Here is a 141,910-nt window from a genome sequence, read left to right on the forward strand (position 1 = left end):
GTCCCAGTCCTAACTGTATCCTAAACCAAAACTGTCCATTTTGGTGTCTCCAGCCGAACTGTCTGCTTTCGCGTCTCCACTCGCACTCTCCCCTCTGCCCGTCTTCGGTCGCGTCTCCCGCATGCCGAACGTCGTCACTCAACTGACTAGTGCAGTTCCCTTCCCTGAAGCTGTCCGTCTGACTGGCTGCGCATTATTCTACATTATTTTACATTTTGACATATTTAAATAATCAAAGCTTCACCACTTTCACGTTCTACATAAAGTAAAAATAATATCCATTACATAATAAATGTTAAATTCTTTTACATAAAACCAGTACAGTTCCCGTCTTAACTTTGAATGTCACGGCCAGTAGCCTTGCACCAATGTGCTTTCTGATAAATAAATGAAGAACAAAAGTATCTATTATGCACTTAATTTTACAACAATATGCTATTACGTAGTGGCTCAAAAAGGTATCATGTTGTCATCATTCAATGTGTTTTGTGTAGAGGAAATGATGATCTGATCGCTTAACTGAAAATATCTTTTAAGCAAATAAGTTACAGAGTTGATATTTGCAACATTTGTCATTTTAATCATGCGCTTTTATATGAAATGTCGATCGTAAAGAACGACCAAAGCGTTCAGAATTTAGCATTCAGGATTTTGTTAGAAAATTTGTTAATTTCAATTTAACAGTAAATCCTAAAGTATAATAGATATGAACACCATTCAAGTTTTATTGGGATCACCATGAAAATTTAAGAAAGGTGGTAGATTGAAGTCACTGTGGATTCATTCCCTGAATTACTACACAGTTCAATAGTTTTCATAAATGTTTCCCTTTATGGCCGATCTTAGGTCGACCATATTTAACACTGCTACGTCTCCTGGTCACAAACAGCTCCTACGGGGTTTCCCTATGATGTAGGTTCCGTCTGTCTCATTCGCACACTACAGCGCATATGCCTGATCAGCCTGGTCTCATTCAGCACAATATTCGCCTGTAGATTTCCCATCTCGTGGCGAATCTGTGCTCTTTGTGGCACACAAAGGACGACGGCATTCGTTTCACAATTCCTGGAAGGCTGTGTCTTTCGGCCATATACTTAAATGAGAGCCAAATGCTCTTTAGCTCACACAGGACTCCTTTGTGTAAACAGTATATCACCAGATTTAAATGACAATAGCAAACTTTGTTTTCTTACAGCTTCGCTATGCCTCTCGCAGTGAACTCTTGACTCCGTTTAAGTTTGTTTTCCAAGTTTTCAGAAATCCAGCAAACGGGACTGCCAATATCTGAAAAACAGTTATCCTCACAAATGTCTGTATAATCGTAAATGTATGGACATCGTTGAATCTCACATTCATTTTTGTTATCCTCTTGCTTGAACAGATCGTCTTCAGTTTCACTTAAACCCATATATTCTATTCTATCTATTTCCTTGAGTACTTCTGCTTCTGTGTGAATTGCACTCATAACGGTACCCTGGCCATTTGACAGGGGGTGGGTGGGTGGGACGGGGCAAAATCCTTTTGGCCCACGGCTCATGGGGAACTCAAGTCTCTCAACGATTCACATCCCCCTGGGTGCTGTGTTGGCCAATACCAGACTGCTAGTGTAAAATAAATGTTGTATCACATTGGGTTTTAGAACATCTCCGAAGATGACAACATTCATCAGTCATCATATCACAACAGAGGTCAGTGTTGCCATGCCAGAAATGCTTTAGTTAAGCTGCCACCAACATAACGTTACAAGTGGAAATTCACTTATGCATTGGCTGTTCTATGAATGAACAACAAAATACGTGTACCGAGTACCATCTAATTCCCCAGTTATCTTCGTGTCAATTGCAGATAGCATCCACCAGTGGCGAAGTAAGGAATTTCAGCAACTATTCCACCGCTATTCCTCTCGCTATTTCTAATGACCACTGTCCTCGTGCACACCTGCTACCTGTCAGCAGCACCGAGAAGGCTGAAATTACCGAAGAGCAGTTGTACCGTAAAGCTTACAGTCTCATATGTAGCAAAGTCAAGAACTTACTGCGGTCCTCAGAGATGTGGAAGAAACAATATACCCCATTTGAAACACAATTTCATTTAAATATTATTGACAAACTTGCGACAAATATCGAAATGCATTTATACGAAAGTGTGTAAGCTAGTTCTCATGCTGTCGTTACACAGAATATAGTTATTTGATATAATGAATCATGTATGCATCAGTTATCTGTACTAAGAAATTCCTCTATAGAGTGGAAGCGGTTGACCAACAACATATTTTTTAGATTCCTTCATTAGAAAGTTTTATAATAGCTAGCAAGGTGTTGAAAATGTGTGTTCCTCAATAATGAACGCATTTCCGGAACAATGTAACTGATTGTAAAGCTTTGTGTAGGTTGTTTTTATTTCCAGTACTGATTTCATGAACTGAACTGTAGTTTAACTTGGCTCTATCAGTTACCCATATAGATTATCCAACACATGTATAGCACTAGATGTATCCATTTCTCTTCGTTCTCTGTCTGCAATCTTCTGTCTTATATGACAGTTATGTATGTGCTTGTGAGGAAACGTTCTTAACTGTTCCATATTATAGGAAGAAAAGGTTCTTGAAATGTAAAGGCTCTTAGAGAGGTAAGCCATCAGAAGATTTGAAGCAACCACCTTGGCATTTCACTCAGGGGATATAGATGAGTAACGGAAAACCTCAATCTGGCTAACTTGTCCGGGATTTGAATACCACTCTTCCTGAATCGGGCTCCAGTGCCTTAACTGTTGCTTTGTAACTGTGTACAGATATTATCCTTCCAGGCGTGAGAACTACGAACTCTGATTTAATATCACATTTTTCTGCCTACATCCCCTTAGAAAATTTGTAGAGTTCACCACTTACTCTATTGTTTGACTAAGTGAATGTATCTCAGATCTAACCGCTTTCATATGCTAATCTGCTGGTTCATAAGCTAATCTGCACTCCTACAGCCTCGAAGATTTCCGCCCTGATTTTTAGTTTTGTGTCGCCTCTCACTCCTAAAGTGCCTGAAGAACAAGTACTTTTACATCGGTTTTTGCTGGTTGTATTCTTCTCTGTAGTCTCTCAGCGGTCCTCTAAATCATTTGTTCATAAGTTTTATTTCAGTTCATCTCTTCCCACTGCCGCAGTGTCCTTCCTTTTCTTGCGTATTTAATCAGTATAAGACAGTGTAAAAGTCAATCACCCACGTCTACGCACAGGTTTTCTTGTATCTTATACATCTTATGAAACCCCACAGCTACAAGCACACACGAAAGCACTGTCAATATAATTACCAAACATCTCTCTGTCAAATCGCATGCTATCCAGACTAAGCAGAACCTCAATTTAACAAACCTTTTCCAGTATTAAAAGGAAATAAATTGTTTTCCGCTAATAATGGATGCAATACCAACACAACGTATAAAATAATCTCCAGAATAAAGAAACAACCATTAAAAGCCACAACCCACAAACATACGATACAAAACGAGATGATCAGCCAATAATAACATAAAAATACCATAATGTTTAACAACGCATGTACGATAATAAATGATGACAATTACCGAGCTGCAACCACAAAACATTCCAGAACGAGTGACATATTTCAGAGACAGGGTACAAAAATTTCAAAGAGAACATAAAATACGTCTTAGAGTAGGTGCAAACTATACGTTACCTCCTCTGATAAATTCATTTAGGTTGGGAACCATCTGTTAAACTACTATGAACACAACTCCGTGTTGTAGAACTCGATACTGCACACACCTTAGAGTTCTGATAATCGATAGCACATATCCCTGTTTCCTACTTAGTAGAACATAATCATTTTTCAGTACATAAAATAGCTGATATCAAAAAAGCAATAAATGGTACCAACGTATTACAATCGAGAACACTTGCCTTGATCATGTGAAGACGTCATACTTTGATGCAGAACCGTGTGCAACAAGAAGATGGTTTTGAAATAGACACACATCTGTCCACCTCTACAGTCCCCTACCATTTGATGCAACTTGCTGTACCCATTACTGGATGTGTCTCTCTCTCCCTCTCTCTCTCCCTCTCTCTCTCTCTCTCTCTCTCTCTCTCTCTCTCTCTGTCTCACTCCCTTATGATGCACACGTATCACACCTGTTATCACCCAAAATACACTGTAACTTTTGTTCCACACGTATTATCTTATAGTGGAAGTAGTATGTGCACTTACCATACCACAGTAACGACGAGACACGTTTGAAACCAAAGGACGCTAACGTATTTTGTTTCGTACATGCCATTTCTTCCAAAAAGTATCGTCCAGGCCTTTATTAAAATCTATCTTCATTCCACCTATCTAAAAAGGAAAAGGATATCAGCAACTGTCCAGTATCCAGCCTATTAGGTCTATCTGGCTGGGCACCAGATAGTGGACCAATATCTAGTAGACATCAGATCTTCAAGAAAATACCGAACATTTCATAAAATAGACTTCATTTAGTTCACATGCAAGATACTCTAAACACAAATAAAATGACAATCCGATCAAATAAAAACACCGTTTATTATTTATTTTAACAAAAAAGTTATGGCCCGTATTGAACTAGAGGCAGATTATGGTGAATGAACACCAATTTCTCTGCATTGAGAAGCAATAAGCGATTTCACCTGTCTTTGTAAACAAGCCTTTCCCTATAAACACTACTGGAATGTGCTCAAAGGTAAATACTATCAAACTTTGTCAAATATAGATACTGCAGCGCATTAGCTGACCACCAAATGTAAAGGTTGCGACTGCAGGCGATTCAAACTTAATCAACATTGACTGTTGTTATTTCCATTTGTCAACTCGTTAAAGCAATCCCAAAACGTTTCGTGAGCTTCGCGATTCACAGTTAACTTCTTCTAACTGATTCTGGAGGTGAGCTGCTAGAGGTGGACACACTTCGCAAAATTCCAGAAGGATCTCCTGTTGAGCTCCTTCATCTTCAACAACTGACAAATTATCTGTATTGAATCTTGGGTATAGAATTTGGCTCTTCACTCAAGGAGCTGAAACGACTTCTTAATTCAGCTTTTATTAAGACTCTCATATATGGTAAGTCAGCGGTTTATTGTGCTGTCCCACCGATATGTTATTTAATACCCCAACATACGGTAAAACGTTGCATATGCAGGAGAGAGCAGAACACATTTTCGCGAGTTCTTCAAAGGCCGTCAAAAGCTTAAGGGGACTGGTTCGGGAACGTAAAGGGAAATCTTGAAAGTTTTGTCAATTTTCTAAATGGTGTACCCCAAAGAATATGAGTTGTGTGTGGAATCTTAAGGGAGTTAACTGCTAATGTCATCAGTTCCTAATCTTACACACTACTTAACCTAAATTATCCTAAGGAAAAATACACACACCCATGCCCGAGGGAGGAATCGAACCTCCGCCAGGACCAGCCACACAGTCCATGACTGAAGCGCCCCAGACCGCTCGGCTAATCCCGCGCGGCAATATGAGTTGTGAGCCCATGTAATGCTTACAATCTTTTAACAGATATTTTGGGAACATTTTTGTGTATGAACCGCCGGCCGATGTGACCGAGCGGTTCTAGGCGATTCAGTCCGGAACCGCGCTGCTGCTACAGTCACAGGTTCGAATCCTGCCTCGGGTATGACTGTGTGTCATGTCCTTGGGTTAGTTAAGTTTAAATAATTCTAAGCCTAGGGGACTGATGACCTCAGATGTTAAGTCCCTTAGTGCTTAGAGCCATTTGAACAATTTGTGTATGAAACACAGCTTTTAGACTCAGACTTTTTTCGGAATTGTATTTTGTCTTACACGTGAAATAATGCATGTTCATTATTTGTGTCACCATAGGTACAAATATTTCGTAATAAAAACAAAGTGGGAACTTGATTTTTTCTGGACGTTCTTTAAATTATTTCCGTTCAATCTGTCTTTTAAAAATATATTGCAGTCATGAATTATGTATATTTAGTTCATCAGGCACTCCCATCCATACCATGTCGTTAAACTATGACACTACACAATCACTGGTACAGAGCAGAGCATCCAGCACACTCATTTTCAAAGTATTCGGTAACACCAGAACAGTGTTTGGTATGCGTTCCCAAAACTCTGTAATAATTTTGTGTCACTGGGGCAGCTTCCAGTAAACCAAATGACAAATAATGCTTATGGTTTAAGATTTTACGATAAACAATAGCCCTCTGGTAGTCAAACCATGACTCAGTGCCAGATGAGCGGAGTACATGAGATGCGTTTACACCTATGGAAGTTTTATGAAAGAAGACAGACCATACTACCTTTCTCAAAGAGTATAATTTGATATGTTTTAAAAGATTTCCTGTACTACTGAAATATGCATAATTTTTTTGAAGTTTTTGATGGAAGCCCATACAGAACTACCAGAACTAATCCCATGAATGTTAGTGGCAAAATAGGGACTTAACTTTCTGTGCACACAAACTGAAGCTACCGTATGTTCTCACAGGTAAGACAACACTGGAGACTAAAAATTAATAAAGAGAAACAAATGAGAACCGAGATCCGTTCTTAAAATAGCAGTCTGCGTGATATGGATGTACGTATCATCTTGTCTGTAGCCACATTTAAATACCCGTAATTTTGGGGCTTCCTTCGGTCCAACTTCCTCAAAGTAAACATGTTCTTGTTCAGAAAACTGCAGAGAATATTTGAAGATAAAAATTTAAAAATTGACAGCTGACAGTCATCTACGTACCAGACCCCTTAACGGACTGCTCCATGAATCACCACCGATGAGATGTCAAATTAGTAAGCGCCTCGTTGTCAGCCACATACATTGATATAGCTCCTTCTTGCTCTAACAGGCGCCCTACGATACAAAAGGTGAAATTCCACCTCGTGCTAATATCTTGCACCAACTGATGCCCTGGTAAATTTAGCTCCTTTTGAATCGCCAACGATTTGTCTTGAGATTAGCTCGAATGACTGAAGTGTAGTACTAGACGCCTACCAGCGGTGATCGTAACTGTTACTTCAGGCTGGGCGTTCAACGTCTTTTACACCCCCCTGAGACGAGAGGATAAAACATCAGCGTCATTGCCATGAATGAGTAAGTGTATTTTGCTTTGATCAGTATCACAGCGATCTGCTATAGTATTATGTATTTCATCCAGTATGAGAACCTAGAAAAAGCCTTATAGCTGGAACTCCGTGTTCAAGCTGAAATTCAGGAGACAATCAATGAGTTTTGAAATGCAAGCGGTTTTAAATGTCTTACATTACAGGAGCAGTTGAGTACGTGAAACATTTCTTTAGTTTCTTCATAAATTCTGTCGTAGATATCATGAATAGTTCATTGGGAAATGAATGTAAGGTTTGCATTTTATGGCAGGGGAAAGCTTGTTATAGGAATATTGTAAATACGATCCTTTCTACGACAGATTATAGTCCGTCATCTAGGGCGATCATTTCTGCTATTAAATAACGATATTTTTTGGCTTTTGTGTCGTTGATACCCCCAAGTATTTTCTTCAAATGGTTCTGGCATAGTCAGTTGCATTTCTGTTCATACTGAAGATAACTTGAACCAGGGACGTCGATAGATGGCGTAGTACGGTAGTGACTGTATCATTACTAATTGCTTAGAAATTATCTAGGTATTTAGTTTTCAAATGATTTTTTGTAACTGAAATACCTGTTAGACAAAAAACATTTAATTGGATGAGGTTACTTTATTACTTTAAATGGTTTTTTTATAACTACGTTTCACAAAAATATCCGAGCGTTCAATCAAGTTTAATTAAATCTAGTATTCGATAAATAAGTAACTACTTAACAACATTAATAATGATGTCTACGGACAAACAGTTTGTTCATCAGTGTAATTAGTGAATGCAGTGTAGAAGAATAAAAGATAAGCTGAGGCTTTGCTATATAACTGCTTTCTTTCCTTCTCCGCCACGAGAATTTTGAACTCTGCACAACTAACAAACAAAAAACTTTAATGTCACTGTTGATATCAAAATATTTCCAGACAGGGGAGCTTCTTTACCATGGAGATTTTGTCCAATTTACCTTGCAGTTACCAAATTATTTTCAGTAGTGATCTCCAACAACACGTAAAAGACGATTTAGGAGACAATCTGAGCAACTGTCTTGGGTAATTTGCGGGTGACGATGTTTATTATCCAGTAAAGTCATCAGAAGATCAAAATAAATTTCAGAACGATTTAGAAAAGATATCTACACGGTGTAAAAATTGGCAGTTGACCCTAAATAATGAAAGTGTGACGTCATCCACATAAATGCTAAAAGGAATCTTAAACTTTCGTTACATAATCACTCAGTCAAAACTAAAGGCCGAAAATTCAACTAAATACCCAGGAATTGCAATTACGAACAACTTAAATTGTAAAAAAAAGACAAAGAAAATGTTGTTTTTTCACACAACAAACCAAAGACTGCGTTTTATTGGCAGAACACTCGGAAAATTTAACAGATCTATTAAAGGATCTGCCTACACTACACTTGTCCGTCGTCGTTTGGTCATCTACTGCGAAGTCTGGAATCCTTATGAGATAGGACTAACGAAGTACATCGAAAAAGTTCAGACAAGAGCACAACGTTTTGTATTATCGCGAAATAGAGGAGAGAGTGTCATTGACATGATACAGGATTTGAGGTGGACCTCATTTTTTTTTTTTAAAAAAAGCGTTTTTCATTGAGCGGAATTTTCTTCCATAATTTCAATCACCAACTTTCTCCTCCGAATACAAAAATAATTCTCTTTTAAATTTCTATCTTGTGGTGTTTTTTTGAGAAAATAAATATTCAAAAGTTGTTTAAATGAAATAAAAATTGTTTTAACAAGGGGAAAGTACCACTCAGAGCTCAATCCAGTCCTATCACTCCTTCTAGCGGCATAAATAACTAAGATTTCGTCGACTCAGTATTTCATAGCTGAACCATTAGCGTTTGCAGTACACTCATAGTCTAAAAGCTCAGTTATAGACGGTGTTATAATTGTCCAGTCCAAGACTTCTACGGCTGTTAGGATCGTGCCAAGTGAGTTGTGGTGAGGAGTGTCATGAAATCATTATTCACCACAAAATATTTATTAATCATAAATACAGGAGTGTCTTCCCCAGACGCTGCCAGCTCAGTCGGGTCAGTGATAAGCGATTCTACTGAGCAATATGTGGTGTATGGCGCGTGGCACTTACGCTGCGTCGACAGAAGTGTCGCACGGCAGACGGTATGTTATGACCTGGTCATGGCTCCCTGGTGTCGCATCCGTTGTGGCCCTCGATGGATGGTAGCGGACGGCTGCCTTTGTGGGCTTATCTCCGAAGCGCTCTCCTTGAGCATGTGTGCCCAGGAGACTCGCCTTCCATCCAAGGCTGAAGTACTCGTTGTCGTCTAGAGTTTGACCGATGGCCTCTGGTTGGGAGCCAGAGGCCAGCAACATCAGTGGCGGCTGGAGGTAGGGGGTGAGCGGCAGCGGTGGCTCTGATGGCGGATGACGAACAGCTTCATGATTCTGCTGGTCATGCCTCTAATAAGCCAGCAGAATTATGATGCTCTCTCTACCCCATTAGCGTGACTCAGAGGCTGCAGCTTACAGTTGCAGAGACTCTACAGCCAGACTTGCGGCTCCATAGATGATTGCAGACAATTAGGTGTGCAGAGAGTCCACTGACCAAGCCTCTCCTATATCACAGGACAGCTGCAACTGAGAGTGAGATTAAGAAAGGCCTAGCGTTCACGCTGGCGAATTCTGTGTGCTCTGCTGCGGTGAGGGTAGCACTGACAGCATTTGTATTAGTTTTCTTGCTTAGTCAGCTCTCCTAATGGCCTCAGCCTTTCGTAACTTCATCTTTCAGACACTCTTTTCTGTTGCACCTGTGGCTGAATAATTACTGTTGCATTATAATTGGGCTCCCTTGTCACACTTTGCTCCGTCACCCGTATCACGATATCTGTCTGCTGCCATGATGTATCTGTGCTTTGTCTGGAGACTGGGGCACTTCGCCGGTCCCACTTGTCGCAATCGCTGCCGCGTTCATCCCCGCCCCCCTGAGCAGTACCTTCTAGCTGGCAGTTTGCTGGTCGCTAGTTCAGGCAGCTTACTTCTCGTGTCACAAGTGCGATACTATCCCGAGGTGTAACAATACAATGTGAAGGACGAACCCCCTGGGAAGAGCATATATAAATTTCCTCTTTCGGTTACTTTGCATCACTCTTACAATTTCCTCGTTGCTCATCAACGGCTCCGTTATTTTTTATTTACACCGTTAGAGAAAATAATTAAGTGTTTGGCAAACCATTCTGTTGTATCTCCAGCTACCAGTGGAAAGTAACCTAACATTATGGTTCGTATTACATGTATATAAAGATCCTTTACCCTCATACTGCAAAAGGAACGACACACAGGAGAATCATGCTGCAACAGGGGTACTGTCTGGTGCTGAAGCTCGAGTCGGTCGTTTCGCTTCAAAGGCTACCACTCGCCTTCCTAAAGGTTAACACTCACCTTCCTAAAGGCTATCACTCGCCTTCCTTACTGCGGATCCGATGACTATAATGCTTAATAAATTCAGTTTTGTAAATTCATCTTTTTGTGATCGTTAACTGCAGTTTTGACGGTGCTCAACAGCTGGTATTCTCGTATCTGTTGGAAGTTTCTGCCAACGAAATGGTAAAGTTATCAGTTCATAATGTGGAGATATTTTCTCTTCTGCATATTCCTATGCATAAAATAACGCAATCCAAAGGTTTCCACGTTCTTTTTCTTAGGACTGCCATGGAATATTATTCGAAATACTTAATCTCCTCAGACATCGTTGAGTACAATCATTTTTACCTTACCTAACCCGCTCTCAAATTGTATATGACATTATTCGTTAACTTTTTATCTCCAACGTATGATAAATTGTCTGTCACCAATCAATTAAATTCATTCACTCACTAAAGCCCTGTACATTGTTCGGTTGACTACCAAGTTCAGAATTGATTGCCTTACTTTTCTCAGAGCACAAGCAGTGCGCTTGACTGTGTTAGTACTTTTCCTTCTTGACCAGCATGACACTCAGGCAAGTATTACTGTTGCAGTCGCGCGGCAAGCAACCAAGTGTGGCCCCGCTCAGCGATGATACACACCGACGAAAAATTTGCAATGGCAGCCAGTACAATTCTACTGCTTTGCTGCTGTGACACTAACAGCAATTATACTCTTAAAACGTCTCCTCAGCCAGGCCGTGTCTGTCTAGGAGAAAACCGATACATTTACTGAACCTTACAAGTGTAGATTTTTTTTTTTTCACACTTGACCACACTGTTGGAAGGTTTCTAGTCTATTATTTTGTGATAGGACGGGGGTTGGAACTTTAATAGTGGCAACTATTTATTTACAGCTCGTACAAAATAGATCTGTGTTTCAAAGTTTTACTGACCTTCAGAGTAGTCACTATCATTGTGTATAACCCATTGCCACCGATGTGGAAGTCGTAGGGTACTCTTTGCAGTGAAAGTTGTGAGGACAGTTCGAGCGGCGCGGTCTATTGCCAGACGAATTTGTAGTAGTTCTGAAGCGAATGCCGTGAAGTGTTTCCTTCAGTTTAGAAATCGAGCTGAGCGCACGAGTGCTTAAGTCAGGGGAATGCAGTAGGTGGTATAGCACTTAGCAGCCACATCAGTCAAACAAATCAGTAACAAACAAATCAGAAACAATAGCCAGTAGTTATTATCTGAAGATGGCCTAACAAGCCGAAAACTATTTCATAGAAATAAAAATCAGTAGAACAAAAAACCACCTATGTGTTATTCAACCCTCAAATCAGTAACAGCTTGTACTGTACGTTCTTGAGCATTGTCCTGCAAAATGATGGTCAGGTCCTGCAGAGAGTGTCATCACTTCTGTCTCTATGCTGTTCATTTTTGGAACACTACCTACGACCAGCCTAGAGACAGAAGTGATGACACTTTCTGCAGGACCTGACCATCATTTTGCAGGACAATGCTCAAGCACGTACGGTGCAAGCTGTTACTGGTGGAGCTACTAAGTGCTATACCACCTACTGCACTCCCCTGACTTAAGCCCTCGTATGTTCAACTCGATTACACTCGAAGGAAACACTTCACAGCATTCACTTCAGAACTGCTACAAATTCGTCGGGCAATAGACCGCACCGCTCGAACTGTCAACATAACTGGCACTGCTAAGAGTATCGTGCAACTTCCACATCGCTGGCAACGGGTTATACACAATGCTGGTGACTACTTTGAAGGTCAGTAAAACTTTGAAACATGTATCTATTTTGTAAGAGCTGTAAATAAATAGTTGTCACTATTAAACTTCCAACCATCGTATAATAAAATTCCCTGATATTTGTGTGTGGCTTGCATGGACATCTAGGTCGTATTGAATCTCTTGTATACTGAAAGCACTGTGCACTAACTGAAACTGCTTTCAGTTGTTTCTTTCTCCGAAGCGTTAAATTCACAAATCGTCGTCTGTTAATTTCCTATCATTTACTTTTAACTCTTGTATATTTAATGGTGACAATGAGATTATTGTTATTATTGCCGATGATAGTGGTTACTATGTTTGCCTCTCATTCTCATATTAAGATGTTGTCAAAGTTTCCGTGCTATTAGTCTGAAGTAGTTGGAAGATCACCAATAATGTATTTCACGTAATAGAGCACATGAAGAATAAAGCGGGGGAAAAACAAAAAACAGCGTAATTTCAACGCAAATATTGTTTCGAATTTTCTTAAATGAATTACAAATGCATGTCTTAACCGAGGCGGCATGAGAGAATTACAAATTACATAAATTGTCAGGGTAGTCAGAAAGTAGCTTCGAGTAATCATTTGTGCATGTGAAATCTGGGGTATGAACTGTTTCAAATCTGTAAGTACCAGACTTAAAAACAAACCTGTATATTTTTCCTGGAAAATCCAATGAAACCCAGAGGAAAAATAAACGCTTGAACTTGCCTGGAAACGCAGATCTCCGACTGGAGGCTCTGCATATGGAATGCCTTGAAACCTGTGTATGGGATTTCTGGTGTATGTCTGTGACAACCGTCCTCTGAGGGTGCCTTCTTATGTGTCCACTGTTACGTAGTCGTGCGCCTGTAACAGAGAATATCATTGAAGAATTAATAACTACAGAGATAAGATGGACAGGTCTTTTCCCAGATACCGGATTCTGAATGTCCAGCCATCCTATAAGCCGGACAGCCGGACATCCGGCGACCGGGTATCGGGCCGAACACTTCCACGGAGCATGTCGCAACGTGTGGGTCTGAGAGAACCCAGGAAGGTCAGGAGCGTACGACAGGACGGATTCAGGTAAATTCGGGGGTCGTCAGTTGTGACTGAAGAAAGCGAATGACACATCGATTCACAGACCTGATTGTTTGATTTGCTGTGACTTTTGATCACGTTATACATCTACATCTAGATGGCTACATCTAGATGGCTACTCTGCAATTCACGTTTAAGTGCCTATTAGAGGTTCAGCGAGCCTCCAATCTCAAAGAGGGCACGCAAAAAAACGAACCCCTATATCTTTCCGTGTAAGCTCTAATATCTTTTATTTTATTGTGATGATCGTTTCTCCCTATGTAGGTCGGCGTGAACAAAATATTTTTTGTATTCGGAGGAGAAAGTTGGTGATTGAAATTATGGAAGAAAATTCCGCTCAATGAAAAACGCTTTTTAAAAATAAAAATGATGTCCACCCCAAATCCTGTATCATGTCAATGACACTCCCCCGTGTATTTCGCGATAATACAAAACGTTGTGCTCTTGTCTGAACTTTTTCGATGTACTTCGTTAATCCTATCTCATAAGGATTCCAGACTTCGCAGTAGTTGACCAAAAGACGACGGACAAGCGTAGTGTAGGCAGATCCTTTAATAGGTCTGTTAAATTTTCCGAGTGTTCTGCCAATAAAACGCAGTCTTTGGTTTGTTGTGTGAAAAAACAACAGTTTCTGTGTCTTTTTTTCCAATTTAAGTTGTTTGTAATTGCAATTCCTGGGTATTTAGTTGAATTTCCGGACTTTAGTTTTGACTGAGGGATTATGTAACGAAAGTTTAACGGATTCCTTTTAGCATTTATGTGGATGACGTCACACTTTCATTATTTAGGGCCAACTGCCAATTTTTACACCGTGTAGATATCTTTTCTAAATCGTTCTGAAATTTATTTTGATCTTCTGATGACTTTACTGGATAATAAACGACATCGTCACCCGCAAATTACCTAAGACAGTTGCTCAGATTGTCTCCTAAATCATCTTTCACGTGTTGTTGGAGATCACTACTGAAAATAATTTGGTAACTGCAAGGTAAATTGGACGAAATCTCCATGGTAAAGAAGCTCCCCTGTCTGGGAATATTTTGATATCAACAGTGACATTAAATTTTTTTGTTTGTTAGTTGTGCAGAGTTCAAAATTCTCGTGGCGGAGAAGGAAAGAAAGCACTTATATAGCAAAGCCTCAGCTTATCTTTCATTCTTCTACACTGAATTCATTAATTACACTGATGAACAAACTGTTTGTCCGTAGACATCATGACTAATATTGTTAAGTAGTTACTTGTTTATCGAATACTAGATTTAATTAAACTTGATTGAACGCTCGGATATTTTTGTGAATCATAGTTTTAAAAAACCATTTAATGTAATAAAGTTACCTAATCCAATGAAATATTTTTTGTCTAGCAGATATTTCAGTTGCGAAAAATCATTTGAAAACTAAATACCCAGATAATTTCTAAGCAATTAATAAAGATACAGGCGCTACCGTACTACGCCATCTATCGACGTACCTGGTTCAAGTTATCTTCAGTATAAACAGAAATGCCGGCCGCGGTGGTCTAGCGGTTCTAGACGCTCAGTCAGGAGCCGCGCGACTTCTACGGTCTACGGTCGCAGGTTCGAATCCAGCCTCGGGCATGGATGTGTGTGATGTACTTAGGTTAGTTAGGTTTAAGTAGTTCTAAGTTCTAGGGGACTGATGACCATAGATGTTAAGTCCCATAGTGCTCACAGTCATTTGAACCAAGCCATTTTGAGCAGAAATGCAACTGACTATGCCAGAACCATTTGAAGAAAATACTTGGGGGTGTCAACAACGCAAAAGCCAAAAAATATCGTTATTTAATACCAGAAATGATCGCGCTAGATGACGGACTATTATCTGTCGTAGAAAGGATCGTATTTACAAGACTCCTATAACAAGCTTTCCCCTGCTATAAAATGCAAACCTTACATTCATTTCCCAATGAACTATTCATGATATCTACGACAGAATTTATGAAAAAACTAAAGAAACGTTTCGCGTACTCAACTGCTCCTGTAATTTATTATATTTAAAACCGCTTGCATTTCAAAACTCATTGATTGTCTCCTGAATTTCAGCTTGATCACGGAGTTCCAGCTATAAGGCTTTTTCTAGGTTCTCATACTGGATGAAATGCATAATACTATTGCTGATCGCTGTGATACTGATCAAAGCACAATACACTTACTCATTCATGGCAATTCGCTGATGTTTTATCCTTTCGTCTCAGGGGGGTGTAAAAGACGTTGAACGCCCATCCTGAAGTAACAGTTACGATCACCGCTGGTAGGCGTCTAGTACTACATTTGAGTCATTCGAGCTAATCTCAAGACAAATCGTTGGCGATTCGAAAGGAGCTAAATTTACCAGGGCATCAGTTGGTGCAAGATATTAGCACGAGGTGGAATTTCACCTTTTATATCGTAGGGCCCCTGTTAGAGCAAGAAGGAGCTATATCAATGTATGTGGCTGACAACGAGGCGCTTACTAATTTGACATCTCATCGGTGGTGATTCATGGAGCAGTCCGTTAAGGGGTCTGGCACGTAAATGACTGTCAGTTGTAAATTTTTAAATTTTAATCGTCAAATGTTCTCTGCCGTTTTCTGAACAAGAACATGTTTACTTTGAGGAAGTTGGACCGAAGGGAGCCCCAAAATTACAGGTATTTAAACGTGGCTACAGTCAAGATGATACGTACATACATATCACGCATACAGCTATTTTAAGAGCGGAACTCGGTTCGCACTTGTTTCTCTTTATTACTTGTTAGTCTCCAGTGTTGTCTTACCTGTGAGAACATACGGTAGTTTCAGTTTGTGTGCACAGAAAGTTAAGTCCCTATTTTGCCACTAACATTCATGGGATTAGTTTTGGTAGTTCTGTATGAGCCTCCACCAAAGACTTCAAAAAAATTTTGCATATTTCAGTAGTGCAGGAAATCTTTTAAAACGTATCAAATTATACTCTTTGAGAAAGGTAGTATGGGCTGTCTTCTTTCATAATACTTCCATAGGTGAAAACGCATCTCATGTACTCCACTCATCTGGCACTGAGTCATGGTTTGCACTACACCATCACTGGTACAGAGCAGAGTATCCAGCACACTCATTTTCAAAGTATTCGGTGCCCCGTCTCCTACCTTCCAAACTTCACAGAAGCTTCTGTAAAGTTTGGAAGGTAGGAGACGAGGTACTGGCAGAAGTAAAGCTGTGAGGACGGGGCGTGAGTCGTCTTGGGTAGCTCAGTTGGTAGAGCACTTGCCCGCGAAAGGAAAAAAGGTCCCGAGTTCGAGTCTCGGTCCGGCACACCGTTTTAATCTGCCAGGAAGTTTCATATCAGCGCACACCCCGCTGCATAGTGAAAATCTCATTCTAATAATAATATCGTCTGACATCAACGGAAGCAGGAATAAAATACAATAAGCAGCATTTAGGTAACTTACAAGTATTAGACCTGGTACTAATGGGAAATGTATTAGTTGTGCTAAACGAGAAGCTGACATGGAACCCATGTTGACCATGAGACGATGACCTTCGACTATAGCTACTGAGAGCTGAGCTTAATCTCAGCTCCTACACTCCTGGAAATTGAAATAAGAACACCGTGAATTCATTGTCCCAGGAAGGGGAAACTTTATTGACACATTCCTGGGGTCAGATACATCACATGATCACACTGACAGAACCACAGGCACATAGACACAGGCAACAGAGCACGCACAATGTCGGCACTAGTACAGTGTATATCCACCTTTCGCAGCAATGCAGGCTGCTATTCTCCCATGGAGACGATCGTAGAGATGCTGGATGTAGTCCTGTGGAACGGCTTGCCATGCCATTTCCACCTGGTGCCTCAGTTGGACCAGCGTTCGTGCTGGACGTGCAGACCGCGTGAGACGACGCTTCATCCAGTCCCAAACATGCTCAATGGGGGACAGATCCGGAGATCTTGCTGGCCAGGGTAGTTGACTTACACCTTCTAGAGCACGTTGGGTGGCACGGGATACATGCGGACGTGCATTGTCCTGTTGGAACAGCAAGTTCCCTTGCCGGCCTAGGAATGGTAGAACGATGGGTTCGATGACGGTTTGGATGTACCGTGCACTATTCAGTGTCCCCTCGACGATCACCAGTGGTGTACGGCCAGTGTAGGAGATCGCTCCCCACACCATGATGCCGGGTGTTGGCTCTGTGTGCCTCGGTCGTATGCAGTCCTGATTGTGGCGCTCACCTGCACGGCGCCAAACACGCATACGACCATCATTGGCACCAAGGCAGAAGCGACTCTCATCGCTGAAGACGACACGTCTCCATTCGTCCCTCCATTCACGCCTGTCGCGACACCACTGGAGGCGGGCTGCACGATGTTGGGGCGTGAGCGGAAGACGGCCTAACGGTGTGCGAGACCGTAGCCCAGCTTCATGGAGACGGTTGCGAATGGTCCTCGCCGATACCCCAGGAGCAACAGTGTCCCTAATTTGCTGGGAAGTGGCGGTGCGGTCCCCTACGGCACTGCGTAGGATCCTACGGTCTTCACGTGCATCCGTGCGTCGCTGCGGTCCGGTCCCAGGTCGACGGGCACGTGCACCTTCCGCCGACCACTGGCGACAACATCGATGTACTGTGGAGACCTCACGCCCCACGTGTTAAGCAATTCGGCGGTACGTCCACCCGGCCTCCCGCATGCCCACTATACGCCCTCGCTCAAAGTCCGTCAACTGCACATACGGTTCACGTCCACGCTGTCGCGGCATGTTACCAGTGTTAAAGACTGCGATGGAGCTCCGTATGCCACGGCAAACTGGCTGACACTGACGGCGGCGGTGCACAAATGCTGCGCAGCTAGCGCCATTCGACGGCCAACACCGCGGTTCCTGGTGTGTCCGCTGTGCCGTGCGTGTGATCATTGCTTGTACAGCCCTCTCGCAGTGTCCGGAGCAAGTATGGTGGGTCTGACACACCGGTGTCAATGTGTTCTTTTTTCCATTTCCAGGAGTGTATTTCTCACAGATAACCCCTCTTATCATGAGACAAATGCTCAAGAAGTCGAGCAAAAAATATATCGCAGCCTATATCGCTACACAGATCGCTACGCAAATGAACAAAAAAAAAAAGAAAAAGGAACAAGATAATCGACTGACCATTTTAAAACCAAGAATGCGGACGAAAAAGCAAAAGTCAAATGTAGTGTGCACTGCGGATACTAAAACAACTAATCTACATTAGAATAAGCAAATGAAGGCAACGAAACAGAAATCGTTATATTGTTTATATGATAAAGACAGTAAAAAAAGGTATTATCTCCAGCAGCAAAGTTTTAGTTCCATTTGTAGAGGGAGCAAAGGAATTGAAAGAAATTTATTCGAGTATCTATTGACACCAAAGAAAAGTAAAAGCAAAAGCAAAAGTAACGAAAAGAAACATTTACTTGCTGCTTGTCAAATAGTTACTCATCTACGAAAAGAATATTCTTTTACGTTTCGCTTACTTTTATTCAGGGTGTCAGATATGACTCCACATGAAAACTATCGAATAAATATTGCAGTTAAAACAGAATTCAGCAAATGGTACCCTTCCAGTTTAGTGAATTATTGCATTCAGTTTCGGTAGTCGGCTTCGCTGCAATGTGTGTTTCCTAAAATCCTAGCAAATGTGGTTTGCCGATACCTTCCATGTAACAGAGGCTGATGAATGACGTGTCCTTTTGACATGGATGTGGTACTGAGACAGAGAAACTCGTTAGAAACATGCTGTGTACATAATTCGCATGGCATAAAAGGGTTCCAGAGCTTAGTGCCTTGAGCGCTAGCTCCATAATGCATTGTAAAGATGTTCAGAACTGTCTCAGGACGTTTCCTGAAAATCTAACAGTACGGAAACATCCCACCTACTTTAACTGTCACATTCCTTAAAAAATTATGTCCTCTATTCGTAATCTTCTTGAAGCTATTTAGGAGTTTTCACATAAGAGCTGGCGACTGTTAACATACATACGAGTAACTGCCAATTGGTCTCGAACACTTTCTGAGAAACTTCCACATTGAAATATGAAGTATACAATTTTTTAAAAAGCGTTATTCGTGACCAAAAATGTTTGTACATGGTGTCCTGGAGTGTACCTTCAGGTTTTAATATGGACAGGGCCGTTTTAAGATAGTGTGGAGCTCGCTAAATTGATGAGCAGCACGGATGTTGTTGAGTTGTACCTATGGTTCATTGCTTATTTTGGTTTACAAAAGGCGATCACCCACCAGCAGACTGGCAGATAAACCACTTCTATGGATATCTGATCCGAAGTATGCAGACATCCCTATGTGATGTAGAACTGAACACTCAGTGGTACGAGATGTGGACCCATCAATATCAAAGGAGGCGAGGACTACTGTATTGTCTGTAGAGAAGCAGTAACAGCAGAATAGGTAGGCCAGGAGTCTTCAGTGACTTCGAATGTGGACTGCTGATTGAACTTAATCTGAGCAACAAATCCATCAGAGAAGTTTCAACCCTTGTAAAACTGCCCAATTGGAAATTTGGTGGTGTGACTGCGAAATCGAGAAGTAAATGAACAACCACAGTTAAACCAAGACCAGGTAGACCTCATGTACTGCTGGACAGCGACCGGCGAGCATTACAGAGGATAGCTCCATGAAAATCGTATGAAATCAGCGAAAGGAATCACCCGTTGGTTCCTAAGTGTTACTAGGGGTCGACCTTGCACGAGGACAGTGCGTAGCGAGTGAAAATGAATGGAGTACACTGGTTGAGCACCTCGACGCAAGGCACACATTTCAGCAGTCAGTGCTAAGTGTTGCTTAGAGTGCTGTAAAGACCGGCACCACTGGACAGTGGGCGATTGGAAACGTGTGATTTTGAGTGAGGGATCACGATATATAATGTGGCATTTCGAAGGAAGTATACGAATTTGATGAATGTTGGAAAATCATACCTGACGACAAGTGTAGTGCTAACAATAAAGTAGGGGGGGGGGGGGGTGGAGGTGGACTTATGATATGGCTGTGTTTTCCATGGTCAGGATGTGGTTCCCACATTGCGCTTAAGAAAATGCTGAATGCAGAAGCATACGAAATGTGATTGCTATGTACAGATGGGAGCTGAGTTGGCGACCCTTTGCTCACAGCTCCAGGCTGCGTTGGCTTCCATCACACAGCTTGAGGTTGCTGCCAATGGGCATCACTGTAGGGGGTCAGACGCTGGGATGCGAGGGAGGTCGAGCACATCCCACGTGTCCCCCAATTAGTCCACTGCTGTGGCCATCCGGGGTATAGCTTGCACTGAGGTTGACCCCTCACCTGCGGTCGAGTTGAAGATCATTCTGAAGTCTGGCAGAAAATGAAATCTTTCTGAGGGTCTGATCGTAGGACCTCCCCGGGTCGTTTGACGAACAGGTTTCGGGCTTTGTCTGTGGCTGACGATGTCTCTGACCCGGATGCACTCGTCCCCCTGTTCCAGAGGAAGCTTCTCGGCCCACAAGGTCTGGGCATTCACAGAGGATTGTCAGGAGCTCCAACGTTAGGCACGTAATGAGACCCCTTAGGAACATGGCTGCCAAGGAGGGGAAAGAAGCCAGTATGCACTCTGTGTGCATACCAGGGGTAGTCATTCCGGATGTGGAAAGGCTGCTTCCGGATGCCATGAAGAGTACAGGGTGCAGCCAGCTGCAAGTGGTGGCTCATATCGGTACCAATGACGTGTGTCGCTTTGCACCGGAGGAGATTCTCTCTGGTTTCGGGCGGCCAGTGTTGATGGTAAAGACTGCCAGTCTTGCTTGCGAGATTCAGGCGGAGCTCACCATCTGCAACATTGTCGACAGAAACGACTGTGGTTCTTTGGTGCGGAGCCGAATGGAGGGTCAGAATCAGAGGCTCAGGTGGTTCTGTGACCATGTAGGCTGCAGATTCCTTGGTGGGTTTCCAGGTTCTACTTATTAGATCAGGAGTCCACTACACACAGGAAGTGGCTACACGGGTAGCGGGGACTGTGTGGAAGTGAGTGGGCGGGTTTTTAGGTTAGAGGATCTCAGAGAACCACAGAAAGGGCGTCTGTCTAAAAGTGTGCAGGTAAAACATAGTAAGTTAGTTGTAGAAACGATCGGTATTGTAATCGTAAATTGTCGTAGCTGTCTCGGGAAAGAAAGAGAGCTCCAATCCCTAATAGAAAGCACTGAAGTTCAAATACTTATAGGTACAGAAAGCTGGCTGAAGCCGGAAATAAGTTCAGCCGAAATTTTTTCAAACGATCAAACAGTGTTAAGAAAGAATAGATTAAATTCAGCTGGTCTTGGAGCATTTATTGCTGTCAGAAGTTTGCCTTGTAGTGACACTGAAGTAGATAGTTCCTGCGAAATAGTGTGGGTAGACGTTACACTTTAATATCGGACTAAACTATTAATTGGAATAGTGTGGGTAGACGTTACACTTTAATATCGGACTAAACTATTAATTGGATCGTTTTACTGATTCCACGACTCAGAAGATATAGTTGCTGAACAGTGCAAAGAGGACTTGAGTCTCATTTCAAAGAGGTACCCCATTCACACAGTTGTAGTCGATGGTGACTTCAATCTACCCTCGATACGCTGGAAAAACTGTACGTTTAAAGCCGGCGGCAGTCATAAAACGTCATCCGAAATTGTACTGAATGCTTTCCCAGAAAATTATTTGGAACAATTAGTTCATGAGCCCACTCAGAGCGTAAATGGTTGCGAAAACATGCTTGACCTCTTAGCAACAAATAATCCTAGACAAATATCGAGTATTGTGACGAATACAGGGATTAACGACGACAAGGTAGTTGCTGCTAGGCTGAATGCCGTAACACCTACAACCATCAAAAAGAAACGCAAAGTATATCTATTTAAAAAAGCTGATAAAAATGCTCTTAACGCATTTTTAAGAGACAGTCTTCACTCCTTCCGATCTGATTATGTAAGTGTAGAAAAGTTGTGGAATGTTTTCGAAGAGATAGTATCGACAGCAACTGAGAGATATATACTACATAAATTAATAAGTGATGGTACTGATCCCCCATGGCACACAAAACGGGTCAGATTTTTGTTGCAGAAGAAACGACAAAAGCATGCCAAATTTAATAGAACGCAAAATCCCAAAGATCGGCAAAGTTTTACAGATGTTCGAAATATAGCGCGTACTTCAATCCGAAATGCTTTTAATACTTTCCATAACGAAACTCTGTCTCGAAATCTGGCAGTAAACCGAAAAGATTCTGGTCATACATAAAGCACACCAGTGACAAGACGCAATCAATACCTTCACTGCACGATAACAACGATGAAGTCACTGATGACAGTGCTACTGAAGCAGAGTTATTAAACACGGTTTTCCGAAACTCCTTCACCAAAGAAGACGACGTAAATATTCCAGAATTCCAAACAAGAACAACTGCCAAGATGAGAACCATAGAAATAGATATCCTCGGTGTCGCAAAGCAGCTTAAATCACTTAACAAAAGGCTAGGCTTCTGGTCCAGATTGTATACCAGTCAGATTCCTCTCAGATTATATTGATACAATAGCTCCATATTTAGCAATTATATTCAACCGCTCGCTCACAGAAACATTCGTACCTAAAGACTCGAAAATTGCTCAAGTCACACCAATACCCAAAAAGGGAAGTAGGAATAATCCGTTGAATTACAGGCCCAAATCACTTACGTCGATTTGCAGAATGGTTTTTGAACATATGCTGTATTCGAACATTATGAAGTACCTCGAAGAAAACGGTTTATTAATACATAGGGTGGATTCAGAAAATATCATAATTACGAAACACAACTAGATCTTTATACTCAGAAGTAATGAGTACTATCGACTGGGGATGACAAACTGACTCCATATCCTTAGATTTCCAAAAGGCCTTCGGCACCGTTCCTCACAAGCGTCTTCTAACCACACTGCGTGCCTATGGAATATCGCCTCAGTTGTATGACTGGAGTCGTGAATTCCTGTCAGAAAGGTCACAGTTCATAGTAATAGGCGGAAGGTCATCGAGTACGACAGAAGTAATATGCGGCGTTCCCCAAGGAAGTGTTACAGGCCCTCTATTGTTCCTGATGTATATTAACGATATAGGAGACAATCTTAATAGCCGTCTTAGATGGTTTACAGATGATTCTGTCCTTTATCGTCTTGTAAAGTCATCAGACAACGAAAACGATTTGCAAAATGATTTAGATAAGATAGCTGTAAGGCCCGAAAAGTGGCGATTGACCCTGAATAAATAGAAGTGTAAAGTTATCCACATGAGTACTACAAGAAATCTACTAAATTTCGCTTACGCGATAAGTCACACAAATATGAAGGCTGTAAATTCAACTTTGGGATTACAATTACAAATAACCTAAATTGGATCGATCACATAGATAATGTTGTGGGTAGGGCAAACCAAAGACTGCGATTCATTAGCAGAACGCTTAGAAGGTGCAACAGGTCTATTGAGACTGCTTACACCACGCTTGTACGCCCTATTCTGGAGCATTGCTATGCGGTGTGGGATCCGCATCAGGTGGGACTGACGGATGGCATCGAAAAAGTACAAAGAAGGGCAGTTCGTTTTGTATTATCGCGAAATAGGGGAGATAGTGCCACAGACATGATACGTCAACTCGATTGGTAAACATTAAAACAAAGGCGGTTTTTGTTGCAACGGGATCTTCTCATGAAATTTCAATCACCAGTTTTCTCCTCCGATTGCGAAAACATTCTGTTGGCACCCACCTGCATAGGGAGAAATGATAATCACGAAAGAATAAGAGAAATCAGGGCTCGCCAAGAAAAATTTAAGTGTTCATTTTTCCAGCGTACCGGTCGAGAATGGAACGGTAGAGAGACAGCGTGAATATGGTTCATTGAAGCCTCTGCCAGGCACTTTATTGTGAATAGCAGAGTAATCACGTAGATGTAGATGCAGACGTTTTACGGTATTGTGTACTGCGTACAGTAGAGGAACAGTTGGGAGACTGTGATTGTATCAGCAGGACAATGCATCCTGTCGTAAAGGTAATGGTTTGTGGACAGTAACATTCCTGCAATGGACCCGCCCGCTCAGAGTTCAGATCTTAACTCAATGGGAAACCTTTTGGATGAGTTAGAACACAGACTTTGCTCCAGACCCCACTGACCACCATCTTTACCTACCGTGGTTTTGGCTCTTGAGGAATAATGTGCTGCAGTTTCTCCACAGGCGTTCAGACATCACTGAAAGTCTCGCTAGCAGAGTTCAAGCCGTCATAAGTGGTATGGGTCGACATATGCCATTTTTATGTCCATTAATACCTTGTGGTCGTGTGCTGTTCAGGCATGCAGGTCCAAGAGACCGCTATATATCTGATGTGATTTTAAATTTATAAATAGCACACGAAAACTTCGAGCAATGTTTGTATTTTATTGTTCAGTACAGTAAGACGAGTCCTATGCACTGAAATATCTCGCTGTGTCGGTATTACCACCTTTCCTCTGGCAAAAGCAATACAGCGCCATCTTGAAAACATACACATTTGTTTTGAAACAGAGTATGTCGGATACACTGGTCGACAGCGCACTAAAACCATCTTCACAACTGCTGCTGCTGTGCAGGTGCCATACTTCAGCTGAGGCCGTTGATTTTATTCCTGTGGGCAGTGACGGCATTCCCATAGCGTCAAACAAACCCTACGTAAGAATTATCACGTTTCTTACGAATGAACTTAAGATTCATGTAATTTTAAGTTTTTCTTATAGCCAGTTATTAAACTATTTCACTTCATCCATGTGATATTGGGAGTCCCTTACAAACTGCCGTTCTTTTAGCACGAAGAGAGTGTTTGTAATATAATATTGATGCAGGGTGAAACGGGAGTGGAAGAGCTAAAATTACAGAGAAACAGTCACAAGAAACATGCCAAAGGAGAACTCATTCAGAACGATATCGAGATGTAAATGTTCATTTGGTCGGAGGATTAAGAAAACTGATATTTAATGTTGTCAGGAGAAGTATTGAAAGAGTTTTCGTTGCAACTTTATGGATATTTTAATTAATCCATATTCATTAAAACATCGTCTTGCAAGTGAAACTACTGATAAAAATTGAGGCATTTTGACCTCGATTCAAGTACATCTGTTGCTTCAAGAGGCTTTTCAAAAACTGGGTTTTGGAGTAGATCAGGTGATAGCAGTCGATGTAGGATTTCTGAGAACACCGGCGAATTGAATAGAACTATATAATAATGAGCCCTCTTCTACAATAATTCTTTTACTTATACAAAATATATGAAGATAATGACCAATTCAAATGGTTCAAATGGCTCTAAGCACTATGGGACTCAACATCTGAGGTCACCAGTCCCCTAGATTTAGAACTACTTAAACCTAACTAACCTAAGGACGTCACACACATACATGCCCGGGGCAGGATTCGAACCTGCAACCGTAGCAGTAGCACGGTTCCAGAATGAAGCGCCTAGAACCGCTCGGCCACAGCGGCCGGCAATGACTAATTCAATGACTTGCAGATGCTATAGACCTTGATTTTTGAACAATTAACTGAGCAGCTTAATCAACATTGTTCAAGACACTAAAACAACTGATTTATTAACTACATTCGCATATCACAGAAAACCACAGTTTATAAATTACAAGCCTCTCCATTACGAAACAGAAACACGATATTTTAACCGTTGTTTATCAAGACCTTGTGTACATTAAAACTTAACAAGCGACCAGCATGACTTTACTCATGTCTTCACTGAGTAGGAAGAGCAAAGCAACCACTGTTCCAAACTTTTTCCATGGCCCGTGTTACCAGAAAGTGGAAATGACTGGTTGGATATAGTAAAAACGTAGTATTACAAATTAATAAAATTTCCAGCTTGGTGTAGAACAAAATTCTATAGGACTATACCGCATAATAAAAGGTCACGACATACCAGTTGGGTTCGTTGTGAAAGCTGGAAACCTAACGCTAAGATTGGCGAAGACATTCATACTGTCGTCTCTGAAGGGGAATACACTAAATTAATCTGAAAACCTTAGAGACGTGAGTTGAAATATGTTAGACATACTGTAAATAAATCCAGTGTCTGACTCCGAAATTAGTGAAAGGGATATAAAAAATAGCAAGCGCAACATTACCCGAGTAGAATACGATTGTCCTTAACGAATAGCTGCCAGACTGGAATAATGAAGCTGTCCAACTATTTCGCTGAGTGGCCCGCGTTGACAAACCATTTTTGGCGAGCTTTGCTAACCATGTAAAACAATTGCACCCTATCAATAATATTTTCTCAAAAGTTCGTAGTAATGTAAATAAATATCTAGTGCTTGTGTGTGATACGAGACATGTGATCTAATGACACATAATTAAACAGAAAATATTCTTCAAACTTTAAAAAAGACATACGTTTTTATGACAGTGTTCTATAATTCCCAGTGCTTTAAAAATACTGCACATTCAAGTATACATAGCCCTAAACGGCGTTATTATATTTAGTTTCGAAGTGGTACTGGTTAATTTTCCCCATAAATCCCACAGCGATACCCGAAGCTGCGTAGTGCTGGCAGCGTACGCTGTATGGGTAACCTGCCTTTGCATATGGACACAGGTGTGCACAGTGGGTGGCAAGAGGGGGCATTTGCCTGCCCCCTCTCCTCCCCTGAACAAGAATCTGGAGTACAGAATGAACGTACCTTGAACAATCTGCATTCCTGGCACATTCCTCCATATCACACTCTACTTCTCGTCCTCTCCTCTCACTTTCCCCCTCTCCCACTTCTCTAGACTAACTAGGCGATGTAAAATGGAGGGAAATGCAAAGGGGCGTTATCCTATTGGTTGGGAAAGTTGCCAGATTTTTGGAACCCTAATCGCTATAATTTGGTATCAGTTAAGACTGCCCATTTTCTAATCACTATAATTTAGCATCCTTATTGAAGATATTTATTATAGTACTGTTACTACCCTTATCTCAGGACAATTGACGCCTGCCAGAAGTTTTCCAAGCTCCTTTTCCTGATTGCTGTAATTTATTATCCTTATCACAGATATTTTTAGCGCTCAGTTTATAATTTATGATAAAACATGGTGGCCTGCGCTAGCAGATCCATGATGTTACTATAAAATTAAATAAAAAACGATAAAATTTTGTTGCCTATGACATCAGATGTGTAAACCACACTCCAGTCCACAATAGTTGTTCCAGTTTCAACAGCATTGCAGTTTCCAACCCACAATAAGATAGCATACCTATTGAATGGTCTATTTACTTAGTCAAAACATTTAGGAACGTTTTTGAACTCCTCACTGGCATGTCTGTAGTAGTTATACATTAAAAACTCACTACTGGCCACACAATATATGAACAATGCTGTTCTAAGTGCAAAAACTAACCAAGTTTGTGCAAGACTCGAGGACAAAAGTTTCCATACAAACTTAATTATATATATATATATATATATATATATATATATATATATATAAAATCGAGAATGTCAACCATTTTTGTCCACTACCTATATCGATCCTAGCAAGAAACTGGTCCCAGAAATTACAACAACGTATCAAAATCTCTACAATAGTTCCTCAGACTAGCCTGGACATACAGTACAAAAAGAAGCTAACAGTACAAAAGGAAGCGAACAGGTTGGAGGGAAGGGGGTGGGGGCCGCTCAGCTCACGTCTGATGCTTTTTTAGCTCATACACTGGTGCGCGTGAAATTCGGCAAACATACACGAACAGCTAGAGTCTGTGTGCCATTGTTTCAAAGACAGTACGGTCATCATTAACAGTATGTATTCTCTCATCAAAACTACACTTTGTAGTAACTTACCTCGTTTACGCCGGTAACAAGCACTCATTGCTCAGTGTGTTATGTGTACTAAATAACATTTATACAGAGAAACAGGGCTGAAACAACGTGTTTACCCTCTAAAACGGTGGACTTCCGCCTTGCGTCTAATTTCCCGAATTTTCTCGTTGTGGTAACTTCGTAAGATGTAATTGGAGGGAAGTAGTTGCCCATCTGTTCCCCAAATGTTTTCTGTCTGATTTTCTACTGTCAACATCCCCATGATGCACACCTCATAACACTGGAGTTTGTCTTCCACCATCATAACGGTCTCTCGCCAACTGAATGGTCGCGCGTGTGCTGCTATATGTTGGATCTTGTCTATCTCATCTATTAATGTGACACGATAAGAGGGTGTATACGCGGACAAGGAAAAAAAATTCCTGGATTTCCCCGTTAAAAATACACTTTCTCCCTGGTGAAAACACGCTTCTTCCGTGTTAAGTGATAGTATATTTTCCCTAGCAATCATTTGAGTGGTTGTGGTTTTACACACGGGCGTAGAATTTCCCGGCACTCTAGAAAACGAAACTCAGGGAAAAAGACACGTTTTGGAAATATCTTTGATGTGCAGCAACATGTACGCTGCGTACTTTCGCATTACGAAAGAATAAATTGCTCTGCCTCGTGACGACTGGCTGTTGTGTGATGTCCTTAGGTTAGTTAGGTTTAAGTAGTTCTAAGTGCTAGGGGACCGATGACCATAGCTGTTAAGTCCCATAGTGCTCAGAGCCATTTTTTTTTTTTGAAGAATAAATTGGTGGAATTCCACCAAACACCGAATGTTACTTTCCGAATGAGTGAAATCGAGATTGCGACGCGCTTTTGTAAGCCAGTCACAGCTCATGTCACGTGATGTCGCCAGCCGATGACAGCGGATATTCAGAGCATAGGACACGTGATGTAGTCAGCCAACAGCAACATCGCTGTTAAGTAGACGAACACACAAACACAGAAAGTTAATAGTTTAAATTAATATACATAGTGTTGCTACAAGAAAAGCAAAGCTTTCGCGTATAATATTGTCTCTAAGGCTAATAAGCTGCAAGAGAAGCTAAGCTTTCACATATAATGTTGATGTGTTACACTTTAAGATATACCGGTATCACACAAATGTGCCAGTAAAATTTTTAATAATGACATAAATGTCTGATCTTCAGGGTTCGAAATTCTTCTAAATGGCTCGTCATCAAAGAGTTGATTTTTAAATGAGAGTCAAACGCTCTGTGATTTAATAAATTCATGGTACATTCTTGCACATACTTCAACTTACGTAAAAGGATATTTACTTTGAAAGTAATGCTTTTCAAAACACTATTCGCAATATTTTCCCGCGACCTGTCAGAAATAGGTTCGTTTCAGCAATTGCCAGAGAGCGCAGATAACAGGCGACACCGCGCTTGCGCAGCAATCATGATGTAGGAAGCCCGTAGACATGTACGTGCAAAACATTGAAAGATCATATATTACGTCATAAAAGAAACAAGACATCAGAGGATACTCCAAGAGCATCGGAATTTCGTGAACCATATTAAAATGTGCACATTTAAAGTGCATACTTAAAGTGCACATTCGTATGTCCAGATTCCCAATGAAGTAGACCTCGACCTGATATTAAGTTTTTCAGTGTGTTTTCCGCAATACAAATTTCCTTGACGCGCCAGTACTGTATTATATCATGTTTGGTTCTTTATTATGGCATAATGCCATTCGTGCTAGAAAATGAAAACGTGCACTTGAAATGCAGCGAACAGTTGGAACTAGCCGGTACTGTGGAATTAAACATTTCGTTTCAAATACATTGACTGCCTCTGCGGAAAAGGTTAATAAAAGTCAAATTTCTTTAGCAAACACAAAAATAAGTTCGTTGTTCCACAAGGCGATTAATGCTAGACTGTCATAAAGGTGGAAATAAAATAAAATCTGAAACTAATGACATATTTTAGCCTTCCGTAATTATGTGAATGTATTTTAATTCCCTTGATAGCTCCCGGTCACAGATATCCATTTTGCACAGATATCCATTTTGTTTTCATTTGACGCGAGAGTAAACGAAGGGGAAACAGCAAAATCACTAAATGTAAACACGGGCCACGTGGAGACTACCCACTATAACTCAGACTGCTCTGCGCGTCAGCCCTGGATCTATGATACTTGCGAACCGGGTCAATACTTAAAAAAAATCGAATTTTCAAAAACATGTTCATCTTGTAGCGCACATCATTCTGAAAAGTGTGGAACATAAAACGTGTGATCGAGGAAATGTAAGGCATATTATTTGGTCTTAAGAATGCCAAAATGCAGTGCCACGCCTCTTCATAAAGCATTCTTCTACCGCACCTCACTGTATTTTGCTCTGTGGACTTGAAACGTGTATATTTTGTAATGGATGCCATAAAACTGCATTCAGGACAGTGGAAATTGAAATGTCCTGTGGTGCCTCTCCTGCTCCCAGTCGGCCGGTTTGACAGCCTGCCCCTCTTAAATAAAATTTCGCAATTAATAGCGGATGGGATTATTTGTAATCGGGAGAACAAGAAATTTTCTTAAAATTTGAACTCTTTATTGCCTATTAGCTAATAACTTGCTGTTTTTTGTGACATAAAATTAAATATAGGATACATAAAACCAATAAAGACAAGAGATAAGCAAGAAATTACACATTTCTTCAATCCTTAGCTCCTAGCATTTTTTCCTCTCTAATCTTGCTACAGCTTTATATGGCCTGCTTTCCTTTCTGCCAAAGAATCTATTACCTCATCGAAGTTCGTAAAACGTTTTGCTGCATGAAAAATCGAAATGTCGTTATCTAATGCTGAAAAAGCTGTTAACACAAATAATACCCAACACTGGTTTGGTTTCTCGATAAAACAAAATAGGCCTTTCTAATATGGCAGCAATTTTGTAACACACACACCAAATAAACTAGACTGTTTTGGCACAAATGGCCATTTTTATAACACGACAGAATATAATTCACGAAGTACCAATATCAAATGCCTATTAGGCCTATTACAAGCAAAAAGCTTTATGTTAGGAAACAGTTTCACATTTCATTAATACGCACCAGTTTCTCAAGCATGAGATCGAAAAGTAGTATTACGAAATTTTTATATAAATTTTTAATCGTCTTATTCTTCCATAATTTGTGTTATGTCCCCGTTTCTTCTCCTTCCTCGTTCTAACAAACAATCTTGTCACCGCCAATTCTGTAGCTATTCCTGCCCTTGTCAAAATTTGTTCGCCGATTAACTTCACTAACCCTACCGGAATCACAAGTTTAGTTATCCCGCGATTATTTTCCGGTTAGGCGTTATTACGTGTTCGTACAACACGTTTTTCGCGTTATTTCCAGAATAGAACGTAAGCGGCTGCTAGCTAGGGACTGTACTTCTGGTCCTTACTTGTGTAGCGATCTGGTCAAAAATTGTCTGTCGAAATTTCATTTTCTTGGATACACCGAGAAGGTAATACGTAATCTTTCTCACCTGTTATTCCTGTCAGTCGTTTATTTCCATTCTGGTAGTCTGAATCTATGGATTTCGCTAGTAATTATAACAACGCTGATCATTCGTAAACCCAATCAACCACATAATCAGACAGCGATTGGCATTCATCCGTTCGGCTTTACTCCGCTCAGCTCGTATAGCTCCGTCACCTTTTGTCTGCGGAAAGTTTATTTCCAGATGCGACGAGGATTCTCCTGACTGAGACATCACGTACACTATGCATGCATTCAAAATTCACCTTATGATTTACTCAGAAGTCATCTTAAAATGTTCAAATACCAACAGGGAAGCGTTTCAAAATCATATGAATAATCGATAGACAAACGTGCGCTGGATGCTAGGTGCTTTGTGAAACAAGCTTTCTTCCTCAATAATATGAATTTGGCGCCCCTTTTTCCCGGTAGCATCTAGCTCCTTGCTGTGACTGCTTACACAGCCAACAGTAACATTCTTGTAGCCACAAGCGGAAGAATATACTACCCAAACGAGCCTCAGCTGCGCATGCGCATGAGCCCGCTCGTAACTGCTAAAATGAATTTAATGTAAACAGTTGTGACTTCACGCTCGTCGAAGGTAATTTGTTGTTATGAAGCACTGCACAGTCTCCCTAAAGCCTTTGACACATTTTGCAGTAGGCAGACGGTTGCATGAGCAATGTGTGTCGTTGTTTTATATGGTGCAATTCCTTTGCAATTTAAGTTATTTTCGTTTTTTTCTCTCGTTTATGTTTTATTGTTGACGTATTAGTCTGCAGCAGTGGGGTACAGTAATATCCTTTGTTAGAGTATCGGTTCTTACCACTCAAAATTACAAAAATTTAACTGAAAACTAAAACAATGAAAAATTCCCGGAATTCTAAAAAAATCCCGGGTTTTTCCCGGTTTTCTCCCGGATGAAAAAATTACCGGCTTTTTCCCGGATCTCCCCGTTGTCCCGGGTCGTATACACCCTGGATAAGGGACTTAGTTGAGCGACACTCAATATTCGATCGTACAAGTATTTCTTGCAATCCACTTAAGTGAATGAATTACATTATCTTAAGACACATCCGAAAAAGGTATATGATGGATTTTATAATGGTAAGACAGAGATTTAGGAACCACATTTTAAATTGTAAGACATTTCCAGGGGCAGATGTGGACTCTGACCACAATTTATTGGTTATGAACTGTAGATTAAAACTGAAGAAACTGCAAAAAGGTGAGAATTTAAGGAAATGGGACTTGGATAAACTGAAAGAGCCAGAGGTTGTACAGAGTTTCAGGGGGAGCATAAGGGAACAATTGACAGGAATGGGGGAAAGAAATACAGTAGAAGAAGAATGGGTAGCTTTGAGGGATGAAATAGTGAAGGCAGCAGAGGATCAAATAGGTAAAAAGACGAGGGCTAGTAGAAATCCTTGGGTGACAGAAGAAATATTGGATTTATTGATGAAAGGAGAAAATATAAAAATTCAGTAAATGGAGCAGGCAAAAAGGAATACAAACGTCTCAAAAATGATATCGACAGAAAGTGCAAAATGGCTAAGCAGGAATGGCTAGAGGACAAATGTAACGATGTAGAGTCTTATCTCACTAGGGGTAAGATAGATACTGCCTACAGGAAAATTAAAAGAAACCTTTGGAGAAAGGAGAACCACTTGCATAAATATAAAGAGCTTTGATGGAAACCCAGCTCTAAGCAAAGAAGGGAAAGCAGAAAGGTGGAAGGACTATATAGTGGGACTATACAAGGGTGATGTACTTGAGGACAATATTATGAAAATGGAAGAGGATGTAGATGAAGATGAAATGAGAGATATGAGCACTGAAAGACCTAAGCCGAAATAAGGCCCCCGAGTAGACAACATTCCGTTAGAACTACTGACAGCCTCGGGAGAGAAAGTCCTGACAAAACTCTATCATCTGGTGAGCAAGATGTATGAGACAGGCGAAATATCCTCAGACTTCAAGAAGAATCTAATAATTCCAATCCCAAAGAAAGCACGAGTTGAGAGATTGAAAATTACCGAACTATCAGTTTAATACGTGACAGCTTAAAAATACTAATGCGAATTCCTTACAGACGAATATAAAAACTGATAGAAGCCGACCTCGAGGAAGATTAGTTTGGATTCCGTAGAAATGTTGGAACACGTGAGGCAATACTGACCCTACGACTTATCTTATAAGATGACAGATTAAGGAAACCTACATTTCTAGCATTTGTAGGCTTAGAGAAAGCTTTTGACAATGTTGATTGGAATACTCTCTTTCAAATTCTGAAGATGGCAGGGGTAAAATACAGGGAGCGAAAGGCTATTTACAATTTGTACAAAAACCAGATGGTAGTTATAAGAGTCGAGGGGTATGAAAGAGAAGCAGTGGTTGGGAAGGGAGTGAGACAGGGTTGTAGCCGATCCCCGATGTTATTCAATCTGTATATTGAGCAAGCAATAAAAGAAACAAAAGAAAAGTTCGGAATAGGTATTAAAATCCATGGAGAAGAAATAAAACTTTGAGGTTCACCGAAGACATTGTAATTCTGTCAGAGACAGCAAAGGGCTTGGAAGAGCAGTTGAACGGAATGAACAGTGTCTTGAAAAGACGGTATAAGATTAACATAAACAAAAGCAAAACGAGGATAATAGAATGTAGCCGAATTAAGTCGGGTGATGCTGAGGGAATTAGATTAGGAAATGAGACACTTAAAATAGTAAAGGAGTTTTTCTACTTGGGTAGCAAAATAACTGATGATTGTCGAAGTAGAGAGGATATAAATTGTAGACTGGCAATGGCAAGGAAAGCATTTCTGAAGAAGAGAAATTTGTTAACATCGAGTATAGATTTAAGTGTCAGGAAGTCGTTTCTGAAATTATTTGTATGGAGTGTAGCCATGTATGGAAGTGAAACATGGACGATAAATAGTTTAGACAAGAAGAGAATAGAAGCTTTCGAATTGTGGTGCTACAGAAGAATGCTGAAGATTAGATGGGTAGATCGCATAACTAATGAGGAGGTATTGAATAGAATTGGGGAGAAGAGGAGCTTGTGGCACAACTTGACTAGAAGAAGGGATCGGTTGGTAGGACATGTTCTGAGACATCGAGGGATCACCAATTTAGTATTGGAGGGCAGCGTGGAGGGTAAAAATCGTAGAGGGAGACCAAGAGATGAATACACTAAGCAGATTCAGATGGATGTAGGCTACAGTAGGTACTGGGAGATGAAGCTTGCACAGGATAGAGTAGCATGGAGAGCTGCATCAAACCATTCTCAGGAGTGAAGACCACAACAACAAGATACATCCAATGAAACTCAGCATGGCATCTCATTTTCCTGCACGTTGTATTACATAATATTTCTAATTTAGGTAAATCCAAATAGTTATTTGGTATTTTACAGTTTTACTCTTTCTAGTGATTTGATCACAATAGTATAGTAGTAGAATACTCAATTTCAGCTCTAGTTATACACAGATTACATTCTGTGACAACTCCCTGTTCATTTATCAATCATCGGTTCTCTGCGGGTCACTCTGCAATAAGCCAAGTATTGGAAAACATCTCCACTCTACACAGGAATCGGTGTCTGAGCGGCGAACTCCGCCCAGAGGGAGCTTCTACCACAAAACGCGTACCGTGTTGCGTTTCGGGTTCACAGTTCCATTTTCACGACTAGGCAAAACATTTAAAACTAACGTATGCAATAGAATTCCATTTCCTTACAAGACTCGAAGTAAACGACATCCATTTTCTTATTTACAAAGCACTGCCAGCATGAGACCTAGTAATAATTATATTTAACATGTGCGGAAATACGTGCGTGACGTTGTATCTCTGGAATAAAATTCTGCTTAAGAAAAAGAGAAGGCTGAAAATTACTTACTCCTCCCACGAATTATAAACAAATCAGTTCTCAATCATCTGACTGCGAGTTTTAAAACATCCTCTAGCGTGTCCTAACAACTGTTCTGCAATTCTTGTGTATGCAACAGGCAATTTACATCGTCTTGCCGCTGCAACTGCGTGATCAGCAACATGCTAAAATATTTCAGAAAACAATACTGCGAGTCATGCGGAGTGCAATGTGTGGTCTAACTGTAACAGTTACTGCCATACTTTTATACATAGAAATTGAACGATCAGGAGGAATTTGGCCAACTAACCTTAATCCATGTAAAGAAAAATAAAACAAACCAATAAAAACTTTTAATTTACTATATTCGTGATTTAAATGCTGACAAACTTTACACAGACTTTTAATTATTCCACAATGTTTATACTCAATAAACACGTATCTGGCCTCAGCAATGACACGAATATTACTCTGAGTGAATGCACACATAAATCTGACAAAATCCTCCAGTGCGCATGCAATCAACAACGACGTGCAGCGAAAACGCAAATTACCGAAAAAATTATCAATTAATACCAAAATCTTTTCCGGCGCTACTAGCACGATCAAGGCGAGCTGCGGCCTCTCATGTCGCACGGCTTCCCTCCACCGCACGCTGCGTCCGACCACTTCCGACTCCCCTCGACAACTGCTCGCTCGCTACTACTCGCGATAATAATACCTCACACTCAGAGTTTGTGTATGCACACAGCACAGTCATAGATGTCCAACTTTCAAACATACCACTCGTTCCCTTGCTTATAAAAAAATAGTGATCACTTTTTTTAGACAGAGAATGACGCTAACTTAAAGTCAGCAAAATATATGTGAAATACAGAAGAGTGAGTCAGACGACGGCAGAAGTCAGGGAACCTACATGGGCACAAAAACACTGCGTTTAATATGTGTCGAAGGCACAATCCATCTCCGTTTTTGATCCCCTGCAAGTGTAGTACCATTAAGACATTTCGGCCAGCACTATACCCTCAATGTCATCTGTGATGAAGTGCCTTGCGATGTGGGGTTGTCAAGTAGGTTGCGGGGGTTGGCGTCCTAGGAATGGCTGATGTCATGGTCTACTTTCAGTTATATTTTTAGCTTATGACTTATTTTTCTCTGTGACAGGACCTGCATGTGGGAAATTCAAAATCAAAGATCTCCTCACTACTACAGACTGACCGGGCTACCATAACTGATAGACAGCACTTGCGACAGCGGTGTGGTTAGGGCTTTAAATGTGCATTAAACCCAGCAGTTCGGTCATCTAATTAGTTATCAAAGCAATGCTGCTATTCGGAAGTACATCTTATTTGGCCACTTGCCGGTCGAAACGCATCAGTGATGGAATAGCGCCAGACATCGAGGTTTCTATCGTAATTGTCCAGGCAATGTGCAGCAGCGTGCAAATGGTCCAGTCAAACGGATTGCAGACGCTTGTACGAATATGTGTCGTACAGAGAGTGTCAACTCACCACCGAATGCAACTCACATGAGTTCAGCGTCAATGTTTTCTACAGCGGTAGTAGCAGCAGCGGCAGCAACTGCCGTGTTTGTCTCAGTAGCACTGCAACTATGCACAGGGTGATTATAATTAAAGTACCAATTTCAAAATGCGATATAAAAACAGCCAGCGCCGCTCAGAATGACGTCATTTTGTACAGGATATTAGCGAAGGAGGGGGAAACATTATGGAAAGAATATTAACGACAATTTTACAATCAGATAGCGCCGTAAGTGGGGAGAATATACGAAACATGAGATGCCCGGTGCACGGCTGGTCCTTAGTTTGCATCTGACGAGCTCAGCATGGCTGTCTCAATGCTAAATCTCTTTTATGGGAATGGTGACTGAAGGCTAGTAGTTCTGCAGAAACTCCGGACGCTGAAGGGTATGACACTAGGCGTTGGTTCGATGTCTGCCAAGGGTGTGGAGAAAATGATTACGAAATTCTAAAAGACAGGATCTTTTGACGTTTGTGAATATTGCGGCGCTTTAGCAATTGTGCAACCGAAAGCTTCAGTGCATTACAAATAACAATCAACCAGTTGCAAAATACAGGTTTATTACACTTTGTCCATGGTTTCGATGGTTTTAAAACTGTCTTCTTTAGAAAATGTAGGACCTAGTAACAAGTTTACACAAGGTGTTTGGCAGAAAGAAGGTAACATTACAATAACCAAACTTATTAGAAATGTTACAAAATTTTTGGTGCAGCATAATCACGTAAAATCACATTATCTATAGTCAATGTGGATGTCGTGAACTGTGTCTAGTACCTGTCATCCACTTCATCACAATTTAAATACATTACATTCAAGAAAAGGTAGCCGTCTACTGCAGGACTTTGTTTTCAAAAATTGTTCAAATGACTCTGAGCACTATGGGACTTAACTTCTGAGGTCATCAGTCCCCTAGAACTTAGAACTACTTAAATCTAACTAACCTAAGGACAACACACACATCCATGCCCGAGGCAGGGTTCGAACCTGCGACCGTAGCGGTCGCGCGGTTCCAGACTGTAGCGCCTACAACCGCTCGGCCACCTGGCCGGCGATTTTGTTTTAAAACTCTTTTTTTTTAATATCACATATATGACGCAGGATGCAACAACATAAAACATGCCGCTTGAAAGATATGTATAAAGGTGTCCTAGTAACCTACAAAATGAAATTAATGTAATAAAATCCATAGCTACAAACAATGGATAAAAGCGAGTTGTAAGAGAGCGTATCCTCAGTAACAAAACTACCAAAAACTTTTCAACTCTACGACGTAATAAATCCACTTACAGTAAAAATGACAATAATAAATTCATTTCCGTCCCCTTTTTAGCAATATGTCATGTATGATTAAATGCCTTTTGGTGAATAAATATAGACACAGGTTGGCTTCTTCTACTAATAATAACCTACAGAAACCTCTTGTATATACAATCTAAGATGCTGAGGAAACGTTCGCAGCTTCTGGCATTTATTAACTGAAAAGAACACAATGTGCAAAGAGAAATTACAAATTACAAATGAATAGTTATTCCAGAGCCACTTTTATAATTAAGGTTTTCTCATTTGGCAGTTTTGAGCGTGGTATCTCTCACAATGTTTTTTACGCAAATCACAATCACAGTCTTCGTTCGGTTGGTGATATCTCTTGTTTTTGTAGAGATTATGATGAAATCCATGCGTGGCGTAACCCGTTTCTACGTGTCGTAGCTTCTGAGATTTACAAAATGGTACACAGAAACTGTCCCAGTTCCTATGTTGGACAAACTGGTAGAGAATCAAAGTGAGATATAAAGAACATCTATTGGGAAAGGAATGTAGTAGTGTACACAGTTCCACCTTCAGAGAACATTTATTTATATTAGAGTCGACACAGTTGAATAAATAATAGTGAATAAATGACATTTAGTGGCAGCAACTATATTTGCACTTACAGGTAAAATACATCGAACGCAACAACCAAGGAACATTACATTACATAAAACTCAGACCGTAAAATAGCACCAGAGAGGTCCATTATATTCCACATGACGCACTTTGCCGCCGTCTCAAACGAAATATTGTTCATACAATTCCAACAATTTATTGCTTGTCATAATTCGAACGATTTAGAGGATACGGTAATCCTACACAAAGAAATAAAAGCACAAAGAAGTAAAAGGGCGTAGACTAGATTTATGGGACGAGCTTGAAATTTTCCAACACTTAAGGAACAACGATGGTTACATTTCAGATGATCAGCTTTGGCTTGCAAGTAGACATTTCCTGAAAACATTTAAACTTCTACTTCTGGACTAGTACCCAAGCTGACCGCTCGGTGCTGGTTTGTGCGTGGTGTTTATTTCCATCAAAAGTCTATGTTTAGTAAAATGGTTGAAATAGCTCTAAGCACTATGAGACCTAACATCTGAGGTAATCAGTCTCCTAGACTTAAAACTACTTAAACCTAACTAACCTAATGACATCACACACATCCATGCCACCGTGGCGGCCGCGTGGTCCCGGACTGAAGCGCCTAGAGCCGCTCGACCACAGCGGCCGGCCCTATGTTTAGTAAGAATACGTTTCTTGTTATTTTAAGAAGTGCTTTGCCATCCACAGATCGTTGCTGTTCCACATTTTAGTAATGCACCATTTTACACCTATTCCCCATTTTATTCGTAGTGTATTTTTATTCCACCAACAACATCGTTATTTCTACAGAGCGCTGTATTACTTTTGCCAGAGGGAAGGCAGAAATACAGAGATATCGAGATATTTCAGTGCATCGTACTCGTCTTACTGTACTGAACAATAGTATGTAAACATTACTCGAAGTTTTTGTCTGTTATTTACAAACTTAAGGTCATGTCAACTGCATCATGGTCTCCTGTAACTGCAACTCTGAACAGTAAATGAGCACAAGGTGGACATGAAAATGGGATATGTCCACCCTGCCCACTTGACGGTTTGAACCGCGCTAGGGAGACTCAGTGATGTGTCTGAACGTCTGTGGAGAAACTGCAGCACATTATTCCTCAAGAGCCAAAACCACAGTAGGTAAAGACGCTGGTCAGTGGGGTCTGGAGCGAAGTCTGTATTCTGACTCAGCCAAAAGGTTTCCACTGGGTTAAGGTCGGATCTCTGCGCGGACCGGTCCATTTCAGAAATGTTATTGTCCGCAAACCATTACGTTTATGACAGGATGCTTTGTCAGGCAGATAGATTCACTGTCTCCCAACTGTTCCTCTACTGTAGGCAGTACAAAATGCTGTAAAATGTATTCATACGCTTCCGCATTTAGCATTTTCTTAAGCGCTATAATGGGACCACATCCGGACCACGAAAAACACGGTCATTCAGTGTAACCACTTCCCACATACTTCATTGTTAGCTTGATGTCAAGTATCATTCTCCAACATTCACCAAATCCGTGGCCTTCCTTCGGATTGCCACATGATGCATCGTGATTCACCACTCAAAATCACACGTGTCCAATCATCCAATGTCCAGTGGTGCGGGTTTTGACAGCGCTTCAAGCATCACGTAGCACTGACCGCAGAAATGTGTGGCTTGCGGGGAGCTACTCAACCATTGTACTTCATTCTTTCTCACTCGCTACGCGCGGTCCTTGTGCTCTGTCGACTCCTGGTAGCACTTAGGAGCCAACGAGTGATTTCATTCGTTGATTTCATACGATTTTCCTAGAGCTGTCCTCCCTACAGCTGGACGCTCTCTGTACGACAGTACATGAGGTCTACCCGGTCTTGTTTTAGCTGTGGTTGTTCCTTTCCTTTTCCCACAGTCAGATCACCAGCTGTCCACTTGAGCAGTTTTGCAAGGGATTAACCGTCCCTGATGGATTTCTTAATCAGATGACATTCAGTGACTAGTCCACATTCGGAGTCACTGAAGACTCCTGGCCGACCTATTCTGGCAACACAGTAGTCCTCGTCTCCTGCTACACTGACGGGTCTGACTCTCGCGACATGGAGTCCTCAGTTCTGCACTACATATTGGTGTCTGTATACTTTTTATGCGATACTGTATACCCACAACAGTTACGTATGAGCCAATCTGCTGACGAGAGATCGCCTTTTGTGAAACAAAATAAACAATATCCAGAGTGAGAGTTTCACACTGCAGCGGAGTGTGCGCTGATATTAAACTTCCTGGCAGATTAAAACTGTGTGCCGGACCGAGATTCGAAATCGCGACCTTTGCCTTTCGCAGGCAAGTGCTCTGCCAACTGAGCTACCCAAGCACGACTCACGCCCAGTCCTCACAGCTTTACTTCTACCAGTACCTCGTCTCCTACCTTCCAAACTTCTCATTCTGGAAACATCCCCCAGGCTGTGGCTAAGTCATGTCTCCGCAGTATCCTTTCTTTCAGGAGTGCTAGTTCTGCAAGGTTCGCAGGAGAGCTTCTGTGAAGTTTGGAAGGTAGGAGGCGAGGTACTGGCAGAAGCAAAGCTGTGAGGGCGGGTCGTGAGTCGGGCTTGGGTAGCTCAGCTGGTAGAGCACTTGCCCGCGAAAGTCAAAGGTCCCGAGTTCGAGTCTCGGTCCGGTACACAGTTTTAATCTGCCAGGAATAAAATGGTTCAAATGGCTCTGAGCACTATGGGACTCAACTGCTGAGGTCATTAGTCCCCCAGAACTTAGAACTAGTTAAACCTAACTAACCTAAGGACATCACAAACATCCATGCCCGAGGCAGGATTCGAACCTGCGACCGTAGTGGTCTTGCGGTTCCAGACTGCAGCGCATTTAACCGCACGGCCACTTCGGCCGGCAATCTGCCAGGAAGTTTCAACAAACAATATGTATGCCTCAGTATATTGCTGAACAAGGTCTCTGTAGGTCATCGATGCAGAGAGACCCACACTACCTTAAACCGGCTCTATCCACACTAAAACCTGAAGGTGCACTCCAGGACACCACGTACAAACGTTTTTGGTTACGAAAAAGGCTTTTTTTTAATTGTACTCTTCCTATTTCAGTCTGGCAATTTTTCTAAAAGCGTTCGAGAACAGTTGTCAGTTGTTCTATGCAAATCGACAGTTGACAGCTTTTACATCCAAACTCCCAAATAGCGTTAAGAAGATTGCGAACAGTGGGAACAATTTTTTTTTTTTTAATGCGGCAGTAAATGGTAGGTGGGATGCTGCCACACCGCACTAGACTTCGAGCGAATATTCTTAGATAGTTTTAAAAATATTTGCAGTTCATTATGCAGTGAGTCCTCAAACACTAAGTTCGGCAGTCCTGTGATACTATGCGAATGATGTACACAACAAGTTGCCAATGAGTTTCTCGGCCTTACTTCGACATTCATGTCAACAGCACATCTCATCCATCATCCTCAGCTAGGTGAAAGGTAACGGCATACCACATTAGCTAGTGCTTTCCCTCGATCGCAACGTGTGGGATCAAGCACACCCTACAAGTCGACTGCTGAATCCAAGTACATTAATTCACTAAACTAGATGGGTACCTGTTCCTCCGATGTATTGTCGATAGTTTTCATGTGGAGACCAATCTGACATACCAGAACAAAATATAAGTGAAACATAAAAGAATATTATTTTTTAGAGGAGTAACTGCTTGGCAACGAACTACTGAATCTTTCTTTTCGTTAGTTTTATTTTTACTTTTCCATGCAGTCAGTAGGTAATTGAATACATTTTTTGCAATGGCGTTTGTTCTATCTGCGAATGGCACGAAAAGCTTTCCGCCGATACAACACCATTTCTTTCCTTTTTTTTAAACGTATAAACTATTAAACGATTTCTGTTTCGTTGCCTTTATTTGGTTCTTCTGATGTAGAATATTTGTTTATGATCCCAACTGTGCATTATTTGTATCTTTTGCTCTTTCGTAGGCAGTCTTGGTTAGAAATTGATTAGTCGATTATCAAGTTCCTTTGCTTGTTCATTTGTGTAGCTTATGTCCACTATGACATAGGCTGCGATATTTTTCCTCTACTTGTTGAGCAATTGTCTCAAGATAAGAGGGTTTATCTGTGAGAAATAAATGCTAAGATTAAGCACAGTCCGTGGTGACAGTCGAAGGGCACCAGCTCACGGTCAACATGGTTTCCACTACCTCCGCTTCCCGTTTAGCACAACTAATACTTTTCGCATTAGCACCAGCCTTAATACTTGTAAGTTACCTACTGCTTATCGTAATTTATTTCTGCTGTCCGTTGATAGCCAGCCGGGGTGGCCGAGCGGTTCTAGGCGCTACAGTTTGGAACCACACGACCGCTACGGTCGCAGGTTCGAATCCTGCCTCGGGCATGGATGTGTGTGATGTCCTTAGGTTAGTTAGGTTTAAGTAGTTCTAGGGGACTGATGGCCTCAGAAGTTAAGTCCCATAGTGCTCAGAGCCATTTGAACCATTTGTCCGTTGATGTCGTCAGACGAAATTATTGTTTCTCCATACCTAGTGCTATTCATGGAATGTTTAATCTTTCGGCTCTGATGACATTAAGGTACATTACTGCGATTAATGGAGACAACGGTGAAGAGCTGTGTACTCCTGCAGGTAGAAAGTCAACATTTTCTTATTACATGAATAGTTTTTGAGTGATTGTCTCAAACTGCTTTATCGCACTAGCTCAGTAGTCCAAATTTTTTTGTTATTACGGTATCCTCGTGGCATAACTTCCACCGAGATTGCTCTCGTAATCCGATAATACCAAAATCGTTTCATCAGCTGATACCGTGGAGTTTCATAATTCATCAAAGTATTTATTATTTCATAAAACTGAATATACAATCTTACGTGGCAGAAGAGTCTTAGATAATCCTATTCATAACACATTAGCGTGTAGGTGCCACGCAAGAATTTGGAGATGCACGTAATCGGTGTCAAACCTCGGTAGGCCTCTGTTCACAGTAGTAGCCAGCGTTCTAATTCTCAGACTCCATGATCGACATGACTAGTTCAGACGAATATCACACTCAAGGTTTCAACTCATAACGCTTTTCCGGAACGCAAATTGGTGATCAGTCCATCAGTATTATTATGCTATAAAGTGATTCGTCAGATATTGTCATCTTATGAGTATCAGCTGTTTGGAATGGATAATAATTTATAAGAGTTTTTCTTATATCTATCAATAAGTTTTCCATCAATTTTATTTCCAGCTATCAAAAATGTGACTTCGCGATGTTTTACATTCCTAAGCAGCTAGTCGCCTGCTGCGATGCCGTTTTTCATGAGCTGTAATGTATTCTTCTCACTATATATCCCATCTGCCATTTTCTTTACAAAGCTGGTTATTTAATATTTGTATTCCATACAGTATCCTACTTCAAAGTCTTCCATGTATTTGACTGTCTCTAATATTCTTCTCTAATTTTCCCATTAACATCAATCTGTTGCTATATATGATCCAAACTTTTACTGCACTCTTGCATCAGATAGACAGATGGATCAATATATTTCCGTAGATTCACAGTGAGAAGTTCCACAAAAAAACGTCATAACATCAAAGACACGAGATGCGTAAGAGAACGGATCAGCTTATTTTTATCTGTAAATACTAAGTGGGATGGTCCTCAAAGATGTTGAAGAAATAATGTACCGCATCTGAAACATATTTTCACTTGAAAATCATAAATGAGCTTGCCACAAATATTTAAATGCATATGAACTGAAGTGCGTAAGACAGTTCTTATCCTGTAATCAAACAGAAAACAGTTTACAACACTTACCTACCGCAGAAGAGCAGAAATAAAATTTGAGATGTGTGATATTATGAAAAACATAGGCACCAACTGGCTCTGATGATAAATCCGTCAATATAGTGGAAGTGGTTAACCAACAATATATCCTTTAGATTCCTTGTACTTTATTAGCACTTTTTATGGCTGCTAGCAAGATGCTGAGAACGTATGTTCCTCAATAATTAACACAATTCCGGACCAATGCAAGTGATTTTAAATCTTCGTGTAGATTATTTTTATTTCTAGTATTCATTTCATTAACTTCTCTATGATTTAACTTCAGTTCATGAGTTACCTGTGCAGATTTTCCAAAAAATGTGTGGCACTAGATCTCTCCGTTTTTCTGCAGTCTCCATCTTAAATATGCTGTCTTATACGGCTTTCCTCTCCCTTCACGCTTTCTTCCGTAATTATACTTGTGATGAAATGTTCTTACCTGTTCCAAACTGTAGGAAGAAAAAGTGAAAAGTGGTTAAAGTCTAAAGAGAATCAGAAAGGTGACACATTAGAAGGTTTGAAGTAACCACCCGAGCATTCCACTGAAGTGATATTCGCAAATCACGGAAAACCTAAATCTGGCTCACCAATGCAGGATTTGAATATCACTCTTCCTGAATCTGAGGCCAGCGTCTTACCTGTTGCTTGGTAACTGTATACATGTATTGTCCTTTCATGTGGGAGGACCACAACTTTGATTTATTAAGTATCACATTTTTTCACCTAGAACTCTTTAGAACGACTGTAGAGTTCATTCCACTCGTGATGTAGGTGAATCAAGGACAACCTAAATCTGGTTAAATAGTTCAGGATTTGAACAGCACTCTCCCTGAATCAGATTCCAGTGTCTTCACTATTGCTTGGTAACTGTATACAGATATTATCCCTTCAGGCATCAGGAACGTAAACTCTGGTTCGGTAAGTATCACATTTTTCTAACTAGATCACTTAAGAACGATTGAACTGTGCACTGCTGTATCTCTGATATAAACGTGTTGATACTTTTACGATAAGGTTATCTGCACACTTAAAGCCTTGAAGACTTCCGTCCTCTTTTTTAGTTCTGTGTCGCATCTCACTCCTTACGTGCTTCAAGAACAAGCAGCTTTACTTCGGTTCTGGTGGTTGTTTTTTTTTTCTCTGTGGCCTGTCAGCCGTCGTCTAAATACTTTGCTCACATATTTTCCTTTCAGTCCGTCTCTTCCTAGTGTCACAGTGTTCTTGTTTTCCTCATGTACTATGGCGGCACCTGAACTTAGTGTAACAATCAGTCACCAGTCATTGTGAGGTACTCATTGGTTTTCTTGTATTTGTATACGACCTACCAAACACCACAGCTACAAACACAAACGCAGTGAATATAATTACTAGACATACATCGATCAAGTTTTAATCACACTTTATCCATACTAAACAGAACTTTAATAAACATTTTTGCAGTAACAAGTGGAAATTATGAAAGTACTGTATTTTCCGTTAATAACCGATACAATAGAAACACCACAGATAAAATAATCCCTAGGATAAAGAAATAAATCATAAAAAATCACAATCGGCAAACATACAATACGTAACGAGAGGACCAGCCAATAAGAAAAAAAAACATAAGACTTACCAAAGCACAACAATAACATGATGACGAAAATTATCGAATTACAAGAAAAAAGCAGCTCAGAACAGCAACACACTTCAGAAACAGGGAATTACAATTGCAAATGGAATATAAAACTCTTTTCAGAGAAAGCGGAAACTATACGCCAGCTGCTCTGGTAAATTCAGTTAGCGTGGGAACCATCTGCTTAACTACAATGAACACAACAATGCATGAGCAGGCAAGATACTCATAAATAGATACTGGTAACAACATAGAGATTTGTGAATCGATAGCACAGTACCCAACTTTGTTTCTTAGTAGGACATAATCATTTTACGACAAACGAAAACGGCCGGCCGGAGTGGCCGAGCGGTTAAAGGCGCTACAGTCTGGAACCGCACGACCGCTATGGTCGCAGGTTCGAATCCTGCCTCGGGCATTGATGCGTGTGATGTCCTTAGGTTAGTTAGGTTTAAGTAGTTGTAAGTTCTAGGGGACTTATGACCACAGCAGTTGAGTCCCATAGTGCTCAGAGCCATTTGAACAAACGAAAACGCTGATGCCAGTAAAGCAATAAATTATACCAAAGTATTTCAACCGAGAACACCATTACTTTGAGGAAGCCTTGCTCATGTGAACTCTCTCTCTCTCTCTCTCTCTCTCTCTCTCTCTCTCTCTCACTCACTCTCTGAGCTGTTTCTCTCTCTGTCCCACATTCAGATGCATACACACATGCGTTATCGCTCAAAACGTACTACAGTGTTCGTTCCATACCTATTATCTTACAGTACGGATAGTGTACACACAGAACATACCACAGCAGCGACGAAACATGTTTGAGACAAAAGAACAATATTGACCCTTTTTCCCAAAATATACTGTTCAGCTCTTTAAGAAAATCTCTTCAACTTCATTCCACCATGCGGCCAGTTTCATTACTAGAGACTGAAAAGATATCCGGCAACTACCCGGTGAGGTATTTGACTGTGTATCAGATAATCAGTATCTAGCAAATACCAAATTTTCGAGAAAATAATGAAAATTTAGTAAAGTAGACTTTATTTCATTCACGGACAAGGCACTATAAACACAAATAAAACAGCAACATGTACAAACCGAAACACCATTTATTTTCACTTTAACAAAAAGATAAATTACTACTCGTACTGAACTAGAGGCAAATTGTGATGAATGAATACCAATTTCCCTGCACTAAGAGGTAATAAGCGACTTAGCTTGTGTTCGTAACAAGACCAGTTTCAGAGAAACGTCTTTCGCTATGAATACCGCTGCAAGGCGCTGAAAGATAAATTCTGGCAAACTTTGTCAAATTCAGATACTGTGACGCATTAGTTGGTTACCAAATATAAGGGTTGCGACTGCGATCGTTTCGAACCGTCTTCAAAGAACAGCATGTCTCGCTTGCAATGGCCATTGTTTCTTGACAATCGTACTGAAGGTTATTATTTGCATTTGCCTCTTCGTTAAAGCAGTCCCAAAACGTTTCGTGAAGTTCGCGAGTCAGTTGATTAAGCCTCGTCTCCTATAACTTCTTGTAACAGGCACTGGAGATGAACTGCTACAGGTGGAGATTATTCACCAAATTCCAATACCGTCTCCTGTCGAGAGCTTTCAACTACAGAAACACTCAAATAATCTGTCTCACATCTTAGGCCTAAAAAGTTTGCATCCAAGTAATTTGGGTCCTCATTTAAGGAGCAGAAACGACTTTCGAAATCAGATTTAAACTAGGCTCTCATGTATCGTAAGTCATCGGTAATTTTGTGCTCTCGCATCCTTATAGTTACTTAATGTCTCAACATACAGTATTACTTCGGATATGCAGGAGGGAGCAGAAGTTATTTTTCGCACTTCTTCAAAGGCCGTCAAAGGCTTAAGGGTATAAGTTCAAATACACAAGGGGAAATCTTGAAAAATTTGTTAGTTTTCTAAATAGTGTAGCACAAAGAATAAGAGTTATGAGACCGTGTAATATTTACAGTCGTTTAATTGTTATTTTGGAAACATATTTATGTACGAAACAAAGCTTTTGGTCTCATTATTTTTCTGAATTGTATCCTGCATTGCAAGTGAAATAGAGCATGTAAACTTACATTTGTACAGCACAGACACACATATCCCGAAATAAAAGCAAAATAGATTCCTGATTTTATGTGGAAGTCCTTTACACTATTAATTTTAAAGTCGACTTTTGAAAGGTGTTGTTATCATAATTTATGGTTCAAAAGAATTTTTAATAATATTATGAAAAATTTCAGTAATCAGCTCACACTTTTGTCCTAAAAAAAGTCTTTAAATTTCAAGTTTAAATGATAAGAATAGTCTACTTATTTCTTAAGTATATTTCAAGACAGAATACAAAATTTGATCCCTCTAACTATAATAGTTTTTAACCAGAGTGTACCAGAACATCAAAAAAGTTACCTTTCAAGAAATTCATCTTGAAGTTAAAACACGTTCCTTTATCTAACCTGCTTAACACTTATACATCCCAATTCCACACTAATTTTTACTGGTATTGTTGTTCTTCCCTTTTCTTTTTCCGACTTCTTTTTCCTGTTTTTACTTCTTTGGTGGCTTCACTGATTTCTCAGCTTTGAAGAGTCTCCTGCGGCCGATGGCAGTTAAAGCTCTTTGTATATTTAGACCATCTGGCGCCCCCATTCATTCCATAACCTTAAACCATGACACTGCGCCATCACTGATACACAGCTGAGCATCCAGCACATTTAGACATCTATTTCCAGAGTACTTACTCCTGGCAGAACTGTGTTTGGTAGCTGTTCCCAGAACTCTCGTTTGGGTTTTGAGTCCTACTTTTCAATAATCTTGTGTCACTAAGCTAACTTTCGTTGTAGCATATAGAAAAGAATACTTCTGGTTGCAGGTCTCGCCTTGAATAATAGCTTTCTGATCTGTCTTCTGTTTTTGTTTTGAACGGCGAGTGTCGGTTGGTCACAGCCAGTGTGCTCCCTGCCGCCTGAGCTCCCAGTTGGTGCACATCGACAGCGCAGAAAGATACGTATATAGCATCTTTTCTGTGTTTACTTCGTAGACTCTTACTTAAATTGCGTGTGAGTTTCGTATAGGAGGCGTAATTTCCAGTTTTAGTTACTGTAATCGTAAATTCAGGCAGATTGTAGCACGGTCGTTAGGCATTTGTACAGGTTAGTTCACACATTCTTTGCGTGTTTCCCTTGCGTTATCTAGGCACTCGTGTTTCAGTAAATGTTGTTCAACATCGATTAGAATGGACAGCGACTGTGATTGCTGTGTTCGGATGAGGGCTGAGTTGGCATCCCTTCGCTCACAGCTCCAGGCGGTGCTGACTTCGGTTGCGCAGATTGAGGCTGTTGCCAATGGGCACCACTGTGGGGAGCCGGACTTGGGTATCATGGGTATGTCAACCTCGTCCCGTCTGTCCCCAGATCGGTCTGCCGCTGTGGTTGCCTCGGTTGCTGCCCACAGTGGGGCTGGGCCCTCGCCTGTGGTTGATTGGGAGGTCGTTCCAAGGCGTGGCAGGCAGCGAAAGACGTCCCTGGAGGCTGATCAGAAAGCATCCCCAGTGCGTCTGACAAACAGGTTTCAGGTACTGTCTCTGGCTGAGCCACATGCAGCTGCCTGCCCTGTTTCAGAGGATGATTCTCAGCCTTCAAGATCCGGGCAATCACAGAAGGTGGGCTTATTGGTAGTTGGTAATGGGGCCCCTTAGGGATATGGCGCCTAAGGAGGGGAAGAAATCCAGTGTGCACTCCGTGTGCATTCCGGGTGGAGTCATTCCTGATGTGGAAAGGGTCCTTCTGGATGCCATGAAGAACACAGGGTGCAGCCAGCTGCAGGTGGTCGCTCATGTCGGCACCAGTGATGTGTGTCGCTTTGGATTTCAGGAAATTCTCTCTGGATTCCAGCGGCTATCTGATTTGGTGAAGGCTGCCGGTCTTGCTTACGAGATGAAGGCAGAGCTCACCATCTGCAGCATCGTTGACAGAACCGACTGTGGACGTTTGGTGCAGAGCCGGGTGGAGGGTCTGAATCAGAAGCTCAGACGGTTTTGCGACCGTGTTGGCTGCAGATGCCTTGACTTGCGCCATAGGGTGGTGGGGTTTCGGGTTCCGCTGAATAGATCAGGAGTTCACTACATTCAGCTGGCGGCTACACGGGTAGCGGAGGCTGTGTGGCGTGGACTGGGCGGTTTTTTAGGATAGAAGGCCTCGGGAAAGTACGGAGTGGGCTGCAATCTCAAAGGGTGCATGGCAAATGCAGGACGTGCTCGGATCAAGGAACAGTCGGAATTGTAGTTGTAAATTGTTGTAGTTGTGCTGGGAAAGCCCCTGAGCTTCAAGCGCTAATAGAAAGCACAGAAGCTGAAATCGTTATAGGTACAGAAAGCTGGCTAAAGCCTGAAATAAGTTCTGCAGAAATTTTTACGAAGTCTCAGACGGTGTTCAGGAAAGATGGATTAGGCAGAATTGGTGGTGGAGTGTTTGTGTCTGTCAGTAGTGGTTTATCTTTTAGTGAAGTCGAAGTAGATACTCCGTGCGAATTGGTATGGGTGGAGGTTATACTTAATAGCCGAACTAAGTTAATAATTAGCTCCTTCTACCGCCCCCATACTCCGATGATATAGTTGCTGAACAGTTCAGAGAAAATTTGAGTCTCGTAACAAATAAATACCCCACTCATACGATTATAGTTGGTGGGGACCTCAACCTTCACTCGATATGTTGGGAAAAATACTTGTTCAAAACCGGTGGTAGGCAGAAAACATCTTCCGAGATTGTCCTAAGTGCTTTCTCCGAAAATTATTTCGAGCAGTTAGTCCACGAACCCACGCGAATTGTAAATGGTTGCGAAAACACACTTGACCTCTTAGCCACAAACAATCCATAGCTAATAGAGAGCATCATGACTGATACAGGGATTAGTGATCACAAGGTCGTTGTAGCTAGGCTCAATACCGTTTCTTCCAAATCCACCAGAAACAAACCCAAAATAATTTTATTTAAAAAAGCGGATAAAGTGTCACTAGAAGCCTTCCTAAGAGACAATCTCCATTCCTTCCGAACTATGCAAATGTAGACGAGATGTGGCTCAAATTCAAAGATATAGCAGCAACAGCAATTGAGAGGCTCATACCTCATAAACTGGTAAGAGATGGAACTGATCTCCCATGATACACAAAACAGGTCCGAACGCTGTTGCAGAGGCAACGGAAAAAGCATGCAAAGTTCAGAAGAACGCGAAATCTCGAAGATTGGCTAACATTTACAGACGCGCGAAATTTGGCATGGACTTCAATGCGAGATGCCTTTAATAGGTTCCACAACGAAACATTGTCTCGAAATTTGGTAGAAAATCCGAAGAAATTCTGGTCGTATGTAAAGTACACAAGTGGCAAGACGCAGTCAATACCTTCGCTGCGCAGTGCCGATGGTACTGTTACCGACGACTGTGCCGCTGAAGCGGAGTTCTTGAACGCAGTTTTCCGAAATTCCTTCACCAGAGAAGACGAATGAGATATTCCAGAATTTGAAACACGAACAGCTGCTAGCATGAGTTTCTTAGAAGTACATACCTTAGGGGTTGCGAAGCAACTCAAATCGCATGATACGGGCAAGTCTTCAGGTCCAGATTGCATACCGATTAGGTTCCTTTCAGATTACGCTGATACAATAGCTCCCTACTTAGCAATCATATACAACCGCTCGCTCACCGATAGATCTGTACCTACAGATTGGAAAATTGCGCAGGTCGCACCAGTGTTTAAGAAAGGTAGTAGGAGTAATCCATCTAACTACAGATCTATATCATTGACGTCGGTTTCCAGTAGGGTTTTGGAACATATATAGTATTCAAACATTATGAATCACCTCGAAAGGAACGATCTATTGATACGTAATCAGCATGGTTTCAGAAAACATCGTTCTTGTGCAACGCAGCTAGCTCTTTATTCGCACGAAGTAATGGCCGCTATCGACAGGGGATCTCAAGTTGATTCCGTATTTCTAGATTTACGGAAAGCTTTTGACACCGTTCCTCACAAGCGGCTTCTAATCAAGCTGCGGGCCTATGGGGTATCGTCTCAATTGTGCGACTGGATTCGTGATTTCCTGTCAGGAAGGTCGCAGTTCGTAGTAATAGACGTCAACTCATCGAGTAAAACTGAAGTGATATCAAGTGTTGTGATATCAAGTGTTCCCCAGGGAAGCGTCCTGGAATCTCTGCTGTTCCTGATCTCTATAAATGACCTGGGTGACAATCTGAGCAGTTCTCTTAGGTTGTTCGCAGATGATGCTGTGATTTACCGTCTAGTAAGGTCATCCGAAGACCAGTATCAGTTGCAAAGTGATTTAGAAAAGATTGCTGTATGGTGTGGCAGGTGTCACTTGACGCTAAATAACGAAAAGTGTGAGGTGATCCACATGAGTTCCAAAAGAAATCCGTTGGAATTCGATTACTCGAAAAATAGTACAATGCTTAAGGCTGTCAATTCAACCAAGTACCTGGGTGTTAAAATTACGAACAACTTCAGTTGGAAAGACCACATAGATAATATTGTGGGGAAGGCGAGCCAAAGGTTGCGTTTCATTGGCAGGACACTTAGAAGATGCAACAAGTCCACTAAAGAGACAGCTTACACTACACTCGTTCGTCCTCTGTTAGAATATTGCTGCGCGGTGTGGGATCCTTACCAGGTGGGATTGACGGAGGACATCGAAAGGGTGCAAAAAAGGGCAGCTCGTTTTGTATTATCGCGTAATAGCGGAGAGAGTGTGGCAGATATGATTCGCGAGTTGGGATGGAAGTCATTAGAGCAAAGACGTTTTTCGTCGCGGCGAGATCTATTTACGAAATTTCAGTCACCAACTTTCTCTTCCGAATGCGAAAATATTTTGTTCAGCCCAACCTACATAAGTAGGAATGATCATCAAAATACAATAAGAGAAATCAGAGCTCGAACAGAAAGGTTTAGGTGTTCGTTTTTCACGCGCGCTGTTCGCGAGTGGAATGGTAGAGAGATAGTATGATTGTGGTTCGATGAACCCTCTGCCAAGCACTTAAATGTGAATTGCAGAGTAATCATGTAGATGTAGATGTAGACAGTCACACCTTGGCTTGCTGCCACGTGGGTTGAGTACATGAGGTGGGTTATCACCTGCGGATGCTTTGTCAAAGAAGATAGCCCATACGGCTTTCTCAAAGGATATAATTTGATAAATTTTAAACTATTTCCTCTTCTACTTGAATATACATGAAATTTTCGGAAGTTGTCGGTGAAGGTCCGTAAAGAACATACACAAATAATTCCACGATAGTTAGTGGCAAAATAATAACTAAACTTTCTGTCTACTCAAAACTGAAGCAAACATGATGTTCTCACAGGTTAGTAAACATTAGAGACTAGAAATTCATAAAAAAAAGAGAACCAAATTCTGTTCTTTAAATAGCTGTCTGCGAGATATGGTTGTGTCATCATATGTACATCCAGTTTTAAATACTTCTATTTTGGGGCTTCCTCCGGTTCAATTTACTAAAAGTACGTATTTCCTTGTTCAGAAAACTGCAGAGAATTTTTTAAAATAAAATTTTAAAAATATTTTTTTTTTACACTGATTCACATACCAATCCCCTTAACGCACTGCTCCATCAGACAACACCTATGAGATGTAATATTGGTAAGTTTATCGTGATCAGTCACATACGGCGAGGTAGCTCCATTTTGTTACAACAGGTGCCCCACATTATAAAAGATGAAATTCCATCTTGTGCTGATGTCTTGGACCAATTGACGCCCTAATAAATTTAGTTCCTTTTGAATCACCAATAGCTTGTCTTGAGCTGATCTCGAATGACTGAAGTGCGTTACGAGCAGTGACCATTCCTGTTACTTCAGGCGCGTTCTTCAATGTCTCAGCCACAAACCTCTGAAGCCAATGGACGAAACATCTAGTAGAACCATTTTTAACCACTGGAACACCTTACAGCCTGTTCGTGCCACTCTCATGGATGAATAAATGTACTGTCCTTCGACCAGTATCGCAGCAATCTCCGATAGTGTTAACGCATTTTCTCCAGTGTCGGAACCTAGAAAGGCTCCACGGCAGGAACTCCGTGTTCAAGCTGGAATTAAGGTGGCAATCAACGAGGTATGAAACTCAGGAATGTGGCAGTTTTATGCAAACAGGTGCATATATCAGAAGTTATATGAACAGTAGAGAACGTGAAATGCTTCATTTGAATTTTTTTGTAAATTCTGTCGTCGATACTAGGAATAATTTTTTGGGCAATGTATGTATGGTTTGGTATTCTATGTCTGGGTAAATCTTGTTCTACAAGGCTTGTAAATAAGGTCCTTTCTCCGACAGATGATAGCTCGTCGTCTAGCACATCCATTTTTGCTGTCAAATAATGCTATTTTTGGCTTCTGTCATTTACATCCCTTCAAATGGTTCCGGCGTTCTCAGTTGCTTTTCTGTTGATACTGAAGATGAACCAGGTATATCAAAGACAGTCTATGAACAGCAGTGTCTTTATCTTTAGTAACTGCTTCGAATTTATATGGATACGTCGATTTTCATAGTTGAAATGACTGTTAGAAAGAAAAATATATCATTCGATTAGGTAATTACTATTAGTTAAAATGTTTTTTTTTTTTGTAACTACGTTTCACATATGAACGTCCAGGTAAGTTTGATTAAACCTAGTATTCAATAAATTGGTAACTACTTAATGATATGGATCATGGTATCTCTGGACAAACACATTGTTCACAAATGTAACTAAATAGTTTACAGCATAAGAATATAAGAAAAGCCAATGCTTTTGTATATACTTGCCTTTTGTCCTTCTCCGCCACAAGAAATTTGCACTCGGCACGACAAACAAATAGCAAACTTATTATTGTCATAATTCGTATCAAAATACTTCCAAGTAGGCCACCTTTTCATTACTGATGACGTTTTTCCTAATTTAACTTGGAATTAACAATTTTTTCAGTAACTGTTTCAAATAAGAAGTAGAAGTAGAAGTGATCGCAGCTCACAACAAATCAAATAGTCAGGACAGTCAGTCAATACATCATCCATTCGCTTCGGACGACGATGCTCGAATTTACCTGAATCCATCCCATCGTCGGCGTCTGACTCCTCCAGGCTCTCTCAGACCCTCACACTACGACATGGTCCGTGGAAATATTCGGCCTGATATCTGATCGCCCGGATATCCAGCATATCGGTTTGGCGGATATCCAGTATCGGGTGTCTGGGCAACGAGCTATCCATTTCATCTCTACAGTTATTACTTCTTTAATCATCTTCTCTATGTTACAGGCCCAAGACTACGTAACAGTGGACACACAAGAAGGAACACTCAGAGGCGTGTTGTCACTGACATACACCGGAAATCCTATTTACAGGTTTCAAGGTATTCCATATGCAGAGCCCCCAGTTGGAGATCTGCGTTTTCAGGTAAGTTCATGCATTTACTCATTCTCTGGCACTGACACAAATATTACTAGAGATTGAAGATATCTCAATGTGTGTGTTTCTCTTGTATAGTGATAAACACACTTCAGTTCATAAAACCACAGCACGGTTGAGTAGACGTTTGAAGAGCACCATTGTTAGTGTCACAGCAGCAAGCCAGCAGATTCGTGCTGACTGCAATTGCGGATTTTTCTTGTGTGCGTGTGTGTGTGTGTGTGTGTGTGTGTGTGTGTGTGTGTGTGTGTGTGTGTGATCGCTAGGCGGGGCAGCAAGTGCCTGTTTCTTGACTGAACGCTATAGTAATACTTGTTTCAGTGCTATGGTGGTCAAGAACCAAAACCGCTAAAACAGTCAATTGCACGGCTTGTTCTCCGGGAGAAGTAAAGTAAGCAGTTCTCAAAGTTGCAGCCAATCGAGCAATTTACAAAACTTAATTTAATAAACCCTATAATCACCAGATTCCCAGTCAGTGGTAGTGTCTGAAGCGAAGCAGTCCGCACAAGGCCCTACACCATACAGTGTTCTGTTCATCAAGATTCTCCTATGCGTGATTCCTTATGCAGTATGAGATGTAATGGATCTTTATATGACATACAGTCCATATCAATTTACTTTCCATTGATGTCTGCAGATGCAACAGAATCATTTGCTTATTCTGTCTAACGGAGCACAGAATAACCGAGCCGTTACTGGCACGATGAAGTTAATGGTGCTGCAACATACCAGAAGCAGAGATTTATGTATGTACTTCCCGGGTGCTCTTTGCTCACAATGTGTTACATCGTTCGCAGCTGAGCTCTTAGACCATGATTATACAGCAAACGCTAGTGATTCAATATTGAAATATTCAGCTGACGAAATTTCAACTATTAAATTCAACAGACAGCTCTGCACTGGCAATGTAGATACGTTTCATGTGGAGTTCTCACACAAACTTTGCATGTTTTGGCCTTTGAATGTTTACATTATGTATGGAGAGACGATTAACTTTGTGCCAGTATTTGAAATCATTCAAAAGCGGAGAAAAAATTCCAATCACGATGCAATGAAACTATTTGGGTACCCCCAAAAGAAGCAGTTACTGTAGTACTTGTACATCATAAACTGGGATATAGACAACAGATGTCAGCGACTTTGTCTTGTACAAAGAACACCATAAGATTGCAAACCTCCTATACCGTGTGCATGATAGTATACCACTTACAATCTTTCGGAGGCCAAATATAAAAAGTAAAGAACCTCATTAATAAAGCAAAATAGTTGTTAAATTCCTTAAGAGGACTGAGACAGAAACTTATAAAGTTTGCCGAATAATATTATCTCCGCTAACAGCTGAGAAGTGTCGTGTGATCACCTTTAAGACAGCTACCACACTCAGTTCTTACACCTCATGCACCACTGAGTGTGTGAGCCGACTTGTATGAAATATGACATGCTTCCCTTATTTACTTTTTTTTTTTTTTTTTTTTTTTTTGCTAGTTTCCAAAGTTCCGTTTGGAATAGTATGAGCTAGTACCTTACCTACCTATTGGCCAAAACAGAACTGTTCAGAGACAGGTTGGTGCATGCTTAGGTCACCTTTACCACTTTAGTTAGGCATTCATGAGTACTTGGCGTTGAGGTTAGAGGACAGGGTGCTAATTTATGTGATGACCGGTTAATTTAATGCAAATCACTGTAGGAAATTATAATAGCGAAGGTTAATTAAAGTGACTCCAGTGGTAATGGTGCACTAACAGCTGAAATGTAGTGCATATTATTTAGTTCCTCTACAAGAATCATTTATTTTAGACCACAGCTAAATCGATGTCGGTTACAACACAAAACAAATATTAAAAAGTTACCTGGAGTTATTTAGACAAAGTAACTGACTTCTCCCCATCGGAGACATAACTTAGAAACAAAAATATGCCCATGCTGTTGGTAATAATCACAGTGTTCTTGAGTGTTAGTTACTTTTGACTCTGAGCCAAACAGAACATTGGTAGTCACACTTTCTCTCCTGTGTGTTAGCATCAAGGGTATACCCAGCGGGGGTTCAGGAAGGGCATTGTCTTCTCTCTAGAAAAAAATTTCCTTTTGCAAGCTGAAGTCACATGCCGACCAACCATAGAGATAGACTTAACAGTTGAGTATCATTCCTAAGAAAGTCAGAACACCAAATGGATACTGACTAGCAGCAAGGGTACATATAGCATTGTGTTGCAGAATCCAAATAAACGTTTTCACCGTTTGCCTCTGATCCCCTACAAACTGAAAATACCATTTGCTTTTGGGTTTCTAAAATCTTCCAGCAGCGGTGAAACTTCAATTCGCAATGTATTTTCTTGCATTACCAACCAGTGTCCAAAACTACTAAGGTGTAATATAGTTTCCCAAGTGTTAGTCTGTTTGGTGGTTAACAAAGAGATCTTCTACGGTGCTCAATTTTATTTTGTGGCAAACTGTGTGTCGTTTCCTCTACCTGTCCCCCTAAATCAACACGAGGCGCCCTCCACTGAACCCCCCACTCCCGTTAGCTCAGCCCTTACTAATGCCTTTTTTAGCGCACCTCGTTACCGGGACGTGGGCAGCTTCCAGTAGAAATCTTTTATAAGACTACATAAGTCACAGTGTCTTCCAGTAGAAATCAAAGTGTCTCACATCTGTAATAGAAGTCACCCACAACAGGAGTGTAAGCAAAAGATTTATCCTTTCTACCCTGGAATTCACAAAAAATTTCTTCTTGATTGTGTTCTTACCTCGCGTTTTGAATCTTTTCAGTCGCATTCTTTGTTAGCAAATTTCCTTCCTCTTGAGTTCAGCTCTTTACCGTCACGTTACACAAGGACTAACTGAAACGTCGCTTTAGAAGTATTCTACAGCAATGGTCAGTATTCTCCCCAAAATCAGAAGGTGCGACACTATCAGTTAAGCTGTCAGAATTAGGTACAGCAGCATGATGCACACTGCTGGTAGATCCTGGAACATTCACGAAGCATTCCTCTCACTGAACGTAAATGTGTTGCCAGTTCATCATAAGGCAACATGCAAGCTCATATGTAATTAAACAATACATAATATTTGGTTTTGTTGTCAGTTCATCTGCCACATATGAAGCTTACTAACGCTAAACTTTCTATAGTAACGTGAAGGCAAGTAATTTCTATAGGAAAATTCAGTAACTGGACAAATCCAAATGAGCGTAATGAAAATATAACATATGTTTCCCATCACAACTACTTAGATAGCAACACATAAAACGCTAAACAGAAGAAACCACGGTCTTAGAACACTGAAGCATGCGATACAAAACCACAGTAAGTAAAAACTGACAGCAAATATAACTACTGGCAAAAGTAAATACATCACTAGTATTACTGAAATAAAAAAAAGGAAGAATTCTCCAACGCAAACAGTGCTCAATATCAGATGTTGAAGTAAAGTCAATGCAACAAAAATTATGTTTACATCGACTGATACACATATTACTGTATCGTAAAATTTTTCATCTCTCTATGTTCATACCAAAAAAAGTTGTAAAAAATGTTTATAGCGTACAGCAGTAACCAGCTATAGAAAACAAAGACATAACCATTACAGCTCTGGAATTTAGTCGTTCATCGGCAGACTGTTTGCATGCTTGTAACAAAACACTTGGTACAGCTCGCGCAGTTTGTGGTGACGGATGCGCATTTCCCAGTTTTCTTCCAAAGCGCTAGGCGAGTTCTTTTGTTTGTTCGGAAGGAGAGAGCGACAAGTGTTTCCCACCTTTCGGCCAGTCAGCGATGACAGAATCGAGACGTGCGTCGTGCAGTCTTTCTCAAACGATCTTACAGATACTATTAGGTAAAAAAAATCGTTTTTGCTTTACTTATACCTATAAACGTCAGGTTCATGACGATGTGCCCATCATTTCCTTAACGGTCTTAGTTATTGTGATATTTACGTGAAAGTAAGACACTGCGCGACGTTCGAAAATGTGCGCAACGCAAAATAGAGGTCGCTATGATTTTGAGTTTGATGGATATTACATAACACGCATGTTGTTTCGTATGAAATTTAGAGAGGTATCTATCAGTCAGCGATCTCGAGAAAATTGATCTAATGTAGCACATTCATTTGTGATAGCGCCGCGGCAGCGATAAAGCCAGATGAAATTCATATTCATAAACGGTATCGGACATCAAAACGAGATTTTTTCGAATGATAGCACGCAAAGAGGAGACTATTTTACCATATAGTTATTGTGTAAGCCTTCATTATCTACCGTATTATCTCGATAACTACAGACTTCTCCGGTGAAAGAATGTAATTTTTAAGGGCCATCGATAGCTGGTGAAACAAGAAATGGTATGGGTTTTCGAACAACGTGTGTCAAGACACTACACATTTTTACTTTTTTTTTTGTTTTGTTTTTTGTACCGGTGATGTGCTTTTTCACAAGCTACTGATTTTACTTTTCCACAGTTCCTCACTTAATAGACTTAATAAACCACTGTCTCAGAATTCTTTCGCAAGTGTGTCTGCACATATTAGTTATATCAGACAGTGTAAATTCATCTGTGTTTTGGCACCAAAAAAAAAAAGTGTTGAAATGTGTGTGAAGTCCTAAGGGACCAAACTGCTGACGTCATCTGTCCCTAGACTTAAACACTACTTTCACTAACTTATGCCAAGAACGACACACACGCCTATGCCCGAGGGAGGACTCGAATCTCCGGCGGGAGGGGCTGCGCAATCCGTGACATGGCGCCTCAAACCGCACTGCCACTATGCGCAGCTTTTGGCAAAAGAACAAATTTTGACATGGTAATCAGAGAAATGTGTAAGTTTTATTCAAAATTCGCCACTCATGACACTTCTCTGAAAATTACAAATGGTTAACTAGTCAAGCGAAAATAAATCTCTGCATTTTTGGCGGAATTCTTTTCAGACACGAAAGAAAGAAGAGGTGGCAGTTGATCTTTTTGCCTTGTTACCACGCAAGCGTGGGCGTGGGGGGTCCCACTAAACATTTACAAAAAATGTGATCGCAGGCTTCAGTTTGAAATGGCACTTCCTCTCCAAAGGTCGACATTTCCCCAATAGCTCTCTGAGCGATCTCCCGCCATTGCCGCCCTCCCCTCACTTCCCTAGCGCTTGCGTATCTAGAGGCCGTGGCATTTTTCGCGCACTATACACTGGTGCATGCAAACCGTCTGACGATGAATGTGTAAATGAGAAACCGGTTACACTGCCTTTGTCTTTTTTAAACAATGATTGCTGGTGTGGGCTATAAACATTTGGCATCAGGTAACAGATACGCTTCTGCAAATTGTCATTCTTTGACAAATTAGAAACACAGTTTCGTTCTGGAAGACCCATTGAGGATAAAAAAATTTTATTCTTGTGACTCCCAGAACACCAGCAAATACAAAAGCTCTGCTGAGTCTTCTAAAATGTTTTTGAAACTTATCTTGATCAGATAATTCAGAATTGCACAAATAACCTGAAGGCGTTACAGACACAGCCAGTAATAGCGCCAATCTCTCATAGGTGTCTTGCTTACGAAACACAAGTAGTGTCATACCCCGTATCAAATGGGTATTAAAAAGAGAATTGCAGGGAAGAATGGACTGCCCCTTCTGCAAGAGAACTTATTCATCCATGCTGATCACTAAAACGGTGATGAGGATATCACCAACCACATACATGTGGTGAGCATTTAATTTGAGTTGTAATGGCTTTCTGAATATCAGCTGACCGAGGCTCCACGTCACCTCCCTGACGTACTTTCAATGCTGGGATAGCCTAGAAGTGCGTCTCCAATTATCATAATACAGTGAAAAAAGTTGCATGGAGCAGAAAAGTGATGGTCGCGTTTACGTTCTAAATTTACTTTTACACTCTTTGTCAAAGCTTTTTATTAACGATTCTTGCTGTGCATTACGCCAATAATCAGAGCAAGAAATCCGTCGCAGCCAACAATGGCGCCCCTCTCTCATATATTACTTATGAAGTCACTAAAGCCATTTAGCTAAACAGAGTAAGTTCGACGCCATCAAGCTTAATCACACTTGGTGAAATATACCAGATCTTGTTTTGTCCTTGCTGCCTCGTACAACGTAGACATCTGCATCACTAAATTGTTACATTATTTGAATACTTTCCCAGCTATAAACATAGGCTCACCGTTATTAAGGGTTGTAAAGGTACTTATTTACCCTCTGTCTCTTAATTTTTTGTCTTTCGCTACTGGTGCCAAAGAAGAGAGAATATTTGTATGCATGGTTCTTATGCAGGAATGACTGTCGCTAAGTTTAGTATGGGACCAAATTTCTCAGAATTTCGCACCATAGTTGTTTCGTTGGCGAATGCTTTCGGAATTGAAACGCTAAAATCTCCTGTGTTTCACAAGGCCTCTTTTTTAGTGTCTGTCACAGGAGTTTCATCACCATCTCCGGGGCACTCTCCCTCTTATTAAGCAATACTTTTTCTTTTTGACATGGGGAAATACTTTGTATTCAAGCTTGATTATCAGACGAGAAACACTGTCAGAATTCCTGACCATACGTTTTACCCATTAATAATGATTATTCATTATTCTTCTATAACAGACATTCGAAGTGAACTAGATCCAGACTTCAGACAACCTCATACGTGAACTATTCACAGTAGGACTGCCTTGCAACTTCGCTATTCGTCTTTAAATATTCGTGTAACTCAGTATTTCCTCTTTGAAAATTTAACACATCACGAAACGATGTCTCTTCACAGCCACCAGTGACAAAAGCAGCATGGTCTGGAGTTAGAGACGCCCTGGCGGTGGGGTCGCAGTGTCCCCAGTATCGAAGTGGTGCGACGTCTGGCGCCGAAGACTGTCTTTACCTCAATGTTCATGGTCCAGGGGTATGTACTATTTTACAGAAAATGTCTCTCAATTTATAATATCAACGATAAATTATTTTCTCCACGTCTCAGTTAAACAGAATTTTTTTTAAGTTATTATTGTAAGTATTGGAATTGACGAGATGTTATCGTTATTTAACGTTTCGACAGACACCGTCGCAAAATGGAACCCTGAAAGCTGTTATGGTTTGGATACACGGCGGATGTTTCACAGGAGGATCTGGTTCGCCGGTAGCAGACTATTTTGTGGACAATGACGTCATATTCGTTGGCATAAATTATCGGCTGGGACTTCTTGGTAATAATTTAGAATACTACTGAAGTTACGTATTGGTGTAAACTACAAAACAGACTGCCCTGCAAAAAATGTGAAGCACTAAGAAGACATGGTGAGATGTCAGTATAACTTCGTACATGTCCACACCATCGGTGTATATTTAAATTGTTGGAGTTGTAGTTATTTGCGACACGTAGAAGTGTGGAAGACACATAGATGCAAATGCTCGTATCAGATAACCTTATCAATACTTGACAGACTTTGAAAATGGCCTCATTGTGGGTCTCCATTTGGTCAGCTTGTAGAACCGTGCAATATCTAGATTTGTGGGGCACTAAGGTTTGACACTGGTCCAATTCTGGATTGCACGACTCCCCGAAAGCAGGCATCGAGCAATGGACGCCATGCAACATTCTGTGTCATCCCACTCCATTGTTCGAAGACTGGCAGCGGCAGGAAGAGGGATTTGCTGTCCCATGACCAGGCTGCCATTTACACAACACAAACGGCTGCACTTAGACGGGTGCCATGACCGGTAATCACAAACTGGTGATAATGGCACCGTACTGTATTCAGCAACGAATCGCTGTTCACACCATTTCAGATGACCAGCGTAGACGAGAATGACTGCGACCTTGCGACAGGGGAAGCACAGCGATGTTATTCCTGCGCCATGGCATGGGGAGGCATCGGAGACGATTTCAGGTCACAGTGCATGACTCGTAAACTGCCTGTGTCATGGTGAGGTACTCCCACGACCAGAAAGATCAGCAGATATATCCCTGAGAGAAAATGTATGGGACTACCTCGGATGTCAACTGCGTTTGAGGATGTCAAAGACCAGTTGTATGAGTTGTGGGTCAGTTTGCTTCAGGAGGGGACAGAAGTGTTTTACGACACCTTTCCCAAGAGAATTAGTGCATGTAGCTAGGCAAGACGAGTGCAACGTCACAGTGATAAATGGGCTCAAACTGCCAAGCTATTTGTAAATCTGAATCTATTTTGTGATTACTGAAATAACGTCACATCACACACCCTCTCAAGCCATGAAGTTTCATTCCGTTACTTCCTTTCTCTCTTTGGATGCTGCACCCGTTTTGTCAGGTAATGTAGAAAAGAAGGCATTTGTCAATTAAACTGGTGTTTATTAAGCTAATTCATAAATTTCTTTCTGCTGTGGGTTGACAAATTTTATAACGTACCTGCGAAGTTTCTATGCCTGAGAATCTAGTGATTGAAATGAGTACCCTATTTCCTCCTTTACCTATCTTATCGCGGCTGTTAGTAGACAAGTCTTAGCTTAGCTTATTATTGCCAGAAGGCTTGCTTACAGCTATCGCTCACTCTTCTAGGGATTCGCTGGCGTGTGTGCTGATCAGTTTCCACTATTACTGAACAATAAAAAAATTACCGTGCAAATGTTCTCCAAGTAATTTACACTCGGTTGCAAGTGTCCTATTTCTCTATCTAAAGACAAGCATTTTACCTAATTAGCCGTTTAAAACTTAGTGTAATTATTACTACATTCTCTTATGTTTTCTGTTCCCAAGAAGTCTACTATCATAGGGATAAGACGAAACGAGAATCGGTAACTGGTTTGCAATTTTTGTGCTATCTATGTTGCACAACCTGTAGTCTTGCACAGAAAAATTTACATTGTTTTAGTGAGTGACTGCTTGCTAATGGATTTGAACTAGTGGTTACTTATAGTGGAAGAGGAAATAAATAATAAGATGGAGACGATGTTCAGGATCTGTAACAGCGAGAATACTTCTACATAACTGTACATGAATAACGAATGGTAACAGTGATAATTTAAGCTATTGACCCCAAAGACTTTCTAAATTTCTTGACGACTTTTGAAATGTAGACTCCAGTAGCTAAAAACTATTAAGATCGTTTTTGAAGCGATGTAAGACGTTGCTGTTATCAGGAAATATGTCTTGAGGATTTAGGAGATTTAGAACCACGCGAATGTCAACAGTATCGGCGAGGAAAATGAAACGGTGTCATAGAACTTACCAGTTAACTTCGCCTTCTGTGTGACCATACAACCCGTTCTAAAAACATTTCCATGAATAGAACTGCCTCACTATTAAGAGTGTTCTTAACTTGATGTTGTTCGACAGACGTAAATATCTCAAATCATCTCACCTCCTTATAATAGTCATATTCCCTGAATAATACATCATATTCTTCGTCTGCGTGTACTAGGTCTCAACAACTGCTGCATAAATATACTGCCTAACACGAAGCGTGAAGCACCCTTCGGTGGTGAATAAAGAGAGTCACATTAACACAGAACTTGGGAGTATGAGTTCACTTAACAGTATGACGTTGTACATCCTCTGGCCTGGACGCATGGACTCATCCGTATGGTAAGGGTGTCTAAAAGCCAGTATATCATCTCCTGAGGCCATGTGCGCACAACTGTTATAACCGCCCCCTCATATCCTGGATACTGGCGTGGGGATGGAGCTGAGATCTTGCTGGCCATGGAGGTACCTCAACATCATGAAAACAGTTCATAGAGGCACACACCACTGTCCTGTTGACAATTGGCACCACGACACTTCATATGAGAGAACACAAGATGATGCAGGGTGTCTGTGACATTCATTTGTGCCGTCATAGTTCCGTCAACCACCATCAACCGTGACCTGAAGTCATATCCAAAGTCTGCTCACTCAGTGACTCCAGGTGTAACGCCACTGTGCCTCTCCAAAACATTGGAAGAGTGGCACCTCTCCCTTGGTCGCCACCGTACTCGCTGACCACAGTCATCTGGGATAGTGCAGAACCTTGTTTCATCACTGAACACAATGCGACGCCATCCACCAGCAGTTCATGCTTCCTTCTCACGGCACCACTCTTCATGTTAACGGCAGGCTATGCGTGGGACAGCGATTCTCTAGCCTGACTGCTGCCAGTCTGCGACCAACGATGCGGGAAGGCGCAGACTGTTGTAGGGAGTCCATTAATTGCCTCCGGATGGAAGGAGCAGCTGTAACTCAATTACAGTGTAGATGATTTGGAATACTCATATCTTGTCTTATTGATTGACCAGTGTCACATCCGAATGCCCCACAAATCTGTACATTGCGCAATTCGACCACCCGTACAAATGGAGACCCAAAATGAGCCTCTTCCCAAACTCTGTCAGAAGCTGATAATGATTCGTAATGCTGGTACGCAGCACCTCTGTGGCCTTAACAGTGATCACTTAACCTCCGACATTGTTTACGTTTCTTATACACCCTGCCAGGCCTCGCTGTTAATAATAGTAAACACGAACAACGTTAATGCACTCTGGTGGCGTCCTACACGTCACAGAGATTCGCAACGATCTTACATTGTATTCCGGTCATTTCTTCTGGGTACTTCACTTACCTGTCAACTAGCGTGCTTTATTAACACTTATACAGTTTACGAATTATTTTTCTTTTTTTCTTGTCTTATTCACAGAAAATATCGCCACTCCTAGGCTTACTCGTTACTTTCTTGTTTAAAAGTGGATGCGATGTCTGCGTAAATGTTTCCCTATAATTTTTCCTTCGCAGACCTATGTTGTACGCAAAATGTAAAAGAGAGTGGGAGACCATAAATGAACAGCTATGTAACATAACAAGGCTGGCAATGAAGTCCAGTGGTAAGTCAGTATTTTTCTGAAAACAGTAGTGCGACCTATGGGTATATGCTGGGAGCAACGAAGCGAAGAGCAGGATTGTTTCCCGCCTCATCCCATCATAGACATTCTTCACAGTTGTATGGTGTACGATATGATCCCCAGGCCATTACACTGTCTCACCACGGTTTTTATTACTTTGTTTTCCTTCTGTCATCCAAATGAAAGCACGTCATTCCAATTGAAACAGATTAAAAGCAGCCTCATCGCGCCACTTCACATCCATTCCTTGGTCTGAACCTCAGGTTTTATGTATCTGGGACTACTGAAATCACAGCAGATTTACCAGGAATGTTTTCTGTATGCTGCTCCCACTCTATTGTTTTAAATATGTGGTTTTCTCCAAGTCCAGATGGCCTTATATGATTATTTAAAAGGAGCTACGTGTATATATGCATATCTTAAACACAAACGCACGGCTTTAAATTATCGACTTACTTTTATCGACCACTCCTAAGGCACAATAAAACTCCGAAAATCTTAACGTAACAGTATTTAATGCTCCCTGCAGTACAATTAAACGACACACATCAAAATAAGTTTTGCATCACACCAGTCCCCAGAACTGCTGAAGATAGACGTTGACTGTGGATATTGTATCACAGACACAGTCCCTTTGACTGTTCAGAGATGTCACTAAACCCGCCCAAAGATGTAAACAAACATGCATGAGCAGCGCCTATTAGAGGGAGGATGTCCGACAGCCCATCATTTCCAGCCCATCAACCCGAATCGTGTTGTCTGTAGTTCAACCATGCCTAGGCGGTCAATACCGCGGTTCAGTCGCGTCCGCATTGTTACTTTGTGCCAGGAAGGGCTCTCAACAAGGGAAGTGTCCAGGCGTCTCGAAGTGAACCAAAGCGATTTTGTTCGGACATGCAGGAGATACAGAGAGACACGAACTGTCAATGACAAGGACCACTACTGCAGAGGATGACCGCTACCTACGAATTATGGCTCGGAGGATCCCTGACAGCAATGCCACCATGTTAAATAATGCTTTTCGTGCAGCCACAGGACTTCACTCCCGATGTCCATGGCGAGGTCCATCTTTGCAACCACGACACCATGCAACGCGGTGCAGATGGGCCCAACAACATACACAGTGGGCCGCTCAGGATTGTCATCACGTTCTCTTCACCGGTGAGTGTCGCATATGCCTTCAACCAGACAAACGTCGGAGACGTGTTTGGAGGCAACGCAGTCAGGCTGAACGCCTTAGACACACTGTCCAGCGAGTGTAGCAAGGTGGAGGTTCCCTGCTGTTTTGGCGTGGCTTTATGTGGGGCCGACGTACGCCGCTGCTGGTCATGGAAGGCGCCGTAACGGCTGTACGAGACGGGATTGCCGTCCTCCGACCGATAGTGCAACCATATCGGCAGCATATTGGCGAGGCATTCGTCTTCATGGACGAAAACTCGCGCCCCATCGTGCACATCTTGTGAGTGACTTCCTTCAGGAAAACGACATCGCTCAGCTAGAATAACCTGTTTGTTCTCCAGACATAAACCCTATCGAACATGCCTCGGATAGATTGAAAAGGGCTGTTATGGCCGACGTGACCCACCAGCACTCTGAAAGATTTACGCCGAATCGCCGTTGAGGAGTGGGACAATCTGGACCAACAGTGCCTTGCTGAACTTGTGGATAGTATACCACGACGAATACAGGCATGAATCAATGCAAAAGGACGTGCTACTGGGTATCAGAGGCACCGGAGTGTACAGCAACCTGGACCACCATCTCTGAAAGTCTCGCTGTATGGTGGTGGAACATGCTAAAGGACGGAAATTATGTTTATGCTGATCTCTGTTCCAATTTTCTGTACAGGTGCAGGAACTCTTGGAACCGAAATGATGCAAAACTTTTTTTGATATGTGTAATTGCAGTGCAGAGGAATGTCCTGAAGCTGTTGTTCCAAATAGCACTAAAACTCTGCTTAGGTATCAGAAATGGGCAGCTGGCTATACCAGCAAATGTCGGAGGAGCTGTTGAGTACCAACAGATCCCTAGATTTCAGGTTTAACGGTAACTGCAAATATGCGATCTTGGTGGCCAAGTCATTCGCTCGATTTGTTCAGAATATTCTTCGTACCAATCACGAGCAATTGAAGCCTGATGACATGGCGCTTTGTCATCCACAAAAATTCCGTCGATTGGGAGCATGAAGTCTATGAATGGCAGCGAGTGGACTCCAAGTAGCCGAACATAATTATTTCCAGTCAGTGATCGTTCAGTTGGATCAGAGACCAAATGCATTCCATGGAAACACAGCCCACACCGATATGGACCAGGTTGAACAGTGCCTTATTGACAACATGGGTCCATGGCTTTGTGGGGTGAGCGCCACATTCGAAGCCTTACCAACTGAAATCGGGACTTATCTAACCAGGCCACGGTTTTCCAATCGTCTGTGGTCCAATCGACGTGGTCACAAGCACAGGAGAGGCGCTGCAGGCAGTGTCGAGCTGTTAGCAAAGGCACTCACATTGGTCGCCTGCTGCCACAGACCATTAACGCCAGATTTCGCCACCCTGTCCTAACGGATACGTTGTTCCTACTTCCCACATCGATTTCTGATGTTATTTCACGGAGTGTTGCTTAGCACTAAACAACTGTAAGCAAACGCTGCTGCTCCCAGTTGTTAAGTAAAGGAACTCGGACACTGCGTTGTCCACGTTTAGAGATAATACCTGAAATTTGCACTCTCTTGACGCTGTGGCTCTCGGAATATTGAATTCCCTAAAGATTTCCGAAACTGAATGCCCGTGCTTCTGTCTCCAATTACCATTCTGCTTTCAAAGTCTGCTAATTCCCGTCGCGCGGCGAAATCACGTCGCAAATCTTTTTACGTGAATCACCTGAGTACAAATGACAGATCCGCCAATCCACTGCCTTTATATACCTTGTGTACGTGATACTACCGCCATTGTATATGTGCATATCGCTATCCCCTGACTTTTGGCATCATAGTGTAAAAACACATTAAGTTCTGAGTTTCAGAGATAGAATGTAAAAACACATAAAGTTCTGAGCTGCAGAAATAGAGGGTAGCTGGCCAATAGTAGAGTCCATCCAGAGTCATAAATGCAAGCCAGTGTAGCCAACTGATAGCATCCGGCGAAATGAAAGTTCCATCTAAGCAAGCACAGGACAGAGAAGGCTGAGAGTTGAGGGCGCCCATTATTGCTGGACGGTGGTAACGGTGTCCCGCCAGATGGCGTGACGTGCGCTCCAGGGGCATGGCTTCTTTTCAGAGCCCTGATTGTGGTCACGGCTTGCAGATCATGGCGCCACCGGTGTTAAGGGCTGTAAGTAACTGAGGGTCGATGTCTGACAGATGTGATAGGTTCATGTCGCTGTCGGAGCCAGCTGCAGCTTTTTCCGTTTCTTTCACCCCGAGCGACGCTTTGTGTATGTTACTTGTGGACTTAATGGAAACTCTGTAATGGTACATTGTTTACGCTAGCTAACTACCCTTAAATATACGTGTGCTGCAATGATCTTCAGGTTGCTGCAACAGTGAAGGTAACCATCTGTACGTAGGGCATCTAATAAACTTTGTTTAGTTTGAGTCACACAGATTGGTCTATATTAGGTTTGCCTTTCATCTTTTTAAATTTTTGATTATATCTCTTATAGATAGTTCATTGTGTATGTAATATCTGTAAGTTCGATTAGAAGGTAACCCTACAGTCGGGTACTCACCCGAAGCAGCCGCTCTTAAATGTATTTTATCGCTGCAGTAACGTGTAGCTTGTAACAATAGTGAATGCACCTGTTTGCATTGTACAGAATTCAATTTAATTGAGTGGTGTGGTTTAGATTTGGCCCTCTGAGAAGCTTCAATAAACTATAATCCACACAACTTGGATTCTGAGTGTGCGTTAATCGGTGTAACATGTAGTTTGATGTACTAGCGCTATATAAGAGTTTACACTTCCATTATTGAAGTTACAAGGAAACTGTTCCGCAGGTTTCTTAAGCACCAGTGACGAAATCGTCCCCGGGAACATGGGCCTTAAGGATCAAGTGGAGGCCCTTCGCTGGGTGCAGAGGAACATAGCAGCGTTTGGTGGTGACCCAGACAAAGTCACTATCTTCGGCCAAAGTGCTGGAGGGGCCTCCATTCATTACCACGTCCTATCTCCAATGAGCAAAGGTAAGTGAACTAAAGACTTTAATATTCCATGAAAATAATAATTTCACTTCAGATCAAAAGTTTCTAATGCGTCCAGGAGGTACAGCGCCCTTAAAATAATGCCTCACTAACTACAGTTAGACAGCAACTTCAGCATCAGATGGTCCCTTCAAATTAATTTGAAACTTTCAGCACAATGCACTAATTGTCAAAATAGATTATTTAGAAACTCTTATTTAGCTTGCGGCAAAATGCTTATGACGTGGTTGTAACTGGCTGAAACATTCACTGCAGAAAAGAATGAAGGAGTCATTTCTTTGAAATCCCGTAATTCCCTCCATTCCTAGAGCAATGAGCAACAGGATCACGCTCTCCACAACCTTTAATACAATTGACACCCCCTTCTCTAAGGAGACAATGGGCCTGCAGCCCCACTGAATATCATCTGAACTCTTTCGAGAGCAGCGTGACCCCAATTTTTGCTCTATTATGAAGGGTGGAACCACTAAGGACCGTTGAAAACTATTCGAAAAAATTCGAACGTGATCTGAAGCAGCAACGGTTGTTTATGCCTTTTCGGCCATACTGTTTCGCGCCGTCACTTGGTGAGGAAGGGGTGGGGAGGGGGGGCCTCTGCGACACTGAAACATGCATCAAACAGCAACGTTACCGCCTAGGACCCCAGTTCGACAACAGACTCAGTCCCATGCACATATCATCATTATTCACATTAAAACGACCCTGTATTGAGACAGAGATGTTTAACACCCGGAGCCTGAGATTGTGGGTGAGTAGAATAGTGTACAGCAGTAGCGGTATAGACAATAGCAGTTGACTGTTAACAACACGTTGATTTGTGAACAGATTTTCTATCGTGGTAATTAGTAGACGAGCCAATGTCCTTGCTACAGTGGTAACACCGTTTCCCATCACATCACCAGAGTTAAGTACTGTCGGACGATTTGGCTAGCACTTGGCTCGATGACCATCCGGGTCTGCTGTTGAAAAACGGGGTGCACTCAACCCTTGTGAGGACTGCTGAGGAGCTACTTAATTGAGAAAGACCGGCTCTGGGAGAGCGGTGTGCTGACCACATGCCCCACCAAATCCGCATCCAGTGACGCCTATGAGCTGAAGATGACACATCACTTGCCAGGAATCGATGGATCTTCCATGGCCTATTCGGATAGAGTTATGTATTTATTTTGCTTAGGTAGCCATTTTTGTTTGGGACAAGAGTATGGGACACTTGGTGTGCATGTGCAGAGGTGATATCACGGTCGTATGTGTGTGATTATGGCTTCTGTGTGCCATCGTTATGCGCAGTGCGAGGCTGAGAGGAGCCACCCACATTTCATAACATCATATTTCCCGTTGAGCGGAATTATCATGCAGCACACGCAAGCACATTGCTATTTCCATGTACGTCATTTTTGTTTGTTGTGTATATTTACTTGCAATACAGTGTGACTGGTCCAAGTTTTATTGTATTACTATGCGAGGTTTTCGATGGGGTGATGCCAGCGTCAATGGTGAAATCCAAGCGCGCAACAATTTTTGATGAGATTTCTATTGTAGTTTGTAGAGACACACCACAGCATACACAGACGCACCACTAATACATTGCGGTCGGCGGTGAAGACATTTCGACTTTGTAAAGTAGTGTATGAAACGTCGATTGACACATTATAGCATTTTTGGCATGTTCAAAATTTAAGGGATGGTTGAACTCACTTGAGCGTACAAAGTTAAGTGCACACATGATTTTTTTTCTTTTTATTGTTGCTGAAATTGAAGTCTGTTCAAGAAGAGCGCAAAACTGATACCATTGAAGTTAGCGTATAAGATTATTTTGAATGTTAGAAGTTAACGGTGGGCTAAGATCGCTCTTGTATACGAAGTTAGGTACATGCTTTTTTTGTGATATTCTAGTCCTTTCTCGCGGCTCACACAGCTGACACCATGCGACCTAGTAAATAAGAAGGAGGCGTCCTAGAGGTTTAGTGATGCATACACTACACACAATTATTACAGGTTCTGTGGTAGAAACGTAGGTGCCCATCTTATTTCTGTATAAGGTAGGAAAACAAACTCACTGAGAGGGGACATAGTGCAATGATGGTAAAAACGTTAAGACGTTACGCATCCAATCCTTTCCGTCTTGGAACATGACAGACAAACAACGTATGTCACCAAAAGCTTGTTACTTTGTGTGACCAAGTTTCTGATCCGACACCCATTTTGTATCCATTTGAAAGAGCTCGTTAACGAACATTATTAAGGTCACCATCTGTCCCTCACGTCTTAATTCCTAGTCTCTTATGTGTCTTCATTTTGGCATTTGTGACGTATAACACTTCGATAAATATTATTGCAGTATAAAGTTAATTTTTATTTCATATGTCTTAGCCCTACGTGTCTTGTATGTATATAGTTTTTTTCATTTGTGGCATATATCATCATAATGAATAGTATTACTGTGTATGATTTATATTTATTTTCAGATTTCTTGGTTACATGTTTATTTCTATGTGTCTTATACAGCGTGGTCCATTGATTGTGACCGGGCCAAATATCTCACGAAATAAGCGTCAAACGAAAAAACTACAAAGAACGAAACTTGTCTATCTTGAAGGGGGAAACCAGATGGTGCTATGGTTGGTCCGCTAGACGGCGCTGCCATAGGTCAAACGGATATCAACTGCGTTTTTTTTTTTTAATAAGATCTCCCATAAATTGTCATACGAAACGAAATAATCTAGTTTCTTACCATATTTTTAATGGAGAAAAACGCAGGAACTTAAGCAACGCTTTCAATCCTTGAAACAGATTTGTAACGTGGAGATATCCTCAGGTAGTGGAACATCAGAATCGTTCCCTTGAAACGACAGATTTCATCGATTGACAGCACTACAGCAGTCTGTATCTGAACTGCTGTTGTGGTGAATGAGACTGACGTGTCGCTGCCGACATCCGCCGGTCCCCACAAACAAAAGAAACCACGTGTTTACTGGTGCGGCCCAGCCTCTTCAGGGCCTCCGAGGAGGACAAAACAGACGAAACGCCAAGGTTGGTACATCCAGCTATGCTTTGTTGTCAATGGCTTACAGTTAGCAGAAGGGACCTGCTGACCAGCGCCCTTTCGGCCCGAAAGAAGCAAACTGCTTCACTGTCAAACTGCACACGGGAGACAAACACATAAGAAACGCTGGCCGCTGCATACTGGAGCCATTCCGAGTTGAACCTGAATAAACAAGGTTCAAATGGCTCTGAGCACTATGGGACTTATCATCTGAGGTCACCAGTCCTCTAGAACTACTTAAATCTAACTAACCTAACGACATCACACACATCCATGCCCGAGGCAGGATTCGAACCGGCGACCGTAGCGGTCGCGCGGTTCCAGACTGAAGCGCCTAGAACCGATCGACCACACCGGCCGGCGAATAGACAAGCCACGACCTGAAATCCTGCTGGACCGTGAGAATGATTCCTAGGAGTGTGTACAGTAACAGAAATTCAACGTCCTGGAACTTGGAACTGATAGCAAAAGAGCGAGCAAATAAGCATCTGCTATTAGCCACTGTGGGCTTATGATCTTCACTTCCTGTTTTTCCTGGTGTGCTGGGCTTGTCTTGGGCTCTTGGCTTCTGAAGCTGGCCCTCTAAGCTTCTTGAGCTCCTGATTGATTTTCTGATCTCGCTAATGGCTCTAACTTCACTTGCTGCTTGTCTCGGTAACTACGTGCCTACGCTCTGATTGTTTCCAAATTCCTTGTAAGCTCCCAGTTTCTCCATGAAGGCTTAGCCCCCTTCCCAGAGACGGTTGAGTTTCACTTACTGTCCAGTAATCATCCCACGAGCACTCGACTTCGCTATTCTGTAATTTTTCCTTAGGTCAGGCTTCTACACACATCAAAAAAAGTTTTGGATCTCCCGGGTTCCCAGAACTCCTGAAGATAGACGTTGACTGTGGATCTTGTATCACGGACACAGTCCCTTTGACTATTCAGAGATGTCACTAAATCAGCCCTAAGATTTAAACTACCATGCATGAGCAGCTCCTAGTAGACAGAGGGTGTCCGACAGCCGATCACTTACAATCATCCACCACGAAGGAGGTGGACAGTGAGTGTTGTCTGTAGTTCAACCATGCCTAGACGGTCAATACGACGGTTCGATCGCGTCCGCTCTGTTACTTTGCGACAGGAAGGGCTCTCAACAAGAGAAGTCTCCAGGCGTCTCGGAGTGAACCAAAGCGATGTTTTGACATGGAGGAGATACAGAGAGACAGAATTGTCGATGACATGCCTCGCTCAGGTCGCCCAAGGGCTACTGCTGCAGTGGATGACCGCTACCTACGGGTTATGTCTCGGAGAAACCCTGACAGCAACGCCACCATGTTGAATAATACTTTTCGTGCAGCCAAAGGACGTCGTGTTAAGACTCAGAGTGCATGATTCACTCCCGACATCCATGGCGAGGTCCATCTTTGGAACCACGACATCATGCAGCGCGGTACAGATGGGCCCAACAACATGCACAATGGACCTCTCAGGATTGGCATCGCGTTCTCTCCACCGATGAGTGTCGCATGTGCCTTCAACCAGACAATCGTTGGAGACGTTTGGAGGCAACCCAGCCAGGCTGAACGCCTTAGACACACTGTCCAGCAAGTGCAGCAAGGTGGAGGTTCCCTGATGTTTTGGGGTGGCATTATGTGGGGCCGATGTTCGCCGCTGTTGGTCAAGGAAGGCACCGTAACGGCTGTACGATGCGTGAATGCCATCCCCCGACCGATAGTGCAACCATATCGGCAGCATATTGGCGAGGCATTCGTCTCCACGGACGAATATTCGCGCCCCCATCGTGCACATCCTGTGAGTGACTTCCTTCAGGATAACGACATCGTTCGACTATAACGTCCAGCATGTTCTCCAGACATGAACCCTATCGAACATGCCTGGGATAGACTGAAAAGAGCTGTTTACGGACGATGTTACCCACCAACCACTCTGAGGGATCTACACCGAATCGCCGTCGAGGAGTGGGACAATCTGGACCACCAGTGCCTTGCTCAACATGTGGATAGTATGTCACGACGAATTCAGGCGTGCATCAGTGCAAGAGGACGTGCTATTGGGTATTAGAGGTACCGTTGTGTGCAGCAATCTGGTCCACCACCTCTGAAGGTCTCGCTGTATGGTGGTTCAACATGCAATGTGTGATTTTTAAGGGCAATAAAAATGTCGGAAATGATGTTTATGTTGATCTCTGTTCCAATTTTCTGTACAGGTTCCGGAACTCTCGGAGCCAAGGTGGTGAACAACTTTTTTTGATGTGTTTATTTCCCATCTGGTGCTACGTTTGCAGTTTAATTTCCAACCTCTAATCCAGTTTTGACTCCGATTCAATAAGCGCTGCTTGTGTTACTCGCCCACACAAATTTTGGACAGAGAAAGAATCCGTCGTAGTAACCTACGTGTGGTGGACGAGCAGACTACGTACTGACTGCCAGAAGATAGCTGCCCTTATCATGCCTGGCTTATACAGAGGAGAGAAGGCCATTCACCATTGGCCGCTGTCGACACCATGCGCCGCCAAACCCGTTCGAGACATGCAAGGGAAAGTCGCCACCTCAACCGGCCGCCGCTGAAAATCAGCGTCCATCAGCTGGAGCCTGCGTACCGTTAAATTCACCCGTCGCCGTCCCTAAAGCTGATCCAGGACGTCAGTAAAGTCGCCGATTCTTAGATGTTCCACCTAATGTCTGCCTAGTAAAAGCGACCCTGAAAACATTTGTAAATGACTTTCTTGTTTTCACTTATTGATTTAATAAATCACTTTTCTTGATAACTTTTGTGATCACCTTTCAGTCAATTCGATGCTCAGTGCATGTCACCTCTACAGATAACATTTGACACCCGGTACAGAGAACATATCAGAGCATGGAAATTTGGAACGAGCCACTCAACTTTTGCAGAACATTTGAGAAAAAATAACCACAAACCTACTACAAGAGAAAATTACATGAAAATTGTTAAAATAAATGATGAAAGACATCTCTTAACACTACAGGAAAATTATCATATAAACAAAACAATTATTGTTATTACTTTTTTAAAAATAAAAAAAATAAAAAAATAAGAAATCTCTCTCCCTCTCTAATACACACACACACACACACACGCACACACACACACACACACATTTCCAAAACAGTAGGTAACACTTAGAAAAAAAAATGAATCTCTGTATTAAAAATATGGCAGTTGCAGTGATGTGTAACGAAAACAGTGAACTGAAAGTGAACTGTAAGATGTTCATCTGGTTTCCAGGTGAGAAAAAGCAGTTTGCTTAGATGCAGTGAATTAGAAGTTACCTGTAAGTACCTTTCCATTTCGTCAAAAAATGTTAAGGAACTGTTTTTAAATCTATAACCTAGATGTGAAACCATAAACTATGTGTAAAAAGGACAAATCATGTAATATTTCAGGACATCCATTCCAGATGCCTTGTAAAAAAAGGCGAAAAGCGTCTGGGTTCATAAATAAAAATAAAAATTTCGATGTGCAGCTTGCAAAAGTCATTTCTTTGAAACTACCGCAATTTAGATAACTTTTTGTTTAATCGATACTGATCAGACCTAGCGACCAGGTAACGAGAACATTAAATTTAATCAAATTTCATTACCCATTTTTAATTTTCAACCTTCTAACACCCTGCGGTGGGCATATTTGTACGCTATCATATTTTGGCAGCAAACACGAGGTTCAAAATAGCGCGAGTGATTACACTGTAAAAAATTTCTGTTTCAGATTTTATAATTAGAACACCTCCCAGCTGCTAAAATTTGTAACCACAGCAGCTAAGGGTAATATATTAAACCTTCAGCCTCATGCAGTGTAGAGCTGTCCACATACTTAAAATACTGATGAAATAAAAAATCACAACACCAAAAAATAATCAATGTAAAGTAATGAAATTTTGGGAATACATTTGTCTAGGTAATACAATGAAGTGATTAACATCCCAAGTTCATAGGTTAATGTAAACACGAGATAAATTATTACAAATGCGGAATTCTGGTACATTAATAACTGGTGTAACCGCAAGAGTGTTGAATACAAGCATGCGAAATTGAAGGCTTTGTGTTGTATAGGTGCCGGATGTCAGTTTGTAGTACTAAGTTCCGTTGTAGTCGGTCAATTTAGGGACGGTTAATGCTGTTTGTGGATGACGCTGATGTTGTCGTCCAATGATGTCCCATATTTGCTCACTTGCAGACAGTTCTGCTGATCGAGCAGGCCAAGGCAACATGTCAACATTCTGTAGGGCATGCTGGGTTACAATAGTGGTATGTGGGCGAGCGTTATCGTGTTGGAACACACACCCTGTAATGCTGTTCGCGAATGGCAATACAACAGGTCGAGTCACCAGACTGACGTACAGATTTGCAGTCAGGGTGCATGGGATAACCAAGACAGTGCTCCTACTGTCATACAAAATCGCATCCCAGCGTGTAACTCCAGGTGCACGTCCAGTGTGTCTAGCACGCAAACAGGTTGGATGCAGGCCCTCAACTGGCCCCGTCTAATCAACACACGGCCATCACTGGCACCGAGGTAGAGCCAGCTTTCATCATAAAACACAACAAACCTACACCCTGCCCTCCAATGAGCTCTCGCTTGACACCACTAAGTCGCAAATGGCGGTGGTTTGGTGTCAGCAGAATGCACCCTGCAGGGCGTCCGGACGTTAATGATCATTAAGTAAAACTGATTTACGTCCTCAAGTGACGCTACTGGCCCCGCTCTTACGCTACTGTCCAGAAAACTTAGTAGACATCACTTTTCATATGTAGTAAAACACCCACCAAACTTTCGTTTATGTCGCACATGTCACGGTTGGTGTATAACTAGCTGAGTACGCGATATTGCCCAGGTATGTATTTATTCCAATCTTCTAGTAGTCCATCTCCTCCTTTACCCACTCTCTGTCCATCTTCTCCTCTCCCATCTGTCTGTCTATCTCGTGCTCTTCCCTTTCTCTGTCCATTTCCTCCTCCTCCCCTCTCTGTTCATCTTCTCCTCCTCCCTCTCTATGACTATTCTTCCTCCCTTGCCTCTTTCCTCCTCTTTCCGTTTTCTATCCATCTCTTCCATTCAGCACTCTTCGTCAGTTTCCCCTACCCTCTCTCTATCCATCGCCTCCTCCCACCTATCTGTGCCTATCTCCTCCTACTCCCTTGATGTCTATCCATCTCCTCTTCCCTCCATCTCTCTCCATGGTATTACGCTCATCCTAGTGAATTTCATTTTCACGCAGCTCAGTGTACATGACGTCCTTTAGCCTGAACTATGTGCTGCACAATGAAAATTTTTAAGGTACATCCAGTGATGTAGGTAAATTCTGCCTGAAAAATGTGTTGCGAATACAGTCAGTAGTAAAGAAGTAATAAATTAGAAGGTCGTGATTCATACGCCAATTTTACTACATGAACAGGGAAAACTTAATAAGCGATAAACCTTCCTATTTTCATTATTTTGCGGGGGACGCCAGCTAGAAACAGACTAGCAAAGATCTGAAATTATGTTTAAAGTATATTGTAAGTCTCTAGGTGTTCTATTTCGGAAATACTGGATGACTAAAGTATAGGTATTCACGCGTCCTGTGCTGCACCGATTTTTCACTCCAACCACCACCATTTGATAGGTAGGTGGTTCTTATACCCACAGCGACGATTTCCGAACAGTAATTAATGTAAGTACCAAGTCTGGTTGAAATCGATCGATTGATTTAGGAGAATTCGTAGAGCATACATAGATACATACATAGACGCACACGTACATCCAATTTTTATAATATGTATGTATGTATATTTGAAATGATAATTAAATGGACACCCTAGCTGCAAACAGGCGTTGATGTACTTCATTGGGGACATGTTGGAAATGTGTGTCCCGACCGGGACACGAACACGGGATCTCCTGCTTACATGACAGACTCTTTATCCATCTGAGCCAACGAGGGCACAGAGGATAGTGCGCCTGCAGGGACTTATCCCTTGCACCCTCCCCGTGACACCTACATTCCCAACTTGTCCACACCACTACATTCGGAGTCTCCTAATAGATGTTTGCCCATCATACTCATTACTCGTGGCAGATTAATCTACCAAGTCCCGTACGAGTTCGGGCATAGCGTGTGCGTTCGCACAAGAAGGTCAATGGCCGGGAAGTCATATTTTAACTATATATGACGGTAGTATCTGTTCCTGAAAGAACAATTACCGTAGATGACCATGCAGCTTTGCTATCCTCTGCGCCCTCGGTGGCTCAGATCGATGACTGAGCGGCTGGTCCCGGCGGAGGTTCGAGTCCTCTCTCGGGCATGGGTGTGAGTGTTGGTCCTTAGGATTATTTAGGTTAAATAGTGTGTAAGCTTAGGGACTGACGACCTTAGCAGTCAAGTCCCATAAGATTTCACCCACATTTGAACATTTAGCCGCCACGGTAACTCAGCGTGTTCGGTCAGAAGGTTAGCTGCCCACTGTAATAAAAAAACTGAGTTAATGGAACAAAGACGAACTAAAATGAGTGTCTTGCGACGTCCGCCCCGAGCAGATACAACGAACGAAAACGAACAAAATGAGATTTTTAAAAAAAAAAATGGATTGAGCATCTGCCATGTAAGCAGGAGATCCCGGATTCGAGTCCCGGTCGGGGCACACATTTTCAACATGTCCCCAACGAAGTACATCAACGCCTGTTTACAACTAGGGTGTCCATTTAATCATAATTTCATTTCTAGCAAATCTGCATGGTCATCTACGGTAACTGTTCTTTCTGGAACAGATACTACCGTCATACATAGAATGTATATTTCATTGGAAATTGACTGCATGTTTCCGATAGCCTTGCGTAATCATTTTAACTACTCACGATCTTTAACTACCTTCCAGGTCTATTTAAGAGTGCAATAGCAATGAGCGGATCAGCAATGAACCCTTGGGCATTCTCTAGAAATGCAACCGATAGAGCTGTACGGTTTGCGGGAACTCTAGGATATACAGGAACAAGTTCCAGCGACCTTGTAAATTTTCTGAAAACAGTGGACCCGAACACACTAGTTATGAACTCATCCAGTGCGTTATCTGAGGAGGTATGTATCCGGCTAGGTTGCCTTTATCTACTTCAAGATTGTCTTAGCTTTCTTATCTGACACTAAAATTAACTGTGTAACTAATACAAATGACTATTTTTTTCAATTAACTGGCTTTCAGAACGTGCCCTTACAGCCACCTCAACACTGGGGATGCTACACTACAGTTTCTTTTGACAGTTGATTGTATGCATACCCAGGTACGAAGTTAAAAAAGGCCTGGCGAGGAGCAGATTTTGACATGAAACAAATCTGAGATTTACAGTATACTGAAACTAGTAAAAGAAATGAGTTGTAAGGGCATTTCATTGAAAGAATAAATCATAAATTCTATATTCTAGATGTAGAAGCATGCCGTAGGGTAATTATAACGTAACATCTAGGAAACGCACATTGTTTTCTCTTGGACGGTGTCAAATTTTCTGTCTTTTGGAATTTTGTGACAGTTGTCGATATGCACATAGTTTTTTTCATACGCTGACCGGCATTAGGAATCATCTTTTCCGTAGAATTTTATGTATAATTATGATATGCACGATAATTTATGGAAGCACTGTATATTATGTCCATGTATTCACTTTACTTTGCGCATTTTCTCTCTGCTCTGAGCCGTGACGAAGTAACGAATAAGTGATCAACACCTATTCTTCAGTGTGCTCATATGATTAACAATCATAACATCGACATAAATTTATCAATCCATGCTACAGTCCTCGCAAAACGCAATCTACTGTTGATCAAATAGCCAAAATTATTTCCAACGCATAGCGAACTGAGACAGATAAATGTATTCAAACACTATGACTGTGCATCGAAATTACAGATTTCTCTTTAAGATCGCGTCGATGCTTTGAGTTGATGGTATGTTACAACTGAATCGTTCTAATTATGTAGATAATACCATTCAATAAAGGACAGAAAACTTTCTGTGACAGGATAGCAAGACCTTGTTCTCCTGTGTGTGGGTACCCAGTGCTGAACCAGATCACGATGGTGCGTTTTTGACGGAAGAACCGTGGACTCTGGTAGCTGAAGGGCGCTACAACCTGGTTCCCTACATGTCTGGTGTCACTGACCTCGAGCAGCTTGCACAAACACAGCGTGAGTAAAATAAAATCTTATTGATCTTTCAATGCAATTCTGAAATATGGCTTCAGTAATCATCCAGTAGATGAGTTGTATACCAGGGGCTTCTAAGACAGCAGACTTGTTGCATGACGAAAATTTCTTTAAAAATGAGATTTTCCCTTTTTCCGTTACCGGCTCTCAGTCCAAGAATTAAAAGTGCTACACGTCAGCTGTTTTATAGAAACCTATTGTATAGTGGACTGTATAGGAACACATCATGAGCACATACATAGTTTGTGCACAGGGAGAGGGGCAGTTAACTCAGAAACCTTTCACTCAAGCCCAGATTTCCACCAGAATCGTTCCACGGTATATGATTCCCTTCTCATACTTTACGGTTTTTGATTGTGAAACTACCTGGGGCAAACAGGATACGTATCTGAAAAGCTTGTAACAAAAGCTCCGCGTGTTACTAAGGAAGATGCTTAACAGTTCTTAACATCACTCATATCACCCCAAGAAGTAATGATTTTCATGAAAAGGGTTACAATCTCGCCCACAGAGCACGCAGGGGAACAGCACGCCTCAATTTATATGAAATAGATGGAGAGGAAGTAAATGAAAAGGATTAGTGGAAAATCGTGACTTCCACTTGCAGCCGCACACTGCATTAATAATGGCGAAAGTTGATAACTTGTGCCGGGCCGGAACTCGAGACCGGATGCACCATTTCTCTAGGACGGTTACCTGAACCGTCTCGACCACCAGGATACGCATTTTGTCTGACCCAAATACTCAATTTATCGCACACGTGTCCCTCGTCCAATATCCCCCCTACCTACAAATTATTGATTCCTGTATGAGTTCGGACGATATTACTGCATCCGCACTGAAACAAACGTCAAGGAGCCGTCGTCACCCACTTAAGAAATGTGTATTACGATTTTTGATCATTTTAATAGTCTCCATCCTAGTGTCAAATTTACAGTGAAAGTTGAAAAGGATGGCAAACTTCCTTTTCTTGATGCTTTGATTGACAGAAATGGGGATGGGACTTAGGGGCATAGTGTATATCGTGAACCTTCGCATACTGATACGGGAGTTGGACCGTTTTAAAGTTGTTTTTAAGCAGAATGTTTATACTGCCCAACAAATAGAGTGAGGTGATAAAAGTCTTGAGATAGTTACACGAACATGCACAGACGGCGGTAGTGCCGCGTACAAGGGTATAAAAGGCCAGTATATTGACGAAACTGCCATTTGTGCCCAGAGGATACTTGCAAATCTGTTGCTTTTTTACTGTTTCCCGGTAGTATATCCACGAAAATTTCAAGAATTTTAAATAGATATGACAACAAAAGTGTATTCACGCCCCCGGCTAAGATTAGAGCCCGTCTTGGATAAGTATAGAATGATTTCGAACTGAAGAAACCCAGATGATGCAAAATTCCTTGTTATTGTGGGATAGCTTATATTGGCCAAATTATCCGTACAATTCAGGACCAGTGTGTAGAACGCATCTGTCACACTCATTTACTCCAGCCAGACCAATCCGCAGTGGTAGAGCACCGTCTTAATGAGCGACACAAGAAGTTTTATGAGATGCAAATGGTCACTCCTGCTTCCCGCTGCTGGGAATGTGTTCCAAGGGAATCTACTGAAATTTGATTATTTGATAATACACTACTGGCCATTAAAATTGCTACACCAAGGAGAAATGCAGATGATAAACGGGTATTCATTGGACAAATATATTATACTAGAACTGACATGTGATTACATTTTCACGCAATTTCGGTGCATAGATCCTGAGTAATCAGTACCCAGAACAAGCACCTCTGGACGTAATAACGGCCTTGATACGCCTGGGCATTGAGTCAAACAGAGCTTGGATGGCGTGTACAGGCACAGCTGCCCATGCAGCTTCAACACGATACCACAGTTCATCTCTCTACCATTCCACTCCCGAACAGCGCGCGGGAAAAACGAACACCTAAACCTTTCTGTTCGAGCTCTGATTTCTCTTATTTTATTTTGATGATCATTCCTACCTATGTAAGTTGGGCTCAACAAAATATTTTCGCATTCGGAAGAGAAAGTTGGTGACTGAAATTTCGTAAATAGATCTCGCCGCGACGAAAAACGTCTTTGCTGTAATGACTTCCATCCCAATTCGCGTATCATATCTGCCACACTCTCTCCCCTATTACCTTATAATACAAAACGAGCTGCCCTTTATTGCACCCTTTCGATGTCCTTCGTCAATCCCACCTGGTAAGGATCCCACACCGCGCAGCAATATTCTAACAGAGGACGAACGAGTGTAGTGTAAGCTGATTCTTGAGTGGACTTGTTGCATCTTCTAAGTGTCCTGCCAATGAAACGCAACCTTTGGCTCGCCTTCCCCACAATATTATCTATGTGGTCTTTCCAACTGAAGTTCTAGTAATTTTAACACCCAGGTACTTAGTTGAATTGACAGCCTTGAGAATTGTACTATTTTTCGAGTAATCGAATTCCAACGGATTCCTTTTGGAACTCCTGTGGATCACCTCACACTTTTCGTTATTTAGCGTCAACTGACACCTGCCACACCATACAGCAATCTTTTCTAAATCGCTTTGCAACTGATACTGGTCTTCGGATGACCTTACTAGACGGTAAATTACAGCATCATCTGCGAACAACATAAGAGAACTGCTCAGATTGTCACCCAGGTCATTTATATAGATCAGGAACAGCAGAGGTTCCAGGACGCTTCCCTGGGGGAACACTTGATATCACTTCAGTTTTACTCGATGATTTGCCATCTATTACTACGAACTGCGACCTTCCTGACAGGAAATCACGAATCCAGTCGCATAATTGAGACGATACCCCATAGGCCCGCAGCTTGATTAGAAGTCGCTTGTGAGGAACGGTGTCAAAAGCTTTCCGGAAATCTAGAAATACGGAATCAATTTGAGATCCCCTATCGATAGCGGCCATTACTTCGGCCGAATAAAGAGCTAGATGCGTTGCACAAGAACGATGTTTTCTGAAATCATGCTGATTACGTATCAATAGATCGTTCCCTTCGAAGTGATTCATAATTTTTGAATACAGTATATGCTCCAAAACCCTACTGCAAACCGACGTCAATGATATAGGTCTGTAGTTAGATGGATTACTGCTACTACCCTTCTTAAACACTGGTGCGACCTGCGCAATTTTCCAATCTGTAGGTACAGATCTATCGTTGAGCGAGCGGTTGCATATGATTGATAAGTAGGAAGCTATTGTATCAGCGTAATCTGAAAGGAACCTAATCGGTATACAATCTGGACCTGAAGACTTGTCCGTATCAAGCGATTTGAGTTGCTTCGCAACCCCTAAGGTATCTACTTCTAAGAAACTCTTGCTAGCAGCTGTTCGTGTTTCAAATTCTGGAATATTCCATTCGTCTTCCCTGGTGAAGGAATTTCGGAAAACTGCGTTCAAGAACTCCGCTTCAGCGGCACAGTCGTCGGTAACAGTACCATCGGCACTGCGCAGCGAAGGTATGACTGCGTCTTGCCGCTTGTGTACTTTACATACGACCAGAATTTCTTCGGATTTTTTACCAAATTTGGAGACAATGTTGTCCTCAAAATGGTTCAAATGGCTCTGAGCACTTGGGACTTAACATCTGAGGTCATCAGTCCCCTAGGACTTAGAACTACTTAAACCTAACTAACCTAAGAACATCACACACATCCATGCCCGAGGCAGCATTCGAACCTGCGACCGTAGCGGCCGCGAGGTTCCAGACTGAAGCGCCTAGAACCGCTCGGCCACACTGGCCGGCACCTTTGTCCTCCCATGTGTTTTCACCACGAAATATAAATTAAGTAAACTCAATTCTTTCCTTACAGTAACTCGTGCTGAGTCTGTCTAATGCACAAGCTTGCACATTACTATCGGAAGGCAAATCGAAATATCGGGGATTCAGGTGGACATTTTTCTTCAAACTTGGCGATACTTGTAGCCGGAGCCAGCCTACAGAGCTTGTGCTCAACAAAACTTCAGAGAATTTTACAGGAGTGTTTCCTATAATGCTCACATAATGATCACTTTTTGTTTCAGCTAACGGAGTGTTATCCACAGAAGAGCGAGTAAGCAACCTGAACGAGAATTTTGACGAAAAGGTCGGATGTGATCTACGGCTTCCGACGAGAGAAGAGAGACTGAATGGCGCTAACGCCGTTAAAGAGTTCTACTACAACGGCAGTGACATCACGTTGCAGGATAACTACACCACAGCTCTGGTAAGTGAAGTGAGAGGCACTGGATGAACTCACGAAAGGCCAAATATGCAAGAATGCGATTTTTAAGAGATTTCACATTAAAAATTCTGGAGGCATTACTTTTCAGCGCGCCCTTGCAGTTTGTGAAGCTTTATAATAATAATTACCGTTTTGCTGATGCAATCAAAGGTTCAGAGGATGATATCCAAGAAGGTCTTGTGCATATAAAAATCTAGCAAAGGAATGGTCATAATGCATTAACTACTGTCCGAAGACTTTCAAATAAGCATGAATTTTAGATTTACAGACCACATGAAGAGGAGGTTGCCTGTAATGGCGCAGTAATGTAACGTACAGTGCACGGCGAATTACTTTGCTTCCAGGGTTACTAGCGTGATAATATTTGCGGGTGGTTGAGAAAGGGTGGGGCTTGCCAAGCCTGAACAGCTTAACGTTCACAGGTTTTGAAAAACAGAAGGTTTAATAGTGCGATTCAAATGATCTTTCTATAAACAGATTAACTCCGGAATCGCTGGAGTTGGGATTAGACGTCAAATCATAGTCAGCAGTCACTGATTTTAGCACGACTATATTACTTTTTATCAACCAGTAGCAGACATTGGCTTCCTTAGTTTCAAGTGTTTGCTTATGCTCTCCAGGAAATGCTTCTTAATGAGGCCGTAGGCACATTCGCACAGCTGATGATCTCGAAAATATGCTATCTGTTTAAGAAAAGTGTGACACTGAATTTATTTAATGGGCATTTTGCGTTTACAATTACATTTATTTTTGTATATGGAAAAAATTAACTTCTCTTAACATTCATATGTGCAGACTGCCTGTTTTGTTTTTAATTATAACACGATAACATCTGTGACAACCTCTTACCCCACCAGTGCCTTTTGCGGAGCAATCACGCAATATAGAAACTGCAGTATCCACATTTTTACAGTACGTTTTTATTAACATATATACAAGGAGCTTTTAGATTGTTTAAAATTGAGACCTGGTACCTAGGAAGGCTGGATTGGGTTGCGATTGTGGACAGGGCCGAAATCAATTACTGTTGGTTAATTTATTTTTCAATCGCGTACACTTCATTTGGAAACAACAACAAATAAAAGGTGACAAAAATTAAGAAGTGTTGCACGGCTAAAGGCCTTAATGACAACAAATTCAAAACTATTTCTCTGCTGAAGGCCCCAATAATGATAATTTAAAAACAGCTTCACGGCTGAAGGCCTAAATAGCAGTCTTAAGAACCAGTTAAACTACTTCAACCTGCAATTACAGTTATTAAAATATTTTTTAAAGAACAATCATCAAAATCTCACTGCTAGAATACAGTTGTCTAATTAAAATTTTAAGACAAGTAACACTCACGGCTGAAGGCCTTAATGACAACAAATTCAACTATTTCTCAGTTGAAGGCCCCAATAGTCATAATTTACAAACTGTTTCACGGCTGAAGGCCTGACTAGCAATCCTTTAAGACCCAGTTACATCTTCAAACTTGAAATTACAGTTATTAATTAAAAAAAAAAAACATCAAATCTGATCAAACAAGGGGGGGGGGGGGGGGGGGCGCAGACGTTGCTCCAAGGATCGGTCTGGGAAAGTCCCTCAAAACTCCACAAGCGATAAAACAGGCAGCCAAGAGTTGGATTCACTTCACGAGATGGTAACTCCGACTAGTGGCAGTTTAAATGCGTGACCAATAATCATTTGCCGAATCTACCAAACGTCCGATGACCAATGCAACGATGGAATAACACACCCAAGCCGGAACCGGCGGTCACCACTACTTCTTCAGACTCCGGTGTTTAGAGCATCCGAAAGCAGAAAGGAACCATTACTACCAGAGTAGGAAAAAAAAACACCACCTGGCCCACAAATCAAGGAAGCTGTCGAGCTACACGCCTTACCGGACAGCAGCGTCAAGGCGAGGAAGAGTACACTGCCGCAACATACACTAAGCTCCAGGGCAGGAAATTGGGGCGTTAGCGGCCACTAGGCAGGAAAAATACCACTAGTTGAACTTCACAAATAATAACATATAGAATGCAACAATTAATAATAAGAAGTGGAGGAAGGCTAATTCGGTTCACCTTCCCCAGATGCTCCACTCGCTGCTCTTCGTCTCGGCGACACTGCGAACAGCAACACGCAAGCAAATGGCGAGATCTCACAGTGGTGGAGGTTTCACTACTTGAATTAAGGTCCACTCAATTTAAATTTCCTGGGTCCGGTTGACAACGTGGTTGTACCCCTCGCGACTACAGCCCTTCCATCCGGCAGTGCATGCGTGCCGCCCGTGGTCCCGGAGTGATCTCGCGCTGTGCGGACCTGGCTGCTCGTCTGCCCCAACCGAACTGCCGACCCACACAACACGGGAACACCACAACGTCGCCCCAAAGATAGTACCATCGTTACTAGATATCGATAACCGCCGCTGCTGCCACTAGCGGACAGACAACGCTTGCAAACGGAGTGACGCCAATTAACACAAGAAGAAGAAGACAACCGTAACTATACCAACTAAACGATGCCAACCTAGCAACGGCACCAACGCGAGCCGCAGCACGGCACAAAAATATATATTTTACTCCCATTTTTCATTATAATTCAATGATAGGAAACATCAGACCAGCCGGACGCTGTGACCGAGCGGTTATAGGCGCCTCAGTCCGGAACCGCGCGGCCGCTACTGTCGCAGGATCGAATCCTGCCTCGGGCATGGTTGTGTGTGATGTCCTAAGGTCAGTTAGGTTTAATTAGTTCTAAGTCTAGGGGACTGATGACCTCAGATGTTAAGTCCCATAGCGCTTAGACCCATTTGAACCAAACATCAGAAAACTGACATTACTATGGCATGTAACATTTATTTCTTGCAATAAATCCGTTAGTTGAGTAAAAAAGATGATTAAGTTGACTGTTTGCTAATAGGAAATCCAAGTTAAGAGTTCTGAGCTGGCACAAAGTTTCAACTGTTAGTGTAAATTATTGTAACACAATCTTCATCGCCGACCAGCAACCAAAGTCTATCTGACTGCTTTTATCCATTTATCGAGTAGTGGTTTCTTGGCAGTTATGGTTTTGCTGCTCTTTGTGGAAGCTACATTTTCACTGCTTTTATTGCTTTGAAATGTCTGTAACTTCGATGAAGAATTTCCATTTGGTTACATGCGTTTCCGTTCGTTGAAGAGTTGGTACTACAACTATACAAGTAAATTTTTGGTTTGTGTGATTTTTTGTTGCTCTTAAAGTGTTGTGAGTTTCATGAAGCATTTATTCCGTTTTGCAGTTTGATTCCCACCTCTTCTTTTCGGAAGGAGTTGACGCTGTCATCAGGAGCATGGCTCGCTATTCCTCGGAGCCCGTGTATTACTACGAGTTTACTTACGTCGGCTCTCTCAGCGCCTACCCTGGAGGACCAGGTAGGGGGAGCGAGCAGTTAATCACCGTATTTATCTTTCCTTACGTTTTGCAACGTCACACTTACATAAGTAATAAATTAAGTAACTTGTGCTTACAGTAAGTGCTGTATGCGGTAAAATATCGTACGCGGTAGTCTTAGAAAATAGGGAATCAAATTCTTCCTTAAATAGAATCTACATAAATAACACTTCAGCTTTAGTAAAAGATGATTCCTTATTAAATTTTATTTTTTGGAAAATGAGCGCTTCCTTCAGTAAAATACGATTTTCAAAAGATTTACATGTTTCGTAATTAAAAAATGGTGCTTTATAGCACGTGAAACAAGAACTAGACGTTGGTACTTCCTCGTGTGTTTTTATGCCCAGGAGCTGCACACGCTGACGATACGCGTTACTTGTTTGCATCGTCTTCACTCGATCCCAATACGGAGGAAGGTGTCATTAGAGCTCAGATGCTAGAATTGTGGACCAATTTCGCCAAATATGAGTAAGTAATATGTCACAGTTACTTAAAATATGCTATTCTTAAGGGTTTTCAGTGTACATAATAACACCAACGAACAGGACTAAAACAAAGCATTGTAAGATACGACTACTTTAAGATCACTACGTGCGAAGTATGTGATACAGCACACTATATTCGTTAAACAAGTTTATTAACGTGTATGGAGTATTTTGCGAATGTTATTAAATACACAGTATTTTATTAGCTATTCGCAATGTCTATTCTTAGCTCCATTGCAAGAGACCCACTGAATGTGATTTCTACAAGGTGATGTTACAGACCTTGGGGATGACGGAGAAGGGTAAATGTATTAACATGAGGTCATTTGCCGTGGTCCGGAAACGATCGACAGTGGACCCCTTCTACTGTAAGCTCTTTGCTTTCCAAATTTTAGAAGGTAGTGGTGTGGACCATAACAAGAAAGAAATGTCCAGTGAGCATGGACTCTAAAGTCCATATTTTAAGAACTATAAGCACTTGTTCGTCTTTGTTACTGTGAAACATATCTCTTCTAGTGAACAATTGTTTATAGCTCTTAAACAATACACTTTAGAGACTGTGTTTACTGGAATGTTTTCTTGTTTCGGTCCATACTACCTTATTCCAAGATATAGAATGCAGAGATCCAGTATTAGAAGAAGTCCACCTTCAGAGCTATCAGAACGATTTTCGCATATAATTTTCGACTCGGTAATTTCCGGACAAGGGTCCCTTCCCTCACACTAATTCATGTACCCTTCTTCCTCATCCCTGAAAGTTTATAACAACATCACGGACATATCCCACATAGCATTTTTTCACAAACTTAATCTGAGGAAAACATTAAGAAGATGACGAATGTGAGATACATAGAAACCTAATGAATTCGTACTATTACACCTAAACTTTTAGATAAATATTTTTTGCCCCAAATGTATCTGTACAATGCGCTCTACAAGAATATTATTGTACGTAAGTCTGTTCTAAACTTAGAAACAGGCAGTGCTGTTATATAATGTAAACAATGGATAACTGGAATTCCAGCTACGTTCATGACCTAACATACACTGTAGTATACAGTACACAGATGGGTGTACAATTTACGTCACTCATTAGCTTCAAAACCTTTTAACTTCGTACAACAACTATAAGATAGATTAGAAATTTAGATTTCTACAAAGCTCTGGTCGTAGAAATCGCATTGTTTTGTTAAATTAACATGAACAAGAACACAGTTCTGAAATTTATAGCGTTCCATGTGCACCATCGGTTGATGAGTTCTGCATGGAGTCAGGTGCAGTAAAAAATAATAGAGATTTTATGTACAAAACAAATCTTATCTTATCTTACTTCTTGCGAAGACCATTAACAATAACTTATGATTATGCAAAAAAAACTACCTGAAGAAACAGAATTATGATGATGTTCTTGAGCAAAGGCAACAAGCATGAAGTGAAAGAGGAAAAATTACCTAAATCACCTTTAACATGACATCTCGTGGAAATCGAGTTTTCTGCCGGATATCAGTGTCTTCCAAACACGATATTTCGACGTCATTACTTGACGTCTTCATCAGGTGTTACCTGAGACTGGCTGCTTGCTGGACCGGATCGCATATTTATGCCTGCCCGGTGCCTGGTGTTCTGTTTGCCGTTCCCTAGTCGGTCCACGCCCGCGGGTCGCGCTATCCTGCCGCTCTAGGTGTTCCCTATTCCGTCTGCGCCCACTCTGGCCGCCTCCAAATGCGGTCGTGGCCTCCTGGTGTTGCCTTCTCGGCCCGCGCCCGTGAGTGGCGCTCCCCTGCCACTCTGGACGTTCCCTATTCCGTCCGCGCCAGCTCTGGTCGCCTCCATCTGCGGTGGTGGCCTCCTGGTGTTCCCTTCTCGGTCCACACCCGCGAGTGGCGCTCCCCTGCCGCTCTGGACGTTCCCTATTGCGTCCACGCCCGCTCTGGCCGCCTCCGACTGCGGCTGAGGCTTCCTGGTGTTCCCTTCTTGGTTCATGCCCGCAGTGTGCGGATGTCTGAGGCTCGTTGTTGGAGCTGGAAACATATTTTCTCCGGTATTGCTTCAGCAGTTCAAATGCTGGGTTCCATGTAGTGCTTAGCTGGTATTCTGCTTCCCGGTTAATCAGGTTTTGTGCCATCTTTATCTCTATAGATTCAGTGATGACACTATCCCAGAACCTGGGGGTCTGGACCATGACCTTGGTGTTCTCATTATCTATGGAATGTTCCAACTCAAGGCAGTGTTCTGCTATTGCTGATTTTGTGGCCTGCCTTAGCCTGGTATGTCGCTGGTGTTCCTTACATCTGATTTCCACCGGTCTAGTCGTTTGGCCAATGTAGGACATACTGCATTCACAAGGAATATTGTAAATGCCAGGCTTCCTTAAGCCCAGGTCATCTTTGACTGTTCCAAGTAAAGCCCTGATTTTGCTAGGTGGGCAGAAGACACTTTTGATGTTATGTTTCATTAGTATTCTGCTGATCTTGGTAGAAACAGGCCCGGCATGCGGTAAAAATGCCAGCTTCTTGATCTCCTCTTCTTGCTCGTTCTCCGGTGTATCCTGACGTCTGGCGGGATGTAGAGCTCTGCGGATGTTCCTGGATGAGAATCCATTGTTAGCAAACACTTTTTGAAGATGTTCAAGTTCCCCTCCCAGGCTGTCAGAGTCAGACAGTGTCTTAACTCGGTGTACGAGTGTTCTAAGCACCCCGGTCTTTTGTGCTGGGTGGTGACAGCTGTCGGCCTGTAGGTATAAGTCTGTGTGTGTTGGCTTTCGGTACACACTGTGGCTGTAGGTGCCATCCGCCTTCTTCTTCACCAGGACATCCAGAAACGGAAGCTGACCGTCCTTTTCTAGCTCCATGGTGAATTTAATATTCGGATGCCTTCAGTTCAGGTGGTCCAGGAAGTCTTCCAGTTTTTCGCGACCGTGGGGCCAAATGACAAAAAGTTCGAGGACGAGGCTCTGACAACTGCCACTTACCAGCCAACATGCTTCCTGAGATACGTTGATGACGAATAGCGCCGTGTCGTCAGCGTAGAGTTCCAACTTCAACGGCGCCACGCGCGGAGTGTTGGCTGTGAATAAGGAGTAGAACAGGGGGCCGAGAACGGACCCCTGCGGCACTCCAGCACGGATGGGTCGGTGCGTGGACGTCCCCTCGTCCAGGCCGACGTGGAAAGTCCTGTCGGCCAGATACGACCAGAGTAGGACCCCGTGCGACGTCTGGACCCTGTGCACAAAAAGTTTGTACACGAGGCCGTCGTGCCACTCGGAGTCGAATGCCCTGGAGACGTCGAGGAACGCCGCCCCAAGGTATTCCCGCGTCTCCAGGGGGCGCATGGCCTCTTCCACCAGCCGCATCAGCTGATGGACCGTGGAGTGATCCCTCCGGAAGCCGAACTGCTCATCTGGTATCACTCCTTCTGCTGTCACGTGGCGAAGCAGGCGCCTGGCGTAGCGGCGCTCGAACACTTTGGAAAGGGCCGGTAGCAGACTGATGGGTCTGTAATTGGCAGCGTCACGCGGGTCCCTGTTCGCTTTGGGGATGGCCACCACCTCTGCATGTTTCCACACAGAGGGGTAGACACCCGAGCGAAGGACCTGGTTGAAGATACCCGCCAGCAGCGGATGGGCCCCTGCTGGATGGTTCCTCAGCAGGTGGTTGGTGACCCCATCAGCGCCTCCGGCCTTCCTAGTATTGAGCACCTTTAGCTGTGCAGCCACCTTCGCCTTGGAGATGGCTTCGATTACGTCCTCATCGTCCCTTGCCTCCAGGAACACCGGGAGTTGCTTGGCTGCCCGCTCGATGTGGTCTTCATCCAGATTGTCGTCCACCGGGGTGAATGACGATTCGAATTGGTCCGCCAGGACACCTGCTTTTCCGTCTGGGCTGCAGACGACGTCTTTACCAACCAGTATTGGTGGTATGCGCGGTCGTCGGCGCAGGAACGACTTCACCGTGCGCCAGGTGTTGCCGTCGTCTGGGTTGAGGGAGGCGACGAAGGCTGACCACACGCTGTTCCTGTGTGCCTCAGCCGCTGCTTTGATGTCTCTCCACATGCGGTTGAGGCGTCGCTTCGTCGCGGGTTGGCGGGTGAGCTGCCACTCCCTAACAGCCGGTTCTTCTCCCTGACTGCTTCCCGTATCGGAGGCGGTAGGTTGCGGGAGAAGTCCCTGCGCCCCTGCGGCTGGGGGGGGGGGGGGGGGGGGTAGCTGCGTCGGCTGCCGGCAGTAGCTGGCGGGAGAGGACACGCAGAGCGGCGTCCGCGCCCACTGCGTCTGGATCGGGTGTGTCCGCGATCGATTCCAGGACTATCTTCTGGAAGCGCTCGCAGTCCATGCGCCGGTACGTCTGTCGGCGTGGTGGCAGCGTGGCTCCGGCGACATCTATGTCGAAGACCACCGGCAGGTGGTCTGACGACAGTGCATACCGTGTGGAGGCGGTCGTGTGGTGCCCGATGCCTTTTATGACTGCGACATCGAGCACGTCCGGCCGTCCCCTGACTGGGTCGATTGTGGGCTCCTGTGGGCCCAGGATCAGGGCGCCGTTCCTCGCGGCAGCGCGGGAAAGTCGGCGGCCACTGACATTCGTGAGGCGGGAGTTCCATTCCGGGTGCTTCGCATTGAAGTCACCCACAATGAACACCCTCCCCCCAACTGTCAGCATCGCGTCGACGTCCGCCTCCTGGAGGTATCCGCACGGTGGCCTGTATGCTGCCACGAACGTGATCTGCCCGGCTGTCGTGGTGACCGTCACCCCAGTGGCTTCCAGGGTTGCCAGGTCCGGGAGTTGCACCTGGTGTTGCCTGAGTGATGCACGTACATAGATGGCTGTTAGTCTGTCATTGCGGTAGCAAACGTAGTTTGCTACACGCACGTGGACCCCAGGTTGAAGGTGAGTTTCGCCGACCAGGCAGAGGTCAATGGCCTCGTCCTGCATGAACTGGCGAAACTCACCTTGTTGGCGGAACGGGCTGTTTGCGTTGAAGCCGCAAACGGTCAGCCATGGATGAGTGGATTATCCATGGAGCGGCTTCATGGTGACAGTAGCAGCCTGGAGGGCCTCCGTAACTGCCATGACTAGCACGGGCAGTTGTTGGAGCAGGGCAGAGAGAGAGCCCAGAAGGGCTCCCAGGTCTGCAGCTCCTGGTCCTGTTGACGGTGCGGGTGCAGCCGCAGCGGCGGGCGCGGGGGCGGCCGCGCGCGGCGTCGCCGTCGCGTCCGTTCGCTGGACCGCGAGCCCAGCAGCCTGCGGCGCGGGAGTGTTGAGTGGGCGGGCAGTGCGTCATCCGCCACATGTGGCTCGCTGCAGTTGCAGCACTTTGGCGCCTCCTCTCTCTTCTTCGTGCAGTCCCGACTCTGGTGGGAGTCAGCGCACTTGACACAGCAGGCCGGCATGGAGCAGTACCGAGCCACGTGGTCAAGGCCCTGGCAGGAGAAGCACTGGGCGCGCCTCCCCTTGGTCTTGAGCGGCTCCACTTCCACCCCAATCCGGGCCACCATCTGCAGTTGGAAGATTTTTCGGTTTTCGAAGTTGTCCGGGAGGACAACTAGGATAAGAGGCGTGTCTCACCTCGTCCTGGGCGATTTCATGATGGTCACGGAGCTGGCCATGTAGCCCAGCCCCGCCAGTTCTTCTTTGAGGTGCGAGGGCTCCATTTTCAGCGGGAGGAGGCGGAAAACCACCTTCAGTTGCTTCACGGGCTCCGCATTGTGCGTAAAGCAGTGTAGCTTGTCGATCTCAATTATCTTCATGGCTGCTCGGTAGTCATCCATGGTGGCGGTCGAAACCCGGTCTAGGTCTCGCCTGACACATTTGACCTTGGCAGCGGACGCAACTGTCTCAAATTTATCAAGGAAGGACTTGTAAGTGTCCGTCCATGAGACAGTTATCGGCGATGGGCCGGGTGACCGCCTCTTGGGTGGCTGAGTGGCCTCCATGGCCTCTGGCTTGTCGACGTCGATGAATGAGTTCGTCGTCGGCTGCACTGTTTGGAGCCGTTTGGCCCGAGCAGTGTGCCGCCGCTTCGGAATGGTGAACCCGTCGTCTGGCGCCTGGGCTGCCTCAGTGGGGGCAGGGTCGTCTGCCATCTTCTGCTTCTGGCTTCTCCTGCAAACAGACTGAGAGAATGTGGAGGAGTCGTCCTCCTCTGTTGCTGCTGGCCTCTTCCTGGAGGGCTGCGGTGTTGCCATGGCTTCCGCCTCGAGCAGGTCCCCAAGGTTGGATAGTGTCGTCACGTGGCAGGACGGTGAGGTCTTCTCTCGTCACGCCTGGCGGTACAGTTTCCGGTATATCTGTGGCCTCTTCACTGCAAGAGACAGGAGTGACAGCCAGCAGTGCACCAGTTTCTTCTGTAACTGGGACTGGTGGCGCAACACTCATCGGGGCCGCCGCTGGCAGAACAGTGTCGCCTGTATTCAACACGCCTATCAGGGCTCCCGACGGTACTCTCTCCTCTTCATTGACCACGCAACCGAGCGACTTGAGGTACTGGTGGAACAAGTGGAGAGCTCGTTCGTCGGCTGCACGTTCCCGGTAATCAGTATCCCGTGACATTCGGTGCAGGATGACGTACAATTGCGCCGCCGTAAGCGGGCCTGTTTCCCTAGAATATGCCGTCTCGTGGTCCATTGTCGTTTGCTGCGTCGTCGTACGTGGAGGGCCGGATGGGGCCGCAGACGGGGTGGACTCGGTCGCCCGAGCCCATCCCGCCTGGCGGCGATCCGCCACACCCTTCGCTTGAGTAGCATGGCCCTGCTTGCACTGCATCGCTCACTCTAGTAGGGAACGTCCAGAGCGGCAGGGGAGCGCCACTCGCGGGTGCGGACCGAGAAGGCAACACCAGGAGGCCACGACCGCATTTGGAGGCGGCCAGAGTGGGCGCGGACGGAATAGGGAACACCTAGAGCGGCAGGATAGCGCGACCCGCGGGCGTGGACCGACTAGGGAACGGCAAACAGAACACCAGGCACCGGGCAGGCATAAATATGCGGTCCGGTCCAGCAAGCAGCCAGTCTCAGGGAACACCTGATGAAGATGTCAAGTAATGATGTCGAAATATCGTGTTTGGAAGACACTGATATCCGGCAGAAAACTCGATTTCCACGAGATGTCATCAAATCGCCGGGAAAGTCTAAGAAATTGCATCACAAGACACCTTTAACATGTTACCTAAGACAAAAGTGAATGAGCTTCAGTCTTCTTTAGAACAAACTAGGGGGCAGCACACTCACAGAAACGACATTAAGGTTAGGTGGGAAATAAAAGCAACTAGAAAGAAAGAAGGCGATCTTCTACATAGCAGTGGTGGGAGTTCCGCACGGTACAGGAAAGGTAGTAGAGTATCAAATTACAAATATCCTGAAACCTATACTAGAGCCGGCCGGAGTGGCCGTGCGGTTCTAGGAGCTACAGTCTGGAGCCGAGCGACCGGTACGGTTGCAGGTTCGAATCCTGCCTCGGGCATGGATGTGTGTGATGTCCTTAGGTTAGTTAGGTTTAATTAGTTCTTAGTTCTAGGCGACTGATGACCTCCGAAGTTAAGTCGCATAGTGCTCAGAGCCACCTATACTAGACATAGCTAGGTTACAGAAAACATCGGCGCTGTTGGAAATATTTTGAAGAACAAGATGTGTTGCTCATATTAGGTTGAGAAGGAAACAGCCTATCCACTTAGAACACCACGCTGCAACACATGTGCTAGATCGATCAAAGGTATCAAGATAACAAACCAAACTGGAGTTTGTGTAGCTTTTGCATCGCCATGACAGACGATGACTTAGCTCTCTGCCGCTTGAGAAAACAAAGATGGAACTTGTGGGGTTATTGTTGAGTACAGCGAAGTCATATCTTTGCTTTACGTGTTGCTGCACTTTGGATATGGACACACTGGCCATGTTCTGCACTTGAATAGAAGGAGAAAGAACAGACTAGCTAAGTGTCTTGCTGGATGTGTCTGATGGTCACAGGCACAAGGAAAATTCCCTGTGTTTAATAAGCCAGAGAGGCATAGCTTTTTATTAGAGCTAGTTTACAGACAGGTAATCGCGAAATCAAAGCAAAACAAGATCACAGTATATTTATTTATTTATTTATTTATCGAGGAATCGTCACACAATGGTATAGGCTATGTCATCATATTGCAATGAAAATAAGTAGCTCTGACACACATACACACAGAATAAGTTAATATAATTTACAAGAATAGGACAATTTTCAGAAAAAGAAAGGTTTCACCAGAGCACTAAGATGTTGAAAAACAAATTAAATGAGCTTCTTATTAGTTTCAAAGATTAGCAAAATTCTTAATTAAAAGACAAATGTACATTTTCTGAACAGAGAGAAATTATAGGCTTGGAAAACTTAAATGTGAGTAGTTGTGAGCTAGAATCGTTTTCATGTGAGTCAATATGAAAAAAAAATGCCACACACGTGTAAGTTGAAACAAGTGGCACATACGTAAAAAGCAATCTGGAATCATGTGGTTGTGAGTTGTTACTGCAGGATGCTTTACATAGGTTTAACTGTAAACTTGATAAACTTGCAGCTGTTCGTGACAAATCTAGATTGTCTCTTCAACTATCTGTCACACAAGAAGAATCTACAAGAAACATTATTTGGCTGTTACACTCTGATTTCAATAGCAATTTTTTCAAGTCGGGCACAGTAACGTAACAGAATCTTGTTCGATAACATTTTCGTAGATAGTGATCATTTGGAAAAAAAAAATCATCCCGTTTTTCTTGCATTATCAGACCAGGACAGACAACTAAAGAAAAACTAAAAATGGTAAACCTTATATTTCTAAGACATTTCCGCAAAAAGGAATGTGGCTTATCGATTCCATCAGAAAATACACTGAAGAGCCAAAGAAACTGGTACACCTGTCTAATATCGTGTAGGGAACTCGTGACCGCACAGAAGTGCAGCAACACGACGTGGCATGGACTCGACTAGTGTCTGAAGTAGTGCACGAGGGAACTGACACCATGAATCCTGCAGGGCCGTTCATAAATCCGCAAGAATACAGGCTGGTGGAGATCTGTTCTGAACAGTACACTGCAAGGCATCCCAGATATGCTCAATGATGCAGATTTCAGAGGAGTTTCGTGGCCGGTGGAAGAGTTTAAACTTAGAAGAGTGTTCCTGGACCCACTTTGTAGCAATTCTGGACGTGTGGGCTGTCGCATTGTCCTGCTGGAATTGCCAAAGTCCGTCGGAATGCACATGGACATAAATGGATGCAGGTAGTCAGATAGGATCGTGTCACCTGTCGGAGTCGTGTCTAGACGTATCATGGGTACCGTAGCACTCGAACTGAAGACGCCCCACACCATTACAGAGCCTCCACAAGCTTCAACAGTCCCCTGCTGACATACAGGGTCCATGGATTCATGATGTTGTCTCCATACCCGTACACGTCCATCCACTCTATACAATTTGAAACGAGACTCATCCGACCAGGCAACATGTTTGCAGTCATCAACAGTCCAATGTCGGTGCTGACGGACCCAAGCGAGGCGTTAAGCTTTGTGTCGTCCGGTCATCAAGGGTATATTGTGGGCTATTGAGTCCGAGAGCCCATATCGATGACGTTTCGTTGAATAGTTCGCATGCTGATACTTGTTGATATCCCAGCACTGAAATTTGCAGCAATTTGCGGAAGGGTTTCACTTCCGACATGTTGAACGATTCTCTTCTGTCGTTGTTGGTCTCGTTCTTGCAGTATTTTTTTCTAGCCGCATCGGTGTCGGAGATTTAATGTTTTACCGGATTCCTGATATTCACGTACACTCATAAAATGGTCGTACGGGAAAATTCGCACTTCACTGCTGTCTCTGAGATGTTGTGTCCCACCGCTCGTGGGCCTACTATAACCACACGTTCAAACTCACTTAAATCTTGATAACCTGCCCCGACAGCAGCAATAAACAACCTAAGAACTGCGCCAAACACTTGTGGTCTTATATAGGCGTTGCCGACCGCAGCGCCATATTCTACTTGTATAATTCTGTATTTGAATACGCATGCCTATACCAGTTTTTTGGCGCTTCCGTCAGAAAAGCTCACGTTTCATAGAATGATCAGTGTTATATGCAACTGATTAGTCATATATTTGTCAATGGACGCAATAAATGGATTCTAAATGAACCAAAATATAAGTCAAAAAGAAGCTTTATCGAAGTGGGTACATAAATAGAGAATCTCACAGAGTAATTTTCGAGTTTGTTTACACAAGATACTTGAATAACCTCACACTTAAGGTACATCGAGCAGACTTAATTCTCTCCGTAGACGATTTACGTTGTAATTCATACATTTAGATCGAAAGCTACAACCTCTGTTGGGTAACAAACCAGGAGAATAGCAAGCTATATGTGTAGCTTTTTCTGTATGTTTTTATAGTTTTAGTCGTAAATTCTTCAATTGTTAGTGTGTTTCATGTTTAAGAAGTGTAGTCTCGCAGTTTGGTAACTGTAAAGTGCAGATTCGCGCTGTCTGTAGCGTAACTGTCACTCGTTCATTATGAACAGCCAGTGACCGTTGTTCACAGCTCAGTCGGCTTCAGCCTCCATTGGTGACATACCAGGAGAGTAGCAAGATACTTATTAGGTTTCTCTGGTTGCTTTTAAAGTTTACTCCTTATACATAGCAGTAAGTTGAATAGAGTGTGTGCAGGTCATGTGCAGACACAGAAGGAGCTGGCTGCAGTTCGCAAATAGCTGAATATACTTTTGGTCGTGATAAGCCGTCTGCAGGCTGCGGTCATGGGCTTCAGAGGAGATGGAGAACGAGCTGTGTCGCATAGAATACCTTAAGTATCGTTTGTTTCGCCCCAGGTCCCTGCTGTTGAGGAACCTTGCAGCGTACTCGACACGGGTGATCCGCCATCACCACCGAGTGTTGGGTCGTAAAGCATTCGAGGACATGAGGCGGAGAGTCCATGGGAGGTTGGCCATTTGGCCTCGCCCAGCGAACCTGTGAGCTGATAAGTATCAGCTTCTTCAGAGGGGCCTAGCAGACACGCAGGGAAGGGGTATGATAGTTGTAAGGATCTCCTCCACTGTTACGTGCGTTATGGAGCCCCTGAAAGGAAAAGCGTCCGGGGCTGGAAATAAGTCCAATGCGTTCTCGTACTCCTGCCAGGAGATGTGGAGTAGGCCCTGCCCGTGGCTATGGACGATGCAGGAGCAGTAGTCTGTAAGTTGTGTCTCATTGTGGACCATATCGGCAACAGCGATGTTTGTCAGTTGTGTTCTGACACCATCCTCAGTTCGCATGGGCGACTGGCAGAAGCAGTGAAGACAGCTGGCCTCGCTAATGGGCTGTAAGCAGAGCTCATAATTTGCAGCACGGTAATCAGAGTTGATGGGATCCTTTGGTCTACAGATGAATGGAGGGTCTCAAATAAAGACACTGTCGATTTTGTGATGGTATTGTCTAAGATTTTGGGACTTACGTTATGTGGATATAGAACTGTAATGCTCCCCTTGATAAGGCAGGGGTGCAATATACAAAGGAAGAAGCTGTTCGGGTAGCAAACTAAGTGCACGTGGAGGATTTTTAGGCTACTCAGTAGTCTGAGATCCTATGATGAACCCCCGCTAGTCAGTCCACAGGAAGTGAAATCGCAGTGCATACAAACTAAAGACACTTCGAGTGTGAAAGTTTAACAATACACTGCCGAAGTATTCGCAACAAAGTTCCAGAACTGATTGCCCTGTTGGAAGCTCGTCACACTTAAATTATTCTCGGAACCGAGAACTGGCTCAAATAAGAAACTTAAAGACCTGAAATATTTAGCGAGGCGTAGAACATATACTGACAAGACTTAGTAGAAGCCGTAGGTGGGGGAGTGTTCACTGCAGTTAATGTGTCTATCGAGGTTAAAAATGGGTCTATGTCGATGTGAGTAACACGCCTATGTGAACTCAAGTTAAATATTGGTTGTTTTTACCAGAAACCTGATTCCCCCGAGACAGTTTTAGAATCACTCAAATAAGTTCTAAACTGAGTAGCGCGAAAATACCCAGGTCGTGCCCCATTAGTTGGATGCAGTAGAGTGCAGGCAGGGACTTCTATGGCTTCATTGTAGGTGGTACAGACATACAGTCTTGTGGATCAGTTTTGAACACGTTTTCCGAAATCTAACTTGAGTAGCTAGATCGGCAACCAACAAACAATGGTAGTATTTTAGACACTGTAGCTACAAACAGGTCTGATTCTGTCGACAGTGTCAGTACAGAGATAGGGATCAGTTACCATGATATCATCATAGCGACGACGGTTACTGAAGTTAATAAATCCACCAAAAAGGCTAGAACAGTATTTTTGCTAGAGAGCAGATAAGCAGTTCTTAACATCCCAATTAGACAATAAATCGACATCATTTAGTTCCAATATGATAGACGTGGTGGAAGTTTAAATTGATTATGAATCACGCCCTGGATAAGTACGTGCCATGTAGGTGGATTAAGGAGGGAAGGGATCCATTGTAGTTAACTAACAAAATTCGGAAATGAGGAAGTAGAAACAGTTGGACTCGGTTCAATAAGGAACGCACAAACGTCGACAGGCAAAAATTAGTAGAAATTTGTACTTCAGTAAAAATTTCGATGCACGAAACATAAAACAAGCAGCGTCATATCTTAGAGAAAGATTTTACCGAGAACCCGAGAAAATTCTGACCCTACGTAAAATCGCTAAACATCCAGTCATTCGTTGACCAGTCTGGTGTGACAGTAGAAGACAGCAAAAGTAAATTAGAAGTTTTAAGTTTTGCGTTCAATAAAACATTCGCGCAGGTGGATCGTACAAACATTCCGCCGTTTGACCGTCGCACACATTCGCGTAAGGAGGACGTAGCAATAGACACCCCTGGCATAGAGAAGCAACTGAAGGAGTTGCAAACAAATAAGGGCCCAAGTCTGCATGCATTCCCAATCGGGTTCTGCAGAGAGTGCTACACGGCACTGACCACTTACTTAGCTTGCACTATCACGAATCTCTCATCCAGCGCAATGTCCCAAGTGACTGGAAAAAAGTGCAGGTGAATCCTATGTATAAGAAGGCTAATGGAACGGATATCCAAAATTGCAGATCAATATCCGCAACATCGGTTTCCTGCAGAATTCTTGAACATATTTTCAGTTTGTTTATGATAAATTTCCTTGTAATGGAAAACCTCATATCCAAAAATCAGCACTGATTTGGTAAGTATCGCTTGTGCGAAATTCAGCTAAATATCCGGAAAGCGCTTGACATCGTGACCCACTGCAGACTATTGAAGAAGGTCCGAGCACACGGAACAGGTTCCGAAATATGAGACTGGCTCGAAAAATTCTTAAGTAATAGAACCCACTACGTTGTCCCGACGACGGCGAGTGTTCATCAAAGACAGTAATGTCTCAGGTAGGAGTCATAGGACCGCTCTTATTGGCTCTGAGCAGTATGGGACTTAACATCTATGGGCGCTCTTATTATCTATATAGGTAAATGACCTTACGGACAGAGTGACGAGCAATCTGCGTGTTGCTGTGGTGTACCGTGTGATGTTGTCTTTCAGTGGCTGTAGGAAGATGCAAGGTAACTTAAACAAAATACATAGTTGTTGTGATGAATGACACCATGTTCTACATGTATAAAAATGTAAATTGATACAGATGAGAGGAAAAAAATCCCATATTGTTCGAATACAGCATTAGTAGTGTCCTGTTTGGCACAGCCACATCGATTAACCGTGGAACGAAAACGTAGGAACGGTAGTACGGAATCCGAGTGGTCGACTTCAGTTTATTGGGAGAATTTTTAGGGAAGTATGGTTCATCTGTGAAGGAGATCGCACATAGAATACTAGTATGCGTGCCCCTCATGAGAAGTGATCCACTGTTTTGGATCCTCACCAGGTCCGATTAAAGGAAGCGATCGAAGCAGTTCAAAGACGTGCTGTTAGATTTGTTGCAGATGGGTTCGATCAACGTGAAAGTATTACGGAGATGTTTCGGGATTTCAAATGAGAATCCATGGAGAGAAGGTGACGTTCTTCCAAGCAACGCAACTGAGAAACTTCAGAAAATCGACATTTGAAGCTGATTGCAGAACGGTTGTAGCGCCACCAACGTACAGTTCGCGTGAGTTAACAGAAATTTGGGCTCTGACGAAGGCGTATAAATAGGTTATCAAATGAAGACATGAAATCTGTAAATTAGTCCACAGTCATTTTATTTTTGGCACTTTTATTTTCACAATTCCGTCTTCATAACACAGATTTCTTTACGCTTTATTACCGGTTTTGGCTTACCGCTATCTTCAGATCTGTTGTAAATATAAATATTGCGTAAGCGACCAGGTTCAATTAGTTAAGACTAAATCTGTACAGTATTAATGATGCATGAAATATAAAAATATAAAATATTTATAGCCATGCAAGCAGCCATACATACCGTTAAAATATTCTGATAAAAAATCATCGTCAAGTTAAACACGTGAGTACATGGTACGTGCTGATAATACTCAGATTGCGTCAGGTATTTATACAAGAACCTACTGCCAGCAGAGGGCACTTTAGCTAGAGTACATAGTAAACCAGTGTCGCCAATATAAAGATTAAAATGCTGTATGCACTGTCTTTAGTTAAAAAAAAAACTAAAGACAGTGTATACTGCATTTTAGTCTTTATGCTTTTTAAACTATTTATACTGGCATTCATAAAAGATTGTATGTTACCTAACCAGGCTAAAGCCTGTATTGTTGAGATTTGTGCTTTTTATGGATTTCAAGGCCCCGGGAATAGACAACATTCCATTAGAACTACTGACGGCCTTGGGAGAGCCAGTCATGACAAAACTCTACCATCTGGTGAGCAAGATGTATGAGACAGGCGAAATACCCTCAGACTTCAAGAAGAATATAATAATTCCAATCCCAAAGAAAGCAGGTGTTGACAGATGTGAAAATTACCGACCTATCAGTTTAATAAGTCACAGCTGCAAAATACTAACGCGAATTCTTTACAGACGAACGGAAAAATTGGTAGAAGCGGACCTCGGGGAAGATCAGTTTGGATTCCGTAGAAATGTTGGAACACGTGAGGCAATACTAACCTTACGAGTTATCTTAGAAGAAAGATTAAGAAAAGGCAAACCTACGTTTCTAGCATTTGTAGACTTAGAGAAAGCTTTTGACAATGTTAACTGGAATACTCTCTTTCAAATTCTGAAGGTGGCAGGGGTAAAATACAGGGAGCGAAAAACTATTTACAATTTGTACAGAAACCAGATGGCAGTTATAAGAGTCGAGGGGCATGAAAGGAAAGCAGTGGTTGGGAAAGAAGCGAGACAGGGTTGTAGCCTGTCCTCGATGTTATTCAATCTGTATATTGAGCAAGCAGTAAAGGAAACAAAAGAAAAATTCGGAGTAGGTATTAAAATTCATGGAGAAGAAGTAAAAACTTTGAGGTTCGCCGATGACATTGTAATTCTGTCAGAGACAGCAAAGGACTTGGAAGAGCAGTTGAATGGAATGGACAGCGTCTTGAAAGGAGGATATAAAATGAACATCAACAAAAGCAAAACAAGGGTAATGGAATGTAGTCAAATTAAATCGGGTGATGCTGAGGGAATTAGATTAGGAAATGAGACACTTAAAGAAGTAAAGGAATTTTGCTATTTAGGGAGTAAAATAACTGATGATGGTCGAAGTAGAGAGGATATAAAATGTAGACTGGCAATGGCAAGGAAAGCGTTTCTGAAGAAGAGAAATTTGTTAACATCGAGTATACATTTAGGCGTCAGGAAGTCGTTTCTGAAAATATTTGTATGGAGTGTAGCCATGTATGGAAGTAAAACATGGACGATAACTAGTTTGGACGAGAAGAGAATAGAAGCTTTCGAAATGTGGTGCTACAGAAGAATGCTGAAGATAAGGTGGATAGATCACGTAACTAATGAGGAGGTATTGAATAGGATTGGGGAGAAGAGAAGTTTGTGGCATAACTTGACTAGAAGAAGGGATCGGTTGGTAGGACATGTTTTGAGGCATCAAGGGATCACAAATTTAGCATTGGAGGGCAGCGTGGAGGGTAAAAATCGTAGAGGGAGACCAAGAGATGAATACACTAAGCAGATTCAGAAGGACGTAGGTTGCAGTAGGTACTGGGAGATGAAGAAGCTTGCACAGGATAGAGTAGCATGGAGAGCTGCATCAAACCAGTCTCAGGACTGAAGACCACAATAACTACAATGGATTTCAAGTATGAGTCCCATTTCACATACAGTATATCAGCCTATGCTTTTAATGTTAGACACTCATATAGCCAAAGGAAAATTTTAACTAAAGACAATGCGTAATGCATTTTAATCTTTATATTGGCGACACGGGTTTACTATGTACTCTAGCTAAAGTCCCCTCTGCTGGCAGTAGATTCTTGTATAAATAGCTGACGCAATCTGAGTATTATCAGCACGTACCATGTACTCACGTGTTTAACTTGACGGTGATTCTTTGTTGTGTATGAGGCGGAACTATGGGCCTCATGGAAAAAGGGTGACCCGGCTGAGTCACGCAATTTGACTCTTAGTCTGATCACGAGGTGTGGCCATTACCTGCACGCGTTGATCACGTAGGCTGACGTGAGGATCAATGAACTATACTTGACGGGATGTATCTGGAACATCTTAGCTGATTAGAAAGTTAGTAGACAGGAATACAATTAAATACTTAGCTTTAATTCAGCATCAGCGATGAACGTCGATCTTGACTTTGTACAATAATATTTACAAGTGCAGTTATAGACTGAACTGCGAATACAATTCTGATTGCTTCACACATATGGATCAATTGCCAATGCATAAAGTGTATGTGGCGCCTGGCTAGGGCGTAACTACTGACTTAGCTGAAGGCTATGCTAACTAGCGTCTCTGCAGATGAGATCTCTGAAGCTACAATAAGTGAACCATTCCTATTAAAGTCGGCTGTAAAACTGGCCAGTGCGCTAGCTTGGCTCGTAAGACTAGCCGAGTGGCGGCGCTCAGTCTGCTAGCGTCGACAGAGGCGACTCGCGGGTCCGATGTGTACTGACGGACCGCGGCCTATTTGAAGCCTACCACCTAGCAAGTATGGTGCCTTGCGGGGACAGCACACTTTTTATCAGAATATTTTAACGGTATGTATGGCTGCTATTCATGGCTATAAATATTTTATATTTTTATATTTCATGCGTCACTAATACTGCATAGATTTAGTCTTAACTAACTGAACCTGTTCGCTTACACGATATTTATATTTGCAACAGATCTGAAGATGGCGGTATGCGGAAACCAGTAATAAAGTGTAAAGAAATCTGTGTGATCAAGACGGACTTGTGAAAATAAAAGCATACAGAGGTGTTTTCCCCTCGCTCTTTCTGTAAACGGAACAGGAAAGGAAATGACTAATAGTGGTACGCTCCGCCATACACCTGTTGGCGGCATACGGAATATGGATGTAGATGTGGACGTAATCAGCAACAGAAGAAATATTAATAAAATTTATCAAAGAGTTAGTAAGTCGGCCTATGCAAATGAACACTAAACTAACTTCGAAAAGATGCCGTTTTCTCAGTATTGTACAACAATTAATATGGTATAGGAACAGTCGTAGTTTAGAACGCCGTAGAATTTTCAGTGTGAATGTTCATGAAATTTTGAACAATGTTACTGACATTTTCATACAGCCAAGTCCAACAGCTTTTGCTATTCACATAACTGCCAGTACTGGAGAAACACAAGTCAAGACCTATCACAAAGAAAGATAAGTAACAGAAAGCCTGAATTCCCGAAGAAAGGCAGAAACTGCTGAAAGAAACAACATTCCTCTCCTTTACATTTTAGTATACTCATAACTCGAAGACCATCATTCACAGTGGTAGAGATTAGGGAAATACTAGTAATCTGAGTGCACATTTCAATTTTATATTGCCCAAATACGATATCTCCGAAAGATTTTTTTGCTGTTATGGTTCTTTAAATAATTGTAAGATATTCTCAAATTTTCTGGCATATCTTTTCTTAAACTACAATTTTTGACGTTTTGCTAATTATTGCAGTAAAATATTTTACATATTTTGTGAGAGTTACAGAATTCATTAACATCAAAGCGCAACGTTTTATGTATTTTAATGTTGTTGTTACTAAAATCAAACATGTCTGTGGAACTTCAAAGGTTGAAATGACGGCAAGTAATATTTGAAGGGCGAGGGGATGGGGGGGGGGGGGTGGAAGGGAAGACGGAAATAGTAAACAAACTGTGCCTCCTTCCTTCCCCCGAACTGAACCCTGGATCCGCGTCCATCTGATGATTTCCATCGAGCCACCTGTGACTCATTTGTGAATACCGATCAGACTGTAGACTGTATTACATTTATTTTTGTTTCAGCAATCCAACTCCGCAACAGAGTTCACTTGTGACAGTGACGTGGGAAGAGTACGACGAATCGTCGCCCAACTACTTGATGATAGCAGCTCCTCTTCGAACTGGAACCAGCTTATTTGAGCCTTACATGAACTTCTGGCATGACCTGTTGCCGTAAATCTTGTAATGATAACAAAACTAACAGAGCGAATTGACAGTTAATTAAATCCACAAACACTACCTAGTAAATTGCGTAACAGATTCATATTGTATATTACATAAGTAGTCAACCATACAATCAACAAAGTTATTTTGATCATCAAGTAAATCATTTTCATCCCTTGCTAACCAAAATAATGGTAACTAATGAGCCTTTCTGTTATAACTTAACAAATAAACAGTTGGGATTTTCTGCGTATTTATGCCTTTTTTTCAACTTTCCTTTCGCAATTCTAGTAGTGACTGCTATAGTGAGCTGTGCATTTCCCCTGTGAAACATACTGTGTAGAAAAGATATGGCCAGCTATGGACCGCATACAATTTAAGACTTTCTTCCCAGTACTTCTTCATTTTCTCTCCAACTGCTCGTCTCTGCTCATCTGTCCACACTCTCTTGGGTCGAAGCTTTAGCTCATGTTCTTCATAGTTTACGTTTTCTATTAGTAGCCTGAAGTGATTCCTGTCACTTATCATTTCTTCTGTAACATCTATTTTGTTTGGAATCTTTCTTTACTGCTTCTATCCATCCTACAGTTTTTTTTCAGCTTACTAACCTAATTAAAAATTTTCTTTGTAGTCCGTGTATCTTCCATTCTCTTTAAATGTCCATAAAATTTTATCCGTCTCTTCCTCATTGTATCTGTGATCTTTTCTGTATTTTTATATAAATCTTCATATCTCCTTTTAATCCACCTATTTTCATTGTTTTTCTCAGGATCTAGAATTTCTCTTAGTATTTTTGTATCTCTTTTTTCTAGGTCTCTTAATTCGCCTTTCTTATTCAGTGTTAGGCACTCTGATCCATATGTTGCTTGTCCTAATAGCTGAATTATAATGTGTAATCTTCGCTTGTATGGATATTGATTTCTTATTGTAATAGTTTTGTGTTAATTTATACGCAAATTCTAACTTTTTTATTCTTTCTTTATTTGTTGTGTTATCCAGTCCAATGGTTTGGCTCCACTCCCCCAGGTATTTGAATTTATCAACTCTTTTAATTTTTCCATACTTTGTTTTCATAAACTTTTGTGTATTATGTTTGTGTTCTATATACTCGGTTTTTTCATAGGATACTTTTAGCCCTGTCTTTTCAGCAGTCTCGTGTAACAGATAAAGACTAACTATTGCGTCTGTTCGGTTTTCAGTTATCAATGCCGTATCATCCGCACAAGCTAAACATTTCGCTTCAAATTTGTTCTTTCCTTGGCCCATGCTTATACCCTTTGTGCCTCTGTTTTTAATGTACTTTCCCATGTTTTTACTATTTTATCTAAAACCAAGTTAAAGAGAATTGGGGACAGTCCATCTCCTTGTCCAACTCCTGTTTTGATTTTGAATGGTTCAGAAATTTCACCTTGTAACTTAATCCTTGATGTTGTATCTGTTTGCGTTTGTTCAACATGTCTTCTGGTGTTTTCGTCTGTAACTGGTTCATAAAGTATCTGTAACAGTGTTTGTCAGTCAACTGAGTCGTAGGCCTTCTTGAAGTCTACCAGAGTAACTATTGTATTTTTATTTTGTATAGGTCTCACTTTCAAAATTGCTTTTAAATTAAGGATCTGTTCTGCCCATGATCTACTTTTTCTAAATCCTACTTGATAATTTCCTATATTATGTCCTGCTTGTTCCTCTATTCTGTTTAAAAGCGCTTTAGATAGTATTTTCTATGTTACTGGTAAAAATGATATACCCCTGTAGTTGTTGGTGCCTGTTTTATCTGCTTTTTTATGCTTGTTTCTGGTCACTAGGTACGATTCCTTTTATCCAAATGTCTTTAATTACTTTGTGAATTTTCCGCCATGTGGATAAGCCCCCTAGTTTCCACATTTCTGTTACTATCCCATCCTCTCCTGGTGCTTTGTTATTCTTCAATGCTTTGATAATCTTTTCTATTTGTCCTACCAAAAGTGAAACATAGCGGAGGACCGGTGATGAAGTAGGCAGCCATATCACTGGATTCCATGTGCTCCATGATTATTCTGCAAGGTCACATTACTGAGAAGTCTTATGAGACCATTTTGGCTAAACAGGTCCACCCCGTGGTACTGTATAATGTTTGTTCCCCGTTTGTGATGCTGTGTTCCAAGACGACTGGGTCCCTGTTCCCATACATCGGGCTTCGTTAATGACTGGCTTTCTGAGAGCTCGAATGAACTGTCGCATCTTCCCTGGTCGCCACAGGCCCGAAATCTCAGTACTGCTGAGCCATAATCGTTAGCCGAACTTGCCACTATTTTGCAGGAAGAAAGGTCCAAGATTCCTTTGCAAACACACGGGACCTGCATTTATCAACTCCGAGACGAATGTTAGCTGTTTTGAATGCCATCAGTTTTCCTACACCGTGTTAGGCGTGGTAATGTGTTGCGTTTACGGCGTTTCCATATATTTGGCCACATCTATACCTGTAATCCTCTTCTACACTGCAGTTCCTTTCGCAGTACGTGCATTCTATATGATATGATCATCTTTATTGATTAATTTTCCAGTTTCTGAAACCATTTATTTGCGAAAATACAGTATTTTGCTTTCCACTTGATAAAGAAAGAGCATTTAGTCCTGCAGCCGAGCTCTGATCCTCCAGCGATAGGGTGTAACCATAATTAGATAAGTACACGTCATTTGACACTGAATGGAAAATACGTGTGGTTTCTGTGTTAGAACATTGGTATTTCGTATTTTACAGACGAAGTTTCTGAACTTAGTGTTGTGTATACGCATGCACTACAAAGAATTATTTGCGCATCAATACATACGAGGGTTGTAACTTAAATAGTGGCAACTATTTATTCACAACCGATACAAAAGAGTTACATGTTTGCACCTGTTATTGTCCTTCAAAGTAGTCACCAGTGTTGTGTAGAACCCCTTTACAGTATGTGGAAGGCTTAGTATACCGTTAGCAGAGCCTGTTCTGTTGGTGCGAATGGAGCGGTCTAAAGTTGTGATGATTCTCATGTACGACTGTATAGTGTTATCCTAACACATTACGTTCTTCCACGACAGACCGTCAATAGACAGTATTACTGTTCGTGTTTGGAGCATCACCGCCGACCAGCTTTGCGAAAGAATCGGCGACACTTTCTGCGCAACCCACCTGTCATTTTCCACGACAATGGGCGGGCGCATACAGCGCAGGCTATGGCTGCTCTGTTCGGTCGATGGGACTGGGAAGTACTGTACCACTCACCACACTCCCTGGACTTCAGTCGTTGTAACTTTGATTTAATTCCGAAGATGAAGAAACCACTTCGTGGCATTCGCTTCAGAACTGTTCCAGAGATTTGACAGGCACTAGACCGCTCCATTCGCACCATCAACAGAACAGGCTCTGCTAACAGTATACTACGCCTTCCACGTGCTAGGCACTGTCATTATACAGGGTGTCCCAGCTATCTTGTCCACCCAAAATATCTCTGGTACAATAACAGCTATTGCAAAACGACTTTCACCGGTATCAATGTAGGGCTGGGGCCCATGAATGTACATATTTGGAAACATTCTAAAACGAAAGAATATGTGTTTTTAACACAAACTTATGTTTTTTTAAATGGACCTCCTATATTTTTTCTTCAGCAATCCATAGCATGACAAAGCACATACACAATGGCGTTGATTGCATCGCAATATTCCCATTACATCCCGAGATATTGAGACGCGAAGTTGACGCTTGAAACACCCGACATGCGCTGCTAGCGAACGTCCTGAGGCTCAGGCGTGGACCCCATGCTGCCCGTAATCGCGATGTGATTGACATGCGTAATCACACTTCGATACTTATCAAGAGGTCCGAAACGAATAATACGGTCTGCTGCCATCCTGCAGCATGCGGTTCACGCCTGAGCATCAGGACGTGCGCTAGCAGCGCATGTCGGGTGTTTCAAGCGTCAACTTCGCGTCTCAATATCTCGGGATGTAATGGGAATATTGCGATGCAATCAACGCCATTGTGTATGTGCTTTGTCATGCTATGGATTGCTGAAGAAAAAATATAGGAGGTCCATTTAAAAAAACATAAGTTTGTGTTAAAAAATACATATGCTTTCGTTTTAGAATGTTTCCAAATATGTACATTCATGGGCCCCAGCCCTACATTGATACCGGTGAAAGTCGTTTTCCAATAGCTGTTATTGTTCCAGAGATATTTTGGGTGGACAAGATAGCTGAGACACCCTGTATAGTGCGGCCTGGAAGTCCCTCTACACGTACAATTATTTCACTGTAACTTCAATAACACTTAACACCTATTCTAATACATCCGTATGTGAACCAACATTATCCCTGCAAAGCGTGATGTGTAGGTCGTCGTCCGTTAGTTCACTGATGGCCATTGGCCGCAATTCCTGCAGGCCCAAGTCCACTTTGTTGTTGATTTGCACTGTGCTCCTTTTAATTCCAAGTTTTGCAGCAAGCTTCTGGTCGACATACAGAGTGAACACATTACTGACGCACTGTCTTCAGCACATAATTCCCTTCCAGTTGATGGACGATAAGAGTGTGGGACACCGAACAAGCTCCCAGGCGAAAAGCTTTCTCCTCTCTCACGATCAAAGTCAGACGACCTGGTGGCTTCCTACACAAACATTTTACAAATCTTGTCCATCACCTGTATGATATTTCCGTTCATTGACTCACTCACGTCAATAAGTGCTTGTCCAAAGTGAAGTTGCTGGTACCTGCCACTGTTCATCATCAAACACAGAAAACCGAACAATGCACAAAGTTTATTCTTCTCCCCGGGCAGTCATGTAGCATTTAGGCGGCAATCACACCGCAGTTTACGCGAGAAGTAGCTGCCGTATCAGGAGCCATAGTGGAAGGTTCAAATCCTACATACCCTGCCATGTTACACTGTTACATACATTTTGTTTAGGTGTATAGGGATTTCGTGGTCACCCTGTGTTTTCTTTGAAATAATTTATACATGATTCACGTGGGTTATGTCCTGAAATGCACCTGGTAGCTTTCTTCTGCCATTTAAACACTAATTTTGATCCTACAGGATTACCACATAATAATACACCGAAACTTAGATGGAAGTGGAAGAATGTAAAATACTCATATACGTATAATAGAAGCCAATCAGCACTGAGCCAGCAACTGAAGAAGAGTGGCCTCAAATATTACTATAATGATATTTATGATACATTAATTTGAACGCATGACGGTTCAGTCTGTAGCAACTGTACCAAAACATTTATGAGATGATAAATGTATAAAAGTTTTAAAACTATAAAGTTTTACAGCTATAAAAAAGTCGGCAAGACTTAAAGAAAAATAATTTCCATGAACTATGTGTACATGCAATACACATACACACACACACACACACACACAGTAAATGAAGGAAAACTACAGTTTTATTTACAGCGATAAAATTCTCTATCTTATCTTCTCCATCCATACATGTATTCATAAACTGTTAACATCAGGTGAAATACTTCTTCATCTACAGTAATTTTGTTTCAGAAATCAGCTTATCGGTGCACAGTTTCTCTTACTGTATAATATTTGCGTCTCCTACAATTAGGATCACGAAGAAGCGAACAGGTGCTTTATATACCACCTCTAAAATTCTTGTTTTCAAGAAGTCATTTTGAACATACGCATTAACTTTTACAACGTGTATTGTAAGGGTGATGGAAATTAAACCGGTCGATCCAGAGTTACTATGTGTTATATATTGTTTATTTCTGGTAGAATGTCACTTACTTCCACAATTCCAGACTCCAACTCCTACGAACATGTCATTATTAACATTCTTTGTAGACAGCAGTGCACATTGCGTTTCTTGAAACTTTTTCCCATAAATAATAGAGACTGCATTTGCAGGAAGTCGTAAAATAATGTCTAAGAGAAAAATATTCAGCAGCGAAAAGAAGTTGTACTATTCAAGAATCCATAGCGACACATGAACAAGCAGAGACTGTCATACTACCTAATTCTGGATCATCATTGCGTTTCTTGAATCTTTTTCCTATAAATAATAGAGACTGCATTTGCAGGAAGTCGTAATATAATGTAAACTATCTAAGAGAAAAATATTCAGCAGCGAAAAGAAGTTGTATTATTCAAGAATCCATAGCGACACATGAACAAGCACAGACTGTCATACTACCTAATTCTGGATCATCCGCTCGAGGCGGATGGGTAATATCTGCAGGGATAGTGTGTTATTTATGACTTATTTGTGTAAATGTTTTGTATTGTTTGAAACGTCATCATTAGTAAAAAGTGAGTTGAAATTTACCATCCGTTTTCCTGCGTAGTGCCATTTGAACTTAATGTTTACCCTTTGGATCAGCTTTTCGTGCCACAAAGAAGAACACTAAGAGGTAGCATTGATTTTTTATCCTTATTTTGATTTTCCTCTAACAACATTTATAAATTTGTTTAGTTTATCATTACACTGTTCACCACAACAATTATTTTTCTCGTTCAAGAGGAAGGAAAGTTGTTCTTCGTGTATTTTTACAGCCTATGACCACGTGACTATCACCGTCGACTCATGGGGACTGAGCACAGTTCCATGGTGCACAAAACTAGCCCTTTTGTCATGTCAACTTTCTGAGTGTTTTATGATTACAGATTAAGTGAAAAGCTGGGGATAAATTAAATTTGTGTACAATAACGGTTTTCCAAAAATATCGATTTAGTATTTATACAAACAAATAGTTTTATCATTCAAATTTAGGATAATCAGCTTTGATAAGAGGTACACAGGAACTTTAATTCCCCGGGAAAGTCATTGTTTTCCATACCTGGTTACGAATAAAAACACTATTCGAAAGTTACTGGGTTACATGTTGTGGCGGAGGTACTTTGAAATGTAAAATTTCACCTCCTTAATAATTAAAACATGCACAAAATTGTGGTTGTCATTTTGTATTACCTCACTAATGTACACCTAGTGCACTAGCTTCGCTTACGCATGACTAGGGCGAAGGAAAGGTTCCGGCAAGGAAGCGCACTAGTAGAATGCACGAGAATGGTGCGTGGTAGTGTACAAACATTGTTATGCTAAATTTGCTTAAAACATTAAAATTAAAAATTATTACCTTAAAACCAGCTCATATTTAGTTCTATAAACCTTTCGATTTAAAACAATGGCAAGAGGTAATAAGTTACCATCTAGAAAAGATTGGTTGGTTGGTTGATTTGGGGGGAGGGACCAAACGGCGAGGTCATCGGTCCCAATCGTATTAGGGAAGGATTCCTTTCAAAGGACCCATCCCAGCATTAGCCTAAAGCGATTTAGGAAAATCACGGAAAACATAAATCAGGACGGGCGGACGCGGGTTTGAAGCGTCCTCACGAATGCGAGTCCAGTGTGCTAACCACTGCGCCACCTCGCTCAGTCTGTAATGAGGGTCATTACAGTAAAAACAATTTACCTAAACTGAGAGCTAATGTGAAGAACAAACTACAGCAAAACGATTGTGGAGCGAGAAGGGGGGAAATGGGGTTAGAGGGAGAAATGGGGGTACAGTAATTGTGGAAAGGGGGGGGGGGGAAGGAGATGATAAAAACGTTCACACCTCACAAATACAACATGTCAAAAAACAGTAATATCAAAGCCACTGGAAATACTTTTACATTATAACAAAGAAGAAACACATGTACCACTAACATTAAGCCTTCCATTCTGCAACTGACTGGCTGTTTATTACTTCTTCAGGAAGAATATAGAGGGTGTTTCAGCACAGCTGTTAAAAATTTTCAGGAGCCATAGAGTACATAAAGATGATGGGAAATCACACAGCAATGCACGATCTGAAACGCTTTCCTGGGGTGGTAGAGGCAACACAAAGTAAAATAAAGGAAGAGACAACGTCGTCAAACAAGTATTTGAAACTACGACCGTGGACCGTGATCCAGGCCTCAAATATTTGACCCACTGGAGATCTGATGTCCTGGAAAATACCGGTCGCGTCCCGGACTTCTACAGTAGCTGCCACGATGCGTGCATCAAGTTCCTCAACACTGTCAGCGGTGGTTTCGTGCACCAGTGTCTTGACATAGGTTATAGTCAAGGCAAGTGAGGTCTGATGATCTCGCTGGCCAATGCACTGGCCTAACCCGGCCGATCCATTATTGCAGATATATCGCTTTCAGGTTGCGATGCACATCATGGCTGTAATGTGAGGATATCCTATCATTCTGAAACCATGAGGCAAAACGCATCGCAACAGGTACGTGTGCGTCATCCAATAGCTGCAGCAACACCTGCTGAAGAAAGATGAGGTAGGTGGCAACTGTCAAACGTTGGAATGACAAGTGCGGCCCGACGAAGTGTTTCCCGACGCTTTCGGCCCACACATGAACTAAAAGCAGTCCCTGAGCTGCATAGGTCCTTGTTGCGTGTGGATTCTCCTCCGACCACATAAAGGGTGTTACGTGGACACACAAAGGTTGTTACGTGGATTGAACATTCCCTCCACGGTGAAGGTTGCCTCATTAATGAATAAGATGGTGAGTAGAAAACGGGGATGGGCTGTGCGCATTTGCAAATACCACCGTACAAAGGCCACTAGTGGAGCAAAATCGCACTGGGTGTGATACAGGTACGTGGAGTTGTCGTGGTGGATCTGCCGGTCGCTGCTGTGGCAAACGCCAACATGACGGGCGATAGCCTGTGTACTAGCGCCGGAATTTTTTTGTACCAACCCCAGCACAGTCTCCTCGTTGGCTACTGTTCGCTGACGTTGTTGCGTCTCCTTGCTGAAAGGACTCCCTTTCGGACAACCTCGTGTGCTGGCGTGCAATGAAGGTGTGACAGGGAGGGTGTCTCGTGGGTAACGTTGAGCGTGCAACCGCTGTGCGCCTGGCCCACTGCAGTCAGCAGCCCCATACGGCAGATACGTATCAGTGAACTCCGCGTTCATGCAACGTACCATCCTACTTCCACTCTGTCGGCAGGCAAAATGAAGCTTCACAGTGAGCTCGATCGCACACTTGACGCTGCGCTCAGTGTTGCCAATTGGAGGTTAATTACCTGATTTTCGGTTAAAATCTTGGTTCGAAGGCATTTTAGAGGATAATATGAAATGGCGGACATTTTCAGAGCAATTTCATAATTTTGACACCAAACATTTCTGTTTGTATTCAAATTGTTCTTTAACTTCTTTAAATGTAAGTAAAGATGCGATATGCAAATATCAGAATTGTGACACGTGTTATATTGTTCCCCAGTTTCTCTGCTGTTGCTTACGCTGTTTGTTTGAACTGGTATGTGTCGTAAATCGTAAGCCTACTAGTCAGCTTGTTGTTCTTGCCAAAGCAGTATCTCACAGTTTTACCCGACTGCTAGACTGAATGTTCTGATGCGTGCTATGCTTGTGGTCAGTAATAGTAGAGTTATTAAACTATAGTGATTTTATTTCACTAAATGGATAAATGGTTGCGTAATGCAAGTGCTAGTGCGAAATCTGTACGTAATCTGCATACTCCTGAATATTTACAATGTGAGTCTATTGAAAAGGACCATAATGCTTTCTCTATAGCAACAATGTCTTCTTCGAATGGGAAATCAAAGAAACCCAAAATAAATAGATTTTGTGAGTCCTGGTTAAGCTCGTCCGAGTGCATTGGTTGGTTACAGAAGAGCAAGAAACGGAGAAATGGAGATGATTTGGCGTACTGCAAGGTACGTGATAGTATCTTAACAGCACATCAATTCGAAATTTTGAGGCACACAGTCCTCCAAACTTATTTATCATATAAAAACGTTGCATCTACTTTTAGTATATTTTCAGTTCTAAATAACAGTGCCGACGACGTAAAAAGAGCAGAAATCAAATTAACAGCACTTGTCGCTGCCAATAACTTACCATTCGGAACCTTAGATAAACTGATTCCACTTTGAAGAATGTCTTTTCTGATTCAACAGTCGCTCAGAGGATTGCTTTATAACGTACAAAATATTCAAGTGTTATTAAGAATGTGTTAGGGAAGTTCTTTTCAGAGTACTTGTATGATAAACTGAAACATCTAGGTAAGCGTTTTTCACTGATCATGGATGAAACTACTGACCTGTTACCAAACAGTGTACACTAACAGTCGTATTTTTCTGGTATGGATTCAGCCTACATTAAACTAGTTTCTTTGTTATGTTTGAAGTTCATCGGGTAGTATTGACATCTTATATAAGGCAAAGATAGATTTTTTAAAACTGAAGAGCATTAATCTTGATAATCTCCTTCGTTCTAGCTCTAACACAGTAAATGTTGTGACTGGAAAGCCTCATTCAGTTTTTTGATCCTAAAAAGAGACTCCCCACACGTAGCATGTTTTAATTGCTCACGTCAAATGATTCACCCTTGTGCTTCAAAACCACGCTTAAAACTTCCAAGAAACATCTAGGATTAGCTGAGGAACTTAAGTTCTTATTTCAATAGTAGCTTTGGCAGGAGAGAGACATTTAAAGAATTTAAAGTGTTTTATCGTACTGAAATAGACAGTATACTATGTCCTTGTGCAAATCGATGGTTGTCTGTGAAATCATGTGTGGGCAGCGTACTGTAGCACTGCAGCGCACTTAATGCCTACCTGAGAAATATTGTCATACAAGGTCCATCTTAGGATACAGAACATATGCTTTCACCTATGGATAATGCGTTTCCTTTGGCACATTTGGAATTTATGTCGTATATTTTAGGCGTACTTACAGATTTTAATGCCTTTTTTGAAGATAAAGTCCCTCTTCTTCATAAACAGAAATCAGAAGTAGAAAAAATGCTGAAGGATCTGTGTTCTAATTTTTATTAAGTTTTTTGTAGTTAAGACAACTCCAATTTTGCTATTTGACCATACAAATCCAAGGCACTTCCTTGGATTAGATCAGATATACTTGAACATCGCTGCACAGGAAACATTTAATGGACTCAAAGCAACGCTGAAGTACAGCAACAGAACATAATACTTTTTGCAGAGGATACCTGAATTGGAATGCAGTGCTTGTATCACAACTCAAAATATGATTTGAGTTCTCATTTCTCGTTTTTTAAATAATTTCCGCAGTGGAACCTAACGTAGCCCAATCCTGCAATGTTAAATCCTTCCTCCCTACCATAAAAAAATTTCCTGTTCTTCAAAAATTAACGAACTGTCAGCACCTGGATTCAAAATGAAAAAATCATGGTATACTGGAGCATGACAGACTTGGATTAGATGTATTCGAACCAGCCACTGTATACTGGAAGAACGGTCTTGATTTGTAATTTGCATCCAAAATTCCAAATTTTCCAAATTTTCAAAACTAATCTTCTTCCTCCTCTGTCTTCCCTTTTCTAATGCCTCGGTAGAACGGGTGCTTAGTACCACTAAAAGCTTGACAACGGTTCATAGGAACCGACTGAAAACTAAAATAACAGTGGAATCCATGGCTGAAAAAGAGCGGATAGAAGGCGGAGGATGATGTGTTTCTTGCGAACGACGAGAGAAATGACAAGAAGCCGTGTATGACATCACTCAGGGCCAGGAAACTGGAATTAGGTAAGTAAAATGTTTGTTTTTAATTTTGTATATTTACATTTCTTTTTGAAACGGAGGGTATTTTGATGTAAAATCGGGTAATCTGACGACCCAGGGCAGATAATTTAATTGATAAACATTAGCAACATTGGTTTCGGAGTTGGTAGCGCCATCTACCGCGCACACCAGCCAAAGCCGTCCCAGCACTTTATCTGTACTAAGCACGGAAAATAAAACTGAGGAGCGGTTAGATGACAATCAGTTTGGCTTTAGGAAAGGTAAAGGCACCAGAGAGGCAATTCTGATGTTGGGTTTGATAATGGTAGCAAGACTACAGTATAATCAAGAAACTTTCATAGGATTTGTCGATCTGGATCAGAAAAAAACGCGTAAGATACAGGGAAAGATGGGTTATATATAATATGTACAAGAGCCAAGAGGAAAAACTAAAAGTGGAACACCGAGAACGAAATTCTCAGATTAAAAAGGGTGTAAGACAAGGTGTAGCCTTTCGCCCCTACTGTTCAATCTACATATCGCAGAATCAATGACGGAAATAAAAGAAACGTTCAAGAGTGGAATTAAAACCCAAAGCAAAAGGTAATCAGTGATATGATTCGCTGTTGACATTGCTATCCTCTGTGAAAGAGAAGAAGAATTATAGCATCCGCCGAATGGGATGAACAGTCTAATGAGCGAAATGAAGTGATCGTGTGACGTAGATGGCCGGGAGTCCCCACCTGAGGAAGTTCGGTCACCGAGACGGAAGTCTTTTCAGTTGAAGCCACGTTGAGCGACTTGCTTGTCAATGATGATGAAGACAACACAACACCCTGTTCCCCAGCAGAGAAAATCTCCGACCCGGCCGGGAATCGAACCTGGCCCCTCTGCATGATACCCTGTCCATTAAGCTAAGGAGGCGGATCAGTCTAATGAGTACAGAATATGGATTGAGAGTAAATCGAATAAAGACGAAATTAACGAGAAATAGCAGAAATGAAAAAGCAAGAAACTTAACATCATAATAGGTGATCACAAAGTCGATGAAGTTAAGGAATTCTGCTACCTAGGCAGCAAGAAACCCTTGACGGACGGAGCAAGAAGGACATCAAAGGCGGACTAGCACTGGCAAAAAGGGCATTCCTGTTCGAGAGAAGTCTAATAGTATCAAACATAGTCTTTAATCTGAGGAAGAAATTTCTGAGAACGAACGTTTGCAGCATGGCATTGTACGGTAGTGAAACATGGGCTGTAGGAAAACGAGAAAAGAAGAGAATCGAAGCATTTGAGATGTGATGCTACAGAAGAACGTTGAAAATTAAATGGACTGATAAGCTATGGAATGAGGAGGTTCTCCAGAGAATCGGTGACGAAAGCAATGTATGGAAAACACGACAAGGAGAAGTGACAAGATGATAGGACATCTGCTAAAACATCAAGGAATGACTTCTGTGGTACGAAGAGGAAGCTGTAGAGGGCGAAGCGTAGCGGAAGACAGAGAGAGTAATATATCCATCAAATAAGTAAGGACTTAGGTTGAAAGTGCCACTCTCAGATGAAGAAGTTGGCGCTGGAGACGAATTCGTGGCGGGTCACATCAAATCGGTCAGAAGACTGATGGTTAAAAAAAAAAAGGAAAAAAAAGAAACCATAACAAACAGGTTTTCTCACCTGCTCTTGTTCTTCATTTCTTTTGTTTTGTGTCGTCACTACCTCGACAGGAGAGCGTTCCCGCCCATGCGTTGCTGTGTGATTTTCCAGCGGCTAGATGTACTCTAACTCACTTGAAAGTTTGTAACTGTTCTGCTGAAACATTTTGCAAATTGCGTAATTATTAAGATGCACAGAACGGAACTTTTGTTGCAGTGTTATATTGACATCAAAAGTCATGTGACTAAACTGTAGCATACATCTTGCACGGTAACGCTCTTAAGATTCCAAATGTCGTTACATCGCTATTGCAAAAATATCGCGTTCAAAAGTACCGTGGATTTAATACAAGCGTTTCGTAGGAATCTTAACCATTCGTATTCGATATCTGGGATGAACTTGGGCTGAATCTTTGAAGGGTATTTCGCATATTTACTACAAGTTTCAGAGCTCGTACGTCACTGATACTAATTGTTATGGAAAAATAAGTTACATTCTGTACTGCAGCTAATACCACTGGTAATACTTCGTTTTAACATATTACGTTACGATGCCATCGCGAAATACCTTTCATAGTACAACAAAAAGCACAACGAATTTTGAACTATGACCTGTACGAAATTAATGGCTTATTTCGCTTCGAAATATTTTTAGGGACGAAGTTCTTCCATTCTTTCGTGTTGGTAAGATATCATTAATCTTCGTTCATTATTATGGAAAACAGATCATTATTTTAAGAAACACAGCAACTAGCTACAGCTTTATGTGTTTTTGTTCAAGCTAATAAGTGTTTCGGGCTTTCATCTATCTTCAGTTAGCGTAATACAAATTTTAATGTTCAGTCAAGTACGTCGTTACAACATTGACAGAAGACTGGATGCTAGAATTGCCTTTCTACGTTGCTTGCTGTTATTCCGATTTTCGCGTTTTTTGGAACTTTTGGGCACGTCTATAAACGCGAAAATATAAATAACAACAAGCAGAATAGATAGGCTGCTACAGTATTCAGTTTGCTGTGTATGTTGCAACGATGTACTGAACTGAACATTCAAATTCGTATTATGCTAACTGAAGATGGGTGAAAGCCCGAAACGCGTGTTAGCTTAAATAAAAATACATAAAAAATTGTTCGGTTGCTGTATTTCTTAAAGTAGATATTATAATCGACAGCCACGGAGCTCAACAAGCAATAAAATAGATAAATTATTGTTAACTAGGTCATTAATCGCATATAATCATTATCCACGTCATTGTACTAGCAGTATAGCTTCCTTTTGTGCCTGCACTATAATGAGCATAATAGTTTGTAGATATGTGTAACAAAGAGGAAATAAGTCTGAGAGCCATACAAAAATCTTATTTGGCGGCGAACTTTACTTGAAATGCGGATGTTTTCAACGGAGTGACTCTGCGCTCTGCCAAATTTATGTAGCTCTTGTTTTATAAATATGTGGGCATTACGCTGCAAAATTTTTCTAACAATTAATGCCTTATTTACACTGAACTATGATTTAATCAACACACAAAGAGCGCCTTGCTAATATGATAACTATAATCAGGCCTTTGTGGTGCAATTACAGCAAGCAGCAACTAATCCCTAATCTGCTCCTCCCGCTTTTGTGGTACTTCCCCATGAAAATTAACTTTTCGTGCTTTGATGAATTTGGATTTGCATCCATAGCAGCAACAATTCGGTACCATTGCTGTCACTATTAAATAAATGTCTGTAAGCATATATAATACTTGTAGTATTAAATAAAGGGGTTACGCGCACATCGACTTGGCGATAATAGGGGACAACAGCTTTACCGGCGCTTTTAACTTGGACAGCACTAGCCGGTCAGCTGGTACAGCTAGCCTGCTGTGACATGCCCAGCCGCAGTTCACACGTAAAAAGTGACGAGCAGAGGAGCAACACAACTTCGAACGTCATTTAAGTTTTAAGCAGAATGAAATAATATACTGCAAATCTCCCACGATACGCTCCTTTGACGACTAGACGAAAACCACAACACGTTATCGTTTTTAACTAACGTACTATCGTAATTAAAAACAAGATCGAAGAAAATTCCTGACTTAACAACAGGGTAACTTTTCTGCATAAGCTGTGTGTAACGTAAGAGAGTATTAAAGGATTTCACTGTATAGTTAAATATTCAAGCTACTGAAGGTATTATTTAGTCTGTCGTCTGGTAATCTCTTACAAGGGGAGGCCGCCAATTGTGAAATTCAGATTCGATTCATACTGCGCATAATAAACACTCATGGCCAGAGGTGTAATGTGGCAAAGCACCAAGATGCACTTCTCAGCCGTTGTCGAGAAAATCGATGGTTAAAATAAATCGTTGCGGTGAAATACCCTCTACGGTTAATAGTTCTCTACAGCGTCGTGGCGCAGCGGTAAGCGCTCGGGTTTGTAATCGGAAGGTCGCCGGATCGAATCTCGCTCCATGCAACAATTTTTTTTTTTTATTATTAGGTTTTTGTAATTCAAAGATATATATATATATATATATATATATATATATATAAACTATTAATTAATTGCTTATGCATTTTGGTGAAGGCGGATCGCTCTCCAATTGTACCGCCTCCACTTTTCCGTTTGTTTAACAGGGTGTACCAAAGCTCTCACGTCCGCACTGATTTTCGACGATGTTATAAGTTGCGCTAGGGGCCACATCTACCTTCTTTCGAAGTTAGCAGGCAACTACGCTTTTATGCGGCGGCTCGTTTCGGCCCATTCAACATCTGTCCTTCAAGTGTAACGAGCGAGTGACGGAGCTTATATTTCATACCTGCCACAGCAAATTTGTGTTCGTGGGGTCTCTATTCTTATTCGAACGTTTGACTTACGCTATACGTATTCGTTTCGGAATATCGTTTCTACGTCTTCCGTTAACTATACGTGGTTAACATTATGAAGACAATTAAAAACATTTGTGAAATACAACTTTGTTTGTGTGAAAACATAATGATGTTCGAAGTTGCCAGTTTTTCCACGACAAACGACCTTCAACAACTTATTATATGCATAATTGTTGCAACTGATTGCCAGGAATTATATATATATATATATATATATATATATATATATATATATATATATGTGTGTGTGTGTGTGTGTGTGTGTGTGTGTGTGTGTATGTGTGTGTGTGTGTGTGTGTGTGTAGACACATTTGAATAACAAAAAACAAATACTAAAAAAAAATTGCGTGCGCGAGATTCGATCCAGCGACCTTCGGATTACGAACCCGAGCGCTTACCGCTGCGCTACGATGCTGTCAATAACTAATAATCGTTGAGAGTATTTCGCCGCAACGGTTTATTTTAACTGTAGATTTTCTCGACAACGGCTGAGAAGTGCATCTTGGTGCTTTGCCACATTACACCTCTGGCCATGAGCTTTTATCATGCGCAGTATGAATTGAATCTGAATTTCACAATTGGCGGCCTCCCCTTGTTAGTTCCTTCCTTATCCGAATCCGAGAAATACATTTCAGTTCGGAAAGTGTCAGCTGCTACGTTGATAACGAACCTATCAACAACAGAATCCACGAAGCCAGCCAGGCGTAGTAGCATTTACTCTTCTTTTATGACGAGCCGTCCTATATCCCGCCAACGTTCGGCAGTGATGTGTGAGAAAGCAGCGTGCGTTTTACTTCCAGTAGGTCTGGTAGCTCGTCTTGTTACTCTTCGGGCCAAATCCCACAGCTTGGCTCCAAATCAGTTCTGTTGGGTTCATACTGCAATGGTACAGTAAATGTAAAAATGCAGCATTTGTATGATGTGCTCGATGTTGTGAAAAGGATTATTTTTCATGTTTCTGCGATACTTATCCACCTCTGTGGTATAAAACGATGGACATAGTCCAAATATAGAGGATTTGGTTTTCCATTTTTGCCATCAAAAATTAAATTGTTATGATTTCTTAATTTAAACAACTTTTATGAACAGTCTTTCATAAAACATCGATGATTAAGAATTTGTATTTGAAATGGAAACAGGAATGTCGCGTATAATATGTAATTAGAAACAAGAAGACGTGCATTATTAATAAAAATTATGGTGAGTTTTATAATTACGATATGTAGGTATTTCATACCTAACTAGAAAAAAAAAAACGTTATTGGGGAGACTTTAACCTACGCAAGTGTAAACACATGTGGTTCGCTTTCCATTACAATACCGACTACGCTGCACGCTTATGAAAAGCGTTAAGAGCAGCCTGTTCCTCCGCGGTTTTTCAGTGTATTCCACACGCGTGTTTCACTCCGGTACAGAAAGCAGTCTCAGCAATTTTCATACAGCGCATTAACAACTCGATAATTAGAGCACAACGCAGCAGAGGCTGTGACTGTACACGATTTTTGAAATAAAAACTACGTAGCTAAAGCGCGATTAAGAAAAACGTTGATGGCTGTTAATACATTTTAGTATCTTTAAGTTTCATTTAACGTAACTTGGTAGTAAGATATTTAATACAGAAGTAGGACCTACTTCCAAGAGCCTAAAAACTGCAGTGTATGTGTGCTACGGCTTCTGACCAATAATGGCGTTTGTGTTTGTTTACATCAGGTTTATTCTGATGATGAACGGATTATAACACCTCGGTGTAGAATATGAGTTTGTCGTTGGTCGCCCAGTCGTCACCAAAGTGGAGCTCCAAAAAGCTTTTTGAAGTCTCCGAGTTTGGCTTCTGGAAGTTTTACACCAACTGTGATTGGTATTGGGGCGTTTCCTTTGCTGAAATTTGTTCTTCTCTTCAGGACGCTCTTCCCGTCTCCAGCTGCAAATTTGTGGTTTTCTTTTTGGCTTTAAAGGTACGTTGTCCAAGACGCGACGCACACTAGCGACGGGTCGCTACGTGACGTCAGAAGTTGTCCGCTGGCGCATGCGCAGTTCGAGTTTGGGATGCGACGCGCGACTGTTGCGGCAGCTGTCGCAGCACTGCACCAGTGAGCAGTGTTGCGACGGAAGTCGCACGACACAAAGACGTACGGCTGCGAGAAAGATGTCGAGCCAGTCAAGGAAAACTGAAATGAGCCACTCACAGGATGTGATGCTCTGTAAGCTGGTGTCGCAACAGCCTTGCCTTTACGATTTGAAGAACCCTAAATATAGAGACACTATGTTCAGAGACAGAATTTGGGAAGAAATTGGTGCACAGTTGAAACTGGCAGGTGAGTGAAATATATAATATTTTCCCATTAATGCAAATTTTTCAGGCCTGTTATGAAAATCAGTATAATCCATGCAGATGTAGAATTAGAATGATGAAAATGAACCTGAAGGTCAATTTTCGCATTACTCTTTTTTGTGACGATAAAAATTGAAAACGGCAAATACATTACAAAATGAACAATCTAAAGTACAACGAGAAAGTTACATTTTACAATACCTTCACTTTGAAAGTAAACGGTAGATTGGTGTCTTGATGATACCTTCTAGTTGTGAAAAACCACCGCCAGATTGTTGTACAGCTTTCTGTAATCAATAGATGTTCGTTTTTGAGGAAAGCGTTTCTCAACAGATTGCGCAAACAGTATGCTGCAATAAGTAATTTGTCACATTCACTTCAATTCATTGGTAGAAGATGGTGCTCAAAAAACTTGTGCCAAAAGTGCGCTACTGTTTTACAAGGCCCTTCTGGTCTGACACAGTTCACAATTGAAATTCGTCTTTTGTAAATCCTGGAGTCATCTTTTGAGTGCAGCTTGGCAAGATTAAATGTTGATGTCATCCATAACGATGTATGCTGTCAGAATACAAGAATATGGAAGTTCATTTCGATGGGAATAAAGATTCAGTCGGCTATGAAAGTTGCCTTAGCTTGTTCCAAAAGTTTCTGCATGGGAGAAACTGACAAGTATAATTTGGGGAAATTTTGTGAACAAGCACGGACATTATTTCTTCCACATTTCTGCCAGTGTATACTGTAGACGTTCAGAATCAAAATTCTAGAGATGTTTAAGGTGTAACCCTATCTTGTTGTCAAGAACTTGAAACAATGCAATGAAGCTAGCGTGCGCTTATTGTTAATAAACTTATCTTTCATTGGAATTTTAGGTGAAATGTGCAAAAACAGATGGAGGAATATTCGGGACTCGTATCAGAGAAATAAACGAGAAAGAAAACTTGGAACAGGTTCAGATGCCTCAGCAAAACCAAGAAAATGGGTTCTGCTTGATCACTTGGCTTTAAGAAACCTACGTTTCGTGGCATTTTAAATGAAATTGTCAAGAGCATATGGAGAAATATTAGTAACTCATACCGGAGGAATATGACATAAAATGGTTTCATTAGGTCCAAATGTGTCAGCGAAACAAAACAAATGCATTCTCTATCGTGTGATGACCACACGATTCTCGTTGCGCGTCGACAGAACTGGCGGCTAGTCGCGACGCTCCCGGAGATATATGAGCCCAAATCTCGGAAACGGAGATCGATATCAATCTGATCTCAACTTAAAAAATAATTTCGATATGTTAGCTTCTTTTCATCGGCAACGATGTATGACCTAACGTGAACCACACGTAAAGTAGCCAGCGACCACATTTTTCACTGTACACAATTCAAATTTTATGCAGTAGGTTACTTGTAAATTAAGTATCCGGATAACTGTGACGAATATCGGAAAAATAGACACCTCATTATCAAGCTGTGATGTGAAACTGTAAGATACGCAAACATCAATTTTTTGTGCCTTTTACTTTCCTCACAATTGATAGAGAAGTAATATACAGCGAAAAAAACACGCAAAACCGGAAGAGATACTTTTCAATTTTTTAAAGTAAAAGGAGAATCTGTATCGAAAAACTAACTCTGGGAGCCGATGTAACTTTGTTGCATTAACATACAGTATTTTTTACAGCAAGAAAATCGGAATTCTTATTTTTCTTATGTATTTGAATCCGCCGCCGCCGACCGGAGCTTGGGAAACGGCGACGACTCCAGTCGTGTTGCGGCCGTGTCGCCGTCTGCCAGGGTGGGGAAAAAGGAGGGGGCAGCGTCGCAGTCGCAGCCAACTGTCGCGTCTTGCACAACGTAACTTTTTAATCTGGAAATACCAGTTACCAATAACATTCACTAATACTTTCACGTGTGTCATAACAATTAGTGTCAAATTCGCTGTATAACATTGCTTTAATATTATTTTTAATAGTATTACCTTTCTATTTTGAAAACATCTGTCTCATTCTGGTGATCTGTAGTTACAACGATGGATTCGACTTCTTGCAGAATGCCTACTGTGTCAATTACTCCCACTTCGTTTGTACCATCTTCTGGATTTAAATCGTCCACAAAATCACTTATTTTCTTCAAAACACTCATTCAAATACTTCAAAAAACATCCTACTGATTAGCTAAAATGAACTTATCGCGTATATTTCGACAACGCATCGGCAGAGAGAGCGTCATTGTTGCGTACTCGTACGCTACAGCGCAGAGAACCTAACTCTGAATAAGAAAAATATCCCTGCGAATAGTAAGAAACTGAAAGGTACCTTTGAATGTCTAGATTGGTGATTCTGATGTCAGTTGGAGTTCCTTGCATCCGGACAAGGCACATCGACCGCCATGCCTGTTGAACATCGCGGGTTTTGCAAACGTTGCATTTAGCGGGCTTCGCGCCCGAAGGCAACGTGTAGTTAGCGGCGTTTGCAACCGAACACAATTTTCTACAGTTATTTTTAATGGTTCATATCGTGTTTAGCACCCTAAACCCTATTCCATCGTGTCGGAGCTGAAAAAATGTATACGATAACGCTCTCAACTCAAAATCGACGAAAAATGCATTTAGCGGCAGTGGCATCTGGGCTATTCATAGGAAATTCTTATTATAGCACATAAAACTATATTCAAAGACTCTTCTGGAAAATTGTATATTTGAAAAGCAACCACTGTTGAATGTTTATTATCTAAACAGGAATCTATGAAAAAGTTAGCAGCAAAAGTCGGAATGTAATTAGTATTATATTAGAATATTACTAGTTTCAGTTAGGTATTTGGTAAAATTTCGTATAAAAAAATTGTCTTTCCCGAGGTTTTGTTCACACAGTACGCATCAATACCTTTAAAGGGCAAAACTGCATATCTGCCCTCTTACAGAATTGCAGCTGTTAAATGTAAATCTGTTTTCATAATCGTACTTAACAATGACATAAGAAAACTGTTTTGTTGTAATGCTTAAAATAATTGAGCACCTGGGTCCACATAACAGTAGGTTAGTACCAGTATGTCAGAATCTTCCAGTACAAGTTTTTTGTTTGTTCGTTGTGACTTTGTCAAAACTGATGTACTGGTAAAAAGTTGCATTTTAACACAGTGTGAAAATGCTCAAAAGTCAGTCTACATTTTCATTAGAGTGCCTGTATGAAATCCTACAACAACAAAAAAAGGAATCAAGGCAAGTAACCATCTGCTACAATTTATACTGTATAAGTATTTGGAAAAAGCTTCACAATCTGGTTCAGAGCAAAGTATGAGTTACTTTTCATTGTCAATTTATCACATCATTTTGTAGTAGATTTTTATAGAAAGTGTTGGATTACAAGAAGGCTTAGGAATAAAGAATTATTTTAGCAAATGTCTTGGAATGTGGACAAATATTCCTACAACAAGTTTTCTTGTGGATAATAAACTGCATCCTGTAGAATTCATATAACATTGCTGTGATAACTTTGTTCCTGAAATAGCTACTGTGTTTAAGATCAAGTATGCAAAGAACTTTTTGGATTGTGAGGCACAGTCATGACCATCGAAATGCAAGTTCAGATTTGACTTACGGTGAATTTGATAATGACATTTTTAAGTAGGCCTAAGTTTTGATCTGAATCTGCACAGGCAAGAATAAAAACTGAATTTTTAAATGGTTTAAATTTTATTGTAGAGAGGGAAGTAGTAATATGAAGGAATTATCTGAGGGCCAGCTGAAAATAATATTTTATTTAGACAAATATTTTGACAGACTGGGTCAAACTGATGCATTAAAGAGTAGATTAGATTTGGTTTCAGTCATGTAGGTTATCAGTGTAGCAAGAGGAACTGCAATGAGGAAAATAATGGGAAAAGAGGTCCTGGAAATAACATAAATGAATGGTTGGGGGTGCAAATGGAAAATGTTTTAATTCAAAGAAATAGGTAAAAATGGAAACAGTTAATTTGAGAACAGAAAGGCAGTAATAGATCAGAAGATAATAGGAGATCGGATTCCAGAGGAAATGTGGAGGTTGATAGTCTCCCCATTGAAAGTTAGTCAGTTTGGGGTGACAGCTATAAATTGATATTGGAATAACAAAACTGAAAAAAGATATAATGAAAGAAGGAACCATAGAGTTTATTGCCAGTGTAACAGGGAGTGAACAGACTGTTTTTTTTATGAAAAATTTTGGAAATTAATAAGTCACAGTATAAAAGATAATAATAATTCTAGTCATGTGAGTAATGATGATGAATCTGACTTGGATTCTGCTATATTCACAGATTTTTATAGTCCAGCAGCAAGTGAAACTTTAAGGGAATGACTAACATCAAGTAGTTAAGTATTATGATGTTGAAATTAAAAAAATGATGAATAATGAGAAAAGAAAGGTAGGGCATAGAGTACTGCACCCACGCGAGAACAGCAGTCATTCTCTATCACTCACTATCAATGTCTTCGATCACACTCATTTTTAAGCAAGCAAGCACTTAACGAGTGCAACCCAACATGATCATGGCAGCTTCTGCATAACTAAGGAAATGTGATAGTTATGTCACAAAAAGTCAAGAGGTCTATGGAAAAGCATCAAGCCTGTCCACAACTCATGTTTGCAGCCTTTGCACATCACTTGTTTTCTGAGTGGCTACGCCAGCTGCATAAATGGCTGTGTTGTTAGGAGAGACAGTGTTGGACTCCTTCATCTACTTCTGTCAAGCTGTGTGAAGTTTATTTGCCATTTCTCCTGCAGACTGCAGCCATGTGAATCCATACACTTGCAGTGCTCTAGCTGCGTGTGACAAAGCTGATTCTGATTTAGTGAGAGTTTTAGTCTTGTAACAATAATATTATTATTGATAATGATGCTGATGAGAATAATGTTGTCACTGGTGGGGTTGGTTATAATTCGAAGATGATGGTATGTTTTATGCAGAAATAAAGAAATAAATAATAGATGATAGTAATTTGTTGAAGAGGGTGGGGAAAGTAAAATTACTGATAAGGATCTATATGAAGGGTAGATCTTGCCAGTAGACACAAGTAAATTATTAGTTAACTGGTGATATATGAAGATAATATTAATTGTGTTCATGAGGAATGTGAGAAAAGAAAAGATTATATTTTTTTGGAGCTATTGCAGTGAAGATAACAAGTACATTAAATTTCGGTCTAAAGTTAAGATAGTGAAAAAAATATCCTTATCGGTGAAAAAAGCAAGGAATGGGTTGGATGATGGGAAGGAGTCTGAGTATGGCAATCAAGATGCTATGGTATGTGAAAGTGAAGTAGAACCTGGTATTGCTATGAGTATTTTACAAACATTAAGGAAGAGGTTTGTAGAAAAAGATAATGCTAAAAATATCAATTTTAAAAGAATGAAAAATATGTTTTATATGAATGGGGTGTTGAAAGAGTATGCAAAGCGCTGGAAAGTTTACATATTTAGGTTCATGTTAATGACTGACATTTAAGGAGGTAACTGCTTGGTAGACTCTGGTAGTCCAGACTCAAGTATTTCTGAAAAGTTCAGAAATAAAATTAAACTGAGTACAGATTTTGCTCAAATGTCAGTAGTGGGAATCAAAATAAGAGGCACCACTGAGACATATAGTAAAATTGTGGGAAGACAGGTACTGTTATTATTTACTACTGGCAGCATAAAATTTTCACAAGATTATTTAGTAAGAACATACTCAAATTAATAACATATTTTGTGAATTGATTGGATTCTGGAGACAGAGGTAGGTTTTGATAATCTTAGTAATACCATACTCAAATGAATACTACATTTTGTGAATTGATTGGACTGTGGAGTTAGAAGTAGGTTTTGATAATCCTAGTAAAGACTAATTATTTACAGAGCCCATAAACAAAGTTTGTTAAAAAATTATGCAAATAATAATAATCAGGCCAGTTGGGTGACTTATACTACTGAAAGGAGATATCTTGATGATATTAAACCTACTGATGAGAAGCTATTCAATAAGCAATACAGTGGTATACTAGAAGTCAAATTAGAAGAGGCAGGAAGTTCAAGCACAATATGACAATAAAATTACAAGAGTTAGTTTTGCAAATATTGTGAAGGATTTGATGAAAAACCAGAAAAGTTGCAAACTATAAGTGTAGGGTAAAGTTCAAATCTCATTAGAATTTCTTTATAAAACCATGTGGTATTCCTTTTTCAAAAGCCAAAAGAATAGAGGAAAAGATAAAAGAATGGAAAGCTGAGGCATAACAGAGAGGAATGATAATGTGTACAATGGCTCTTTGTAGTTGTCTCAAAACAAAAGACAGGGTTGTTAAAGACTTGTTCTTGCTTGTACATAAACAAATAAATTTTTACAATGGGAAAATAATCATCTTGATACCACTGATGAATTGTTGTACAAATTTGAACATATTAAATAATTCACGATTAGCTTGTATTTTACTTCTGGGTTTCACCAAACTCTTCTTGAGCATCAGTTTAGAAAAAATATTATTTCTTGTGTGGGGATAGATGTTACCTGAATATGGTAGTATCATTTGGACTTAATGCATCTGGTGTTGAAATTATTTGTGCTTTAGACTTCGTTTTGGAAACAAAAATGCTTGCTAAATTATGTGCTGTATTTACACTGATGATAATTTAATTACAAGGAAAAATTTGTATGAACATTTTGAATTGTTAATGGAAGTATGTGAAAAATTAAGGGAAGAACATGTCTTTAAACCATGAGAAATGTCAATTTGCTGTGAAAAAGCTTAAGTTTCTGTGTCACATCATGTCAGAGTATTGAATTTAATCTAACAAAGATCATGCTTAGACCACTGGAAAATTTCCTGTACCAAAAACAAAAACCTATTAAAATCATTCTTTTGAATCTGTGGATTCTGTAGTAAATTCACTAGTACTTTAAATGTACCATGTCTGAATAACTTAGGAAAAATGTTCTCCACATTTAGGACAAGAATTGCCAGGTCGCCTCTGAGGAGATTGGGAAACAACTTTCTAAAGATAGAATTTTATACAGACCAAATTTGTCAATGCATTTTTGCCTTATGACAGGTAGTGTAACAAATGTGGGAGTGCATTTATTCCTGGAAAAAGTAGTTGGTGGAGAGGCCAAACAGAGATCCATAGCATTTGCCAGTAGAAAGTTTGGATGACATCAAAAATATACATTGTTACAGGAAAAGAACTTCTAGCAATGCTCAACTTATAACAAATTTAAGAATTATTTATTGGGTCACAAAGTCATAGTTTACGCAGATCACAAAGGAAGAGTGTAAATTGTACCATACTAGACTGATGAGTTGGTGTTATTCCTCCAGTAACATGACTGTACTGTTAAATACATGAAGGGGAAGGAAAACTTGAGTCCAGATGTTTTAATTAGTTTGCCAGAGACTGGGGGGGGGGGGGGGGGGAGGAGGTAGTTATAAAATAGTGGTGGGGTTGTGAAAAGGAATTCCAATAATTTAGTAAAAAGTTAATAGGAGAGAGGGGACAAGAATAAGTTGATCAGTACCATGAACAGTACATTGGAATTTTTTCAAAAGAACTAGTGTTTACAGTGTAACTTAAAACTGCGTTATCCTATTTAGATTATAAATTTAAATTAAGTATGTATTTAAGAGTTTTTGTCATTACTGGGCTCTAAAGTGTCTTCAAAAGATTGAAGAAAATGTGTATTTCTGTAATACTGCCAGAGAAGTAAGTAAAAATTTTGCAACTTGTGACAGCTTGTTAGATACCAACCTGATTTCTGCCATCTCTTAGTCTTTACCCATTTGATAGTGCACCATCATTAGTTCTGAAACTGAAAACCTTAATGTATAGCAGATGGTGTTTGCTTAGTTATGTGTACAACACCATATTCTCAATTAACTGTTTCACACATTTGTTGGCATTCATCTCCTACTGTTTGGATGATGACCATTCTCTTAAATTTTAAATATAAACAACCAGGTTACCTCTAACATCCAACAACAGTTCAGTGACAGATAAATTATAACTTTATTGAGGCACAGTTTTTAGAACTACTACCAAGGGTTCTCTTTGTTGCTGCAAAAGTCTTAAAAACTATTTGTCATGTGTGGCATAGCAAACAGTTCACATTTGCATCACATGCCAAAGAAAACACAGTATCTTGTAATAATCCACCAAAGTTAGTGAAGATCACAATGTATGACAATCAATCATTCCAATGAAATTGATAATTCTATCCCCCTGCCATTCACAAAACAATTTAGTACAAATATTCACAAACTCTAATTAGGGAATTCACTGTTGGGTTTTTAGGCAGCAAGTTCTTGTAAATATTGGTATGTGCATTTTTGCAGATGTATTAACACAATGAAAGGCTCCTGTACTTAGATGTTACATTAGTGGTCAGCAGGAGAGAATTCATAACAGGCTGAGGAGCAGACTGGGGATTTTGGATGGTATTTGGTTATTTCAAGACTGGTGTATGAACAAATTGTTATTATAGAAACTACAAAATCATTTGTAAAACTGTTAGGTTATTTCATGACGCTCAGAATAGGCTGAGAGTATTAACAATAATTTTGTTTATGAATTATGTGGTAGGCTAAGAAATCAGAAAAATTTATTAAACAATTTGATGCATCCATGTTGGGAATAACCTGCATACAGGTGCAACGTCCATACTGAAAAGTATGATGAATTATGCAAAAATTTGAACTAACATTTGAATCAGTTAGTAAAACATGTCACATTGTACGTAAAAACCAGGTCAGTATGAGTATAATGACAAAAGTCAGAATCTAACAAGCACAGACACAAGATTCAGAAAGAAAAATGTAACTGTTTCTGAACTTTGATGTTAATTATGTCACAAGTTAATTAGTTTTACAGAATCTGAACTACATTACTGGAAATTCAGAATGCCAGCCATTGTAATGAGTGGTGTCACTAAATCTGCGAATGCATATTGCCTCATGTGATATTTGCTAAGTTTTTCCACGGTAAAAAATTCAATTACTAATATCTTTTGATTAATAGATTTTCCAGTAGGTCTAAATGCAAAAGTAGAATCAGTATATTGCAATCAATACAGCAAATAATGAATGTAAGTGAAATTCAGCCTAGATAACATTTTTAATTATTTAGGTATGTAGAACATAAAAATTTCTTAGGTATCTGCACCAAGGTAGGATAAAGATCAGAAAAACATTGTTAATGTCAGGAGTTGAAATCATAACACATAAGGTAATTCTGGTTTCCTATGTCTCAACATGGTAGAGAGTTAAGATTAGCACACAAACTTGTAGATGTTCATGCAAAACATAAAACCAAAGAAACAAATGAAATGAGAAGTAGTAGATATTTGTGGGCCTTTACCAAAATATGGAGATGGTTTCTGCTGGATGTTTGTAACAGTAGATTTATATTCAAAATCTGTAAAACTATACCCAGGTAACAAAGGTTCTAGTTTGATCATCATTTAAAACATCATGAGAGATTATTTTCCAAATGCTGCAATATGTAAAGCCATCTTATCAGATTTCTGAGACTGCAAAATTTTAATGAGAGAGAGGAAATCAGCCACATACCAATTTCTGTCTGTCTACCATCTTTCAAGTAATCCAGCTGATAGGTACATGAGAAAACATGCATTATGCACAAGTTATAATAATGAAGGTTATTCAAACTGGTGTGAATATGTTAGCAGTTTTGAATATATCTTGAATTGCATACACTTCCACTGCATTTTCCTCATGTGATATTTCATTTGACAATAAACCAGCCAACTTCGTATCTGAACTCACTCAGTATCCTAAATAATAAAATATTACACCACAGGAGAAATTGTTAGATAAGTCATGGAGGAGGAAGGAGAGTTTTGAGTATGAAGATATGATAACAAAAATGACACAGTTCACAGCAGGTAACCTACCTGTGGTTGAAACTTGTGAAAAATTGTAATCCATTAGTGGAGAAATAGAGAAATATTTTGACATTTGTAATGGGTGTTTGTAAATGCTAAGAAATCCATACCCAAGTGCTTACACATTCGTCTAGAAGACTCTTCAGTTTCCAGAATGTCTCTGAATTAAAATCTCACAGATACAAAACATGACTATTTATGTTAGGGATTTCGATTTTTAGTTATTCTCCCTCAAGGGGACACAAGCACTTGGTATGTCATGTGCTTGGTGAGCACAAGGACTCAGAGGTATGTGGCACTTTCTTCAATTTTCATTTCTAGTGGTGTGTATTTTGTCTATTTCTTCACTTACCTTCCTATCAATCATATTCTTCACTTCAACATTTCTTTAGTTTGCAGCCAACACTGTTTTTCTGTTTTTTGTATTTCAGGGTTTCTGCAGTTTTTAGTAATCAGTGACCTTTATTTAATGTTTAAATCATGCTATAACATTGGAAAATTGTATTTACGATTGAGTGTTACTAATGTACAAGCTTACAAATGATGGACTGCTTATATTTTGTCAGGTTTTTTAATTATCTTGATGGCACATCTATATGTTATATTTTGACCATATTATCTACTCTGAAACTTCAGTCCACATTCATTAGCTAGAAGATGAGCTTAAAAGAGTACAAAGCCATGTTTGACACAGTCCTGGAGTTTGCTACTTATGAATATTCACTCATAAAACAAAACACATGTTCATACAATGCATTATTATGACTAAATTTATTTATGAAACATCTTTTTGATTTGTCAATGAGCACTTATTTTACAACCAATTTCTTTTACAAAAGTATCATTATTTCTAACATTCACCATCAAACTGGTGAATGGAACTCACACAGTCCCACAGTTAACCTAGTGTACCTATACAATACAATCTTTTATCAATGTTGTTAAACACGTTGTATGATCATGTCTTCTAGCTGTATATGTTACATGCCACAAAATTGTCAATTGTATTGTTATACAGTGATGAACATTTATTTAACTACTAATTTTGTATAGCCATCATTATACATGTTTCTCACTCAAATCAGGTCTCATTTACTCCGTTGCATATCTCATTTTATAGTCAGACTAAATTTTCATCTCAGCTTCTACTTTGTGACAATACTATATTAGTTACTATCATGAAAGATGGTATTAATGCAAATACAAACATTATGAAACACAAAATGTAATATATCTGTGTAATGTAAAATAGATACTTGTTACGCTATCCTGATGGAGGCAATTGTGCCATTTGTATCACAACTTAACCCCATAGTAGCTACCTAGAATATACAGTTCAGAGTCTAACTCATAATAAAAATATATTGGATCTAATGGCAACAAATAGACTTGATATCAGTGACCACAATGCAGTTGTGGCAACAATGATTACCAAAGAACAGAGGACAAATAAAACAAGTGCAAATAAATATATGTTCAGTACACTAGATAAAAAAGCAGCTGTATCATATCTCAATGTGAAACTTGAAACTTTCAGCACAGGCCCAGAGCATGTAAAGAAACTATGGCTTAAGTTTAAAAGCATAATTGACTATGCACTGGGTAGATGTGTACCCACTAGAACAGTTCATAATGAGAGGCACCCTTCATGGTATACAGTCATTGTAAATGAACTTCTACAGGAACAGAGATTACTGCATAATAGATGTAAAATGAAGCATAGGGCTATAAACAGAGAGCTGCTGAATGAAGCGCATTTGTTTGTCGAGAGAGGAATGTATGATGACTTCAATGATTTGCTATAGTATGATATTGTCAAATGATTATCACAGAACTCAAAGAAATTCTGGCTGTGTGTAAAGGCTGTTAGTGGAACCAAAGATAATGTCCAGTCACTTTTGAATGCGACAGGAACTGGAATGGTGAGTAGCAAAACAAAAGCTGAAATCCTTAACTACGTTTTCAAATGTTTTTTAAAAAGTAAAACCCAGAAGAATCACCCCCATTTACTTGTCATACCACAGAAAAGACGAGTGGAATAAGTGTTAGTGTAAGTTGTGTTGAGAATCAACTGAAATCATTAAACTGAGCAGAGCTCCAGGATCTGATGGAATCCCTATCAGAGTCTGTACTGAATTTACAGCCTTGTAACCCCCTCTTTTAACTGTAATGAGTCATATATCCCTCAAACAGAAAAAAGTGTGTGCAGTAATTGGAAGAAAGCACAGGTCACACACATTTATAAGAAGGGTAGTAAAAGTGATAAACAAAACTACAGTCCAATAACCTTAATACTGATTTGTTTTAGAATCTTTGAACACATTCTCAGCTCAACATACTGAGGTGTCTTGAACAGAAGGACCTCCTCCATGCAAACCAGCCTGTATTCCAAAAACACTGATCATGCAAAACCCAACTCACCCTTATCTCCCACGACATACTACTATTATGTTGTCAGGGTTAGTAACTGGTAAGATTTTCCTGTGGCCTTCCAATTGTTTTATGGGGACTGGTATTTCATGCTACTGTTACTTGATGTGGTTGTTTGATTGGCCATAGTTACCTATCATGTTATAATGAACTGACAACACAGTTAATGTCGTAGGGGCATCTTTTATTTTATCCTACTAGCCACTTCTGTACTCTGTCCCACATTTCCTTCTTTGGCCTGTATGGCATTCCAGTTGTGTCTGTATTTTCACTTATCAATGTTCTCTTTTTATTGTTCTCTTTTTATTGTCTTTATGACCAGCCCATCCTCTTCATCAAAAATTTACTGCCACAATGAAAACATCAATTAATAGATTTCAGATTTCATGGGTTACCAATATTTTTATGAAAATCTCACTGTAGGAGTGTTACAGTGTGTTGATACAATGTTGGTACATAAATTTTAAGGAATGGCTAATTAATGGAAACCAACCCAGCACCTTTAAAATTAATTCCACATACACATTTTCTCAGTAACTGTGTTATGCATTGAAGGCAATACATATATTTTGCACTGTAGTGATGCCTTATAGAGTTAACTGGTGACTTCTAGTTGTTATTGTGACTTACTTTTGAATAAATGTTATGTTATATCTTATGAAATTGCAGTGAAGTCAATGTTATTCTAATAGTTGGTAGAGTAAATAGGTCGTCAATCTTAATGGAAGTATTTATTAGATAGAACAATTTTGACTAATTATCTCATTCATACTTCATGGTTTTTATTATTTACTGGAAGCGTAAAATTTTTTTGTTCAAAGTGAGATCAAGTAAAGTAGTGAACAACCTTTTGAGAAAGAAGTAATGTTTTCTCTTATCATGATCTGGATAAAGTAATGTTGAATTTTAACTGCTGATAATGTTGAGATTGTTTTGCCTTAAGAGGAGTTGCAATAAGATGGATATTGATGCACTATTTTTGATGAGAGATAACTGTTAGCTGAAGTATTGAGGTTTATAATGAGGTATTCAGGATTTATTATGAGATGATATGATTCTGTTGATATACCCGGGTTATTTATGAGTAATGATGAAGATGATGATGGTTGTGTAGTAGTATGGAAGAATATGAGGCATTATGAGGATTGTTGAAGTGTTGTAAGGTATATGATGATGATGATGTTAGGGTTAGGAATTAATTATTGTCATGAAAATCTAGTGGGCTGTTGTATTCATTACGTAATGTGAAATATTTCAAATGGAGATAGTAATTTATGAGAATGATTACAAGTTTGACCATTAACAAGATTAAACGTAATGTGATATTTGTGTATCTGCTGATTTAGTGATTATGATGAATAGTAATGCTTGGTTTAAAATGTTAACTTAATAATGATTATGAGTAGTAGGGGTAATGAATTAATGATGATTAAATGAGTTCTTAAAGATGATGAGATGTTGTGGTGCTATCCATAATTGGGTAAAATCTCAAAGTGAAGCAGAGACAAGTGCTGACAGAAGGAAGTTGCAACTGATGTAGAATTTAAGAAAGAGACTGGCAAGGGGGTAAATATAACTGGACTGATGTAGAAAATTTTGTCATAGAATGATTTAGATGAACCAATTAAATATTTTTTTACTCATCAGCATTCTTTCTCAGTGTATATTATTAGATCATACACCAGATTTTGTTGCCTTTGGGCTTGATATTTTATGCATATTAGCATAAGGTGAACAGATACCCCATATTTTATGGAGTCATCCCTTATTTAGCTTAAGGGTCCCATTGTCGGAACAAAATAAATGCAGGACATATACATCCTTCAGATCAATGGACAGCACAGCTGTGCTGCCTGAGAAGTAATTTATTGTTCCAGAACAAAGTGTGGAACTATAATAGTAAATGTGTTGACTCCATAAACCACATTTGTGAGGACCTGAAATATGCAAAATACATTTCATTTGTGGTGGACGCTTCCAATTAGAAAAGTATAAAATTTTGTGCCAAGCATTCAAGTAAATATGACTGGCTTCCGGAATATATTTGGTGAAATGGTTGATATTAAAAATGATCTTATCTTGGAAGTTCCACCCCAGCTAGCACTCAAGCTTATTTCAAGGTGGATATTGAGTTTAGGTTCAGTTGAAAATTCAAGATTGAAAAATCAACCTGTTACACAGCTTATTTCAAGGTGGATATTGAGTTTAGGTTGAATTAAAATAATTTTCCCAAGCTTGAAATAAACTGTAATTTCCCTGGAAGGCTGTACAGCAGATGCGCACGCAGCATAGCTTCCATAGATGTCCACGGGAAGCACCACAAGCGTTTATAAGCCTTGCACTGACTCTGCTAGATTTACG

The 141,910-nt window shown here is 41.3% G+C and overlaps 1 protein-coding gene across 1 annotated transcript; it reads left to right on the forward strand.

Moving 5' to 3' along the window:
* Window positions 1-43,126: 43,126 nt before the first annotated feature.
* Window positions 43,127-109,100, forward strand: LOC124596041 (esterase FE4-like). The gene is made up of 11 exons (XM_047135011.1): window positions 43,127-43,225; window positions 55,737-55,874; window positions 62,631-62,762; window positions 62,913-63,060; window positions 70,701-70,886; window positions 80,829-81,028; window positions 81,964-82,129; window positions 86,201-86,382; window positions 89,666-89,798; window positions 90,165-90,285; window positions 108,707-109,100. Exons 1-11 carry the CDS (start codon window positions 43,154-43,156, stop codon window positions 108,858-108,860), a joined length of 1,632 nt encoding a protein of 543 aa, XP_046990967.1. The 5' UTR covers window positions 43,127-43,153; the 3' UTR covers window positions 108,861-109,100.
* Window positions 109,101-141,910: the final 32,810 nt, after the last annotated feature.

This window comes from Schistocerca americana, chromosome 2 (genome assembly GCF_021461395.2).
Source record: "Schistocerca americana isolate TAMUIC-IGC-003095 chromosome 2, iqSchAmer2.1, whole genome shotgun sequence".
NCBI classification, from domain to species: Eukaryota; Metazoa; Arthropoda; class Insecta; order Orthoptera; family Acrididae; genus Schistocerca; species Schistocerca americana.

Coding starts and splice junctions, on each gene's coding strand:
- LOC124596041 (XM_047135011.1), top strand. CDS start 43,154: ATGGTTTCCACTACCTCCGCTTCCCGTTTAGCACAACTAATACTTTTC. Junction 81,029..81,963: donor CCAGTGCGTTATCTGAGGAG/GTATGTATCCGG, acceptor TTTCTGTGACAG/GATAGCAAGACCTTGTTCTC. Junction 86,383..89,665: donor ATAACTACACCACAGCTCTG/GTAAGTGAAGTG, acceptor TCCGTTTTGCAG/TTTGATTCCCACCTCTTCTT.